The sequence below is a fragment of the Haemaphysalis longicornis genome, unplaced genomic scaffold, assembly GCF_048455015.1.
Source record: "Haemaphysalis longicornis isolate Haplotype H1 unplaced genomic scaffold, Haemaphysalis longicornis Haplotype H1 scaffold_3, whole genome shotgun sequence".
NCBI lineage: Eukaryota > Metazoa > Arthropoda > Arachnida > Ixodida > Ixodidae > Haemaphysalis > Haemaphysalis longicornis.
In genome coordinates, this window is record NW_027526335.1 from 155,979,004 (window position 1) to 156,123,182 (window position 144,179).

At 47.3% G+C, this 144,179-nt stretch overlaps 1 protein-coding gene across 1 annotated transcript; it reads left to right on the plus strand.

Moving 5' to 3' along the window:
* Window positions 1-37,948: 37,948 nt before the first annotated feature.
* Window positions 37,949-112,757, plus strand: LOC144173480 (uncharacterized). Its single transcript, XM_077701883.1, has 8 exons — window positions 37,949-38,142; window positions 42,844-42,950; window positions 72,874-73,076; window positions 80,361-80,529; window positions 84,146-84,430; window positions 102,759-102,903; window positions 106,622-106,891; window positions 112,636-112,757. Exons 1-8 carry the CDS (start codon window positions 37,950-37,952, stop codon window positions 112,755-112,757), a joined length of 1,494 nt encoding a protein of 497 aa, XP_077558009.1. The 5' UTR covers window position 37,949.
* The last annotated feature ends 31,422 nt before the right edge of the window (window positions 112,758-144,179 follow it).

The window sequence follows — 144,179 nt, forward strand, 5'->3', positions numbered from 1 at the left end:
GAGTGCCATTTCGTGCTCCGTATCCCATGGCAGAAAAAAAATTTTAGGGAAGAGGGGGGAAGGGGGTGTACGTGCCTGGTTCCCGGTTTGCCACCCACTGCAATCAAGGTAAACAACTGTTGCTTTTATACAGCAGTGCAAGTAATAAATACACCATAAAGTTTCAGAGAAAATGCAAGATGTTTTTATAAAAACCGAGGCGAATCACACGACAGTATGATTAAGTACGTTTCCAGTCCCGAGTCTGTACTAGTTACGCTACCGTTCACTTAAAGCACACACGCCAAGGGCTCGCCAACTTGCGTCCGATGGCAATGACATGAGCCCTCAGCGATCACAGGCTTGCTAAAGCTATTTTGAAGTCAAATTTTGCGCTAATGCCACAAAAATGACGTCACGTTTGGACCGGATCTTGCGTCACGTCCGCTTTATTTTTTGTTCATCCGGAAGTGTTCCCTCCTCACACAGATGGCGCTAAGCCCCGCTAGCAGCTTAGTAGCAGCCATTTTCTGAATGTATGGGCTTCTGTGGAAGCTTCGCTACCAGTTAAATTTACCTTGAGGCTGCCCCTGAGTTAGCCAGAATGAAATAAACAAAAAAAAAGAACGAGGAAATCGGGACCGAGTTTATGCCTTATCTGCACACGCGCCCCGCAAAACTTGCTGTTGCTGCTTCTTCCATGCATGCCATTATCAAGGTGATGTGATGTCTCTTTGGGCGGGTGACAGGCGAAGCAGTTGCTTTCAATCAGCTTATTTTGGGACGCTGCTTTACAATGCACGCGGAAGCGCCGTCACGTGGTATTTTTCATATTTCGGGGGTTTTCTTTATCCGTCAGAGTAAATGAGTACGCAATTATGTCGTCGCTTGAAATACCGCAGTTAGATGCCCCTCGTGGTTACCTACAAATGCCTCATTTGCTCTTCAGTGATTAGGACAGTAATTCTCGAGTTTGATAATTAATTACAAATTGTAAGTTAAGTCTCATTAACGAAAAAAATTACTGTCCGCTTCTCCACAGTACTGCAAACATTATGCACCAGGTTTTCTTCGAGTAACGCCATTGCTCTTTTTTTAAATCTTGGTGCGTGATAGCTGGTACACCCTGTATATAGATGCCGTTGATGGAGAGCACCAGACCACACAGCAAGGTTGGTTTTTATTCCGAGCGCACTGGGGTCTCCAACTGCTTATGCAACAGACACCCGACCCTGTGAGCGGGCTCGTTGGCCTACGTGACGCTGCTGCCGGTGACATTGCGGCTTGTCACTACGGGGCTTCATCCTCAAAGGAGGAGCTGGTGCGACGCTCTGATAAGCTACCCAGCGTACATGACGGTCGCGCTGATGTGCAGCGACGGAGGGAAGACTCGTAGGGTTGATGTAGGCGTCGGTGATGTAAGCCTGAGTGAGGCGTTCTAGCGCTATGATGTCCCGGCAGCCGTTGATGTCGACGACGTAAGTTATAGCGTGACGCTGGACCACAGGTAAAGGGCCAATTACTCCGTGGGGCCAACGTAGTGTGGTGGCGAAGGACGGCCAACGGGTCCCTAGCACACAAACACGTGTTGTCTTTTTCAAGGTCTTGAAACTCATAAGCTGCCTGGTTATTTCCCTTTGCGTGTAGGCTGTGGTCGAAGGTAGGCGAGGATCAATTGCAGGGACTTCACGTAGTCCGCGGCGGAATGCATCTGAGACGGTTCCTGGAAAGTATCGGCGGGTGAGCGCGCTTGTTGACCTACGTCCCTCTGCTTCCGCTGAAATTGTGGCTAGACGCAGCATATGATCGAGATTGGCAGGCGCCGCAGACGCACCTTCATGGGCAGGAGCTGGTGTCGTGTGAGAGGTGGGTGATGTAGGCGCTGTGGCCACAGTGGCAACATGTGTGGAGCTGCGATGGTAACTTCCATTATCTTGTCATCCATAGACGCGAGTGAAGGGAGGTCCATGGATGATGCGGTAGCGAGGACCATTTGCGCGTTTGCAGGCAGGCGCTGCAGAAAGACATCTCGAGGCAATCCACCGTCCATGCACGTGAGCCGAGGAGTTCGATCATTGCGGCGCACGAGTTGGCTGGGTCTGCGTCCGCCACGCTGTTCGGTGGAAAGAACCTGCTGTAAGCGCTGCTTTGAGGTGGTTGGGGGCAGTCGCAGGAGGTTTGCGTAAGAAATTAGGTGAGAATGCCCACAATCTCTTCCGCAGCTCTCACTCCTTAGTATAACTTGCGTTCTCGGAAGGGGATGCTAGACAGCACGAAATGTGACCCGGTCCGGTGGAATTACATAGCCTCGTTGTGCTCCCAATACGGCGGCAAGTGGATGGCCACGCGATCTCATTGCCGGGTCTTGATGTGCTCGCTGGTCCCGGTCGTTGCTGGCCATAGCTCTACAACTTCGCTTCAAGGGGATCACATCCGGGTCACCAGTTGTGGAGCGCATTCCACGGAGGCGTTGAAAAAAAGGACTAGTCCACGAAGCACAGCAGATTTTTTCCAGTTTACTCTCCGTCCCATATTTCGGGGTGTTTATGTTAAAATTACCCCAAAAGGAATACCCAGCAAAGTGGAGGGGAGCACAGATTCACCGATAGCGCAGTTGGTATCGTACCAGACCGGTATTCTGGAGGTGCTGGGTTCGGGCCCCACCTGCCGAGCACCTTATATAGCGGTAGGTTTCATTTCAGGGAAATATGGTGAGGCAGAAAGAATGGGCGGGTAAAAAGCGAATTGGAGAGAAGGATTGCCTTTAGACTGTGAAGAGCGAGATATTAAGAGGAAAGCAAATGTATAAAATTTTTATTGGGAAGGCAAGAAAGCTAGCGAAACAATAGAGGAAATCGTGCATCATTTTTCCCTGTTCAAACAAATACACTGCTCCAAATGTTTGAGCTAAAGAAAGTCGACAAGTCTCTCTCACCGGGTGGGCCCAAAATCGACAGAATTTAGAATACCAATCTGATGGCGTACAAACTGTAGCCCACAGCCGCCAACTGGTATTGGCCAACGCCCACGACCATTTCGTATTCTCCCAGGCAACGACAATGATCGAGCCCCAAACTCAAACACGCCGTTCAAACGGCGTGCATTGTTTTACTGCGGAGCAGTATATTTTTAACCACCCGAGTTTTCATTTCGGTGAAGCCAATTTGCTAGGCGCAATTGCGGCGTTCCTCCTCGCCACCCCAAACAACGCTTTCACAACTGTTACGCCCCTTGCCACCACCACCGATGCCTCTTTGACAAGCTGTGAAATCGGCTGATAATGGTGGTTGCACCCTTATCAGGCGTTATACCTGCGGACGTGTCGAAGACGATAGACACACCACGAAACGGTACGTCTTCAAGCTTGAGAGCGATAGGTGCTGCATGCAGACGGGTAAGCTCGATGTCATTCGCTTGCTCGCAGCCAGTTCGTGGACGTCAAGCGGCTCAGTAGGGGCTTCCTGCTTTCTCGGTGAATTGCATTTACATCGTCTACGAGACTCACTGTTTCTGCGGGGCAGTTGGCCACACCACTGACGTGCTGGATGTCGACGCGAACTCCGAGAGGTATGCTGGTCAACGCACCTCTCCTGGAGTGTAGAGGGTGCTACACAGGGTGTCGAACCGGAGTTTTTTCGGGTTCGGTTCGGCTTCGGGTTAAAGCCTTTCGGGTTCGGTTCGGGTTCGCTCCCAAAGCACCATTCCGTTCCGGTTCAAACCAGTTCGAACTGGTTCAAACGGGTTCAAACGGGTTCGAAGAAAATAAGCAGGCGTGTTTTTTTTTGTTATTTTTTCCTGCTTTTTGTTCGTTATCAAGGGGGCATAAAAACAAAGTCATAATGAATGTTTTATTGAGCAAATATTTTGTCTTGGTCAAACTAAAGCGATCCTGTAACAATTTTTTCAACTTTTTTCTAAATCTTCAGTGCTTGCAACCAACACATCCAACCAACACAGTCAACCAACACATCCTGTACTTAGATTAGAGGGTCGCAAAGTGCCTCAGCCAAAAATTACTGCCATCTCCTTATCAGATAACTTAGAAATGTGCTTTAAATATTTTTCTCTCTATCCGGTCTTGGCGTTTTCGACCGCTGAATGTCGTCATTACAGCGGTGTAGCGGCTATTTGCCGGCTTTCCTTAAGTTGCAGAATAGAACGCATTTGATAGCCACTTTAAAAAGAAAGCCACAAACGCGAAGCAGAAACGGAAGCTGCATCCGCAGCGACGAGCAAATCACGCACTATTGCTCCGTGCTGGAAATAGCTATAGTTTGATTGCTATAGTTTTATATAGTTGGATATAGCTATTGATTGATTGATTTTTTGTTAGTATTTAATATATCATTCATTAAATAATTAATTGATTAATTAATTAATTATTTATTTATTGTTGTGTTTAAGGCGCCGACGCAACTCAGGCAATGAGGTGGGCCATTGTGGAGGGCTCCAAATTAATTTTGACCACCTGGGGATCTTTAACGTGCACCGAAATCTCGTACACACGGACGTTTTCGCTTTCGCGTTCGTCAGGAAAGCGGCCGCTGCGGCCAGGAATAGAACATGCGTCCTTAGGCTCAGCAGCGCAAGGCTTAGCCACGAAGCCACCGTGGGGAGTTTATCTAAACTGTTTAATAGTTCTTTTAACTATAGAAGCTACTGCAAAACGTTTTCTATGGTAGTGTGACAAGTATGTGGCGCCCCTCTCCCTCCCCTCTTCGTCCTCCCCAATTTTCGTTGGCCGGTAAGTTCAATGGCACTCCCAGGCGCGGTGGGAAACATTGTGCACAGCTGGCGAACTAACACCGACGAGCACAGCCGCTCGCGGTCAGTCACCGTCACCTCCAGCACGCTGCGGGTCGTCACTCGGGGGGAGGATACTACGATCCTCCCACGTTCACGATTGCGGGCCAAATCGTGACAGGTTGGTCAACGATTACAACAATAACTGAAGCGAAACAAAAAGTTCGTGGGGACACTTAAGGCTGCCTTTTTGTATGAATGGGAAAGCATTACTCTTTATGGCCGCCAGTTTAGCTCTATTAATTTAGGTTCATTCATTTTTATGATTTAATATTATTTTATTCGTGGTTCTTATACCACTGCACTTATATACACCACAGTTGTGTTCTTGAGGAAACAAAAAAATATGGCAGTCGATGACGGTCGTCGCTAATACGAAATTTGATCCCAGCACGAACTGTAGCCTTGTCGGCGACGGCGCATAGAGGCTGTGTCTTGGGTGATCTTGTCCTCAACAAATGCACAACGGCATGCAATATACTCTGTCGTTATCTCGTAAGGCATTGCTGCCGTGGAACATGTCTCGCACGGTCTTGAAATTTCGCCCTCCCCTCCCACTTTCACCATACTTTCGTCGTCCGCTTTCCTGCTCGCTCTATCTTCAGTGGCGTCTTCGTTCTCTTGGTTACAACGAGGCCGACGCTGAGGAACTACGCGAAACCGCAGGAGCGGGCGCTTAAGGCCTGCGCTCTAACGCATGGCTCTTCAGAGCCACCGCTGCGCCGCCCTGTGATCCACTGCCTTCGCCGAACAGTGGCGGGCCACACATCGTCTCCAAATAATGGATCCTCGCCACAGTCTTCTCGAGGACGAACATGTACCCTCCTGGACAGCTGGCAGCGCGCCGCTGCCTCCAGCGCCTCCCCTATCAGTGCATCCTAACCAGAATATTCTGGCAATGGGCAGCCTCCCTGCAGGCTGTCTTTTGCCTCCACCTACTAAGCAGACGACCCTTCCGTCCACAATCGTTTTTTGGTACCATTGAGTGTCGCCGTGGTGGGGCATTTCGCGTCTCCGTCCCCCCCCCCCCCCCCGGCGGCTCGTGACGGGCCGCCCCTCGTCCACAAATCATGCACCCTCACCAGAATGTTCTGCCTGGCAGGCAGACAGGCAAGCAGGCGGGTAGGTAGTTTACTGGCAAGCGGGCGGTCTCTTTGGTGGGCAGGAGAGCCTACGCGCCCGCCATCTTTTTTGTATCCTTGAAATGTTACGCACGCACGCACGCAAGCACGCACGCACGCTTGCACGCACCCCTATTTTTGCACAATGAGGCAAAAAATTTTGCATTGTAAATAAATTGGTGTGTCGGCTACGCTTTCCATCTGCCCCAAGTTTCAACGGCGCTTTAGCTTTACACGAAATCATTAGCAGTGCTAGAAGTAGAAAACAGTCCGGCGTCGCCGTTAATGTCCGACTGCTAAGCGTGGCAGGTGGCATTTAGAGCAATTTCCTCCTGCTCATCTTTTTTCTGCTAACAGAGCTGTAAGCACGGGTATAAAGGCTCATTGAACGGCATGTATAGGATGACATTGGATAGGGATAGGGGCAGGCCCGTCACGAGCCGCCGGGGAGACCCCCGGATCTTCAGCGATGGCTGTGGTGGCCCCACCACCACTGTCTTCTGGACTTCCTCCGGAAAATGGGGGCAAACTCGTATCTGTAGGACCTTATGCCAAAGAGAATACTGTCGCAATTTAAAAAAAACTTGCTAATGGACCTTCAGCAACCGGTGACAGCGATTGGGCTCTAGGAAAGATGATAGTCAAGTGACGCCACAAGCAGCAGTAATTATCCCTTGTAGACAGAGGCAGAAAAAATGAAGTTTAAATAAATCGAAGAAAGGTGCAGAGAGGCGTCCGCATTCGAGGAGGCCTAATCGACAGCCGTTTCCATCAAGAGTAACTGATCTTCCAGGCCGGAGCTGGCCATGGCTGTCTCCCAAATCTATATGGAAACGTGGAGGTTGAGTGGATCTACGGTACACTTGTCGCAGCCGCCTACTATGTGTATGAGGTTCCCAGGCTCTCCACATAAGCGACGAAATGGAGAGAGGTGTGTCCCGTCAATGAGGTGGCGTCTGATGGTGTGTGGGAAGGTGTATGCGCGGAGGGCGCGGAGTAATCTTTCCTGGTTAATCGGTAGTGATTTGTGCCGGGAGGAATACGTGCTACGGAAGAGGCTATAGGGCTGAGTAGCTTCCTGTGGTCTGTGACTGCAGGATGCATGCACTTGGGCCCGGCTTCATCAGCGCTGGCTAAGCGGGTCAAATCTCGAGCCACGAGGTTGGTGATCTTGTTTGCCGGGGAAGGCAGTAAGATCTGGTGCCCATACAATGGTGACTGTCTCGTTCGTGGTGTCCGATTGATCATTGGAAGTGTTGTAACACACAATCGATCGTTGGCAATGTTGGGCCGCGCCTGCTAAGAGTCTGTTATGAGAGCTTTGGCGCCGCTTCCTCAGCTTGAAGGGGGCTGTGTTCGGGGGTTGAGATGCTACATCTGTGGGAGGCTGCAGAACGGTAGCACAAAGAAAGAGAAGGTATTGAAGAATGCTGTCGGGCGTCTCTTGCATCAAACCAGTTGATCGTTCCTTCTTTTTTTCTTTCAGTTTAGTTTCTTTCCAACCGTCTCCCTTCATATATATACACGTTTTGAAAACCCTTTGATGAATATAAAACATGCATTAGGCAATGTGTTATTAAATTTAGTGCGAGATGTCAATTTTAATATAGAAACACCATAATAGTGCAATACGGGCATAAAGAAAGACCTTTAATAGCATTCAGGCGTTCGTCACATAACTTTGCGCCTACTTTGTGCATGACAAAATTTCCTGATTGGTTCAGAAGGAGAACGCTGCAAAATTTCCAAATGCCAAGGACCCCAAACTTATCATGCGTGGTCCGACCATCTAATCCGCCTGAACTGACCTGCTAATTCCTGTAATCCAAATTAATCAACACACCAGTCCAACTAATTCAAATTAGCTAATTCATTCACCTAGCTAATCCACCCCAGTCTACCCGCTAACTACCATTAATCGACTTTAATCTATCCGCCTCTTATGTTTAAGGTTGAGCAGATTCAAGATAACATGAAAGTGTTATCAAATATTCTTTAAAAGCCCAAATTAGGAGCCCCAATTTTTTATATCTCATGTTCTCTTTGAGCTGTAACCAAAGGACACAACGGCACTGCATACAAGAAAAAGTGACGTTCACTTTGAGAACTACGAGTGTTTGTCTCAGTGGTGCTTGTATGTAACTGCCTATTCAAACTAAAATAAGTGGAAGATATGGATTCATTGTTGATGGTGTCCCTGAAGGCCTTCACAAGCGGACAGGGATGTATGCGAATTAACAGTACATTGAGAACTTTACACGTTTTTAAACACCACGCGGATAGAAACCATGAAGAATATTCGATGATATGTTGCCTCGGAATATGCGTTCTAATTTAGGTTATGCTAAATGTAAAAGATAATTGGGAGAGATGGGCAGTACCTAACGCAAACTGATAGTATATACGGACAACTTTACATTAAATTGAGGGCAATAGTTAGAAGAGAACATGATGGGCCTTGGGAACTGCAGAATATGCAAAGTATTTCATGGTGCTGTCTGGCGAGTGGCAAAATATCTTCAGACGCAAGGTAGGGTACCAAAATGAAAAACTAGAAATCATATTTTTGAGCACCCGGAACCGGTTCGGAACGGTTCCTTCGATTCGTTCAGGTTCGGGTTAGTACCAAAATGGCGCAAAAATACGGTTATGGTTCAGTACCCGTTCCGGGCAAAAATTCTGCTTCGGTTGCTGTTTTCGGTTCGGTTACGGTTCCGGTTCGACACCCTGGGGCTACAGCAACAAACGTAAACTGTCCTATATGGTACCTACTTAAACCGAAACAGAGCCGGTATTTTGTCAGAAGTGAATCCCAACCCGAACAGTTGTTTTTAAGGCCACTGATCTGAAACCATAAACGAACAGAAAAAATATATAACCGTTGCCGATGCACGACAAACGGTTCAACCAAACCTTGTTGATAATACGCATTCAATATCATTCGGGCTTTTCTCTTTCAGGTACCATCAACATCGTAAATTCTCGCGAAATTTTGCTCTTTAGATTAATCCTAACACAATCAACATTATGTTAATGGTTGCAACATCAAGAGATGTATGCTCACCAATGTTACAATGGTATGTTGCTGCATGTGGCGCCAGCAAAGTGAAAGGCTAAACGAAAGAACTGACCCATTCTCGGCGTTCTGCAGGCGATTTTAACAACAAATTTGCGCTTCCTGCGTTGCGACTGTATTTGCGAATGCACACACCTTACACACACCTCTTTATTGCATTTCACGACTTACATAAAAAGGTATCGCACCTAGTGATTGTAAATACCTGACAAGTGTTGTCCGCGGGATTGGTGCAGTGATATGGCCAAGGCAAGGACGCAAGTTGGATCACCGACCACAGCGGTGAGTTTTTTTATGCAAGCGAAAGCTATAACCCCGGTGTGTAGGTATTTCGACGTTCGTTAAATATTCTCCAGTGGATAATTTTTTCTGCCTCCCTGCTATGGACATCAAACGCAATATCATCAAAACACGACAATATTTTTCGACTACTGTGTTTCCGCTAAGAAATAACAACAATAGCACCACCACATTGCTTTACATTATACGGGGCATAGTTTATACTAGTTTGTGCTCGTTTTTGCTGAAAACTGCCCGACTTATCTTAGAGGAAAATTAGACCAAAGAGCCAGACATATCTGCAGTACAGCGCATTTTTTAAATTGAACGGTATTTACCGCACAGCAGTAATGAAAAGTGTTCTCCGTAGATAGTTTAAATGTAGAAAAACAGGACCGGACGTCTAGCAGTTTTTGAGAATGTTAGGTTCGTAATAATGTAATGGAAAGCATTCCTACTGGAAACCGAAAATAACTACATTAGGTCATTAAATATATGCTAATTCTCCATGGGAAAAATCTACGGCATGGCTGAATTATCTCGCATTTTACAGATTCCAATGTTTCGCATTTTGCGCGATTCGCCAAACGAAGCCTTCAGATGTCTTCTTCCCTTTACAAAAGGGGGTATATAGAACGTTTTGTCAAAATTAGAAATTTTGAATGGACACACATCATCTTTCTAGAAACACAGTCTCTAGGACAGCATGAGACCTGGGTGTGGAAATGGCTGATGAATCGTCTCTACTTCGCCTGTTCTCCTTATACACTGCCACAATAGTTTAAAGTTGCCTTTGAAATCGCACCACTGTTATTGGTAAAAAGTGGTGTATCATATTGTTTGTATTTTGTTTTCACAGTCGCTTTAATCTGCTAGACATTTTGTTTCACATCGCAGAAAATTAACCTCATCGAACAGGGTCAGTTCATTATTTGGTGGAACCGAAACTGAACCGGAACGATCTGAATTTCCCCGAGATTTCGATTCGACGAACTGATTTTTGTATGTTATTAAATTTACCCACGCCTCCACGTTTGTAGCAATCGCTTCTGGGAGCAACGCATGTGTCAGTCCAGGTGCTGCTAGATATGATATCCTCACAGCTGGCACTATGGATGAAGTGGCAGCTGTGTGAATGACCCCATAGAGATTTGCGAAGATCGGGATCGGGGCGATGCCTACAGCTACAGCCTAGTCTACCGTTCTCCAGCCTTTGTGATCGAACAACCTTTGCTGCCAATTCGAATTTACGGTTACAGACACGTCATCGGCAGGCACGCCACATAGGAAGAAGCATCCTGGTATGTATTTACTCACATGTGATGAGTTGCCATTGCGTAACAGTTTAAATGGGCTGCCCGGTCGTTAGGCGCACGTGCGACGACTGCACTCTTAGTCAATTCCTGGTTATCCGACCCGCATGCAGGCGGGATGCTGCGTCAATTAAAAGCCGCTTATAAAGCGGCTGGTTAGGCGGCCTCGAGGGTAAGGAGCCCGCCAAAAACGCGGCCCACCGAACACGTGGACCGGCGTTTAAGCGGCCCTATTTAGGGCCGCCTAACCAGAGGGCTATTTAAACCTTGGGGCGTGAGTTCGGCGGGCCACTGGCCATAATTTTTCTACGTGGCCCGTTATGCTGATCTATTCCCGCTTACGAAGCGGCCCCCAAATCATACGGCCCCTTAAGTAAGCGGCCTTGTTCCTTTTCACCAAAGAAAAGCAAATCCGCTTGGCGAGAATTGATTTTATCGGTTTTTTTTCGCTGGCGTAGCCAGGCCAACGCCAGCACCCAGTGACGAATGCTCTAACACATGTTACATCATACAAGACACACAAAGTACACATAAACACTTACCCGTAACCCTACGAAGAATCGAAACTGGCTCTACTACAACACATCAAGAGGTGGTTATCATAACCACTGCGGCACGACCCACGGGCTCCTAGGGGGTGCAAACATGGGCTTATAAGTATTCTGTATGCTGTTGCGCGTCAAGCAGGAGTCTTAAATAACACAGTCGGCGGCGAGTGGCTTTCTTTAGACCACCGTTTTTGAATCGCTTACCAAAGAGGCATAATACTACGGTTTGTGGGAATTTAACTACGTACATTGTTACGAGCGGAAACCTTTTGTCATGCTGTGTGCCCGTTCTAACACTATGGCGCGCCGTGCGGGGATTTATTCCATCGATGCAAACGGAATTGATAACAGTTCTTCTGCCTTGTTACCAAAACTCTTCTTGGACATTGGCCGAAAGTGTCCCCTATGACAATGCTTGGAAATAACTAGCACGTAAGGGGTACTGTCGTGCTGAAAATAAGAGCTGTCTCGTCACGAGTGGCACATATACCATGCATGAAATGGTGTACTGAATTTTTCCTGCTCGTCGTAGCTCTTCTGATGGTGCGGTTACGTGCCTTGATCCTTATTTGTGTAATATGGGGGCGGTAGTAAATTACGCATCTGGTAATGGAATAAAAAAATAATAAATCACTCCCTGTAACATTGTGTCGCTACGCCTCCGGAATTGCTGCGTTGACGACGCTTCAACGCCCAGGTATACAGCCGTCGGACGGCCCTCTAGATACTGCGTTTTTTTTTTCATGAATCGCGAGCACACAAAGAATATCTTAGAGTTTACTCCCGCAGACCGCATAAGCGCTAGGCCGTGTAACTTGTAACGCCCTGCATTTTCGGAAAAATGCAGGTTTCGCAGAAGTACCACCTTCAATCGTTATAATATCGTTAAATGAAGATCATTGGTCAAACGAAACTCTGAGAAACTAAAAATTGAGAAAAATATAAAAAAAAATGACGGAAAATGGCGAACCGTATAACGCCTTGCATTTCCACAACAATGACGATTTTGCGGAAATTACACTTGTAATTTTTATCCAAGCGTAGATGGAGATAATTGGGCGAAGAAAATTTTGAAAAACTAAAAAACAAGAAAAATGTAATAAATGAGAAAAATGTGGAGTGGTGTAATGTCCTTCATTTACAAAAAATGCAGATTTGGCGCAAGTAACACCTCTAGTCGTTATAATAGAGTAAATGGAGATAATTGGACGGACAGGACTTAGATAAACCAAGAAAAGTGGCTCGCAAAGACTCACACTCAAGAGAAGCGGCATAAGAATGCTGCGTATTAGTAGACAATTCCCTGAATTTATGCAATTTTTTAAGTGGCCTTGTTGTATTCGCGCTTGTGTTATTAACGAGTTATATTATGTACGCGGAAGCGCAAGGTCGCGGTTCAGCATTTTCAACATTTTCAAGGCCGTTTACCAAAATCCTTGCACTTGGGCGGGAACGCGCCCTTGTGCATCGGAAGTTTAGACCGTATAAAACAATGCAACCAGTAAATGTGTTTCAATGGCTGCAATTGCACTAAGACATTTGTATTTTGTGCACTTTTGTACATCTTCACGACCTCTGTTTTTATGCAATGAGCTTCCACCTTTATAATGTCACAGTGTTTTGCCACCTGAGTTATAAGGCCTCAATGCACATGCCATGAAAAAAAACTCCCTAAATTCATAATGTCACGTTACAAGCAAAGCTGTAAAGCAAGTATCCGTATACCTTAAACCTGTCCGGATCTTGAATTGATAGTCTACTCATAAAAGCTTGGGACACGAACAGGCAACTGAGTTGGGTATTTAAATGTTAAGTATTTTGTCATTCTCGAATTCATGAGCCTGCGAAAGTGTGAGATGAAAATTACATAAATGACACCATGTCGAACGAACGATGTTTTCTTTTTATTTGCTATAAAAATACAAATATGAACACAAAAGACTTATACTGAAATATGAAATACAAATACTAGCAAAGAGCCGCTCCTGGCCTCGGTGACGTAATTCGGGATGTCGAAGAAAGTCAAGACCAGGAAAGCGAGGAAAATCTTTCAAGCGAGTTATCATCTTATCCGATGGGCGTAGAGCCGTAATTTTTGGCTGAGGTACTTGGCGACCCCCTAATCTAAGTACTGGGTGTGTTGGGTGACTACGTTTTGCCAGCATTTAGGATTTTTAAAAAAGTTGAATAAAGTGATGCAGGGTCCCTTTAAACGCACGTAGGGAAGTTTACAAATCGCCACAGAATCCATACTACTCAACGTGCCAGAAAAGTGACTAACCCGCCGCCGCGGTGGCTCAGTGGCTCAAGCGTAGCGCTGCTGAGCACGAGGTCGTGGGTTCGATTCCCGGCCACGGCGGCCGCTTTTCAGATGGAGGCGAAAAGCAGAAACGCCCGTGTGTACGAGATTTCGGCGCACATTAAAGATCCCCAGGAGGTCAAAATTAATCCGGAGCCCTCCACAACGGCGCGCCTCATCACCTGCGTTGCGTCGGCGCGTTAAACCCTACAATCAATCAATCAATCAGAAAGTTGACTAGCCGAAACGACGACGCGAAAACGTAGTTACGAAAAAACGTCGCCTAACTTTTTGCTACGCATACCAAAAATGACAAGCAATGGCCATGAAATATTGAGAAATACAAAATTCAAACTGGGTTTCAGGTGCCTTGACCTGGACAAGGAAATTCGCGTAAAAATGGAATTTCTTCATGGCACCACGGTACTCCATACAGCAACGGAAGTCTCTCGCATGTGCAAACGTTTTCATTTTTCGCCTGGATCCCTAAACGGCCGCCGCACTGGGAAACCGAATACTCTCTATAAAGCACGTCAAATTTACCGTATACGACGCCAAATATCGGAGAACGGTTTTGGCGCGGGCTTCTTACGACGACGAAAAAGGCATAACTTCGTGGGCCTAGTTGTCTGCAAACACTAATTCTTACAGTCTGCGCCCCCCCCCCCCCCCTTATCCCTCTAAAAAATAAACAAGTCATCCAGGGACTTACCGATCCGTTCGTGTTCGACCGGGCTATGTCCGCAATAGACACACCAGCCGGTTCTACATGGCGCCGCTGCTTGGCTTGCGTTCCCGATGGGCCTAATAAACCCATCGCCTTCGCAGTTGTTTTGCACTGTTACACCGACGTCGAAGCCCACATTTGATGCCAGAGGAAGCGAACGTGGTCAAGATAGTGTAAACGCTCGGAACTGAGTATGAACTACACAGAGAAAGAGTCAAAGCGCGCGACCCCAACTTGCTCCGCTCTGAAATTCCTCCATACTGCGCACGTGCGCGATAGAGGGAAATCACCGGAGCACAACTCGCCGCCCGCGAACTTTTTTCCACTTATACACTCTTAGTCGCGTCCCGGATATCGTCCTATCTATATGCGGTTGGCAGCCTCAACAGCCTTTGCCCTGCAGTGGGCGTAGATAGGCTGGTGGTGATGATGATGATGATGATGATGATGATGGCTTGAACAATAGCATGCAGTTCCGCTTCGAGGATGGTAGCACATGAAATATTAAGGGATCGTTTGCCTTGGATGGAAGGGAGGAGGTTAGGTGAAGCCCATGCGGTGCCAACTAGCGGAGGAGAAATGCTCGCGTCGGTGTAAATTTCGATTTCGTGGGGGAGTTTACTGTTTCGGAGAGCGTTGATGCGGGCAGCGTGGACGGGGCGGGCGTTGCATGGGACGGGATGGGTGGCCGTAGAGTCCGTGATAGAAGGGCGGCCCCACGGAACGAGAGGCGCTGGGATGTCGGGGGGTTCAGGCGGCTTGAGATTATCCCAGGCGATGATAGAGACACCTAGATGAGTTAATGTGCGCTTATGAAGGGGTTGATTCACTTGCTCTTTAATTATATTTTCCAGTGGGGGAACAGCAACTGCAGCTTGCAAGTTCTCCAGACGAGTATGTTTTGGTAGTCCGCTGATGGTGCGAAGGGTGGCTCGCTGCAGGTGTTGAAGCGTTCTCATGGCCGTTTTGTTGAGGTCGTAGGTTTGGGCTGCGTAAGGTATGGTGTTCCACAAAATTTCTTCGAGAAGCGATGTATGGCATGTTGAATTGTTTATCATTTAGCTTTCAGTTGCTGTAACCATAATGACGGGCTGTTTTTGTGTCCGATTGGTATTCCGAGTAGTCGTATGGGTTGAAAACTAGCTGTTATAGGAGTACCAGCGAGAAGAAGAGTTGGAAGATTATAGTGTGGAGGGGGTTTGTTGCCAAATACAGGTAAGAATTCGGTTTTTTCGGGGGCTAATTCCAGACTAAGAGAGGCCAAGGAGCATTCTAGGCTTTTTGCTGCGGCATGGAGTTCAGTTTGGATGTCTTCGGAGCATGAAAAGTCGGCTGATTCAGTCCATATGGTTACATCGTCTGCATATATTTTCAATCGTGCAGCAGAGTCACGTTCTAGATTTTGAGCGACCCTCACCTTGGCGAGATTAAATAGTATCGGCGAAAGTATGGATCCCTGAGGTACCCCGCGGTCAATGTATTAAGTGCGAGCAGCCTAGCCTGGGTGAGATCCTTGAAGTAGTATTGGCCGAGCGTTCATACAATTGCGGATCCAGATTTGTGCCCGCGTGCTTGGGTAGGCGTGCGCCAGTTAGTTCCTCTAGTATGGCGGATTGGTTAACGCGATCGAAAGCCTTGCGTAGGTCAACTGCTAGGATCAAGTCGGGAAGAGAGTGGTTGTAATAGGAGCGATTGATAAGTCGACGTAATAGCCAAAGGCTATGGTGAGTGCTCAGGTTAGGGCGGAAGCCAGTTGTGTGCAGGGTGAAAGTATGGTTTGGCATATTCGAGGTAATGGGTGATACGGTTATTGATTAGCCTTTCAATGAGTTTGCAGAAAACAGGAGTAAGAGGGATGGGTCGGAGGTTGGTGAGGTCAGTTGGGGTGGTACCATGCTCCTTGGGTTTGGGAATAGGGAAGATGAGAGTGAGCTTAAGATGCTCAGTAACTTCATCATTTTCCCAGCAGCGGTTAACATGGGCAAGTAAGTTGCGGGGGTGTTTCCAGGTCACACCGTCATGTCCAGGGGCATATTTGGGTTTACGTTGGTGAATGGCCGTGTAAAGTTCATTGAAGGGGAAGGGAAGGTCGAGGTCGTCCTGTGGCGATGAAATGGGTATGTGTGGAAGAGGAGGAGGTGGATGGAGTTGGGTGTGGGGGAAGGAAGAAAGCCATAATGATATCATGTTCAACGCTCACTGGGTCTTTTGTGTGCGTGAGGGTAGCAAATAGTGGAAGTCGCTGTTTTTTTAGGTCCAAGACTTTAGTGAATTTTTCACAGAGCCCGAAGTCCTTTTCCATGACCGAGTGTGGCACAGAGATCATTCCAGAGGTTATTGGAAAGGCAACGTTACTATGACGTGATGAGTTTATACTGGCGGCGGATGCGGACAAGGATTGTATGACGTTTGCCGGTAGAGCGGTACAGTTGTGTGAGATAGTGCACTTTTTTCCAGAGGTTTGTGAGGTGGGCATCGAGAGCTGGTGTGTCGGAAGAGCTCTCGATTTTTTCGGTGGCTGCCTGGGTACAAGTTCGAATGACAGTCGCAAAATCATCGAACGAGGCAGGGGTGTCTTCTTGGTCGATATATTCGCGGAAGGTGTCCCAGTCTACTCGTAATAGTGTTTGCTTGGTGCGCGTCTTCTTGCCACGAAACGTTATAAGGAGGGGAAAGTGGTCACTACCCCAGGTTGTAGAGTAGAGGGAGCAACTTCTGATGAGATTGGGTGTTGCCCAAGTGTGGTCCGGTGTGGTGTCTTCCTGAGCTTTATGAAGGCCAATTCTTGTCTTTTGGAAAGGTTCATTGATCAGAAGGAAATTGTGGAGATCCATGGTGTCGGCGAGAGAGCTTCCTCGAGCAGATGTGCGGCCGTAACCCCATTGGGGGTGAGGGGCATTGAAGTCACCACAAATGAGTATTGGAATATTTGGGTGACGGGTGACGAGAGCCGGCATCCAGTCAAACTCGGAAGAACGCGAGGAACTGTCGATAGGTTTGTAGTAGGCTGAGACGAGAATAATTTTGCGGCCAGAAGGGAGGCGTGTTAAAACTGCAACGACTTCGTGATTACAGGACGAGAATTCAGGGAGGATGACGGGAGAGGTAGCGAAGTGGGACTTCACAAGAACGGCGGCATATCCTGGAGTGAGAGTTGATTTTACTTTGGACCTACCGCGCGTAACTTGCGTGATTGATGGGTTCGTATGTGCAACATGACCGGGTATAGTCGGAGTTCCGTGTGTTTCTTGGAGGAGAATAAAGGAAGGTTGGGACAGTTTAACCTTCATCAGTAAAGTAGTGCGCTGGTGCTGAAAGCTGCGGCAGTTCCACTGTAGTGCCGTTGCTTGGGCAGTCATTAACCAATCTGCAGACGTGGGGGTGGGATCTTTCTTGGGGCACTTTGGTTGGGTCAATGGGTGGAAGCCGTGTAATGACTTGCTGTAGAAGTGTTCGTAGTTGATCCACCTGCGTGTCGATATAGGAATGCGTGTTTTTGCAATCTTCCTGTCGAGCGAGTCGTCTTGATGTATGTCAGTACGTATAGTTTGCAGTACTTGAGTAAGTTGGGGGTCCTGTTTGGATCCGGAGGCAGGAGTGCGTTTCGTACTAGGGCTTCGAGTGCGCCTTGTGGATGAAGGGGTCGTGGATGTGGCCGGCTGGGAGGAGGGCGGTTGACAGGCGGGTGGTTGATAGGAGGGTGGGAGTCTGGGTTGTTGGGCTTGTTTAAGTTCCATGATTTCGGCCTTGATTTGCAGATTTTCCGCACGAAGAGCATTCAGTTGAGCAAGAATATTTGCCATATTGTTGTCAGAGTTTTTCGATTGAGAATTACTTTTGGGCTCGTTTGTAATGGTTTGCGTAGTAGGAAGACGAGGGAATGAAATATATTTCTGCTGCACAAGATCCGCCCAAGAGATGCCATTGGTGCGGTCCTTGGCAGGGGGCTTGTTGCGTGGCGTGGGAACTCTTCCAGGGCAGGTAGGGTTCAGTGCAATGTGGCCCAACTCATCGCAAAGAACGCAGTAGATGGTGGGTTAAACAGTCTATTGTGTCGGGATGCATTTCCCCACAGTTGCGACAAACGGTTGGAGAAGGACAATGTCGAGATATATGCCCGATGTTATGGCAGTTGTAACATACCATTCGACGCTGATGGTATGGCGATACTTTGATGATGGCCATATAGAATTTTACCACTTTTGAGAGATTGGGAGAGTCGAACGTTAAAGGGGTCCTGAAATACCTTCCGCCGATGCATGGATGTACATGTACCCAAATAAAGCAATGTATTTGCAATCTCCTCCCGCAAGAATTATGTTAAAGCGATGAGTATTAGCTGAGAAATCGTAAATCAAAAACCGCGCATTATCGTCGCTCCGCGTTTCCTCCTCCTTTCGACTTACTCTCCGCTGTTGACGGCGCGCGAGCCTTGCCTCCCATGATGCTGCGCTCCGCAGAGGTGACGTACTTCCGCTATTGTCGTCTGCTACGGGCAAGCTTTGTTGACACCTTGAATCATGCACTCCGCTCAAGGCTGGAAAAGCGAACGAAAAATCTGGCCGCATGTATGCGGCGGCCTGGCCTTGCCGTTTCGCAGTGTACGTTGCTGGCGGCACATGACTGTTTATCGGCGGCGAACTCGCAGCCGCACAAGGAGGGTCGTGCGCTCGAATTCCCTTGATGCACCGCGCACTGTTTATCCAAAAAGCGCCGTATCAGATGTGGCCCCGCTGGTGCCGGGTCTTATTTTGCGGCGGTGGTAATTCCTGCCGGCGGCATGTGAAGAAGGCATATTAAATCGATACAGAACCCGTGCACAAAACGCTTCAATCATGTGACTAGTTCAGCTTGGGGCGACGCGTGGTGGAGAGCGGCAACGTTGGCAAAACATGCTCCGTCGCGGCTCTGAGGTTTCTAGCGCTGGATCGAGCGCCATTTCTTTGACAATCTCAAACATCGGTTGCCTTGGCAACAAGGCACAAACCGCCCCAGAAGTCAGTTACGGTTGCGTGATCCCGGTTCAGCTTGGGGCCCCACCTCGCGGCATATGGGCACTGCAGGCATCCTACTCACTCCCATTTGGAAGTGCGAGATGCGTTTGGCATTACAGGAGGCGATGGTGTGTGTGTTGTGGACGCCTTTGTTTCGCGATGAAATGCGACGTTGTGCTTCTGCGGGTGGATAGTGCTTCCCATGGTCTGGATTATCTTTCTCGTGCGACGTACGGCTCAACCTCGCATGGGGTACGTGCAGTGTGCGTGGCTAAAAGCCATCGGCTTGTGCGCCAGAGTTAAGTGACTTGCTGTTCGTCCCCGCAAACCGCGCGCGAGGTGAGTACTGAATTTACGACGGGCAGGAGGCAACCCATCCTCTGTCAATTGTGGTTCAGACTTTCAACGCATGTTGTGACGTTGTGTTCGTTAGAAACGCATCTCTGGATTGTTTTGAAGTTGAATAAAATGTATGCGTCAAACCCGGGCATTCGGCTCAGGGCGTTCTCTGCGATTGCACGAAAGAAGTGCCACGGGGCTTCAACGCTTTCTTTATGGAACGTACTCAGGTAACAGAATAGCCATGTCGTGTTATGGCCGTGTTGCATTCAATACAAACGGTTAAGCGTTTGTTTTACACTTGTTTCGTTTGTCGTAAAATGCCCAAGCACTCCGCTGGCAGATCAGCCGGCGAGCCGACGCTGAGCAGCCGACTCATCTTTCTTTGCCGGAAGTGCGTGAAAAAGCCGCCCAATAGCAGGATGTCTAGCTCATGACGAACATCTGGGAATCGATGATGTAGACATGTGAAGATGGCGGCGCCCAAAAACACGAAGGGAAGGGTAGAAAAAAACGACAAACTTTGCAACAAAAGTGTGAGCTTTCCGCTGCGCGTACAAGAGTAATACTTGGCACAGAGGACGTTGACGACCCAATCTAACGGTTGCGCTAGTTCATTTAGTGTGCTCAAAATGCCTTTCAGGGCCCCTTTAAGACTGCTCTACTGAAGTGGCCAAGGTGGTGGCATGCTATGATTTTGGCTTGTTCGCAGCGGATCCATTTCACAATTTCTTCATTTGTTTCATTGGGCTCAACTTCAATAACACCTCTGGACGTATTGGGCCGATACAGGGACAGCTTGATTTCAATTCTAATGGTAACTGAGGATCCGCTCTGGAGGAAATGTAGCTGAGTGGCTGAAAGAGACGTTGCGTGTGGGAATCGTCATACACTGTGATGTAAAGGCAGTTGCCAGTGTATCGTACCGGCGGGAAGCTAGTTCGGCAAGGTAAGGGTTTGGTGCAGTTGCGCCAATTAGATGAGCCTGGGTATGTTTGGGAGTCTCATTGACGCTGATTTTAGCGAGTGGTCTGAGCACGTGCAGAGAGCGTGGCCTACTCACCCGATCAGTTTTGTTCACGGTTCTGCTGGTGGAAGAGGTTGGCGGATTCCACGAATAAAGAGTTGATTTTTCGGACAGTGGAGATAATATAGCATAGTAGTGAATATTTTACCACAAAAGCAAAGTAATTTACACCAACAAGTCAAAAACTAAACAGACAACTAGAACAGAAATCACAAATGACCATAATGTGACCACACAGTTATGAGGTTTTCATTCCATATAAATCAGACAAAACAATACGGTACTAAGTCAACTTTGCGCAAGGAGGAGAGCTGTGGAGAATATTATCTCCATTGTTCTTCGGTGCATGCGGAGCATACACGAAGGCGAAGACGACCCCTAGATGCGACGGAGATGCTGAGGGATAGCTCGCGCACTGAGCTCGCTTCTCGCGGCACGAGGCTCGCCCCTCGTGGAATCAAACGACGAAGACACCACTGGGTGCCACGAAAATAAACCATCTGCTTCTGTTTGGAGAGCTTCATTTTTTTACTCCCGCCACGCCTTGGCTCAACATTTTTGGTGCCAATGACCTGGGACCCACAGCGGGACCTGCCGAGAGCATTGAGGCAGAAGAGCCATCATGGAGAAGCGCAAATTCAAGACGACATCAAGGCGGGCGCAGAACACAAGGATCATCAACGAGGCAAGTGCCGCCATGACCGATCCTTGCACTACGGCTGACCAGGTAGCATCGCTTTACGTGAGGCTCAAGGCTAGTAACGACGACCTAAATAAGATCAACGAAGAGCTTGAAGCTCATATTCAGGATCAGGGGGCATTTGAGGCCGAATATACGAGCGTGATCGAGTATCAAGATAACGCGACACGCGCCCTCTGAGCTAAAAACCAAGAGCAACCGCCTTTCCCATGCAGCTGCACCTATGACAGGACCCGTAGCGAACGTCACGCTGCCAGTCGCTGCTACGGCTTCGGAGAGAACCGGACCAAGCTTACCGAAACTCACCATCACTCCTTTCTATGGGGACCAGTGCCGATGGAATTAATTTTGGGAGCAATTCGACCAAATGATAAACAAGAATAGCGGCATTTCAGTTTGCGAGAAATTCCACTACCCACGACTCTTTCTGAAAGGAGATGCTGCTTCGGCAATTGGAGGGCTACCTACGACGGAGGCTTGCTACCAGGATGCTCTTGCAATGATGAAGAAGCGTTTCGGCGATCGCACGCTGCTCGAGCAAGAGTATTTTGCCAGGCTCCGAATGATCATCCCGATCAGATCCTCAAGTGATACAAGTGGCCTTCGCAAGCTGAACGACCAGGTTTTGGTCAACATCCGTGCCCTCGAAACCCTCGGAGTGAAACGGTCCTCCTTTTCGTCCATGCTCTCATACATCCTGTTGCGAGCCCTTCCACACGACATCGTGCTCCAGTACCACCGCACGCGCACTGCTGAAACACCTACACCGCAAGCGGATGCACATGAGGATTTGCCGACAGACCTAGACTGTCTTCTGAAGTATCTCAGCACCGAGCTGGAGAACCTTGAAAAGAGTGATTTCAGGGGTCAGAGACGACAAGACACCAGGCCTGAATATGAGGCAGAGAAAAACATCCGCCCTAGATACTCTAAGCCCACGTCGTGTGTTCTCTCCAGAACTTCGGCGACGTCCGGTGAGGGGTGCACATTCTGCAAGTCAGAAGGTCACATTACGGAGTCTTGTCCTGCGGACATACTTCCGGAAAAGAAGAAGCAAATTTTGTCGAAGGAGATGCGATGCTTTCGCTGCACGCTGAAAGGACACCGAGCACATGACTGTCGCCGGAAGTTTACCTGCAATGCGTGCGCCGGTAGACATGCATCAAGCCTATGTGGCCCAAGAAAGAACAACGCACGGGATTCTCGTTCTGAAGGAAGTCGGAACCCACGCACGACGGTCTGCGCATCAGTAGGAAAGAAGTCAAGAGTTGATGCAAGTGGATGCGTTCTCCTCCAAACTTTGCGAGCCCGGGCAGTGAGTGACAACGCCTGCCGCTACGTCCGAGGCATATTCGACGGTGGCAGCCAGCGGACATTCGTGACCGAAGAACTTTGCAAACACCTCAAGTTGAAATGCGCCGGATTCATCAATATTGCTCTGAACACGTTCGCCAACGCCAAAAGTCAACCGGCCGCGAGTCGTCGTTTCGTGTAGCTTCGACTGAAAAGCCAATTTTCCAACACCGAAGTTGTCCTCAGCGCCATAGAAATACCCCACATTTGCCAGGACATTGAGGGCTCGACGATGGATTTGTCCTTCGTTCGGGCTTGCAAAACATCGGGAAAGGACATTGCTGATGAGCTGCTTCACCCTGACGTCATCACTCGCGGTGGCATAAGCATCCTCAATGAATCGGACCAGATGTGGAACATAATGTCTGGCGAATTGGTGAGGTCCCAAGAAAACCAGGCTATGATTGCTATAAACACTAAACTTGGATGGACGTTTCAAGGCAGCAGCACCGAGTTGACAGCGACAGCAACTACTTCGCGCACGAGGGTTTGCGTTCTGAAGGCCGGCGTAATCCAATGCGACGATATCCTTCGACGTTTTGGGAAGTCGAAAGCAATGGGACCTTCGATCCGCCGAGCAGTGGTACCTCAAAGAGCTCAGCGTTAGAGCACTTCGAGAACAACGGCTCCTTCCGACATGGACGATACCAAGTGCAGCTACCATGGAAAACTACCGTCGAGGATTCGAACAAGGACATGCAATCCGGAAATTTCGTGACAGAAATCAACTATGTCTCGGGGGCGGGGTCTACCGGTGCTTCAAGCATAAGCGAGCTGAACCCTTACTTAGATGCGGGCGGTATCCTTCGGATCGGGGGACGCTTAGCCCATTTCAAAGCTGTGAAAATGCAGAACCCAATCATATTGCCGGCAAACCACCCATTTTCGTCTCTGCTGGCAGCTAGAGCCCACACTCAAGTCCTACAGCGCGGCGTGAGAGACACGATGACACAACTACGAGAGAAATACTGGGTTTACCGAGCAAGATCCTTGGTGAAGCGAGTGGTAAACGGCTGCCATCTGTGCAAGCGGTTCCGATTCAGGCCCGGAGATGCTCCGACTGCCCCCCTTTCGAATGACCGCCTATCGTATACAAACGCGTTTGAGGTTGTAGGAGTGGACTTCGCTGGGCCTCTCTACGTACGATCACCAAGCGGCGATTCCAAGTGCTACTTCGCTCTCTTCACGTGCACCGCATCAAGAGCGCTCCACTTGGAGTTAGTCTCTTCGATCACAGCAGAGGACGTCTTGCTCGGCTTTCGGAGATTCGTGGCCCGCAGGGGTTTACACAGGGTCGTGTACTCAGACAATGCCCGAACTTTCAAGAAAGCCTCGGTGGACGTAAAACGAGCCTGCCGACTCCTCTCCGATCAAGAAGTAGCTGATCATTTAAGCAATGCTGGGATCAGGTGGAAGTTCATTGTACCTAATGCCCCGTGGCCCGTGGTGGGGCGGTTGGTGGGAGTGGCTGGTTAGGACGGTTAAGCAAGCACTCAGAAAGGTACTGGGTAGAGCCAAGCTTGGGTTTGAAGAACTGGCTACCGTCCTCACCCAAGTAGAAGCCTTTGTGAACTCCAGGCCTCTTACTTTCGTCAAGTCGGACATAGGGAGGCCATGTGCTCTCACTCCTGCCGATCTCCTCCCTTGTCGCAGACTTACGCATGTGCCTACCAAGAGTGACTCGGGAAACGATAACACCACCTGTTCGCGCACGGATGCCGTGCGACGGTATCGGTATCGAGAACGTTTGACAGAACACTTCTGGGCTAGGTGGGTGAAAGAATACCTGTTGCAGCTTCGGTCCGCACCCTTCACAACGAAGAAAGCGGCCACTGAAGTCAAAGTAGCAGGCGTGGTGTTAGTGTACCAAAAAAAAACACCACGCCAAATGTGGAAACTGGCCAGAGTTCAGGAGGTCTACAAAAGCACCTATGGTATCATCCGTTCCTGCAAGATCCAGCTGCAAGATGGGCTTGTGACAACCAGACCCATACAAAGACTTTACCCTCTTGAAATTCGCGCCTAGCCATTTTCTCGCGGCCCGGAATGTGTGGAGAATATAATCTCCATTGTTCTTCATTGCATGCGGAGCATGCACGAAGACGAAGAAGACCCCTAGATGCGACGGAGAGGCTGAGGGATAGCTCGCGCACAGAGCTCGCTTCTCGCGGCACGAGGCTCGCCCCTCGTGGAATCGAACGACGAAGACACCACTGGGTGCCACGAAAATGAACCCTCTGCTTCTGTTTGGAGAGCTTCATTTTTGGACTCCCGCCACGCCTTGGCTCAACTGAGCTTTCTTAGTTTTTTAAAGTTATGTTTTGATACATAGGTATGTAAGAGATCTAAGATCGCACGTACTGATTCTGTAATCCGGGTATTTGAGAACCCATTCCCTGCTCCCCTTAACCTGTCCTTGAATATGGTTTCGCGATTAATTTTGTTCCTAATTCATACGAGCTTTAGGTTCTGTGAAAATCGATGTTTAATGTGTGTTTATTACATTGGTACTGACGATATATTTCTAAAGACAGGCGATACTTATATAGTTGCCTGACACTTAGTATCCCATTTACCTCGAAGTAGGGCATAAAACTCTCCGGGAGCAATATGCTGTAGACCACACACATCTACAGTAACTTAGTCGAGAATGAACAGTTTGTAATTAATCTGCCGTTTAATTTTATTCGGAAGATAATGTCGCAGTCTATTCAGTGTCCCTACTGTTCGATAAAGGTCTTTCCGCAAGGCGTCTACATGTGGCGTCGAGAACAGGGTTTCGTTAAACAGAACAGCTAAAAATCCAATTGTTTCTGATTGACCGACATAGTATTTTTGAATTTTGGGATTAAGTTGGCGGGTGCAGCCTGCCATCTGGATCTTAAAAGTAGGTATTTTGTTTTCTCGGTGTTTAGCTGTAATTTGTTAGCCGTAAGCCACGTATTCAAGCCAGACGACCACTTGTTAGTACTCGTGTAAAGTTCATCAGTGTCCACGCCTGAAAAAAATACGTTGGTTTTGTCTATATATAGGACTAATTTAGCATCCCATTCTATATTCATACGGTCAGTATTATATAATAAAAAACAATGTAGGCCCAAGTATTGACCCTTGAGGGGCTACAAATTTATTTGCTGCTGTGACCGTTTACTACCGATTATTGTGTTCTTCAAGACAAATAGATTTTTAGAAGAGACCACGCAGTGCACCGTCAGGCATAACAAGGAAGCCTTTTCAGTAGTATGTTGTGTTGAACGTTGTCAAACGCTTTTTTCAAGTCTAGAAATGTGCCTGGGGTTAGAGCCTTCTTCGCCATATTTTCAATTATGTCTTCTTTAATAGGAAGTAAAGCCGACTCTAGTTATTATATTTTGTGAAGCCATATTGCTCCCTTACAATTACGGTTTTTTTGAAATCGAGAACCCGATGATACTTTTATTTATTTTTTGTTCACCTTTTTGTTCCAAATATAGAGAGCACAGAGATCGTTCCATGGTTATTTCCATCGCCAGGTGGGCCCCCTTTATGGATAACAATTAATCGCGCCAGTTTCATTTTATCCGGGAAATTGCCAGTTAACAGAATGAGATTAGTCAAGTGCGCCATTAGTATGCTCACTATAGAACTGACACCTTTTAACGGTGGCGGTTTTATCTCATCTGCGCCTTCAGTCAGCCATAGTCACGTTATTGCACTGTCTGCCACCGACGGCACAAACTACTTCTTAGGACAAAAAATTTCAAACGAAAACCTCATATGAACTCCTGGAATAAAAAATAAAATGTAGTTTGTAGTGAAATACAGATTAATAAAGTAAAAGTACAATAAAATAAAGTAGTTGAATTTGCGTGCCCCCAGTAGCCGCCAGTGTAGCGGTGGAGCGAGAGAACGCACTAAAACATGCGCCACGCCCTAGTCGCCCATCCTTGGAGCGCGCTGCCCTAGACCGATTACTTCACCTCGATCATCAGCAAATATCATGAATCGCATTTTTAAAGCGTTGTAACCCTGCCCGGAAAGATTATCATGGCTGTATTATTGTCCCCACAGCTCCGCCTTGCCCGCGTTTCGCTCAAACTCGGGCCTTCTGGAATAGTATTCGTAGTGAAGTTTGCGCTAAATGGGCACTGCATCGTGCATATGTACTGATCCAATGTCGTCCCAAATATTGTGGCCGGTAGTTCAAATGATGAGGTACGTGAGAGTATTGTCCTATAGAGGGTCCTACATGAGACCGACTGTGTATTTGTGTCAGTCGGTGTGGGTGAATTATCAGGCGTTTTGATAAGACCTGTGGGTGGCAGGTGCAGTCACCGATCGCGCAATCTCGCAAAAAAGAACATTAACTCACTTGAGAAAATTCAGAGACGTGCAGTGCGCTTGATATATTCAGTATATGGTAGAAATGTCTCAGTTACAAAAACAATGCAAAACCACGGGATTGTAACCTTGGAATCATTAAGAAAGTTTATTCGCCTTAAGTTTCTTTATTCTCTGATTAACCGCAGGCCCGGTCTTGATCCGCCCCACTTCGTAACCCCTCTATCAACGCGGCGAAGTCGTCATTCACACGCGTTATCTCTCACGCCGTTTTTTGCTCGGACCGATTTGTTCAAATTTTCCTCCTTCCCGCGAACAGTCAATGATTGGAATAACACTTCTGTAGATGACCTGCTATCAGTAGAGCGCCTTGAACCCAATGTTTAAAATGGATACCTGTCACGCTTTAATCGTCATAGCCACTTTTCTGCGTATTGTTTTGCTGACCGCTCTGTTGCATTTCTTCACTGTTCTGACCCATTGTTGTTCCTCTTGTTTGGTCATGGAGTTACTGATACTATCGATGTCTTGTCTCATCTTGTGTATTTTCCAGTTTGTACACAAGATGCTTTTGATGTTTTTGTTTGTGTGCGATGTATGTACCCCTCCTGCTCGGGCTTATGGCCTGCAGTATTTCTTAAATAAATAAATAAATAAATAAATAAATAAATAAATAAATAAATAAAAATCTAACCACTTTCCAAGGTCGTATGGCAGATTGTACGTCTGTTTTGAGAGTTACGAGCTCGTAGTTAAGATGTCCGGGAGCGCCGTTGTGCTTCTATTGTTATCTCCAAGGTATGCATCAACGTAGTCAGCGTGACCTGAGAAAAATCTGAAAGATTTAATGACGGGTCATTGCACAAGTTATTTTGGAAAGGGCAGGGGGGGGGGGAAATGTTGTAGATTTAGATATTGCGCCGTAATTTGGCATTTGTCGACCGTTCTCATAGTGCCTTTAGATGAGAAAAGTGTTTACACACAACATCGATGCTAGCTTGCTAGCAACAATTTACGGCCGTGATATAGGGCTCAAAACTCCGTTATTAGTGTTACAAATGCCCTCCTGTAGCTGGAATAAAGGCAACATACATTCCGAACTGTTGCGCTTCGCAGCCGGCGCAGCCGTTTCGCCGGAGTTTCATTCTGCAGATAAAACGAGAAGGAGAGTTTATCAGGCTCTGCATCCGGAGTAGTTGTTAGTAAGGTATGCGGTTTTACAAGTGTTCTTTCGATTGATTCGTCGTCCCTGTTTTTTTCTCTTTGGTGACCTACAATAGAAAGAAAAGTCCCTGCGTTTGACGGCTGCTTTTCAGTGTGTTCTGTCGTCAAACCGGTGAGTAGGCTAAGCAACGAGAGCTGAGCTTATGATGCATCCTTGCTCGCGCCACTGGTGAGGGCGTATAGAGTTAAGGGACCCAGGTTGTCAGCTTTTCTCGGCTCATTCCTATTCCTCGTGGAAAGTTTTAGGTATAGCAAATTTCCGCGTCTTTTTAAGAGGTTCCTTTATATTAGGCTTGATGGTACTTAGTCGGTGCCATTGGTTCTTGATGCTTTGGGATAAAGTGAACCTAGCCAGAGGACTGCTTCTTTTAACAGTCATATATAGTACCACAATGATGTCCTGGAACCGCACTTACATGCACTGCCTAGTCCTGAAACACAAGTCGCATTGCAATTTGAGCACTTATCCTCTGTGCAGATGATCGCACTGGCGAGAAAACTGAGCGTCAATTTTTGCCAATTCTTTGACGTGTTTAGTCTCATGGGTGGTTTGGAAGGCACGGTTGTTAGAAAGCCGACTGATACTCTACTGCTTCGGTGTTTGAGGTTGCTTTCGAGGAAAATGCAGCTGACTAAATTTCAGATACAGAAAAAAGCTATCGCTTATCGAATAATCGTTGTATGTTTGGTAGATTTACACATTTAAATCTACTGCACTGAAATTGGAAGGTAACGCCTTTGTATCGGTATTGGGGTGTACGTGGAAGATTCTCGGTTTGTCTTGCCTAAGCTCTGAGCTGTGTCGCCGTGATAGCCGGAGGTAGCATCGGTGTCTAGATAACTACCATAAGCACAAAGTTTAAAAAGATATCGGTGGGCCTCCAGATTTTTTTTTTTTTTTTGCACGAGGTCGCGGGTTCGATTCCCGGCCGCGGCAGCCGCTTTTCTGATGGAGGCGAAAAGCAAAAACGCCCGTGTGTACGAGATTTCGGCGCACGTTAAAGATCCCCAGGTGGTCAAAATTAATCCGGAGCCCTCCACTACGGCGCGCCTCATCGCCTGCGTTGCGTCGGCGCGTTAAACCCCACAATCAATCAATCAAAATCAAAGCCTCCAGATTTTTACGGCCTTAATTATAATAGAAAAAATATCCGCAGCTTATACCGCTGAATTTGTTGTCTCATTTTCGGTGATCATGCAACCCTAGAACCGCGCATTATTACTGATTTTGGAAAACACTGTATGGTAGGTTAGGACAGCGGAAATTCGGCCTGCACGAAATCTCAGAAGAAAAAAAAAACCACAGGTTCCACAGTCCCAAAAGGCTATATGAAAATGCGTAAAGACATTACGAAACCTAATGCACGACTGAAACATTAATTAGCGATACCACGGAGGACAGGAACATCGCGAATCACAGACGCGTGCATCAGGTCGGATGCTTTGCAATCAAACAGGGCTTCCCAGCCATGGCTGTGCGCGCCTGATTTTCTTTCCAAATTATTCGAAATTTAATGAAATTCTTTAGTGGGCGGCTGAAGCTGCTGTTAAGGACGATACGTGTGTCGCTGTGTTCATAGTACAATTGCATTAAAAATAGATGAAAACGTGTACACTGGGCGTTCCCATTACGGCAGTTCGGTGTCATGCCGGCGAGCGTTGAGGAAACATGTAGGCTGTCACAGTATGTCCTACAGTGCAGGAAATAGAAGCAGAACGTCCCAGAGCTTTATCAAGATACTCGAATAAAAATTTGGGCGAGAATAATAAAAAACGGCAGATGTGTGGCACATTTCCTCGCTTGCTCGCTATCTTGTTTTGCTTTCTTATAGTTCCCAGGGTTTGTTTCACAATTGAACGGCACAATTTAGTTTCCCGCCAAAACACGAGAAACTATTTTCAAGCTTTGACCTGCAGGTGTGGAGGTCGACAATGGCCCGAATCCAAGATAAGGTTGTGCATTCATCCCACCCGGAAATAGAGGTCCCGGTGTGCTCGCTCTATACCTTGGTGAGGGAGAAGCTGCAGATAAAACCTGACAAGCTGGCACTGGTGAGCACAATCTGGCAACTCGGTAGTAGTGGCATCGTACGGGTCAAGTGTAGATAATGGGATTTTAATATTGTGAGAGACATCTGCAAGATATTTTAAGGTGCCTCGTGGGCAAATAAGAGATGAAGAACCAGCTGTCTTAGAGCCATGGGTGCCTTACTCTGCGGGTGGCTCGAGCCGGCCTCAATGATGTTGGTGGAGCGCACGCAATGATAGTGATAGGCTCTAGAAGGGTAGTGATGGTGATGCTGCGACACGCTCCACTACTGGCGGTCCGCTCACAAGTATGACGATTAATAACGCTTACGCTCAGCAAGTTTTCAGAGGCGTACATTGTGTTGATTATTGTGAATGAAAGAATCCGTTTCAGAATATTTTCATGTATCCAGAAAGGACCTTTTCTGGTGGAAATGCTTAGAAACACAACACTACTTATAGTTCTCCCGTGTCCGGTCATTAAAGCAATAATTTATTACACCAGCAGTGATGGGAAATTGTGCTCATTCACGATGGATTCATCCTGATGGAAAAAGCGCCCGAAACGCGGACAAGGAAACATGCAACAATACGTGGGTAACCATTATGGCGCTATCACCTTGTCGTCGGTCCCTTTCTTCGTCTGTGTTTATGACCGCGTTTCCCAACAAGACGAATCATATAAACTAGCCCGGATATGAACTAGCCTGTCCGGTTGCAATGTTAACTTGTTTTTGTTGTGTCTGAAAGGCGTTCACCTTCATAAATTCGTTCAGTTGCGCAGCTGCGCAGCTCCGGGGTGGTTCTGAAGTTTAGATTGCACAGATGCGCTAAACGGTTAGGTTTGAGCACTGGTTTCGTGATGCATTTTAGGAAAAAGTGTTTGGAAACAAATATTGAAAGCAGAAAATGTTTTGAGCGAGCTTTTTCTCTTTCGGAGCAGTTTCGGAGCTCACACCTGCCGCTGCTGTCGCAGTCCTTGTCCGCTGCGTTGTTTGTTTGCTATTGATTTACGGCTTGAAGGGAAAGCATTCCTAAAATCGAGGCGTTTTTTTGCGAAATGAGCCAGATCCAGGATACGCGAGTTTGAGAAACAAGCGGAAGTTTGTTAGCGGACTTAAATGCAGCGCCGTGAATCTATTATATGATATATTTTACATGTCAACTGGGGGACGTGTATGGCCACATGTAAGTAAAAATTATGCAATAAATTTGAGCAATATTAAGGTGACAAGTTTGGACTTGGCTCATATTTATTTGAAGCCCTTTAGTTGATGGTGCGTTATGGAAACTTTGTTCAAATTGACTTTTAAGCATTGTGCGATTGAATTTTCGTGGAAAGGAAATATAAATATCGAACATAGTGTCGAAAAGAGTAAAACTCTACATGGAGGGCCGGTGAGTCCTCTTGGAACAATTAGCTGCTCTCTTCGACAACTTGCGTAAGATAATTATCATGGCACGATTCAAGGCATTAACAAAGCAATCAAGCTCTCCCTTGCTTTGCCATGAATTTCCAAAGCGCTTCACAAGTGCGCTGTTCATATTTGATCGTTCACCTCAATGAATTAATTCGTACTCTCAGAGCGGGGGGGAAGGGGACAGTATTTTGGCCAGGGCTATAAGCGGCCGCTATTTAGTTAATCTGAAATGGTAAATATCGACGAAAAAACCAATAAATATAACCAGGGTTATTTTGTTGTAATGGGGGAGACGAAATGAAATGATTGTGAATGAAAATGAATGAAATGAAAAAATGTTGTGGCGGTATTTGTTGCACTATGATATGGTTGTATTCCAGAAGGTTTTTACACAAGCTCAGTAGAATTGCAGACACGACGAATCTCCAGGAGAAATATATTTTCAGCTTGAATAGCGCAGAATCTGTTTAATAAATGAACGGAACTGAAAAATGGCGTTTTCATTTACTGCAAACAAATTCTAGTCACACAACAATAAGAACTACGTTTGTGTAAAAACAAAACGGCTGAGCATTTTAGCTACGAAGTCTGTAGCTTGCGAAGGGAAAAAACTAAGCCAGGCATTCTTTTTTCAATTTATATATTGCTTTTATGGCATGATTTTACTTTTTTAGAAACAATTCCTATCTTGCGCACATAACCCTAAATGGGGCATGAAGACAAAAGGCAACTTCGCATCATTCAAAAGATTGCCCCGCTAGAGTAACGCTAAGGCCAGTTTTAAAGCAAACTTTACTAAAATAAGCCGCATACTGAAGAAAACAGCGACTTGAATGGCGACACTTATCTACGTTTCCGCGCGGACGTATTGTGGGCAGCTAGTTGCGATTGGCTGAGGCGGACAAAATTTAAAGCAAATTAACAGTAAGTATGAGCTTCCAGAACGAGATATTGGCGCTAAAATTTAGTGCCTGTTTTTTTCTAACAGTCGTAATGGTGGGATAAACAATGGAAGTTACAAACGAACACGTTAACAAGGAAGCACCAGTATTTACGGCGCGCACTATGACGGTTGAAGCTGTACAGCTGTCTGATGCGTTGGGTTCATCTGACATGCCACTGGGCAACGCCAAGAAGTGGCATGACCACTTACGTGCCCGGTTTTCCGAGCCTACCCAATGTTTTTGGAACGATTACTATGAACTGTAAAAAAATGAGCCAGGTAAAAATACGATGAAAAGCAGAAAAAATGCGGACCGCGTCCCTTGAGCGATATCGTTATGCCGTCTATGGAAGCGAACCGTAAACAAGGCAACAAAGAAGTCTAGCGAAATTTGTAGCAGACCTAGTACTCTTTGCCTGAATACATTGCCTGAATGCATTACCTGAATGAATCCCCCTAAATTACCTCAGTACGCTATCTGTGACAAAAACCCTATAAAACGGGAGAAGTACACTTGTGGCTTCTTTAATTGCTCAGTGAATAACGCATCGTTTGCTAGCGTACAAGCATTGGTGACACTATAAACACCAAATATTTTCCATAAAACAAAGTAGTATTTTGCATCATGGCGTATTTAAATATTTGTGTAGTTATTTAAGGTGGCAGCTTCTATCTTTAACGAATCGAATGTATTGTTGTATACAAGTCGTGCAGAAAGTTCCCTTCCTAGGATTTTTGTTAGGCGTACTTGCTCAATTCTAGATCCCGCTGTGGAATAGAGATTAACAGAGCTCTCAAGGAGGACGATTTCGCGCCACTACAGCCAGCTGATGCAAGCAGCCGCTTCCCTAACTCTTGTGGTCAAAAGTTTGTCACGGCATCATGTTGAAAACACAGCTATTCAAATCTGTTTTATAATTAAGCTTATTCAAATGCAACATTCAATAATGGGCTATATTGTGCCTATCGCGCTTTAAACCAATCCATGGGCCTGTTATGAAAAGGGGACAGGCGCACCTGTACTTAATATACACTAACGAAGGAATGGAGGCAGGGTACTAATAACCAAGTCCCAGAACCCCACGGGTTACCTAAGATGTACGAATGCTCAGAGCATGGGGACATCTTAAAACTACATAAAAAATCCGTAGTCTACCTTCTGCTTTTTGACGTGCCATTCATGCCACCCAATGGGCTGAAAACAACTGCAGTGAGGTCATTATCAACATGTCATATCTACTTGACATCTGAAAGTGCTACGCCAAAACAGCTTCCAATCCTGGTGAAATTGCTAAATAGCAGTGCAGTGGTCGGCAGCAGAGAAATGACTTTTTTCACGCTCAGAACCACGTGGATCCTTCAATTACGCTATATATTTAAAAGCATCGCTGCAGGAACCACAGCCCGCCATCAGTGAGGCGTATGTGAAAAAAAGCAAGCCCATGTCGGCATGCTATCTGTGAAGGATCAACTGGATGTTACGTTCGGCGGAACATTCCAGATGGTTTGATCTGGCAATCATGAAGTGACGTATGCCAGCAGCATGCACTCATTCTTTAATTCATTGTCAAATACCATATGTGGGTATGTGGTAGTGCTCGGGTCCCACTACTTCGAGAAAGCATTGCGCCTTCTTTATATGAAATGAACCTAAAACGTTTCTAATACTACAGGTGAAAGCAATCCCGCATGAGAGATATAAAAATGATAACGTGCGTATCACTAATGATGCGTCACTTTGTGATACCTTAAATAACAAATTTCGTATCGTGTTTTCCTTTCGAAATGTCCGTACTCCCAATAAGGCTGGTTTTGCCCCCTCAGATGTCTCATTTATTACTTGTTCTAAGATAGTTTTTATGCTTGTAATCCCACAAATCAAAACGCCTTATGAACCTGATGGTACCGCTAATATATTTCTTAGATGATCTGCTGAATCCTTGGAAAACGTTGTGGAGTTTTCCACCATTTTCTGATGTCTCGTACCTACCTTGCCCGACGCTTGTGGAGTCGTTCCCGTTGAAGACTTGCCAATAATTAAGAACGTTGACCGCTCACTCTTCGAAAACCACCACTCTTTTTCTTTACCATCGTTATGTTGTAAAATATTAGAACGCGCATTACCTAACCGCATACACCAGCATTCAGGGGAACATTCAGTGTAACACCTTGGAGGCATGGCTTCAGGAAATGTTATACAACAGTAACAGCATACGCAAGAAATCGCTAAAACAAGTGGACGACTATAACTACTTTGGTGTGGTCGTCGGTGCTTATCCGAACGCCGATAAGGAAATCCGGCGGAGAATTGGTATGGACTGGGGCGCACTCGGCGACATCAAATAATGACAAGCAAGCTCCCTCTACGAATAAAAAGGAGGATATACAACCAATGCTTCCTCCCGATGGTGACATATAAAGCGGAAACTTGGCGCCTTACCATACTTAGGTCGGCTCAACGGGTAATGCAACGAAAAATGATCACACTAACCTTAGAGACAGGAAACAAGCTTCCTGGATCAGAACAAAAAGTAGACAAGAAGATAGTTCAGTTGGAATAAAGAAAAAGAAGTGGACTGGGACTGGACACGTAGTTAGGCGAAAGTGCCACCTGTGGACTACAAGAATGTCAGAGCAGACACCAAGAAACGGGTATAGAAGACGGAGGGAGGCCGATTACTCGTTGTAGAAAGGAATTAAGGGATTTCGCAGGCAAAAAATGTACTCGGGCGGCGCGAGGCAGGAGCTTTTCGACGTCGATGGAAGAGGCCTTGGTCCTGCAATAGAGCTAGTGGGCGGTTGATGAAAATGAAGATGATGATGATGATGATGTACAAATTTATAAACAAGAATTCACCTAGTTGCGTAAATACTGATAACAAGAGAAAAATTGATTTATATATTTAGATGTAAGCAAAGCGTTTGATGTGGTCCCTTGTGAGGAACTAAATTTTAGGACACAAACATGCAGGCGTTCAGGAAATAATAATTAGCTGGATGGTTGGCCCACCATACACTTACGCATAGCATCAAAAGCATCAAACAGTTGGTGTATACCATAACGGGTGTCCGGTGAGTGCGGCGGTGCCCGGAGGTAATACCAGATTATGGGCAGATGATTGTGCTTTTATCGAACGTCTTTCTTATGCGAAGCGTCAAAATGGCCTTGATAAAAGTTTTATTACTTTCATCAATGATATAAAGTTTGAAGTTTGAATTCTGAGTTTATTTCGCTTATGATACTATATATTTTCTTACCTTCCCGCAGATGCACTCGAAGGAGCTTGTATACGGACGGGGCAGGCCAGTGATCACACAAACATTAATCACCCAATCAGCTTATAACAATAGACAGCAAGCAACCGTTCTTAATTTATAAATAACACCATAAACTGCTCTCAGTTTTCGCGCAACGTGCCCGATATGATGGATAAATGGAAATTTGTCATCAAGAAAAAAACCTAAATATTTTACTTTGTTGAGGTAATTGAGCGATGGGCGTGTAAAATTGTTGCAAGGATATGCATGAAGAAACAGTTCAGGCGAAGAATAAATTTTTCTGTGTGGGCTGTGAAAACACGTAAATTGTGTTTTGTCATTATTAATAAAAATAAAGTTACTGTGAAACCATGTAATTAAGTTAGAGATGTCTTATTGCATTAATTTGATTCCATCCACGTAACCCCCAGTACCAAATAAAGGTGTCGTATCATGTTCACACTGGAATATTTTAGAATGTAATGACAAGTGAGCCAAATCGTTTATGTAAAAATTAAACACTAAAGGTCCTCAAACTGACCCGTGTGGAACACCATACTTCAATGGTAACAAGTCACTATTAGGGTCATTAATCTTTACCATCTGATATCGTTCCTGGAAGTAGCTTAAAAGTATTTCTGCATATACCCCCCGAAATCCAAAATAAGATAACTTATTTATTAACACAGTATAGTCTCTTGTATCGAATGCCTTTTGCAAATCTAAAAAAAAGACCGGCTACAACTTTATTATTATCGATTCCCTCATTTACATAGTCTGAAAGGACTTCAAGTAGTGTGGTTGTACTTTTACCCTCGCAAGATCTACATTGGGTATTTGATATAGAAGCTCGTAATTTTCCGTAATTGAACTCATCCTTTTATAAATAATTTTTTTTCCAGCAAACACGACACGGCAGGTAATATTTCAATGGGCCTATATTTTTCATACTGTTGCTTCAGCCCACCTTTGCAGATAGGTCTTATTAAGGATACTTTCATTTGTGATAGAATCACCCCAGTACTTAAAATGCTTGACAAAATGTAACGAAAGTAACTTCTTCAATTTTTCAAAACTGATAAAAATATCCCTAACGCGGGTCCGATCCTGTCCTGCAGACCTTGACACGGACAAAGTTCGCAGTGCGGAAAATATTTCCAGCTGAGTTAAATCATACATGTATGCTGAGTGCATGTTAGATTGAACAGTTGAATACGAAGTCGGTACTGGTGAATTTCTACTTCGCAAGTTAATAGCGGCATTAGCGAAACACTTATTGAAATTATTTGCTAACGTATGCCTTTCAATGCCTTGAAAGTTGGTTGTTATATATAGTCTTGTCGATACTACTTTTTTTTATCTCCCGCTTAATCGTTTACTATGTTCCAGGTTTTCCTCGGGTATTTCATACATTTATTTAATTCATTGTTGTAGTACCGCTTTTTTGCCATTCGTAACTTAGCGGTGAGCTTATTTCTCAACTGCCTTAATTCTTCTTTTAAAGACAGGTTAGATTAGTCTTTCTTACATCGATGCCACAGTCGCTCCTTTAGGAAACTTAGTTCCATTATTTCATTGTTTATCCAGGGCTTCTCGACCTTCCGTCTTTTCAAGGTAATTTGTTTAGTGCATTGTCGGTATATTTAGTGAAGCTTACCTATAAATTAATCATAAGTCAAAGAAGGGTCATTCTGAATGAGAGAATCCCAATCAAAGTCATTAACTAGCTCATGTATTTTTCTATTATCAAGCACGTATTTAGTTCCCCCTTGCATTCTGTCTAAACTGCGATGTCCGTGACGGAGAATTGAAATAGTTACGAAGTAATGATCCGCAACTTTCCGCGTTATAATTCCCGAAATCACATTCATGTCCGGAACACGCACATTTATATGATCAAATAGGAGCGCGTAAGACCGGTTCCATATGGTTCTGCTCGAGTAAACCTATAATTTGGTGTTCGCAGCCATATCCAGATGTGACTGTTAAGAAGTCAGGAACGCAAAATTTCTTTGGTGAAAGTATATCAATGTTACTGTCCCCCACAAGTATTACATTATCATGTTTATCAAGTTGCTGTAACGTATACTCAAGGTCATCAAATAAAGTAATACTTGCATTTTCACCACATATTAGGTAGAATCGCCGGAAAACACAAAAATTAACGCATTTCTTTCTTATTCTTTAGGTAGACGAAATGACGAGCCTGACGCGTGGCGAGCTTTTAGTGCACTTCAAGCGTTATGCCGTTGGATTCAGACGCCATGGAGTGCAGCCCGGAGACCACGTCTGCCTCCACCTCAGCAACACTGTTCAAAACCTTGTGGCTATGTACGGCTGCGTCATCGCTGGAGCGATGGTTGTAATGGCCAAGACGTCACTCACAGAACGTAAGCTTGACAAAACATGAATTTCAATGCGTTCTTTACATAATTAAAAGCAACTAACAAGGTTTCCCACTGTTCAGGCAGTAGATCGGCCTTTCCTAAACAAGCAAAATATAAATGGTGTAGCGATGTAGTGTGAAAAGGATTTCATTTCGTCAAACGTAGGCCGTCGAGGACACCCTTTTGTAGACGTTTAATAAGGAAACGGTTATGAGCACACACGACACATTTTAAATGCGGAGCATTTCTTAGGATCGCCTGGTCCTGCGTCGTTGATGGCGGCGCCGTCCACACGCTCACTGCCAATGCGCAACTCTCCTCCTTACACCCACAGCTCCGCAATACAACACTATTAAAAAAAGAAATATTTAGCGGCGCCCGGTTTCGATTCCACGACTCTCTGGCCGCAACGGGAGGTACGCGGTGCTCTTCCTACATCGCTACAAATCCGGGACAGGAGCAAGTGCTACGAACGCGCCTTATGTCCTTGACTCATTCAAACTACGTCAAGAAGCTACTGATACAACGAAGGCACGCGAAGCTGAACGTCAACAGAAACGACGAACTGAAAACTTTAGAGGGGGATGCTGAATTTCCCGCGGGAAGCGCCACGCGCCTTGCAGCTCAACCAGCCCCGTCCGCAGCGCCTCTGATGCTGATTGAGGCATGATGCCCCTAGGAATTGGCCAACCAAAGAATCCACCACAAGATAGGTTCGCGTTCAACCACCGTCGTCATCTTCCCGTAGGGCAACCGCCGAAGAAGAAGAAGAACGAGAAGACAAAGCTGCGAAGAGGAGGGCGTGTACATTGCTCTCAGCCGGTGCACCAATGTCAACAACCTTTACCTCACCAAAGCTGACGGAGACTACCGATTCTACCACAGAGACAACATCGACAAGAACATGATGGACGAGTTTCGGCGCCTCGAGAACCACCGCCTACTCACCGTAACACAACAGCACTTGCCTGCCTTTGCCACCGGTGTGGACCCGGACGCGGAATTCCCTCTCGCGCTAGTAAAAACCAGATCACTCAACATAACAGCAACACAATGGAACCACACGAAACCGCCACGATGCTTCGCATCCTCATCAGGGTTCCCCACGGGAAGATGGTGTAATTTTTTTGAAACACACTGTCGCAAACTTTAAAATAAAAAGTTGTAAGCTTTCATAAGAAGGACGCACAGTTACATAGCGGATATTTTACGGTTTGGTGCAAAGAAAAAAAAATACCACGTGGTACCAAATATTTCGTGCACTTCACGCGTAAAAGTACAAACGCGTGAACTACGTTGAGCTTCCGATGCGCGTTTTTGGTGCAAGGAGAACACAGGCGCAGCTGTAGCCTTTCATCAGCTACCCAGAGATGCAGGACGGGTTAGTTGTAAGGGATTACTGGCGTGGAACGGGATTTCGCGAGGGGAGAGGCGGCTGAAGGGATAGTTTACTGGAAATATTTTGATCGGGTGACTGCTCTCTTACGTAAGCTTATAGAATATTAGTTGAATGTTTAATGCCCTTGCCGACAAACCTTTGAGCTCCCTAAGTTAGGCACAATTACTAATCATTTTATTGCTTTGAGGGAGCAATAAAATTTCGGGCTTTTTAACAAATTTTTGTATCAAGTGGTTTCACTGACGCACACGTTGCACTATTGAATTTTCGTTCCATAATTTATTACCAAACAATCTTCGTATTACAACACCTTGCTGTATCGATGTTGGAGATATTGCTCCCCGTGGTGTTCTTTTGCACTGCTTTTAGAAAGTTGTTGACGGTAAACACGAACACCGAAGTTCATTGATTCATTGACTGAATTATTGATAGCATGTTTTAACGCGCCGACGCAACGCCGGCGATGGGGCATGCCTTAGTCGTGGCCTCCTGAGTTTATATGAAAACCTGGGTATCTTTAACGTGCGGGGCAGTCTCATACACACGGACGTTTTTTGCTTTTTGCCTCTATTGAAAAAGCGGCCGCGACGGCCGGGAATCGAACCCGCGTTCTCGTGCTCAGCAGCACAACGCATTAGACACTGAGACTCCAGTGTTCCAGATGCGGCGTAAACAATGAGAATTTTATTTACGCAGCAGCTAACGCTTGGGGGCCCACACTGTCGGGAAGGTAGAAAAGTAGCAGGTTTCTAATAAATATTGTCGTCACTACTTTCGGTTCAACCTCACCTTACTTTCGGTTCGACCTTACTTTCGACCTCAAACACAGCATTTACAAAACTCTTGCAGCGGGGCGGCATATGACTACCATGCTATGATACTAGGCCTGCCTCTATGAGTAGCCCAAGCGGACCATAGCGACGCGTCTCCTAGGCAAAGAAATAGCGTCCTGCCTGGTTTCGTCACTTTCAGGATGTCTGATCGAACCTGCTACCACGCCGGGAGCAGGCTTAAGCTTAATACGAGAGTACACCTTAATTGCCGCTTTATGCAGCTGCCCGGGTTTCCTGCTGGGGAAATTATAGCCGTTATTATCACATTTCTGAATAATATGGACTTTGATTCCGCCATCTTTTTTGCTCTGGCGAGGAACGATGAGTGTGGATGAGCAGTATTTGCAGCTGCGTTCCGTAGCAGGCCACCGAATCGCCGTTCGTGGGTACTGTGCGTAGCGGCTTCGGCTGTGCGCCGGTTATTCGAACCGCAGATTCTAGCGAGGTAAAAATATGCGTTACCGATCGGCCGGCGGACTTTACCGTCTTGTGGATGCACCTTAGGTGGCAGACGTGTTAGGAAGGCAGGCTCCGCGAAACTGAGAATACGGCGAACTGTTACACGCGGGAAGAGTGCACGAGCCCATGGGGATGCAAAATTTCAGCAACATTCCGGACAGTCGCTTTGGGGTAAATTCTGCGGCGTGCGACAGAATTCACTATTATAGCGACGTGATAGTGAATGGTAACGTTTATCATCTCGCAAGGGGTTAACATGCAATATGTCTCTTGCTGCGTGCCGTTTCTGAAAAGAAAGGTACGCGGGAGTTTTTACTCCGCGGTGTTGTCGTGCGGCAAACGAACACATGAACACACGCTCACCGTTTCCTTAAACCTCCATTGGTTATCGATCATAGCGACGTGGAGCAGCGTCGACGTTTTTCAATCTTTGAAGTTCCAACCTCCTAATTCTTGGATTTCAGTTGTTTTACCCACAGTTTTTAAGAACAAAGATCGAGCGGAACTGTCTTTGACTACATTTTCGTGCTATTGAGTGGTCCCAGTCCAGATGAAGACAGCTTGATCATTCTGGCATGGAGGGGAGCCTGGTCAGTGCCGCGCCCGCTAATCTGAAGTGCTCGATTCTTCACTACACCGGTCGACATGGTGTCAATGATCACATATACTTGGGGACCGTGGCAACACGACACGTTGTTCATTATAGTCACCACTCAGTGACGAAAAATGGAGAACCAGATACTTTGGCGGAAACAAGGCATGTGGCTCCGAAAGGGACAATAGAATAAGGCACAAAGTGTCGCTGCTGCTAAAAAAAGAGCCGGACCGAGAGATGGGGAAGGCAGCTTTTTAATGCAGCTAGTCAGGGCAGCTACAGAAAAAGCAGCCCTGCAGAACAACCACGAAACTTGGAAGCACGTGATATCCACTGCCATATAAAATATAGAGTTCACTTGGGCAAGATGCGGGCCCGAGTTAAGTAAGCGCCGAATATTCAGTGTAACCGATACCAAAGGGCCACGTTGGACAATGATGGAAGCCAAGCATAAGGCGAAAAATGCGCCAAAAGGCTTCGACAACAGCCTCCCGAAACATTTGGAAAGAAGGTCAGTGCCACCACTCTCGCTACAGGTTCTTTAGAGGAACGTTTTCGAAGAGTAAGTCGGCACCTCGCGTAATATCTGCCACATGCTTCGGGCTCGGCCCGGCATCACAAAGCCCCGTCGGTCTCCTTTACACAGTAATAATGAGAAACCTGTGACAAAAGTGCCACGAGCATTGTTCTTCACTCCTCGTGTATATTAACCCTTCGCATAATTTCTCGCCCCTTTTGCAGCAGCAGGTTCACCTACCCGTCAAAGCTGTCGCATCGTCCGCCATCTAATGAAATCAAAGAAACCAGATTTCTCCTCGAATCTCTTTCACGTCAACGATGAGGAAGTGAATTGTGCGCAAGGAAGTAATATCTTTGCCTGTCGTTTGTTCTGAGGAAGCTACTACTGTAGAGCGAATAGTTTGTGGTCGTCCGCGAAATAGTGAACGTTCCAGTCTCCAGACACAAGACGGTCACTTCACTTCCGCGCTTGGTGCAGAGCGCCCCGAGGAAATTGTTACGTATACTTTATATATCTTTCCAAGCCTTTTTATGGGGGTTATTTCAACAACAACAAACAGGGGTATTGGAAACAACGGAAACAATGTGTATACAGGCAGAGACAGCTTATAGATACAGGTTCATAAAATGCATTCAGGTGCTATTTCTTGTTCCAGCACAGTTATTTAAATAACACAAAATTGCTTGTTCTGGACGAGCCCGCACCGTTTTGGAAATGGGCGCTCTCCAGTCATCTATATTTGTACCCGCCTTGTGCATTCTCGACGAAAATTGCCGAAGCTTACTTCAAAAATTCTAGCATGGACATTTTTATGTACCCGAGCTGTTTTTTGGTGTAAATGAAGTATCTATCATCCGAACTGTTGATTTCGGTAACCCTCGTGCGGCCATTTTTGCAGATGAACTCCGGTACTGTTTAAAAGACAGCGACAGCGTGCACATCGTCACAGATGCAAAATTTACGGAAAAGGTGGCAAGAGCAACCGCTTCATTGACGACTCTAAAGGTGAGGTTGAAATGATCTTTGTACTTCAAAGTACCAGCACCTCTTTGAGTCCAGCTTTAAATATTTGAACTGCGGATCTAGCAGCTAGCACGATAAAATAGTCCACGCAAATACCAACCGGAACGATTCGGTCATTGGCACTTATTTATTTATTTGGCTCGTGGTTGAGGAAGTTGCTCCCTAGGCCCACAATTCCCTAGCGGTTGTGCTTCCCAACATAAATGCATCGCTTGTGTTACCACCACAGTGTCATGCTACCGCAGTAACATGGAACGAAGTCCTGTGTTTGCGCGGTATTTAAAATATAGGTTACTGCCCCATCACTTCGCAGATTTCGCAGTTCTTGCCTTTCCCCGCTAACATACAGTTTGCATGACGTCCACTAGTCGGGAGAGAAAACACTTAAGGTTGTTTTATTACTACTTCCACTAAAACAGATGGAACCAACCGAAAACGTGTAAGGTACACAAGCGTGAGCCGAATTTTGGTTAGTTCAAGCAAGTGTTTTTAGTCAACGAAATGCTCTGGTAGAGGAAATTTTTTTTTGGTCTTCAATACGTAGGTGCGCCCAAATAGGGCGCAATCAATTGCACCCAGCACTTCGATTTTGTTACGGCTTCGATCCGCATTCGTATGCAAGTTTTAGCATGTGCACCCTAATTGCTGGTATAAAGAAGCTTGTGTCAGCGTTTAAGCAAAGTAAGAGGGAAACACGCTCCTTGGTGTCGTGAACTTCGTTTTGAGCACCACGGACTCAAAATGCGCGTTGTTTTCTTCCATCCAAGCGTGTAGCGGTTCCATAAAAACCCCATTCGCTTCATTTAGGCGTGATGCAAGATTGTATGCGGGTAAACAGAAAAACTCACGGAAAATCTCACGCCACGTACCGCGCCTCTGTACATCATGGATATATATACTCTGATGCATATCCCCGAGGGTGCCGTGCGACGTCTTGCTTCATGGTGCTGCGACTTGCGGTCTGTTAGTTTTCTTATTTTTTTCTCACGTGGCGGCATATAAAGGTGGCGCTCACTTCAGCGATTTTACCGGGAAAACAGAGTTCGAGGCGCTTTGTGCGCCCTGTCTGCCTGCCATCCAAGTGTGTACTGTGCGGAGTGCTCGCTTTGTTGTGGAAAAAGTGCCGAAGAAGGAACCACCTGATGAGTAATTTTACGGACTGGCCCGCCCGGAATGTCCCGCGGCAAAAGAACGAGTGTCGACTGCGGGGAATTCTCGCGCGGAAATTACGCCGTTCCTACGCACTCCACTTTTCCATCCGGACGGCGTTCTTTCAGTGGGCAGTCAGCTGTCATGCATGATAGCTTCGAATATCCAGGTAAGCAAAATATTTCCTAGTGTATGGGGTTACCCACCGCAGTTCTGAGTCGGACCTTCTTGTTAGAAAGATGGCCTTCTAAAACTCTTCCACCGTGTTGTGGAGCCCCGTGCTAAGCAGCCGCTGTGTGCACGCACTCATGAGAAGACCAATGGCCTGCTCGACCCCCTTTCTAATCATTATATAAAGCATCACTATGTCTTCCTTGTCGAGAAGAAGACAGCGGGTTGACGTAAGTGACTCTCGAGAGGACAAAAGCTTCAATTAATCGAAAGGTACCGGATCCCTTTAGGCCTCGCTTCTTGGTGACAATTCGCCTGATCATGTGTATGATTTGATTAATGCTGTTTTTGAGGCGCTGCAAGGAGACGTCACTCTTGGTGTTAGCCTCGAGATGTAGGCCCAGGATCTTGATGCTGGGGCTTGGAGTGATGGCCTGGCTATCAAGGAGTATTTGAATGTATTCCTTGATTTGGCGTGCGGGCGGACGACAAGGAGCTGTGATTTTTTACGTAAACACTGGAGGCCACAGTCTTTAGCACACTGGCGTACTAGAAGGGAGATGCCATGCATTGGTGTGAGCTTCCTTTAATTTTTGTAACTCTTAGCACATGAACAAGGTGCGCAGAGGGCCGCTAGACAGGCGTGAGTGGTCACGTGACAATTTCACGTGGCATTCAGCAAGAACAGAAGGGGTAAACCTGTAGGTGTGCTTGGCGAGTACACCACCTGTCTTCCCTGTCTTCGCGTGGTCTCGTAGCTAAATCGGTAAGACAACGGGATCTCGCTTTGTTAGTTCCAGGTTCGATTCCCGGCGGTGCCAGTATATTCTTTTATTTGTTCGCTGGAGTTTTCGGGTGACACCAACGGGCGCGAAAGAACCCTTGGGGGGGGGGTAGAGGTAACAAGCTTTGCTTTAAAAAGATTTTCGTATTCCCGATCCGGCGTTCTTCAACTGGGAATAAGACGCCTCTCTGACCGCCAGAAATCACGTAGAAAGAAAGGTGGAAGATAATGGTTTGTTGTGGGCTTGGTGGGTGCTCCAAGCTAATCAGACCATAACTATGGCACCGAAACTATTTCCTTCTTTAAGCTTACTTTTTTAAATGATTTCTGATGCTCAGAGAGGCTCCTTATTCACAGTTGGAGAATGCCAGCACAGGTAAATACAAATCCACTTTTTCAGCTTCATTAGGCGTTAGAAAGGTTGCCAGTCATGGATGGCAAACGTGAGCGCTTAGCGTGACAGTTCATCACGGCTAGAACAAGCGTGCAAAAAACATCTTCTACTCACGCTTCTCGAGCGTTACGCAACCGGCGAGTCATGCTTAGGAAGCGTGATTTTTCAAATTGAAAACACACCACGCTAGGAGCAAGCGTGCAAAAAATCGTCCACATTCCCTCTTGCTAAGCGTGAAAGAATTTAGCTGGAATAGTTGCCCAAGACAGTCAGACAATAACATGCTGAAAAACATAAAAGAAGGCCAAATATCACGTCCCATGATTGTCGTAAAATGCCAAACATTATTTACATCCGTCTAAATACGCGAAGAATTATTCCCACAGATGCAAGGCTACTGCGTCTAATATGTAGATAAATTGACATTCGTTAAAGTACTAAGAATTCTTTGAGTTTACTAAAATTACACCAGGCACGTATCCAGGATTTTTTTCGGGGGGGGGGGGGCAGCCCAAGGTAACTTTTATATGCAAATTAGGGGAGAGGGCGAGGGTACCGGCCGTTACTAGTACAAACACGATTTACACCCAACTTTTACCATAAAGGCGCGTAAACCTGCACAGAGAAATCAAATTAAGTGTATCAGGCTTTGTGATGGAGGCGAAAAGCGAAAATACTCGTATGTTCGAGATTTCGGCGCACGTTAAAGATCCCTACGCGAAGTTTGCAAAATAAAAAAGAACGGCAGTAATAAAATATTTACAGGAATAAATACTCGTACTGCACAGTAAATACACATTCCCTCTGCTAATGTTAAGACATATTTCTGAAGCATCCCACACGTTATACGCAATCGAAGTCGGCAGAAATAGAAGTGCATGTAGGCACTGGAGAGTTCAGATCTCCGTGGCAAACCTCTTGTCCTTCCATATTTTTCTCCAAACAAAACTGTGGCTTCTAGTTATGAAGTAAGGAAACAAAATGCTAGGTAAATCGGAGATGTCATACGCCTAATTCCGTGTGTTATTATCCTAAACACCCGTAGAGTTCGACGTTTAACAGTCTGCCATTCAAAGCGCCAACAATTCAGGCCTAGAAAATTGGGGTATCGAGACGCACTGGACTGCAGTAGATGTAGATAAAAAAACGGTGGCAAGCGCTAGCGCGTCAGCGCTTACTTTGGAAGTTTCGTAAAGAACCTTGTTATTTCCAGGGATGCGCCTTGTCGCTTCCTCGGCGTCGCAGCGTGCCTTGTCCTGCTGTCCTTGCCCATAGCAACGGCTCGATGCATGATGCAAGGCGGGAATGAGCTTCTCCTTTGTCCTCTCGTTCGGCCCGTTGGTGAAGTAAACTAGTTGCTATCGGCCGACACCTTGAAGATACTCCGACATCGCGAGACTAAGCTATGTTTAATGTGCCTCGTATTTTCATCATATGTACCGGGGGTTTTATAACCTCTTCGATACAAAGAAACAGTTCGCAGTCCAATTTTGAAGCCGAAATTTCTCTCGGCCAAAAGTCTGGTTGGTGTCCGTCGAGATGTCCGGTCCGCGTTCATTTTCACCGATCACCCGCTGCACACCCGTCTCTCTCATGTTGACCATTTGTCACCTTGACTCCGTGCCCTTCCCCGCTCAAGCCCGGTGTTCTCGAGATCTGTTCATAGGAATGCAGCCCGGTGTCCGTAAACCCGCCAATAAAGTTTGGTTCATTTTTGCGGTGGGTGGTGTCGTCGTGGAGGAGGGTGAAGGACCCGATGAGGAGACGAGGCAAATAGATGATGAAGAAAACTCCATTTACACTTATTTACAGGAGACGATGAAGCATGAGCATAAGGTAACACAAGACAATGAAAACTGGATTACAATTAAAAGGCACCGCAGCACACAAAAAGGGTATCGCGGCACGAATCTTGATGGGGGTCCAGGGGCCAAAAAGGGTGTCGAACCGCCCCGCGGTGGGCGAGAAATTCGTGGGGTTCTGGCGCCCAGAAACTGGCACGGGAGCAAGTCTTGATGCGACCGCTCTGGGCTGCAGCTCCGGACAAACTGAGCAAATATGCGCATGCAGTCGGAAGTGAAGCCGCCCCCGCACAGCAACACACGTACCAATTAGGGTTTTGACCCCCACTACCCTTTGTCCGCCGCCCCCGAAAGTCGGGAGGAAACGAAAGCCTTCCCAAAAGCTGCCTAGAAGGTCACCGGCAAGGCCGTCCCAAAGGGCTGCCACTCCGCCGACGGCTGGGGGGACACGGCAAAGCGACGAGAATTGAGGAGGGCCATCGCCCCGACGGGGTCCACCGGCTCTGGTATCACTACACCACCGTTGCGCATAGCAGCCATTAACCACAATGGCTGTCAATCAACAGCGCCGCTGTCACTGGCTTGAGTTGTCCAAAGGAATGCCAACGGTGTCTCTTGCCGCCGTACAACTTCGATGGGCGCTTTCACTTAGTCACCCTGCCGTCGCAGGGCTTGGTAACGTTTTAGCGACTCGAGTGGGGCCAGTTGGTACATTCTGAACATACAAAGCAGCGCAAAAAACGAGGACTAAGAAAAAAGGGCACAGACGAGCGCTGAACGTTCTTGCGCTTCCTTTTTGAGCGATCTTTCTTGTCCAGACGGACGCGAAGACTCTGGAACAGGGCTTTTGTACTCCCACGGTAGCATTCCCTAAGCGGGCCTAACAGTCGTTAGAGGCGCCGGGCGATGGGGTCAAGCATCCCCTCGCGCCACTCCGCTCGTCGCCATCCGGTTTTAAGCCGTTGTGTCACATTGGCTTGTTCGGCGGACGCTGCACACGTGCGCGAGCCGGACGTTGGAAGGCATTCCGTAGAGGAACCCTACAGCGGGTTTCTCTGCGGCAAGCAGACTTCTTACCCTTCTTACCGTCAAAAACAAAAGCAGCATTTCCATGAAAACTAGTGAAAAACGCGCTGTGGGTTCGGCTCAGGGAAGGAAACGGTTGAGCCACAAACACCAGGCATGGGCGACAGTATCCGCCGACACCACGGCATGCTGGAACGGAGGGATTTGTTGAATGTTTAAAGACAAACGTTTTCTTCCCCACCAATGCATATGCGACCCGAGCCGCTGAAACCACCATCTTGGCGAAACAAGCGACAACTTACTGCTGTCCTAGAGAACCGAAGCACCGATTGTAGACGAACAGGGTAAATGGGGTGCAGCAAATGGGAAGTGGCATGCCGGCAGCAGAGCACGAAGCCAGTGTACAGCGGTACTGGCTTCCGTGAAAACGGAGCAAACAAACGTCGCCTGTTTTTTTTTTTTTATAAACCAACGTTGTCCACCAAATGAGGTGTCTTTTTTTTCAAAATGAACCTAATCCACAAACCAAAACTAGGTCAGATAAAACTGCACTGCCAAGAAAATCCTGGCACCTTTCCCCTTTAAAAATGTGGCAAATAAATAGTTGAGACAATTCACTGCATACGTGTACGCAGATCTTACTTCGTATGGAAAATGATCCAGACCCTGCTGTGGCACGGATCAAAATGAGCCAAAATCATTTTCCCAATGGTATTCCGCGTTTTGTGTGACTGTTCGGGCTGTTTTTGCATCATTTTGTTTTTGCTTTTGAGAGCTGGCTTATGAGTTCAGAGAGCAATGAGGAGATCGGAAAATTATCTGTCGCCACACGTCTACGATAACGTGAACGGAAGTGAACGAACTGAAACTGGGTGATGTGATACCATCATTTTATCTCGTCTCCCTCGTTCTTACGGAGTAAATCTGGTTATTATTATTGTTATTGCTCCCATATTTCCCATTTACGTGCCTAACAAATTATCTGCCGCCTACAAGCCACGGCAGGCCATGGAAGATGATATGAGCAGGCTTATTCTGAAGCGTTTTGGAAATTTATAGCAAGGCAATGAAGACCTTCATGAGTGTCTTCAGGCGTGCCCAAAAAAGTGCCCTACGGAACCATTGAAAAAGCTGCTAATGCCAAGAGGACTCACCGGCTCTTCATGTACAGTTTTACTGTTCTTGGAGCTCTGTTGCATGTTTATTGCCTTATTTGCTTAAAACTCTATCGCACCATTCTTGAAAGTTAATTGCAATAAAGTTTTCACAAGAATGTCGCACCAACTTGTCTGTTTCAACTGAGTACGAGCCAAATCCGAACTTATCCTAATATTGCTCAAATTCTTCGTATAATTCTTAATTACTTGTCCCTATAGATTTCCCTTGCTGACATGTGAAACATGTCATTTAATAGTTTTGAGAGTACTACTTCTAGGTCCGGTTCCAAACTTTCGTTTTTCCCCCCTCAAATTGTCCTTAGGTGGATTTGGCTCATTTCGAAAAAAAAACCGCCTCAAATAGCTATCAAGCACAGTATTCATATGGCGGCGTTTTAGAATGTGTGCCAGGGGAGAAGAGAGGTGGCGCGGGGAAGGAGGGGTATGGCCCCAAAACTTTCGCCCCCCCCCCCCCCACACTCCTGTGGGTACGTCCCTGAATTACATCCATTCTTTGACATTATTAAGACGGTAAAAGGAAAGCTGAGCCACTTTCCAAGAAAAAATTGAGTTAGAGGCAGGTTTATATAGTTTTTGCGCGCTGACTCCCAATATCACATTGAATTTTATAGTATGTGATTCCAACCGGCATTTATCGTGCAAAACGCGCGGTCCCGTTTGAAAGGCGCGCGCTTTTCGTCTTTGACGCCTCTGATTGGTTGCGCCCGTCATGACTCCAAAGGAGGACACCTTTCGGCCGCGCGGGTTGTCGGAAGCACTGGGAAGAATCGCACGGCAGCGGCGCTTACCTTTTTTTTCCTGAACAAATGGTATTTCCTGAACAAATGTGGCTTTGTTTCTGGAACGGAACGAAACATCCCAGGGCAAAGTATAGCAGTATTTTCCATCCTTCCTACTCTAGATTCTAATGTGAACATACATGTCCGTCGCAACAAAAGAAAGAAAGAAAAATATAGAAAAAACGCATTGGAGCGTTTTACAAAGTATCTTACGTAGTGTCGTATATTTTCTGTCATCAAGCACAGCCACCTCGGTTGTCGCTCCCGTATGTTATACAACATTCCGGCGCGGTATTATCCTGCTTAGGAATACGGCATGGCAACGTATGCCTCGTTTGGCGTTCGTGCATACTTTTTGAACGCGAAAATTGTACAAATAAGTGCTATCAACAACAACAACCACAAGAAGTATCATTCTTCTTGTGGGGAGCCTCTACAGGAAACACCGCGAAAAGAGCATGGCAGAGGCGGCCGATCCGGCCGGAAGTCCAGGTATGACGTTTTCAGGCCGGTTTTCGCCTGCGCTCTTCGGTCTTGCGGCATCGCGCGCCGAGATGGGGGTGGGGCATCGGGCCACTTTTGTTTGCGAATTGCGCCGCTTCTATTGCATGTATTGCGAAAACATTTCGTACACGAGAACTACTCAATGTGTACTTGCTGCTAGTCAACTTTTCTTTTAATTCTGAAACTTCTTCACGTTCCCTTTCAGTAATTCAATAGTATGTGCGCGTGCGTCTGCCAGTTGGTATACGTGTGTAAGTATGTGTATGCATGGGCTTAAAATGTACCAGAACAAAATTCTGGGTTGAAAGTTTATCAAACACGGCGTCTGTCGTTTACCCTGCATTGATGATGCCTTCTACTATCTTCTCAGAGCACAATGCAGTTCTATTATTCACTTTCCTTCCGGTTATTGGCACAATTTTGTGCATAATCGGTAGTAAAAAACAGGTTTTGTAAGCCCGGGTAGTCTACAAATACCAAGTATTTTCTTCTGGCTGATAAAATTAGTTTGGCTGATAATGCTCGGGCTACATTTGAACGCATGAGAAATAATCTGCTTCCAAGCTTCGAATGCTACAACTGCCTATGCGTTTTGGGAAACGTGATTTTTTCTCCTTCCCCTAAGACACACACCTGGGGCGCTATTCCAGAAGGCCCGAGTTCCGCCTTCTCCCGAGTTTCCAGCTGCTTGGTTAAGAACGTAGCATCCGATACACATAAAGCGAAACGGCACAATCACTCGCAGCACGCCTGACATATTGAGAGCGCTGTATTGGCACCCCTCACGTTGATAGTGTACGGCATGTGATATCATCCGCATGCAGCGCTATCTAGAATCCATCTGCAATACTTATTCCCTAGCAGAAACTAAATAACCCCACTACTACTTTGAAATCACCAGCCTAGCTGTTGGCCACGCCCGGTGCGGGGCGGTCCGTTTTTCTCGGCGGTCGGTTCTTCCACGAAATCATGTTTGCTACTTTGCTCGACGATATACCCAGTGCAGCCCCGCGCAAGCAGAAACCAATAAGCGGAAGATTTTACTGTCGCGAACGGAACGCGACCTGCTCCCGACCATCAAATCTGGCTTTTGTTTGTGGCTTGGTTGAGTGCGCACGGCGGGCGCTTATCAGAAATCGTCCCAATTCAGCGTGTTTGACCATTGGCGAGCGCAGCTTAAACGTTGAAGACATGTTATTTGTCAGCGACTGTGTTTTTATTGTGTATGAAGAAGCTCCCACGCAAAAATTGTGGTGTCTTGGTCGCTCCTATTGGCTCGGACAAGAATGACCCACTTCTACCGAACACTCCCGCGACTGTGGCACCATTGGCTTATGGTGGTCGGAGACTTCGTTTTTGTTTGGTGCTAAGTTCTTGTCGCTGCTAGCGGATATCGTATGACGAATTCGTGGCTACGACGCTACGCCCACACAAAATGGACGCAATGGGTTTGGTGTGGCTTCGGTTGCTACGCCGTGCCCACGAATGGTCTTGGTGTGTTTGGTTAATATTGGAACTCGCCGGAAACTCAAGCATGATTTTGCACAGCCAAATTAAACTGGGGGCGCCCGTGGCGGCCGCTGCTGCGGCATGGTATACTGTTACGGTCGCAGTAACAGGCATATTTCTACCCCGATACGTCTTTTAAACGAAGGAGAAATTTCGAGCTCGTTTTAATATGTACATTGGATTGATTGAATTAAACAATCATTATTTGAGCCAACGAAACGACATTTTTACGCGCCGCGACGCGGTCCTCGGCGTCGTCCTTGTGGCTACTCAGCCGAGAAGGCAGCTCGCCGTTGCCGACTCGCGATTCTCATGCCTTTCGAGCGCCAGCAGGACCTACTGGGCGATCCAGTGTTAATGTTTGTAAATGTAGCTCCTTGCGGCTTCTGCAAGCCGCGGCGGAATGGTTCTTGACGTCTCTTCCGCAGGGTTCATGACACATTCCCACAATACGTGCTTCTGGTCTGCAGACACCCTGCAGCAGAGCTGGCACTATTCGGTCGGGTACGCCTCCGGATACCGTCAGTGCATCAGAGCTGGGGTAGGTAGTGACCCGGTTTGAAGCTGCTTTGTAGCACTGCCTCCGCCCTGCTCTACCCCGGGTACGGAGGTGGGAGGTCTTACGAGCCAGGTGGTCGGCTTTGGTGATTTCGCCATAGTCTGTAATTCGGTCCTTAGCACCGAAACACGTTGGTCGGTCAGTTGCGGGGGCGCGGATGGTTAGCGCTCGCGGCTCCGCGTGTGCCGTATCGTTGTGGTTTGCATTCTTAACCGACGCGTCCTTGCGGGCATGCGCCGGGATCCACTTGACTCGAACAGTTCTTGGGCATTCTAGACGAGCATTGCGTAGCACCTGGAAAGCTTCTTTGCAGTTGCGTCCTTTGGCGTAGTTCGGAACTGCCCTTCATGAGTCGCTCATCACCGACTGGTAGACTGCGTCTGTAATGGCCAGGGCGATGGGTACCACCTCGGCGTGTTCTGCCAGATCAACCCCCATGATTGTTGTAAAATACAAAATATTATTTGCGTCACTCTAAATACGCGAAGAATAATTCCGACAGATGCAAGACTACTCCGAATAATATGTAAATAAATCGACATTCGTGAAAGTACTAAGAATTAGAGTTTCCTGAAATTACACCCATCTCTTCGACAGTATGAAGACGGTGAAGTAATTTCAATAACATGTGCGCGTGCGTCTGCCGGTGGGTATATGTGTGTACGTATGTGTATTCATGGGTTTAAAGTGTACCACAAGAACATTCCCGGCAGTACTTTTATCAAGAAGGGCTACCTGTCATTTATCCTGCATTGATGATGACCTCAACTATCTTTTCAGAGCACACTATCATTCCTTCATTCACGTTCCTTCCGGTTATATAAACAATTCAGTGTATATACGGTGTCACGCGTCACCTCGGTAAAAGAATGGAATCCGGACACGAAGAGATCAAGTTGAGATAACAATTTCAGGTCGGTAAAAGATATTGCGAAGGTAAGAGAAAAAAATGACAATACAAAAGTTGAAAATACACTAAATACAGAAAAAACCTAAATGAATTTCCATTCTTAAACTACAACATTGTTCTCGCGCTATATCTATATGTCCCTATAGTTTCTCAAAGGCCTACCGCACTGTTTGTTGCTGCGTTGTACCAGATCGTTGCGGCAGTCGGGTGTCAGTTGTCGCTGAGGTAGCTCTCTGAGCGCAGCGCCGTGAAGATGGTGACGTGGACGGTGTGGCGAAGCCGCTGGTGCGTGTGTGCCCGTGCAATCCGGTGCTGAGGCCAGCGGAGCCGAGCCGCTGTTGCCCAGCAGCACCCAAGTCGACTGCTTGAGCAGGCCAACGGGGCAGTGCCGCTGGTGCTTTGCGGGTTCCCAGACCTCGGGTCCCGCCTCCTTCGGTCGCCTCGAACCATGATCTCTCCTTCTACCTGCTCTGCCTCTTCCTCCTTCTTGTTCCTCCTGTTTTCTCCACCAGCTTCCAGAAGTTTCTCGCTTGTTAGTTTCTCCTTTGTCGTCGTCTCCGCGTCTTCGCACCTTGACTCCTGACATTTGCCCCCGTCTTCAAGAGTTTTTACTGAAAAACTGCTTCCACGTTTGTGGTCGATGACACGCACTCACAACACGAATCAGTCAGTCACTTTTTCACAGCGCAGTTCAGTTCAGTCCTAAGCACAACATCTATCACACTAAAGTATATTCACTGAAAATTTCGCGAAAGTTTCACTTTCCGTGCACGGTAGTATATATTCACAAAAACATTCTTTATCTCACGTATTATGCCAGCAATTCCTAACACATAGACTACTGATTGGTTAATCACGGCACTCCACTCATAAAATGGGCTGTATATTTATATTGTCGTTTATGTGGTGCACTGCTCACCTGCTAATTTAACACATATTTCTCATTTTGAACATTCGCCAAAATACACAAATACTCTACTAATCTACCAATTTATCGTATCCTGCTCAGATAGCAATTTTTCCTATTCTGACATTCTTGGAAAACTCCATCTCTATGATCTAGACCACATTGTTTCGGATTGCCATCGACTTTGTGTCCATAAGCTGGTCCAAATAATGTCTTTCGCCAATGTAATGTTTCGGGTTGCACCACCCTGTTACTAGAACCTCTTTCTGTCCTCGCAGTTCTTTAATCCGTTGACCTGAGTCTCCGCTTTCCCAGCAAGCTTAGTAACACCTTTGAGTTGCGGCATGACCGTTGAGTCGACCGTCTTCTTGATTCTGTTCAACGACACATCGCCATCTTCGTTGTTTTTCCTGGCTATATGATTTTGGTAGTCCACTGTAGGTTTCGTCTGCGCACCGGTAACGATGACCTTCTGGTACGACTTCATATTGACAAAATGTTCTGCCTCATTGAGAGGTGTTGCCGTATACACTGCCTTTGCTGTTGTCTGCGCGCCAACCTCGTCGTCTGGTACTTTCGAATGTCGCCGGGGTTCTTCGCATAAGCTTGTCGACACCAATTTCTCCAATGTGAATTTTTTTTGTTGTCTGGTGATTTTCTAGGGTGACCTGCCTAATGCTGGCGTTCTTGGATTAGCGAGTTTATGTAGCGATTCTGGTTTCTCAATTGCGGCCATTGCACGCGCTGTCATAGACATTATCAGTGTTGAAATGATTGCTTTTGTTGTTTCTTTATCATTACCCTGTTCTTCATTTGGGCGTCTTCTATTTTCTCCATTCATCTCATTTACTTGGCGTTTTCATTTCCTGTCAGGGTCATTCACTTCTTTAATGCCTGTCACTTTACCCAGAATGAACTCATACGGTGGTTCATCGACACATTTGGCTATTAACTCTCCCGTGTAGTAAGTGGTCGAAACTTGACTGATAGCTTCCTGCCAGCACCTTACCGTTCCATCTCCAAGAACCACTTGTGCCTCTTGCCCAGTAAATTCCTTCTCCCTGAGCAGGCTCCTCTTAGCAAATACCGTGCTCGTTCCGGTATCCCGGAGAACTGAGATTCACTGTCCCCGCCGCTCGCCATCTACAACAGGCATTTGACATTCCTGTGTCGCCCGATCCTCTCGTTCTCTCAGTGTTGTTTCTTTTTTTGGTGCTTGTGATTGGCTTTGGTGGGGCTGGGCCGAAGTCATTCACTTTTATTGCACAAGTGGACTTCTCCTGGTTTTGAAAACGGCATTCTTCTGTTGTATGTCCTCGTCTCTTACACTCCTGGCAAGTTGAAGGTGCTTGCCTCGAGTTAGCAACAGTTCGGCAATCAACGGCACGATGCCCTATGCGATTGCAAAGAAAACAACGCGATGGAGCCCTCGGAGTGAACCTTTGTGTCATACTTTCTTGTGATTCTCTACTCCTCACCATTCCCTCTTCCTTCACTTTGCCCAAGTTGTTAAGCCTCTGGGCTTCGCAGTTTTGATCTGCGGCAGAACTCATCTCCTCAATAGTCTTCAGACTGCGCTCCTTCAAAAATACTGCCAACTTGGAATTGCGACATGCGAGAAACTCTTCCGTCTCCATTCCTCCATTCACTGTCGAAGTTTTTCATAAGTCTTTTCTGTGTTGGTCATCTCCAACCACCTGTCAATGTAACTCATGAGACACGAAACAAACTGTTTTCCTGTCTCCGCATCATCTGGCTTTGCGCTGCGAAATTTCTCGCGGAAACCATCGGCTTTTAGCTTAAATCATTGCAGTAATGCTGTCTTCACCGTGTCGTAGTCCATAGACTATGATACCCGCATTCTTCCAAAGACACTAAGTGCTTCGCCGAACAGACAGAGACGCAGTGCGGTCGCCCACTGACTCTTTTCCCAGCCTTGCCCTAGCCCTTTCCTGCCCAACGAAATTTTTTTGGAAAAAATGGCAACAAGTAATTAAGTTTTGTGCATTTACCCCTTCCTAATGATGCTTCGACAAGTCAAAATGGAAAGCTCAGAGTAATTCACACAGAAAACAAGCCCACACATATGTGTGGGCTGGGCTTCTATTCGTATGATCTGCACATAGTAAGAATACCTTAAAAACGGCATCAGGCGCAGAAAAACTCCATTTTTATGTATTACTTAGAAGTTTTATATTGTTTTCAGGAGTACCTATATTATAAATAGGATTTTGTGAAAATAAATAATAATGAAGTTTTAATTAATATAATTATAAATATAAATAATATTATTATCACAAGTAATTACTGAACTAGTTCAAGGTTAAAGCGCAAGAAAAGATTACCAATGAACCAGCACAAAACCGCGAATAAATGAGGCACCAAGAAAGCAAGAAAAAATTATTTATCTCTAGCGCTGCAGTGCACGCGCCCGCCAGCCTATACCGCCCAGCAAAATTTTCGTAACGACGAAAGCCCAGCCCACACATATGTGTGGGTGCATTTTTCAAACGTAATGACGGAACGCACACGAAGGGAACGGGTGTATTTTTTACCCGATCGTGTTTTTCCAAGTTCTGCAAGTCGTGTCTTAAGCTTGTTATTCAGAAAATACGAGAATAGCAAGAAGATATATCAGTTTTAATCTTGAAGGCGGCTATCGTGATCGCGCCTGCTGGGGCGCCGTTTTCAATGTGCGATTTCTCGCCCCCTGGTGGAAAAATGAGTGCACTACCGAAACCAATGAAGTCTCGGAAGCGTTCGCAGCGGCTACCCAGGGCTGTGAAACCGAAACCAAAACAGGCGCCACTGAGTAAACGAATTTGTTGACCCACACGTTTGTGTGGGCTGGGCCGTAAAGGGCTAGTGCTACTCGTCCTAAGCGATGGAGATAAGCATCGAGGTCATCTCTCTTGTCATCAAAAAGAGCCGTGAGGTTTCTCGGGCAAACTTTCGTACTCTTGGACGTCTGTGGTACTGGAGATACGGGGGATTGTTCACTACTTTGGTTTCGTGCGCTGGCATTTGCTAAACTCTTTCTCTTGGGCAAGCCTTTCTTTTTCTACATCCGCAATGCGCTTGGCTCTCTCTTCCTCTTCTCGATTCGCCTCTCTCACTGCTGCTCTTTCCTCTCTCCGTCTCCGATTTTCCCTCTCATACAGGTCCAACATCTCTTCATTAGTCAACCCCAAGCTACTCGCCAATGTCATTACCTTTTCAATATCCATTTATTCTACCGCAGTAAACAGGTGACAATGGGAAAAGGGATCCTGGCAGTTAGTGCGCCTGAATACTGGCAGGCTTGCCAATGTTTTTGTCACGCGTCACCTCGGTAAAAGAATGGAGTCCGGACACAAAGGGATCAAATTGAGGTAAGACTTTTAGGTAGGTAAAGGTATTGCGAAGGTGAGGGAAAAAAAGACAACACAAGTGTTTAAAATAAACGGAATACAGAAAAAACCCCAAATGGTTTTCAGTTCCTAAACTACAACATTGTTGTCGCGCTATATCTATCGGTCCCTGTAGTTCCTCAAAGGCCTACCGCACTTTTTGTTAATTCGTTGGACCAGATCGTTGCGGCAGTCGGGCGTCAGTTGTCGCTGAGGTAGCTCCCTAAGCGCTGCGCCGTGAAGATGGTGACGGGACCACTGGGTCGGAGCCGCTGGTGCGTGTGTGCCCGTGCAATCCGGTGCTACGGCCAGCGGAGCGGAGCCGCTACTGCCCAGGAGCGCCCACGTCGAGTGCTTGAGGAGGCCAACGGGGCAGTGCCGCTGGTGCTTTGCGGGTTCCCAGACCTCGGGTCCCGCCTCGTTCGGTCGCCTCGAACGACGATCTCTCCCTCCACCTGCTCTACCTTTTCCTCCTCCTTGTTCCTCCTGTTTTCTCCCCCAGCTTCCAGAAATTTCTCGCTTCTTAATCTCTCCTTAACGTCTCCGCCGTCTTCGCACCTCGACTCCTGACAATCAGATAGTAAAAAAACAGGATTTGTAAGTCCGCAGAGTATGTAGAAATATCAAGTATTTTGTTTTGGCTGATGTAATGTTCGGGCTACGTTTGATCGCATGAGGAATTCTCAGATTCCAAGCTTCGAATGGTACAACTGCCTATGCGTCTTGGAAAACAGGATTTTTTCTCCTTCCCCTAAAACACACACCTAGGGCGCTATTCCAGAAGGCCCGAGTTCCGTCTTCTCCCGAGTTTCCAGCTGCTTGGTTATGAAAGTAGGGATAGTGGATCATCCGTTACACATCAAGCGAAACGACACAATCGCTCGCAGCCCGCCTGACATATTCAGGGCGCTGTATTGGTGCCCCTTACGTTGATACAATACGGCCTGTGATATCATCCGCATGCAGCGCTATCTAGAATCCAGCTGCAATACTTATTCCATAGCAGAAACTAGATAACTCCAACACTACTTTGAAATCACCAGCCTAGCTGTTGGTCATGCCCGGTGCGGGGCGGTCTGTTTTTCTCGGCGGTCGGTTGTTCCCCGAAATCATGTTTGCTACTTTGCTTGAGGATACACACAGTGCAGCTCCACGCAAGCACAAACCGCGTAAGCAAATGAGTTTACTGTAGCGAACGGAATGCGACCTGCTCCCGGCCATCAAATTTGGCTTTTTTTTTACGGCTTGGTTGTGTGCGGACGGCGGGCGCTTATCGGAACTCGTCCCAACTCAGCGTGTTTGAGCATTGGCTAGGGCGTTTTCGACATTGAAGTCGTATTATTTGTCAGCGACTGTTCTTTCACGCTGTATGAAGAAGGCTCCCATGGGAAAATTATACTGTCTTGGCCGCTCCTTTTGGCTCGGACAAGAGTGAACTCCACTTCAACCCGAGCACACTGGCGACTGTGGCACCATCGGCTGGGTGTGGCCTAGGGACGTCATATTTGTTTGGTGCTACGTTCTTGTCGCTGCTAACGGACATCAAATTACTTCGTGGTAACGACGCTACGCCCACACAAAGTGGTCGCCATGAGTGGATGTGGCTTCGGTTTCTACGCCGCGCCCACGATTGGGCTGGGTGTGTTTCAGTGATATTAGAACTCGGAGGAAACTCTAGCATGATTTTAAACGGCCGACTTGAACTCGGGACGCCAGTGGCGACCGCGGCTACGGCGTGGTATATTGTTATGGTCACCGTAGCAGGCATGTTTCTACCCCGACACGACTTTTAAACGAAGGAGGAATTTCGAGCTCGTTTTTATCTCTACGAAAGTACTGTGCACTGGCTCCGCTGTTATCTGGCGACAGACCCGCGTTTGCGACGAGTTAGAGGCGGCTTTCCCTCGATGACCGTCGAGGAGGAAGGGTTGTGTGCGCTGCTGTTTTACGTGACGAGTAGCTTCTACAGAATCGTTGGTGGCGACCGCACCATCCGCCGCCACAGTCGTATAGCCAGCCGGTGTGCGCATAATCATCAGTGGAGACGTGTTTCCCACACCTTGCCTTTCTTTTAGTTTATACGGCGGACATGGCTTCCACACGGTCTACAATGCGTCTATCGGTTTGCAGCCGGCGTGTGCGCTTCAGTAATCGTCTGCTCGCAAAACATTTTCTAAGGCGGCGGTGCGTGTCCATGCGTTTCATTTTTCGTCAGGGCGGTAGAGGCGTTGCATTTGGCACATTTTCTGTGAAAACCTAAACTTGTAGAATAGCTTATACGTGTACACGTATACAATCAGCGGCGCCTATGTATTATTAAACGCGATCTACACACATTTCAATCGATTTTTTTTCAGCTGTCGTATGGCAGCAAGCAGAGAATGGAAAGCGAGTAAACGGGAGAATTGAGAAATAAAGCAACCACGTTACGCCAGACGGATGGTAAACGGGAGTGGGAAGGGCATGAACGAAGAGAGGGTAGTTAGGGGATTGAACTCTATTAAAAAAAACGACAGTGGTGAGCTTCGTCGAACAAGAGCGGTGAAGAGCAAAAGGAAATAAAGCAAACAAATCTGAACAGTTGTCGTTGTTGCTATTCCTTCATTAGGGAACAGTTTAAATGTGAAGTGCTCCGTTTGTTGGTTCAGCAGCTTCGTTCTCATACAGGGATGCTGTTGGGGATATTTAGAAGAGGGCCGACAGGGAAAAGCATGACAAGTTAAAAATAGTGGAAACAGAATTATCGGCATTGATGAGGGTTCACGGTATTTCCTTGTGCTCCACCGAGTCAACAATTTCAGACTTATTGGGCCATAGCAGGCCATGTGAACATGCGAGACTGCTTAATGCGAACTGTGCTATAGCGAGTAATGATGATGACGTTTGAATGTTAATGGCGCAAGGCCAGCTAGGACAAAAAGCGCCAAGAAAGTATTTTGATGAACAGCTGACAACTAAAATTGGTTATTGGGGACACGAACAAAATCAATTACAGACTATGAGCACGGCTGGTGTACAGGGCCAGAATGAAGACCAAGAGTGGTTAAAAGATAAATAAGGTGGCTGGTGTATAAGACCAGGGGTAAAACTATGGAGGAGGGTTGCAAGCTGGGCTATTTGGAAAGACATTCTTCGATAAAACCTGCGCGAACTCTGACAAAGGCGACTACCTGGTTATTTTTTAGGATTCTTTCTTCCTTAGAGTGACCGTGGATATTTTAAAAGTATTTAGGCAAAGGGATCAGGGACTCAATTTCACGATTGAAACAACGAAACAGAATGGCATCCAGTATCTGGATTTGTATCTTCGGTTTGATAAGGTGCATGTCATCTGGATGTATGCGCCACGATCGGTCAAGCCTTTGATGAACTAATCATCGGGTCATAACAAGCTTGTAGAAAACGCTATGACCTTCTGGTGTTTTCGCTCAGCCGTTGCGAAATCGCGCCAACGCTTGGTGACCAACAGCTTCATTGAGCAAGTTAAAAAGTTAAGGGAAGCAGGATTTCAACAGGACCTCTTTTCATGGTGATGCGAAAAATTTGTAAAAATCCTAAAAACAAAGGCCGGTGGCCGGGATGTTTCAGAGGACACACAAAAACCCAAAATGTTGCCGTCATCCTATACATTCATACAATCAGGCACCGCCTAAAAACAGAGGGCCATCACTATGGAGCGCGAGTGTCTATCACGGCCCGCAACAAGTTGCGTTCTGTATGTCGCAGGCTTGACAGAAAGACAGAGCGGGTAAGTGATAAGAAAGGGGTTGGTTGGGGTGTCAACCACAAAAACCGGTATGTTGCCTGCGCAGGGTGATTGGTGTGCTGCATTTCTTTACCCTGTGGCCGAACTTATGTTGGACAAACGGGCGGCTCTATCAACGTGCGCTTGAGAGAACATGAATTGTCATTGAAACGCCCTATATCTTAATATCATACCATTTCATCCGCCTCTTCATTTCCGCCGATGTCAAAGTGACCTGGCACCGCACACACAGTCACCTCAAGGCTTGAAGAATACGCTACCATAATTAATTTGAATACCAGAATAATGACATGGTTTTTCGATGACTTTCCGCATGACAATGTATGGACAACACTCATCGAATCTGTACAGATGATGGATTTAGGAATATGATGTTCAACTATGTGACTTACAACCATGAAGATGCCATATGCTTGTGCCGTAAAAATAATTGTCTTTACATTCATGGTTCTACCTGCTCCAAAATTGGGTACATGCGCAGCACGAGACACCGCAGTGAACGCTTTAGAAGCATCACTACTAAAAAACTCTGCAGCCCTGTACTTGTACTGCAGATACACGAAATGCTGCAAAATCCCAGTTCTCGGTATCCTGTTGTTATTCTATTGTAAGAAAGACAGGTTACTTGATACAGGACGAGCACGTCATGCTGCTACAAGATCAGTGTGAGATGATTTGAATGTATCTAAGAAGCAGACCTCATGAATTATCACCTCGTTCCTCACTCTCTGCGAAAAGGGAACAGAAATTGATGGGCGGTTTGAGAACAGTTGAGTTGTGGATTTATCATTAAAAACCGGCTTAACGGGATGGTTTTCCATTGATGAGATTTTTGAGGCATATAGAAGGTCATCATAAGTTCGCTGGTACGCTGAGCACTATTTCCCGCCCTCTGTATAAAGACTGTTGACAGGACTAGTACAGAATGCACCACAACAGTTGCGAAGCCCTAAGTGGAGCACTGGGACAAGCATTTTAAGTGCTGTTTTCATAGCTGACCCATACACAACACTTCCGTAGTTCTACCGTGACCCTATTAACGCGTCATAAAGACGAAGCAGAAGATGTTTTTCTGCACCGTATGATTGGTCAGACAGGACTTCCAGAATATTCATTGTTTTTAGGCACTTTTGTTTGAGTCATTTTATGTGAGGGATGAATGTGAGCTTTTTTGTCAAACACCACACCCAAAAACTTGTGTCCTTATTTTACTGTAATAGAATAACCATTGAGTTTTACGTCAGGATCGGGCCGAATGCCGCATCTTTTTGATAATATAACGCAGGTGCTTTTCGCAGGATTAATTCTGAAACCGTTTTCGTCTTCCCAGCGAAAACGTTTGACCTGACGTTCACATATGGATATATTACATGATTTGAAAGATATTTGAACGTCATCTACATAAACCAGGCAAATAACAGAGGGCAGCAGTGCGCTTCGGAGCGCGTTAATCTAATGATAAACAATGTGCAGCTCAAAACGCCACCTTGAGGCATGCTATTCTCCTGCACGTGAACATGCGATAGTGTCGGCCCAACTCTGACCCAGAATTGTCGTGTAGACAGAGTGTTCAGCCTGTTACCTGGCTTACCAAAGGATTTTAAACATCTAAGAATGCCGTAGCACCATGCCGTATCATATGCCTTTTCAATATCAAAAAATACCGTCATGCAGTATTGCTTATGTAAGTATGCATCCTTAATGTAGGCCTCTAAAGAAACTAGTTGATCATTAGTGGATCGCCACGCCCGCAAGCCTGCGTGGCAGCTCTTGAGAAGAGTATTGCACTATAAAGTACACGAGTCTTCTACTGATCATCTTCTCCAGCAGCTTGCACAGGCAGCTTGTTAGGGCAATAGGACGATCGTACTTACCCGATTCTAACGCGCACCTTTGTTCCGAAAAAATAGGCCGAAAAATCGCATGCGCGTTAGAATCAGATACGAAACCGCAACTGCTAAAACAGCTGAAATTTCGTTCCACCCATCGCCATCGCCATCTCAAGATGGCGCCAAAGCTTTTAGCAACAATTTTTCAGATCTAGGCGCCTAGGCTTTTCTTTCGGCGTTCACAAAATCGTCAAATTATTCCACTTGCGTGCTTGATAACAGCAATGGCAGCAGCGGCAACGAAGGTGCCGCTTCCGCGGCTTACGAGCGGCTCCCACGCGTTCACAACGAGCGGTTGGCTGAAGCGTATGCCTCTGGAGAAGCTCGCGGGATGGGCATGCGAGGCGTGGGCCACGATCCCATCGAACATGGTTGAACGTTCGTTCAGAAGTGTGGCATCGCGAACGCGCTTGACGGCACCAATGACGAGATGTTGCGGTCAGCGGAAGGCGACAAGGAGCTCTCGGAGAGCGACGAGGACTGAGATGAGTGAGATTACTTCGGGGAATAAATCGCCCGTTTCTCTCGCATTCGTTTTTCTTGCTCACAAAGTTCCTCGCGCGTTACAAATGGAGGTGAGAGTTTTTTTGGTTTTTTTGCCTGGAAAATCGGGTGCGGGTTACAATCGGGGGCGCGTTAGAATCGGGTAATTACGGTAGTAGGGGAAGACGGATGTTTTCCCTCCTTCAGAAAAGCACTACGATGGCTTCCCTCAAAGACCCTTGAAGGTGGCTTGAAAGCCATATTTTGTTGTGGAGGTGCAAACGTCTGTCGAGTGTGTCTGCGTGTAAGCGTTGTATGATAGTGTACGTAATGTTGTCTCCACCTAGAGCTGAAAGCGTACAAGTATACTTGTACGCTTCAGCTCATGAAGTGTAAATGGAGAGGAATACGAGGTGTTTGAATTATTACTATTATCCCAGAAGGACTCCTTTTCATTTCATGTTCTGTGTTTCATGAAAGAGTTTGTGTAGTGTGCAGAGCTGGACACGTGTTGGAAGTGTTGTACAAGTGTGTTGGCCTGATCTTTGAGTGTGTCCCCTTTTGTGCTCACCAGGGGCAGGCTGTGTGACTGTTGTCCCTTGAGTTTACGTTTACGTGTCCAAACTTTGCATGTGTCTGTTGAAGAGTTTGTGGATGTGAGGAAGGCATGCCAACTCTCCCTTTTTGCCTCACGGCTCACGCGCTTCCCGAGTGCTTTCGCCCGTTTGAACGACACAAGATTGGATGGGGGGTACGGGCGAAGGCCACCCAACACCTTGTTCTGGGCCTCTAGTGCACGCCTGAATTCCTCATTCTACCAGGACCTCCTTGGGTTGCACGGGGTGCCGGAGGCCTGTGGAATGGACTTGTCGGTGGCGTCGAGGATATGCGCCGTAAGCAGTTGGGTCACCTCTTCTACATGTAGGTGTTTTATGGATGTGTAGTGTAGTATGAATGCTTCTGTGAATCTACTCCAGTTCACTCTTCCCTCACTGAAACTTTTATGAGTAGGGGGAGTGTTTGTGCCTTGGCATATGAATGTGAATTTGGTGGGAAAGTGGTCACTACTATGTAAGTTTGTGTCCACACGCCACTCAAGAAATGGGAAAAGACCTGCATAGCCAAGAGCCAAGTCAAGATGTGAATAACTGTTTTGCCCTGTGTTATAATATGTAACTTGGTTGGTTTTTGTTAACAAGGCATGCTCCCAATGATGCTAGGAATTTTTCAATTAGGCGACCTCGGGCATCTGTGCGGGTAGAGCCCAGAGTGAATTATGAGCATTGAGGTTGCCTAAGACTATGTACGTTTCAGGTGGTGGATCTATCAGGGTCTCAAAATCAGTGTTCGATAGTTGGTAATCAGGAGAGATAAGGAGGGAGCATACAGTTACAAACCTATTATAAATTATTGTTCGAATCGCGAGAGCTTCCAGGATGCTGTTCAGGTGATGGTGTGACACGCTAAGGAATTTCGGGCCACTATGGCCACACGACCTGAAGAATAAGTGCAACTATGCCTGTCATTTCTAAATACTTTGTAGCTAGTCAAGACGTTAGTATGTTTACTATTTAGGTGTTTTTCCTGAAGACAAATGAGACTTGGCTAATGAGAATAAAGTATCTCGTACACATCATATATATTGTTAATGAGGCCTCTACAGTACCATTGGATGATGTTTGCTGTTCCCATTATTTACATTTAAGAATGACTGGAGTGTGTGTTTGTGTTCATGTGTCGTCTTTCGGGGCTTGTACTCTCGGAAGGGGCTTTTTGGGCCTCTTTGTTGGCTTGGACGCCGGGGTCCGCTCCTTGTGCTGTGTTGCAGGCAGGAACGGCCGACATACATCTCCTCGTCAGATGTCAGAGAGGTGCCCGACGGACCGGGCCCCCTAGACTTGGCCCCCCTTTGGGAGCCCTTCGTTTGCCCCGCCACCGCCGAGGGCGTTGGTGGTGCCAGAGGTAGCACGGGAGGTGCGGTGGCGGTGGGAGCCGATACGGGGCCTCCGGTATCCATTCCCTCGGCACCCTCCAACGCACTGGAGTACGGGGTGGCAGGTCACGATAGTCCCGACGGAAGCGGTTGGCACCACAACCGCTCGCGGTACTGGGTCGGAAACCAGACGCCGCTCGCCCCCCGGCGAGCTGCGACGGCGTACCTCCCCAGAGAGAAAGAGTAGAGTCGAACCTTTTTCGCGTGTAAGGGCAGGAGATGTTCTCTGTCACTTATGTGTTGATTACTTTCTTTTCGAGTTGAAATTTCTCCCATTTTCTGGAGTAAGCTGCGTGCGGGCCTCTGCAGTTAGCAGAAGTGAGGGTAGCCGAGTTGCAATTGTCAGTGGGGTGGTCTTGTGCGGCACATTTTGCACAGGTTGCTTTGCCGCGGTAGGAGTTCGTACCATGCCCGAACCGCTTGCACTTAAAGCAACGCCGCAGGTTCGTGATGTAGAGATGGATGGAGCACCGGATAAATGCTGCATTGATATGTTGTGGAGGTGAAGAGCGGTCAAAGATCAGGATGATGTGCTGCGTGGGGATTTCCTTATCGTCTCTGTGGATATTGAGGCGCTGCATGGCGGTGACGCCCTGATCCCTCAATCCGTCAAGGAGGTCTGGACCTGTTTCATTCAGCCGTTCGGGCTCAGAGATCACACCCTGGGAGCTGTTGAGGCTCCGGTGGGGTGTGACCCCGATGTCAAGATCGCCCATTCGTGTCTGAGCTAGAAGCTTTGTGGCCTGCTGCTTGTTTACCTCGACAAGGACCTCACCAGTCCTTTTTTTTTACCCTTGTCAGATTTTGTAATTATGCCTTCAAGATATGTAGGAATGAAGAAAACCGATGTCGTTGCAAGAAAAGGGGCTGTACCACGAGATTCCGTAACAAGAAATCTAGAGTAGTTTTCAGGTTCAGGAAAGGTTAAGGATAGTAATGGGGTAAAATATATTTTGGTGTGGCCCGTTTTCAAGGACCGATCAGGTTTGGAGGGGTGCTTTCAATTTTTCATACAGCATAGAAAATAGCAGGGGACGGGGGTACTTTCTCCTCAAACATTTCCCTGGTAGCTTTGGAGGTGCCGGGGCTCCCAGCCTGGTAGGGAGACAGGGAGCCCATCCACCATAGCTTGACCTGAGCACCGACGGCCACCTTTTGTGGTTTCTTATCCGTCACCTTTAAACACATCACCACGGTTGGTTACAGCTTATGTTGGGGGGCTCGGGGTCCGCGGTGTCGCCAATACTATCATTAAGATTACTCAAGGTTCCCTGTGCCGGGGCTTTAACGAGTATGGTGTGGTCGACGAGGGATTAGGTTCTCTCAATGCCCATCGTCCTGGTTCGCTGCATGAGTTCCACAATTACCCGCCTCTCAAATATCTCTGAGAGCATTTCTGGAATATACCCTTGAATAAAATACTTATATCATAATGTCTTCTGCGAAATCATTACTATTTTCCCACGAATGACTAGATAGCAATATCGTCCCCCGACATGGATAAGAAACTTTGTGCGGTCTCTTTCATGCATGGTTAAGGTTATAATGAGTGCAGATAAAGTTTAAGAAGTCCCATGCTTTTAATTCGCAAGAACAGCTGTGTTTTACACACAGCGAAGAAAACCATGCGCGGCTGAGTGTGTCGTGCCCGTTGAATAATTGCATTTCTATATAAAACTAGGGACGCCTGTCCAAGATATCCGCCTATATCGATACTGCTGTCATTTATTTTCCGATGTGACCACACCACCACTAGGACATTTTAATGTGTCGCTTAAGCGATCTGAGCACAACTACAACTGTCGGGAGTACCAGGGTGCTTCCAAATACATATCTTAGACCTCCTTCCCGCCGAATTAGTGGACAGTATATTAAAAAATTAGTGGCCAGTGTATCTTAAATTCTTGCTTTTATTTATCGAAGATTGAATGAGTAAGTGCAAAAAAGCGTATTTGACTTTAAAATACCTTTTACTTTTTGCCTTTTTTATTGGCAGAGCTCTTACGATCGATGTTATTTCATTTTACGTTCTACAGTTTTTTGTCGATTTTTGTTTTTATTTCGGTTGGAGCATTTCAAGAACAACAAATTTTCTTCTTAGTTGTTTCTTTTATCCCGATGTACTGCTTTCTGCCTGGTAAATGTCTTCCCACGTTAGGGCATGTTAGTCCACTTTCACAGTTTGTTTTATTTATTTTATATCAAATACATTCTCTCTCCGTACTTCCCTCTGTAACCACTAGCGGGCTCAGTTTTGCACCATCTTGGCCACGCTGGAAAAATCTTTCCCGTGCACGTAGGCGGGAAGATTTCAATAGTTTTCAAACTAAGCTTCAAATAGCTGACCTGAACGCTCGATGCGTGTATGCTAGCGCTATCGAGCAAACACCACCTTAAGCAGTTCTCATGGTGATGATGACCCGGCTTTACGTTACCTTGTCTATGTTATGCCACGGGTAATTCGTTCGGCCGATGAGCTTTAGGCTGAACGCCACTCAGTAAAGCGCACCCGCAGAAGCTCTGGTGATGATGAGAATGACGTGAATTCACCTTCTCAGATTCATAGGTTGCCCACACCTGTTTGTTCGGCCGATAAGCTGTATGCTAAATCCTTAAAGCGAAGACCACCTTGAGGAGCTCTGATGATTATGATGCCTTAATTCACTTTCGCTTATCCATGGGTAGGCCACGCGTGATTCGTTCGGCCGAAAGACAGGCAATCATGCCGCCACGAGCTCGTGAGCATAATCGTGAGCGTCGTGCGCGTTCTTAAAGGACCCATGACGATAAAATACAACTTCGCGTAATTTGAAAGAACTAGGATTCAGTACCTCACTAAACTCCATTACAGCCCCAAAAGATGTTTTTTAACGAAAGAAGCAAGAAGTATTTAAACTCTTTCAAATTTTGCGCCACAGTGACGTGTTATGAGCAAGAATAACGTCATACGGGCCAACAATAGAACAGAATTTTCAGTGCGTTAACTGCACGTTAGCATTCAATTGATGCAGTCAAATGGAACTAGAGGCCCCATTTCAGACGTCCAGTGATGTGTCGTCGCGACAGGTCAGTTAGGCGGCCGCCAATCGCACAAACAAGGCTCCGGACGTCATATAAAAGTTGCGGGAAATTGGCTAGGGGGTCGCGACTGCTTCTCACGCTTTCTTTAATATCTCCGTTATTTGTTCGAAGATTGCGATGATATTGGTATCATTGTTATCGGGACTAATCAGTCTTTCTAATAAACCTAACTTGTATTTTGTCTTCATCATCATCATCATCATCATCATCATCATCACCAGCCTATCTACGCCCACTGCAGGGCAAAGGCCTCTCCCATTATTCTCCAATTACCTCGGTCCTGTGCAAACTGTGACCAATTTATCCCCGCAAACTTCTTGATCTCATCTGCCCATCGAACTTTCTGCCGCCCCCTGCAACGCTTGCCTTCTCTAGGGATCCACTCTGTTACCCTTAATGACCAGCGGTTATCTTGCCTTCGCATTACATGCCCTGCCCACGTCCATTTCTTCTTCTTAATTTCTACTAATATGTCTTTAACACCAGTTTGCTCCCTGACCCACTCCGCTCTCTTCTTGTCCCTTAATGTTACACCTATCATTTTCCGCTCCATTGCCCGCTGAGTCGTTCTCAATTTAAGTTGAACCCTCTTAGTGAGCCTCCAAGTTTCTGCCCCGTAGGTGAGTACCGGTAAGATGCAGCTGTCATTCACTTTCTTCTTCAGCGGCAATGGTAGGCTGCTATTCATTATCTGAGAATGTCTGCCATATGCACCCTACCCCATTCTGATCCTTCTCATTATCTCTGCCTCATGGTTGGTACCTGGGGTCACAACTTGCCCTAAGTAGATATATTCGCTTACCACTTCCACTGCCTCCCCACCTATCTCAAACTCCTGTGCTGTCCCGAGGTTATTGATCATTACTTTAGTTTTCTGCATATTAATTTTCAGGCCCACGGTTCTACTCTGTGCGCCCAGTGTGGAAAGCATGCTTTGCAATTCGTCCCCCGAGTTACTTAGCAAGGCAACGTCATCAGCAAATATGAGGTTACTGAGGTACTCTCCATTAACCCTTACTCCCGCCTGTTCCCAATCCAACGTTCTGAATACTTCTTGTAAGCATGCTGTGAATAACATTGGAGAGATTGTGTCTCCTTGTCTGACACCCTTCCTTACAGGTATTTTACTGCTCTCACTATGGAGGATGATGGTAGCTGTAGACCCATTGTAGATATCCTCTAGTATTCTTACATAATGCTCATCTACCCCCTGGTTCCGTAATGCCTGAATGACTGCTAGGGTTTCGACCGAGTCAAACGCTTTCTCATAATCTATGAAGGCTATATATAGGGGTTCAGTATACTCAGCGCACTTCTCTATCACCTGATTGATCGTGTGAATATGATTCATTGTTGAATAACCTTTACGGAACCCTGCTTGGTCTTTAGGTTGACTGAAATCTAAGGTTGCAGAGATTCGGTTAGCGATTACCTTGGTAAATACCTTATAGACGACTGACAGTAAGCAGATCAGCCTGTAATTTTTCAAGTCCTTCATGTCGCCTTTCTTATGGATTAGGATGATGTTCGTGTTCTTCCAAGATTCCGGTACCATTGCGGTCATTAGGCATTGCGTATGCAGGTCTGCCAGTTTTTCAAGCACAATTTCTCCGCCATCCTTTAAGAGGTCTGCTGTTATCTGATCCTCACCAGGTGCTTTGCCCCCTTTCATTTCTTTCAAAGCCTTCTTTACTTCTTCGGCCGTTACTGGTGGGATGTCTATCTCCTCTGAACTACTGTCTCGTTCGGGATTATCCTGTATGTCCCGGCTACTGTACAGATCCCTATAGAACTCCTCGGCCACTGTGACTATTTTATCCCTATTTGTGATGACATTGCCTTGCTTATCCTTAAGTGCATACATATGATTTTTCCCGACGCCAAGACGTCTCTTCACTGCTTTCAGGCTTCCTCCGTTCTTTACAGCGTATTCAATCCTCTCCATATTATACTTCCGTATGTCAGCTGTCTTACGCTTATTGATTAACTTCGAGAGCTCGGCTAGTTCTATTCTGTCAGCTGCGGTAGAGATTCTCATGGTTTGCCGTTTCCTGATTAGATCTTTCGTCTCCTGTGAAAGTTTACCAGAATCCTGTCTAGTCATAGTGCCCCCGACTTCTACTCCACACTCCGTGATAATGCGTGTAAGGTTGTCGCTGGCTTCCTGTGTCGTAAGCTCGGCTTCCTCGTTAAGGGCGGAACATCGGTTCTGCAGCGCGATCCTGAATTCTTCTACTTTACGTCTTACTGTTAGCTCATGTATCGGCTTCTTTCGTACTAGCTTGTTGCGGTCCCTCCTCAAGTCTGGCCTAATTCGAGATCTTACCATACGGTGGTCACTACATCTTACCCTTCCGAGCACTTCCACATCCTGCACGACGCCAGGGTTTTCGCATAATATGAAGTCTATTTCATCTTTGTGCTCCCCATTCGGGCTCCTCCAGGTCCACTTCCGACTCTCCCGTTTACAGAAGAAGGTATTCATTATGCGTAGGTTATTCCGTTATGCAAACTCAACTAGTAGGTCCCCCCTGCTATTTCTACAGCCCAGACCATAGGCACCGGGATTCGAACCATGGTCCTTCTGCACGCGAGGCGGGTGTTCTACCTCTACGCCATCGCTGCTTCCATCGTCTTCATGTCTTTTGTCTTCATGGCTCCTTTAAGTTCGTCAGGAGGAAATGGAGGCCAGTGAGTGACGAAGGCCGGAGGTGTCATTGTGCATTGCGTGTTTACGATTAGGCTTCCGGTGTTTTACCCTCACGTTTAGGAAAAGAACGAGTAACTTCTTAAACTAGATGAATACGCCGCTCTGGCTCAAGGGTGACGATTTTCTGCCGAGAATGAGGTCCCAGGTCCAGTCCTGTTTAGTACCACCTTATTTCTCATACATGCAAAAACTAAAATGGTGATGTGTCGAGATCGCAACAAACCTGGAGATTTCAAGGTAGTCTAACTAAATTCGCCGTCTACTACTACGGTGTGTTCATTGCGCAGATGCAACGTCATCCAGCAACAGCGAGAAGAAAGATATTACGTTTATAAAATATTAAGGAAATGGAAATATGTACTCATATAACGGTTAACACTACTGACTTGGACAGTTTAGGATTGCTGTTACCGAGAGAACTCGCTTGACTTTGTGGTTCTTGACCACATTTTGTTTCTGTGCGTTCATTCGTGTTTTTCTTTATTCCGCGACGGCAATATACTTCTTATATCTGTGAAATTCGTTAGGTCAGTGGTAGTTCTTTTTTGTTTTGTATGCCGCTGTTCTTGTTCGAAAAATATCTTCGATTTATCCTCTATCTTTTAAATTACTTTATTAGCGGATACATGACATTCTACTTGTCGTGACAGGCACGCCAAACAACGTTTCTGGTATGGTAGGCGCTGTGCATTCGGGCTTATAGCTAAATTGCTTCCTCAGTATACAGCATTACCTAATGTAGTTTTGCGCCAGGGAGCTGCACCGAAAGTGATGACCATGCGGCGGGTGAGTTTGGAGTCATGGCGTTCCAGTTTTTTTATCGAACTGTTGTTTTCAAAAAAAGGTACTGTAATAGGTTAGTGGGATGTACGAGTTATCAGGCGTAGGCAAAATGCGTTATAGAAATTATGACATTTTGCAGGGCCTCTTCTCAATGGGATCAGCGGACGGCTTTGTCTCGACGACAGAGTTTACTGCACTCGATGAGGGCGAGTTTATAGAATATCCTGTCGTGAACCCAAAGGACGCAGTGATGGCTGTCTACTACACATCAGGGACTACTGGTCTACCGAAGGGAGCAGAGGTCACGCACTACAACTTCGTCGCTTGCTTCTATATTTTGCGGTAAAGTCTCTGAATATTCTCTATCCCGATCACGTTATTGTCCTCGGTGTTTTAATGGCAAACGCATATTAAATATGTCAGCACAGCCGGTACATTACAGACCTCGGGATGTGCCCTGCAGCAGCCCTCATGTCTACTCATTTTGTCAGTTTTTGTGGAATCTGTAGAAAAAGAACTTGCTGCCATGTCGGCAACATGATTTCCCAGTACTGATGGCCATATCATTTGCTCCCGAAAACACGGAAAGAGAATGCCTTTAGGGACGTAATCTAATGTATACAACGCTATTCAACACTTTGAACCGTGGGAAGACCGCAGAAGAGACGACCGTTAAGCGTCATCCCGTTCCCGTTAAGGCGATGAGTGGAGGTGGGTGGGGGTGGGGAGGGGGTGGAGCAAGCGAGCGACTTTCTGTAAGACCTAACGCATTTTACTAGCTTTATTTGAACACAGGCGCTATTCTTTGAAGCAACATCTAAATCATTCTCGCCGTTCCGCATTGCTGCTTCAATGTAGAGTAGCGGTTTGTGCCGTCAACGACCTCGGTTGGAGCCCCAGCAGTGTCTTTTTTTATTGTAGAAATATCTACTTCTACGAATTCAACGCCCTCTGTCGTTATTAAAGGTGGTTTGTCGCGCCTTCGTGAGTACAGTTGTGGTGCGCAGTCCATTACCGAGTATAATTTGCGTTTTCATAGGGCAGGATGAGCTGGGCTTGTACCCACACGGATGGGACGTATCTCGTCCGATAACCTCTAAGTGTAAAGGCGGAATGACTGTTTCTTTATGAGTCGAGGACTGCAAATAATATCTTGATGTGTGAATGGAAACAGTAGAACCGGAAGGAAATTCCGCTGTCGGACTGGACTTTTCACTGCTTGTTTTTAACTTCTTACAACTAAGCTTGGAGACTCAAGGACAACCTGACTAGAGCTGTGCACGGGCCAGTAATATGGTCCCCGGCCCGGCCCTGATCCAATGCTTATCGCAGTAGGCTAAGCACATCGTGAGAAGACAACAGCATATACCGTTCCCGAGCCTGCTTGGGGCACGTTTGACAGCAGAAGCCTACTTAAAGCAGATAAAAAGCGTGTTAAGTGATAAAACAACAGCAAAAAACAAAAAAAATGGGCAACACAACTACTGAAAAGTACAACCCAAAAGCTTAAACTTACCTAAAGCGATCAAAACCGCCCAGAGATTTCTGATTGCACGAATGTGCCATAAATAGTGTTACAAGACGGCAGGTCAAAGCTGAGATGAATTATGAAATAAGGTGAAGCGAGCTATTTATATTACGTATATAGCGGCCGCGAACGAGCTCACGCAAGGTGCGTGCTAGGCACTTCGTCGTCGTCGTGGTTATCGTTCTTAGGTTAAGCGGCAGTGAGACATTGCCCACCTGAGTCCCATAACATCACCCCATGGTCAAGGACGACAGTCCCCGTCGAGGCCAATACAACGTGAGGATTGCGGTACGGCTGAGCAATGCGATGAAAACATAGAGTGAATATGTGCCAGCCGCTACAGATGACGATGATGTTCTTGATGATGCCTCGTCCGCAACAGCGATGTCTTGAAGTCATAAGAGGACCATCTGAGGAAATCGAACCTCGTCGGACGAGAGGACAAGGGACGGGGCAACTTCTGTCGGTCTGGTCTCGCCTTGTAACGGCTCGGTTTGATCAGCTGCTCAAGCGCGGGGGACGTGGTCGAATGCTGGTCGCAGGGGTCTGGGGCTAGCCTACACGGCCCACGTTCCCTTCATGATTTCGCCCAGTCCGAGATAGTGCGATGCGGAGGCGTCGATTGGGATGAACCTGCACATTCTACCAAAATGTTACGATGCGGCAGGCAAAAGAGGAGACGAAAGATGCTATGGGTGTGAAGCGATCTATTTAATTTATGTACAAAGCGGGCGTGACAGAGCTCGCGCAAGGTGCGCGCAAGGCACTACGTCCTCGTCATCATAGTTCTTCGATTAAAGGGCGGTGAGGCATTGCCTACCAGAGTCTCGTAACAATAATCACGCGTGATCGAATCAGTATCAAGTAGAATCACCAAGAACGCAAAAAGGCCGGTGCTTGGAGGATTTGAACTTCGTTTCTGCCATCCCTACCCGGAAACGGAACCGCATGTAAATTTGCAACAATTAGCAGCGAGCCCCGCGGGAATGTAAAAAAATTACGGCCACCTCCCTTCGCGGGAACCCTGGTGTGATGCGACGCTGAGGCTGGTTCAAGCGCAAGCGGAGAGCAACCGTCGACCGAAAGGCCCCTGGAGACCGGCACACCGGTTATATGCGGACCGCGGCCGAAGGAGAGGAGACCGCGGAGAGAGAGAGTACTGCACATGCGCAGCACCGCGCGCAGCACCGCCCACCGGCGGAGTGAGAGCGTGCTCGGCCGCACACCCGCAGATGTTTAGAGTGTGTTCGCTCTCACCTGGGCACGCGCCGGCGCCAGTGCGTCTGCCGCGGCTATGACGCAACACAATCAACACAATCCACTTTAATGCAATCCAATCCAAATCCAATCCAATCCATTCCAATCCAAATCAAGGCAAGCCAAGGCAAGCCAAGGCAAGCCAAGCCAAGCCAATCCAATCGAATCCAATCCAATGCCCCTCGCGACAGTGTTCGCTATCGGAGATGAGAGGGGGACAGTGGAAAGGCTGCGGACAATGGACGCACGCAGGAAGGACAGGGCCGCCGACAAGAGATGCTCTCAGCGTCGCATCTAAAAGGAACACGTGGCCGTGTTTAGACTGCTTCGCCAACGGGAAGGTTCTCCGCCATTATAGGAGCTTTATTTATCGCTTCAGTGTACTTGGCCGAACCGCGCGCCGTCAGGATGGCCCGACCCGAACGAAGCACTACTATTTCGTCCTCAGCCCGGTCTGAAAAGGAGACGAACGTTAGTCGGACGGCGGACAGGGCTGGGGTCGGGTTTTTGTGTAGGCCTTAGCACGTGCACAACGCTAAATTTCACATTGTTGCATTTAGCAGTCTGTCTTTCAACCTAGCTACAGTTAGGATGTCTATCGTCGATGACTGAAGATTTACCCGCAAATATACGGCTAAAAGTTTTGATGGCGTGCCCCACGGCTGACCTGTTGACGGCCACGTGGGCGTATGTGTGTTCTGTAGATGCCAGTCACGTCCTTTGCTCCAATGACGCAAGCTCACTACTGAATTGTACCGGCCAGCTCCAATACAGGCGTACAATGGAAAGAGGTGGCGAAAAGAGCGGTAGAGAGCATGGAAATATGGCTCATTATCACTAATATCAATATGTGATTTATATTCTGTTTGAGCAGCTAAGAAAACGATGAAAATACATGCGGCACGTTCAAGATGTGCGCTGATCTTTTGCATGACCTCTGAACGTTCTTGTGTGTATCTTTATTTTATGCTGTACTAATTAACCGCTAAAGTCATAAATGAGTCGGCTACTATTTCACAGTTGCCAGCGAAAAGTCGCACTTATGGTGAAATTAGGTCAGGAAGCCATTTGAGTAAGAGTAAATATGGGAACATATGTGGAGAACCCCAGATATTACATTTGGGAAAGCTTGGTTACCCCAGATGTCGCATTGCATTTGCGGAAATCGTAGTTATTCGCGTTTACCTACCGTGTTCGATTAGTCAGAAAAGCTTCGATCCATATGGTTAGGCTCTCGTCTAGGCTACGCTTACTCACTTTGTCAATATTCAAGGGATGTTACACTGAATGAAATTCTCTTCGAAAATCTAGAACGGTACAGTCAGTGACTGAAGCCTAATCAAAGGCGGAGTAAAAAAATCATTGGTAAAAACTAGTAGTTGTGTTTCAAGGAGTAGCGCAACCCGGGGCTGATGCTGTTGTGCAGCAACAATTATTTCATTGATTGATTCATGTACTTATTGATTGTGTAAATGATTGATTGATTGATTGATTGATTCATTGATTGACTTATTTATTTATTTATGTATTTATTTATTTATTTGTTTATTGATTGATTGATTGATTGATCTGTTGATTGATTGATTGATTGATTGATTGATTGATTGATTGATTGATTGATTGATTGATTGATTGATTGATTGATTGATTGATTGATTGATTGATTGTGACGTTCAACGCACCGACGCTACACAGGTGGCGAAGAGGCGCGCCGTAGTGGACGGCTCAGGATTAATTCTGACCACCTAGGGATTTATTTATTTATTTTATTTCAAAATACTGCAGGCCAGAATGGCCCTAGCAGGAGGGGCAAGTGAAGAATACAAAGGTCACTACTCGGTATCAGCAGCAACAACAACAACAACAAAAAACGCAACACTACCTAGAAACAACATAACAAAACAGCACATGAACAATATACATCATAAAGCCGATCAGAATGCAATATCCATCACACCCAACACACTGATACACCATCACTGCATTGCGTCAATACCATCGGTTCAACAATACAAGTGCTGCTCCAATGCTCTAGCAAAATTGTCAGCTGCTAGAATTGACTCAGGAAGTAAATTCCAGTCTTCTATGGTACGCGGGAAAAAGCTATTTTTAAATGAACTAGTCCTTGCGAAAATAGGCTCTAGAGCATGCTCTCGTGTGTGACGCGTTCTTCTCGTGGTTCAGGGCTTAAGGAATGTAGGTATAGGCAACGAAACTTTCTTGGTTAGTATATTGTGAAGAAACAGTAGTCGGTTTAGTTTTCTTCTTGTTTCTAGTGTCGGGATATTATTGTTGGTCATGAGCTGCGAAGGGGAGTCTTGTCGTCTGCATTTGCCATAAATGAAACGAACGCATTTTCTTTGGAGCATCTCAAGCTGGTTGACATCTTTTTTAGTTTGCGGGTCCCACACAACAGACGCATATTCAAGTTTTGACCTGATGAAAGTCTGATACGCTAAGAGCTTAACATTACACGGAGAATGCTTAAGCTTTCACCTTAACAAACATAGCTTTTTAAAGGCTGATGCGCATATGTCGGAAATATGTTGGGACCATGTCAAATTTTGAGTAAAAGTGACGCCTAAATACTTATAATTGACTTCTTGCCGAAATTGACGAAATTTACTTCTTGACTTCTTGATCCTTGACTTCTGGCGAAATCTCAAACACATGGGCTTTTTCGCTTTTCGCCGCCATCAGAAAAGCAATCCCCGCACGCGGTAATCGTACCCGCTTCCAAATTGTTCGAATCGAAGAATGCACTGAAATGAGAATCAAATATATGTTCTAGAATTTTTCAGTAGGTAAATCTAATGTAATGGGTCTGTAGCTCCAAAGATAGGAAAACTTACGTTAGTTTGGAAATGGCACTACCTTTCCCGCCTTGCAATACCTGGGCAGGGTTGAGCATTGCAAGAACTGAGCGAACATATAAGACAAGATTACAGGTGAAATAGTTTGAGTGCACTTCGAAAATTCTTCCGAATTTCCGTCAATGCCAGCTGATGAACTCTTCATGCTTTAAATAAGTGATGCTACTCCCTTCCGATCAAAAACAATCAAATACGTTGCCAGCGAAGCCACGTGATTGTTCTAGGAAAGGTGGTAGGAGTTAATACCGACTTAAGAGTAAATGCAGCTTGTAATACTTCACAACGCTGACGAGAAGGAAAATCACCGTCTTGTTCCCCGCAATGGTTGAGTTGTTTTGATTTAGGGCCATATTTATGCTCCAGAATTTACGCGGACCAGTTTGGAGCAAAGAAGGTCAGTGTTAATAAAATCGTTGATTTTCCTCCTGCAACCAGCCGAGTATATTAAACAAAACAGCGATTTTATAAGCACACCATCTGTCGCAGGTATACGACGACACAAGCGTATGTACGCACGTTTTGTTTTTATTGCAGAGCCCCGTTTATATTTGGCGAAAACCTGTACGTAACACGTTACAAGGAACGAGTTACTTCTACGTAGTTACAACTTTCGGTAACGAGTAACGTATTTATTTTCTTTTTAAAAAAAACGGGTAACGTATTTAGTCCATTTTGAGGCAAAGTATACTTCTGAGGAGTAACGCGTGCGACACCGCTTAAACGGGCTTTTTTTATTCCAACGTGTGCATGCGTCTAGAGGCGCATGGTGCTGATGTTTGCTTAGAAAGCGGTAGCGCCGGTTTCTACATTCTGGTGTTTCGGGGCGTCATTTTTTTAGTGAATGGTACCAAGTTCGTCACGGCATCTTGTCGTAGCATTCGATTCACGCAAGAGTCGGCGGACTGGCCGAGATACCAAGAGCCGGGATTATGGCGAGTCGAGCCCGGGCGCCCGCACAAAGAAGGCATGCGGGAAGGTTATGATAACATAGGCTGACACGAACGAATAGATTAGGCGGGGCAGATGAAAAGACTTTAATCAATTATGTTGGATCCGACCAACCAAATTGCAGATAATACAAAAGGAAAGAAGGAACCGATGCATTCATCAGGGTGCCTAAATAAACCGATGCATTCATCACGGCCGTGATTGACAGCCCTCTCTCGCAATTGCCATCCTGCACCAAGCAGGGGCCGCTTTGAGGCTCACAGCGCCCCCTGTCGGTGGAGGATGCCTATTGCGGGGAATGGTAGGTGTGCAACCCGAGAAGCAACTCAACAGTACGGCAGTACAGCAACGAATATCGCGGAACGCGTCAGTCGAACAGTTGAATGACGTGTTTAGGAAGAACAAAAGATAACTGACTAGAGAAAATTAAACAAAACAGTTATGTTTGGTCATCAAAGAAACGCGAGAAATAACTGGTTACTTTTCGGGTAACTCACGTGTTCCTTTTGAGAATCGGTAAGTAGTAACGTATATGGTCACTTTTTGAGCGGGTAACGAGTACTGGTATTTAGTTTTTTTTTAATGGGGGGTGGGGGGTGATGTGTACATGTAAGGTTGGGCGTGAACCGGGGAGACCTGAAAGTAAACCTATAACCTGTGGTACAAGGACGTATGAATGTGTCTATCACTGATGAAATTTTTGGGTTCAAACCGTGCTAGTTTTTTACGATTGTGCGATTTTCAAAACTGCGGAGGTCTTTCTTCAAATAGCGACAAAACCAATGGCAATCACTTTTTTTCGGCGAAGAGAAAAGTAACAATGTTGTGAATTCCAAATTGACTAATTTGCCAGTTTGATTGCGTATTTGTAGAGCAGCAGCTATGGAATGCCATAATTCTCCTTAACTTTCGCCTTTCATAGTCAAGCAAAAATATACGCTGTTTTCTCGCGCCACTGGGCGAAGGGCGAGTATATTGTACGTCGGGTACCGACATATCCTATTCGCTATTTTCACGCAGAGAACATATGCCATGGCGGGAAGGAGAAGTATCTCTCGGTTCAAATCCCATTCCACACCTCTCGGGGTTGGTCTTTCTGTTAATGCCCGTCCTCAATGGAAGTCGCTTAGCTGTTGTGTCCGCTACCTGGACTCCTCAAGAAGCCATGGACGCCATCGATCAGTACCAGGTGCGCACTTTTAACCCCGACCTGCAGATTCTGTTTTTCCGTTGCTTTAATAAAACGGCAAACACCACTACCACTCTTTCTGTCAATTACAGTGAGAGCGGTGGTGAATGATAGAATTTGGGGGACCGCTGCAAACTACGTCCTTGGGGTCCTAGTGACGACGACAGTGATAGTGATGATGTGTGCTGACGCTTGGCTTTTTAGTTTTAGAAACTCACAGTTTACGCCCGCTAATCAGTAGTAAAATATAGATATTATTTCGTGTGTTCAGGAAAGCAGTTTCTTAGCTTCATTTCTAATCATATTTATTGGTTATTACCTGGCGTACGCGTATGTGCGTATAATCGTCCGTGCCTCACAAATTACGATTAATCAAGTGTGCAGCGTGCCACGTCAGAACGAGGCCCACGCCGACGAAAAGAAGACAATTTTCTTCACCAGAAGAAACATTTTGTTAAGCAATCAACTTCAAGTTATAAACGCATAGAGCTCAACTGAACATGGAGAAAAGCACCCTGAGAACATTGAAGTGAATACAGTCAGACGTGGGTGTAACGATGTTGACAGAACTAGGCAATTATTCGTTACATGCTGGTTTTTGTTACACGCACGTTTCTAGATAAGGGTCGGGGGAATGAGGTAAAATGGGAACCAGAATTCTAGCCATCAGTGAAGGGGAAGTTATCCTCGAAGAATTTATTTCACCGGGAAAAACTGCGTGATTTGTGCCTGATACTTTAGCCCAATACGGCGCTGCAACGAAGCAATGTCCCTTACCGCCGTATGAACAAACGAAACTTAGGTATCACGTTTTCCTTTCGACACTCCTTGGTTGCAAACGTGTTTTAATAACTTGATGCTCCTTTCTTGATGCTCCTTGATGCTCCTTTCCGCACTCAAAATCGTTAAGAGGCTGCTATCTGGGATAGTGTATCGGGCGGCAACGGCATTTGAACTTTCACCTCTCCTTGTAAAGTAAAATTATTTTTATCTCTAGCAGCAGAAGTGACCACCGAAGAACAAACACCACGGATAGCAGTGTAGACACGCGTTTGCACGCCGGCGGGCATTGCAATCACCCTAATGCTTAAGTCACGAATGGGTCCCGCACTCACACGTTGAAACCCACGGAGGTTTGCGGTGGGGCCGAACAAAACGTAAATTGTAAATACTCTTGAGACCTAAGGTCGCGCTACCCAAGCAAAAGCTTAAGTGGGTGCTACGTGAGCCATGCGATGGGTGTAGCCGCTCCGTCTGTTATCGTCTATCATTTAGTCTATCTCCGTCTATCTTTTTTGAGTACATAGACCGAAAAAAGCAAATTAAACTGACATCAAGCTAATAAATGAACATAAAAACACTTAAAAGGGCATCTTGCAGGTTTTCAAACTCGCAAATTCACATATTGATTCATCAAATGAAATATCCCTTAGCACGTCTCTTTTGATCGTCATGATGGCCTAAAAATTGAACTTCCTCTCCCCGACAGAGGAGAGCAAGCAGGTTTTATTCAGGAGAGCTTTTAAAAGAAGCGCCAAATATCGCAGTTTTTTACAGCAATACTTAGGTACAACCTGCGAGACATGAATACCCTTGGAAAAACCGATATAATATTTTTTGGCCCTAACATTTTAAGTTGGCGAATCGCGCTTCTGTCTTCCTAACTGGAACTCTAGCGAGAACACTAAACCAGTGCATCGGAAAAAAGTTAACTCGAGGGCACCCTACTAGGCTGCGAATAACCGACTATATAGATTCCTTCAAAACGTTGTCATTGCAACGAACTACCATTACAAGTGCTGTAGACTAAAATTTCTTGTGGGGATTGATCTACCGAGATTTGAGAGCCCGTATGACTCCGTTCTCAAAATAGTCATAAAGACAAAACGCATCTTAGTTCAATTTCCAAAAAAGAGAAGCATTTGGTAACTCAGTCAGCTCCATTGAAGTCATGCAAACAATTTAAAAAAAAACGCCACAAATACTAAAAAGGTCAAATTATGCGCTACAGTTTCGTGATATGGGGAGGAACGTAATATAGGCCAACACTAAACCATAGATATCAGTCTGCTAACTGCACGCTGTCCTTCGAGTGATGCGATCAAATGGAAGTCGGATCAAATAGCTTAGTCAGGAGTTTTAACGATGACTTTGTTCGTCGGCAGCAAATCGCAAAAACTAGACTGTTTGACGTCATAGAGAAATTGCGGAACGTAGCTCCGGAGCCGCCGCTGATTGGCGTGTTTTATCTTCATTATTTGTTCAATCTGTGTGAGAAAATTGGTATCATTGTTATAGGAACCAATCAGTGTTGTTGTTGTACGGACAAAACAGTCTTTTTTAGTGAACCAGGGTTGTATTTTGTCTTAGTGACCATTTTAGCTTTAACATTGAACGCCAATCATGTTGAAACACTTCAGAATCTTCGTCAGAAATTCTTAAAATAACCGTATGCCACAATTTGTCCTTGTCCGAAACACCAGTGTACCCTAAGGTTCGTGCACCGGAAAGACCGGAGCCGAGCTAGGTCTTTGGCTGGGCTAAACGCGAAGTCTGCCTCTTAAAAAGTGCCAGGCTGTGGTTTTGTACCCACCCGCCCCTGTTAGGATCCGTATAAATTAGGCTGAGGTTGAGGCCCCAGCCGTCAGTTTTTAATGCCAACTTGGGCAGCAAGCACGCTCAGCAAAATGTTTTGATGGTTGAATGGTGCCCCTGAATGTTGGGGGCCCGGGGTGGCACCCCCTTAGCCCCCATCCTAAATCATGCACTGAATCTTAGGTGGAGTTGCTTCCCTCTTTTAACCCGACTTCTCGCGCTTTTTTTCCGCAAATGATACCAGCTCCTTGACATTAGATGTATTCACTGATTTTACCGATGGCTTTTTACAAGCTGCTTCTATGATGTCAAGATGGAATAATTCATGCGTCGCCAGTAACGCTGCAGGAAGTTCATTCCCAGAGCACCTTTATTAACTCCTCAATTGTATACTCACGTAATGAGAAGGCAGTAAAATACTTAAAATAGAACAGAAAATATTTCTTCAAAATTGTTGGTGTTACTATTGGTTTTATGTTTTTAGATCTCCCAACGTCTTTGTGCGGAGCGCAAGACGATTGAGCAACAGTTATACGGGCGTAGATCTACGCCCTCCAAAAATATTATGTGATCGGCCTTACAAAATCTCTCTGATTAATGGCTTCAGAAATTTGACCCGATGAAGTATAGGTAGTTCTATTGCTGGTGTTATTCTTTCTGATCGACGTATCGATGATTGTCTTTAGATTGTTCTACGGTTGGCGGAAGACGTGTGTATGGTATGTCAATAAGGCTTATTTAAATTGCAGGCTATAGCCATGATCTTAGAATGGTATGGTTTCTTTAGATTGGCATGTCTTTTCTAATAATTCCAACGACGTTTCTATAACTTAAGTTACGCTTCTCTTGAACTGAAAAGCTACAGCTGCCTGCAGATTTTGATTTGTCTATATCAACCGAAATAGGGGGGCGTATACATTCTCCCGTTCGTCGTTATCTGTTCCCGTTCCCGTTATCTGTAAGACAATGACAAAAGTTCGCAAATTTCCCGTTGCTGGTATTTTCTTGTTTTACGTCACAGGCCACAGTTATGGTGATGTTCCCGACACAGCTGCAAGCCCTGGTGGCCCAAATGCGCCTATCAGGCCGCCGCCTGCCAACAATGAGGCACATTACTGTTGGTGGCATTGTGCTACAGAGAAGGCTGTCTGACGCGGCATGCTCCACATTTGGAGGCCTCCGAACGCTGCAGGATATGTACGGAATGACAGAAGCATGTCTTCTGGTTACTGCTCAGGAGCGGGACGCCGACATTTTGAAGCGGGGTAACGACGTTGGCCTGCCGTTAGCAACAGCCTCCTTCAAGGTACGCCCTAATGCTTAAATGTTTGAATATTTGTGGGTTTTATTAGACACCATTCAAAAGCGAAGGCACCGGCAGTTTTATCGTGTGCTGTTGCTTCATTGTTAGGCCGTATGGCCGGCTTATGCAAAGTATGACTACGCGCTCTATGCTGCCGCTCTATTCCAGCGGTCTCATTTAGCTGATCATTTCACAGTCACTTCCGCTTTATGTATCTATTTTGGTGCGCAGCGTCGGAAACTGAAGTTCTTTACATAAGATAGGAGGAACTTAGTGATACCACTCTTTCGTTTAATTCCACTCGGTACAGCAGCCGGCACAGGACAGATATTCATAAATTAATAAATTCACTTCAAGAAGAAATGACAGAATATTTTTTTACCTTTGTGTTTTCCTCCTTTGTGTGCAATGTAAATAGCAATGTACGTTGCCTTTCAGCTGGCGTACATGTGTTACCAACTCTACTGCTGGAAGACGTGATTTTGTCGCTGATTTTTAGCTTTCATAAGGCTAGTTTCTACTAGCTAGGTATTCTTAGGATTATGAGCGGTGGCGTAGCTCAACCGACCGCGAAATGCAACGCTTTCATCAGTAGTTATGCTCATAAAGTACAACCAGGAATTTAAGCAAATATGCTCACATGATGATGTTTATCACTCTGATGGTATGAGTATAGTTGTCCCAGATAAGCAGTCAGGAATTTGCTTTCTTTTCCAGGGAGTCTAACAGTGTCTCTATTTTTTTACACTGCGCCCAATGATTTGATTTTCTTAAGACTCCTACAATTGTTAGCAAAATGTTGTGTAAACTGCATAAACTTGCCTAAAGCAGGAAAACAGTCCTATGTTGGCATTATAATTTTAGTGCAGTCAAGAGAAGAAGTTTACTGGGCAAGTTATAAGCATGGTACTGACAACAGAATATGTTAAAACTCTTCGGCAGAGGCCGCAGTCCTGCAGTGTGCACACACCAGCTGAGGATGAAGATAGCGAATGATGTATTGTTTTGCTTGATGTTTTACTCTAGCCACCGTTTGCTTTATTTTTATTGTTTTCCTTTCCCTTGTATTGGAGATTCCTTAGCACTTGTAGCCCTCCTAAAAAGCGCTTTATTTTGTAGCTTTAAGGTGAAAAAACTCACCCTGCCCATTATTTTGAAAAGTATATCCGGTGCCTTTCTTGCTACCACACGAAATGTGTGACATATGAACAGATCATTTTGGTACACGTTACCTTTACGTGATGAGGGACTGTCTCCGCTTCTAGTGAAATACGAAGTCACCGGTTTAAAACTCTTTTCTCCATACATTGTGCGTTTGCAGACAGTTGAATATGCAATAAAATTAACATAGTAGAAATAATTTCCAGCGGCTGATGTACGGCTGGAGCCGCCGCAAATTAGGGAGCCGCTCCACCTCCTGTGTTAGCGATTTATGTCGACTACTTCTGCAATGTGTGCTTTTTATTTAAAAATACAAATCCTCACTGTAGCCTAAAAATATACAGAACCCCTTTGTTTTTACAATACTCCATTTCCGAAGGCTGAGCGGAATATATTTATATAATTCGCATTATTTGATTGAGGGTTCGTCCCCGTCGCTTTGGAACGGCGTAGTCTTACATTGGCGAAGGCGTCTCAATACTGAGCTCTGTCGCCTCCGCGGTGTAGGGGTAGCGTGGTGGAAAAGCGGAGATCAAAAGTGCTGCTTTGGTGTTGAGGACAAAAACCGAGGGTGAAACTTAACTGATTTTACTGCATGGCAATAGACAAACGGCGAAAATTCCTTATTAACATGGAGGCGACGGGCAGGGCGGCAGTCTTAGTTCGGCTCTCCATGTCGACTGATACGATGATACGAGCCACCAAGTTGGAGTCCTTTATAGACAGAAGAGGTAACGGTCCGCTGCCATCAGCGCTTTGCACACGTCTTTAACAACGTACAGGCACAGAAGAACACCATTTCCCGGGATCGGGAAAGTCGTCGGATTTTGAGGTTGAGAGAAGGGGAAAGGAGAAATTTGTGCAGGTGGCGTCCAATCACATATTCACGTGTCCACATGTGCCCGCTAGAACCAGTTTGTTACCCATTTGATAGCGTGAGCTACACTGGCCGAGGTTGAGCAGTTTCGCGTGGCTCCTGGAGAGCCCTGCTGCTCATGCTTGAGGAGCAGTGACGTCTCACGCCACAAAGCTGGCGCACCGGAGCCGCCGCCGCCGCCGCCGCCGTAATTACATTGGACTGGATTGGTTCGGATTGGATGAGATTGGATTGGATTTGTGTAGAATGGATTGAAAATCGTTTTAGCAGCAGAAAGTATGATAATCAGCAAATTCTAGACAACCAGGATCCCTAAAATACCCAGCTGAACATTATTAGCACACGCTACGTATATCCTGGCATAGAGGAGCTAGGCCACTGGGAATTTTTTTTTTCAACTGCTGAAGGCATGAATCGCTTTCAGGAAGCGTCAGCGCGGCGGACACGATGCTGCGTATCGTAGCTTGTTTGAAGAAGGTGGGCTTTGCCGCCAAGCACACAAAGCGTCCCCGCACTACACGAAACACCAATTACACGCGCACAGGGTACTAGCGCGCTGACTCATAGCAGCTTCTCAGCCGGGAATTCGAGATATCGATGGATAAGGATTAGCGACTTGTCCAGGGGTATCGTCTTGAAGAGAAGTGCTCGGCAGCCGCTCGATTCCAGACTTGTGCGGAACGACACTGTACCAGTCTCAGGTTACTCTGCTGAAAGCACTTGGCTAGTGTTTCACCGGATCCGTCTTCGCACGCAGAGTTGTTCACCAGCAGCGTCTCTGGCTTGGCGAGAGAAGCGACAAAGCAACAACGAAAACAGAACGGTATCGCCGGCAAGCGTGAAGACAAATCCACGCTGTTGCTTTACCAGGTTTTTAATAGCGGCAAAAGTACGCATAGAACTAGTTACACTAAGTTATTTTGAGCCCAGGAGTACTTTGGCCAAGCGAAGGAACTTGAAAGCATGACATTTCGCGTAAAGAAAATGTCCAACACAAAAAGAAATGCGATCGTAACGGGTGAAACCTGCATCAGGAAGAACAAAACATTCGAGATAATTAAGCGTCTGCAGTTCACTTCTCGCATTGATGGCTCCCATTTGAGCTCTCGCCATAGCCCTCAGCTCTCCCTTTTTTGAATGGCACTGTAACTGCGTCCGTTATCTGAAGGCTGCTTCGACCGCTTCAGAGGAGATTGGTGATTCTTCGGGACACATTCCAAGCAAGCAGAGAAAACTCCCCAAATTTAACCGTGCGAGCGAGACGCGCGCATTCATTGTCAGTGACCCCGAGTTTCAGGGAGGCCCGGCGCAACGCTAGAGTACGGCGCTGCCAATCGACATGTGCGTAGTGGAACTCCTGCCGCACGTACGCCCGAAAGTTTTACCTCCCTGGTCGTCCCTTGCCCTTTTAGCAAAACTCTCAGTAAGCACAGACCGAACGGTGTTGTCGTTCCTTTTTTCGACTATCAGATCTTCACCAGATCCGTGCTGCTTGGTCGCACAAGACGACGGAGCCACACGCGCCACTGGAATCTCTACGGCCTCCGTTGGCTGTTGCTTGACATCGAGTATTGAGCTGGTGGCAGGACGCAATCGACTCGCTCTGGCGGAAAATCGTAATCACTCGCAGCTGCACCGTGAAAACCGTTTCAGATCTCGACTGCAGGCTTTGTTACAACGTCGCTCGAGTCGCAGCTGCGACCTGAAGAAACACCTTTTGTTTCAGCAGACTTGTGCTGCCTAGTCTCGGTATCCTGGTAGTTTACGCTCCCCTGAAAAACGTCGCTATCTCGTGAACTGTGCGCGTTCCGGCTCGGTAGCCGTTCCCAAGGCCTCCCGTTAACCTCAACAATGAATATTTAAACCCAATGCCGACACAATATCGCCCTGAGTAGACTCGTGCTGCCCTCTCTCTCGAGCCTAAGCTAATGCATCTTTGCCATCTCACGGCCGGACTCAACTCTCCTCCTCCCGCGCGGGAGGAGAGCTGAGGCCGGCCGTGGCCATCTCTCTTAGTTTCCCCGTTGCTCTCCGAGGTGTCGAATCTCCGTGCTAGGTTCTTTCGCAACGAGCTTGGCTTGTTTTCTCGGAAGTGGTTCAAAATTTAAACTTCTCTCGAACAGCAGGTGATCGCACCTGTTCGAGAAAAGGTACGAAAATTGTGACAGCAGTCGGGTAAAAACTGCCACCAGTTTGACCAGTTCACCAAATGGACCTCGAATGGTACGTATAGCCTTCTCAGGCGCATGCTTGGCCCTGGTACACCCTGTTTCACCCAAACACTTTGTCCCGTCACCTGATCCAGCTAGACCTACGAAGCGAGGATGATGCCTACCGTCGCGGCAGAGTCCCGAAGCATTCGGCACGGTTTGCCGTTGACCAAGAGCTCGAGTACGTAGCACTACACAAGCTCCCTGCTTTCCTTATTCTGGTCTAGAACCTGAAAGACCAGCTTGCCGTTTTTGTAACTCGCAACAAATTCACCGTCTCACCACAGTTACTGCACAAAGACTGTTTGGGTGTTTCAAATTTTTTTTTCGACGCTGTTCCTTGAGTGTGCGGCCTTGTCATTTTTTCGGCCACTTTCTCCACCCGAGTCAACGGCATGCTCGCTCTACCGTTTTTATGGCAAGCACCGCCTTTCGGCCCTGAATTCTCAGGTCTCTGCCTGAAATCTCTTTTGCCGCCATTCTGCCCCTGAGCACGTCGACGTACGGCGAGCTCGTCTGGGAAATGAGCTGCCCTGTTCAAAGTGTTCACATACGTACTGTGCTGCACCTAGCGCATCATGTTTTTCTCAGTCATGTTTTCTCGATTGATTGATTGTAGGGTTTAACGCGCCGAAGCAACGCGGGCGATGAGGCGCGCCGTAGTGGAGGGCTCCGGAATTAATTTTGATCAACTGGGGATCTTTATCGTGCGCCGAAATCTCGTACACACGGGCGTTTTTGCTTTTCGCCTCCATCAGAAAAGCGGCCACCGCGGCCGGGAATCGAAAACGCGACCTTGTGCTCAGCAGCGCAACGCCTTAGCCACTGAGACACCGCGGTGGGTCAGTCATGTTTTCTCCCAGTGCTTTTACGTTTTCTCCCAGTGCAGTATCCTAGCCAACACCCCATCACCGATTTAAGAGCAGAAAAGAGCATTAGTTTCACGAAAAGGCGCCCTTTCAAGATATAGTTGGTCATCGAACGGTATTATGGCTCAGAAAAGTGCAAAAAAGCAAAAGTGATACTTAAGTTACGTTTGTAAGTGCGGGGTAAGTTACCTGACTCATTTGGAGTGTCATGTAGTATCTAAGCTAGGGGGGAAAACGGCAGGCGCAAATCGGGCAGTTTTTTGTTGCGAAAGAAATTCTTGAAGGGTAAGAGCAGAGGTTACTGATGCCTAGCATTTTGGTTTCGTTTCTGCTGCATTCACAGGAGCCTTAAATTAAAACCTGCATGTAACGAAAACTTGGGAACTTTTGCCAACTTCGTTATATCAAGGTCTAACTGCACTTTTCCCCTGTACCAAAACAGTCTTGTGTGAATAATCCACGCTACAATGACGCACACCCTACGAGCTATCCTCTAAAGCCTGGAAACACTCAGTAAGGAAAGGTCTCACACTCATCAGTCACCTCCAATATTTCCCAGAAGTTAGAAGCCACTTTGACATCCGGGAAGTTAGATCTCGCACCCCTGGCACCAGTTGTGACATTGCTGAACGCGTCTCCGTACCAAGCTCCGCCGCCTCTGTCATGTAGCTGTAGCGTAGTGGACGAACGACGAGCAGATGATCTGCCTTGGTGTTGACGACAAAAAGTCAAGAGCAAAACTTAGCTGGTTTTACTGCATGGCGAGAGATGAACAGCGAAAATGCATTATCCGCGTAGAGCCGAAGCGCAGAGCAACGCTCTTAGTTCAGCACCGATGGACACTGATTCAAGCCACCGAGAGTGGGGAATTTATATACAAGCGGCAACTGTTCCGCTGCCTTCACCGCTTTGGGCAGGTCTCAAACAAAGTACAGACACACAGGAGCCCTCATTGCCGGGCTCGAAAAATCCGTCGCACGTTGAGTCTCAGGGAAGGGCAAAAGATTTCTGCATGTGGTGGTCGCTCACAGATTTACGTCTCAACACGTTCCCGCTAGAACCAGTTTGTTCCCGATTTTGCCATAGCCGCGGGCATGAACAGTTACTAGCAAGTCTCCGCACGGCGGACGCGCTCCTGCGTGTCGTAGCTTGTTGGAAGGGCGGCTTTTGCCACCAAGCACAGGAAGCTTCCCCGCACGAAGTCAAACACCAAGAACATGCGCTCATGTAGTGCTGCGCTGAATCGTAACAGTACGCGAACGGATGAACTGTTCTGATTCCCTAATACTGTAAGGTTCAACAAGGAATGAAATCCATAGAGTGTTTGAAGAATTCCGACGCTACGGTGCGTAGCCGGCACCGCACCACACTGGCATGCGAATGAGCATCCTGTAGAGGAGTTTTGTGTCATGCAGCTCTCTCTCTCCATGGTTAGCGCAATACAAGACGAAAAACAGGCACTGACAACGACTAGCCTCCGAAAAGCATGTGCTCACCGTGTTTTTGTAGGCTACTTTATGATAGCCCTAGTACCACCGCTGTCTGTCCGTCCAAATGAAATCGTTTATATTCACTAAACCCTGAAGAGACTAGCGAGTTCGCGCGCTGTCCTAGGTATGCCAATCAAGTGGCCTATGACGCTTTTATTCGCTCGGGTCTTACGGATCACTTATCTTTATTGTTGCTCACTGCAAAGCGGTGCACAAACATAGAACCTTGCTCTTTGGTATAATGATAACTTCACGCCGAAATCACAAATCAGAAAAGGTTTATTTGTGGGAACTATGCATAACATATGTGTAGTTTCGTGTCAATGACGTCCCCGAAAGGCAAAGGGAACAGTCCGGAAATCCGGTTGCACAGTCAGCCAAAAGAGTGATCGTCGAGTCAAGAGGATTCTTTGGAGCCAAAGTTGCGTTGTCGGCCCAAATATTGAACACGGCGAAAACTCGATCGCTGATTCGGTCGCTTCTTGCTGTAAACTTCGAAATTGAATACGGGTAATTGGTTGCGATATCGCAACGTCGACGTGAGCGGCGAGGCCTTGAACGAGGGAGCCCCATTCGCTGGGGGCATCTTTGCCCGTCGGTCTGGTTGACTTGATCATGGGAGCGATTCGATTTGCTTAAGCTCTTAAAAATGACTCCAGAAGTGACGATTGCTGTTGCGGTGAGAACGCTGTGCATCCTGGTGCGATAAGATACTTTTGAACGAGCGGTGCCACTCGCTGCATGGAATGGCCGGCCCCCTGGGGTCCTCCAAAAAATGGGAAATGGCTTCGCCGCTATGTCAGCCATATTACGTCTAGTCTTGGAAGGAGCGCTTCCAAACTACTGAATGGCATGGCGCGACCTTTGCTTGCTCAATGGAAATACCTGTTGCAAATTGTTGATGTTTTGCAGTATGCCTTCACCTTGACATTTTTCTTGACATATTTGCTACTTGAAGCTCTGTTCGCGCTGATTTTAGATGCAGAGCATCTGATTCACTCGCCTTGTCCCTCCGGCGTCGTCGTCGTTGTTGTCGGCGTTGTCCACCCCTCTGCCATTCTCCTCGCTGCGCGAGCTGCGCTCTCCGCCGCTCTCCGCCGCTCACCCCCTCTCCTCTCCGATAACGAACACTCTCTCGCGAGGGGCATTGGATTGGATTTGATTTGATTGGATTGGATTGAATTGGATTGGATTGGCTTGGCTTGGCTTGGCTTGGATTCGGTTGGATTGGATTTGGATTGGATTGGATTAAAGTGGATTGTGTTGGATTGTGTTGCGTCATAGCCGCGGCACGTTGCGTCATAGCCGCGGCAGACGCGCTGGGGCCGACGCATGTGCAGTACTCTCTCTTCCGCGGTTTCCTCTCCTTCGGGCGCGCTGCGCATATAACCGGTGTGCTGTTCTCCGGCGAAGCAACATCCACGCTTGGCTCAAACACCTAGAGTCCACGCCGCTTTACAAGTACGCCAACGCCGTCATCGACGGGGACCAGCTTACGCAGTCCCCTCAACGTTATGCGCGCTATAAAACGCGTTCCCTTCGCCGCTCCGCCTATGCGTCGCATCTACACAGGGGTTCCCGCGAGGGGAGGTGGGAGTTATTTTCTTGACTGTGATGCTGGCCGCCGTCTCCTCGCCGGTGCAGCCTTCTGTTAGGTCTAACCCTCTATCGCACTTAGCTGAACGTTTCGGCCCTGACTACGTGGAAAGAAAACTTGCGGCCTGTTCAGGCGGCTTACACATTATTAAAGGGATGGGGAGCGCTTACCATAAGTATGCTTCTAGCGTCGGCTGCGCCATAGTAGTGTTGCGTCGGCGATGACCCCGAAAGGCGAAGAGAACAGTCGTGCTCTCGGGTACCAGAGTCAAGCCAAGAGTTATCCCCCCTGGTGGTAGAACCACCGACATCGAAACCGAAACCGAAACCCCGGATAGTACAGTATGCAAGATAAACAGAAAGAGGTGCCATAGCCAGTGGCTGTAAGGGCAGCAGATGTAGGCAGCAGATGATGTCGTAAGCGCAAGCGCATATGCAATGGGCGCAAGTGCGTAGCAAAGCTGGCACATCAGCCGTAGTCGCAGTCGGGGCTTTACAAGCGGGTGCAACTTCAGCTATATTTCAGCGAAGTAACATTCATAAATAATACCCCGGCAACTCAACCATAAAGCTACCTGTAGTTTTATGCGCGTATTTTTTACGAGCAATACGTTATCTGGATTACGTAACAATACAGCCACAGCGTAATGAGTTGAATTTTATCAAAAAAGTGAATGATAATAAGTCCTGACTAGGCCTCCTTCAAGCAGCGCCTGAGTAAAGCATTCCCGTGAGTCATTACCGCCGAGGAGAATGTGTGTGAATTGTAAGAGCCATTGGCCAATAAATCAGCTCAATGTCGTTTTGAGAGTACCTATACGCAACTAGTCTAAAACTCACGTTCTCGCTGGCCGTGATATACATACATGCGCTGATGATAAGACGGACCAAAGCCTCACGTTCACCCGTCAGCATCTTCTTTTATAGACTGCTCACATAGGTAATATTAAAACAAAATTTAAACCAAAGGATTGTCCACAGCCTGTGGTGAAGTATCCTTTGTTATGCTTGCTACCTGAACTGAGTGTAAAAGACGCGTTCTGAGCATAGGTCGGCAAAACAGAAAGAACTCACTCAAAATCAATCACAATTTTTTTCATTCACGCTGTACTCAATCAAACTCAGACTCAAAAAGCTCGTCTGTTCACAAAATCACTCGTACTCACTCATCAAATACTCATTTGTAATCATACTCACTTGTACTCAAACTCATTTGTCCTCACGAGTATTCGTACTCAATCTGTACTCATGAGTACTGAATCTGTACTCATGAGTACTCACTCTGTACTCATGAGTACTCAATCTGTACTCATGAGTACTCAATCTTCTGTACTCATGAGTACTACTCATTCTGCAATCATGAGTACTTCTCATTCTGCATTCATGAGTACTCAATCTGTCCTCATGAGTACTGAATTTGTATTACTCACGAATAATCAACTTATCTGCACTGTTAGCTAGGTCGTATCTCGAATGAAAGACTAAATAGAAAAAAAAATAAAATGTTTAATTGATTAGAAAACACAGGGTCAGGCTCAGTGGAGCTCGGGGCTTGTCGGTGCGGCCGTGGCCGTAAACTACGGTTTTCTGTGTCTTCGGGTGGCAGCTTTTGTCGTCCGTTTTCGTTTCCGGGCGCGCTGATACTCTCCTAATCGTGCTCCAAATTCGAATTGTGCCTGCCAACAGGCACAATGAAGCGTTTCCGTAGATTAACGTGCATTCGTATCCAGATCACTGTCCGCTTATTCACAGATGCTCGATGCTGGCGTTTGTTTGTTGTTCCGGATACTAGAAACTTCGTTAAGAGGGTGTTTGTCTCGTTGAGCTTCGGTGAATTTCAAATCTTCTTTATTTTATTGTGTGTGGGCCGTGGGATTCACTTCGTCAGACCTGAACTTGACAGTGTTTACGGCGTTGCGTTAGTCGCGCCGCTTCTGTCGGCGATTGTGTTCGTGTAGCTCGTCGCGTGCTTGATGCATGTGGGGGCGTAGACGTCCTGTTTGTCCGGTTGCGAGCTGCGCTGTGTAGGGATGGCATAGTTCGGCGTGTTGAGGACGTCGCTTGAATTGACGTGTGCGTTGCATATGGTGCGGGAGCCGATTGGCTTTTCGTTTATTGTGCGGTAGCATGGCGTTTTCGTAGGGTGGCATGGCTGATCGGTCAAAGTCTTTGCGGCTCCGTGCTCGCAGTTGCCGTGGTTGATTCGGAAGGGAAACCGTTGTGGTGGGGAAGCGGGCGTAGTTCGTGCCGTCCGTTCGGTCCCACATTCCTTGGCATCGCAAGCGTGACTTCATCGTTAGGGCATTTGATGCCTTCGTCTCGATCGAGTTCATTTGTTGCCGTTCTTGCTGTGTCCGTCTCGTCGCTCAAGCCCTCGTCTTTTGCCCGTTGTTTCGAGAATGCTATAATCGCTATCTCTCCCATACAAGCAGGCTCCGTTCGTCCCGAGTCCGCTTGCTCGCGGTTGCGTCCTCTTGTAAGAAATAGTGTTTATCGTGTGAGTCTCGGTCGGAGCACGGGTGCCGGGGATCTTGTTCGTTCTGGCTCGGACATGCCGCACCCGCTGGCCGTGTCGTTGCTTGTTGACGGACCTACCTGCACGAGTGTTATGTCATTCGTCCGCTGGACTCGGGCTGGAGCAGCGGGTGTCGCAGAGCTCATACGTTCCGGTAGGGTTGAACCGCGTGCGCTGGGTCTTTTGTTGCTTGTGGCCACTTTATTTCTGAGGTCGTAACATTCGCTGGCCAACTCCGGATAGCAGCAGCGCGAGCGGAGGATGTCGCGAATAGCAGTTTTTTCCATGTGTGCTGGCTTGGCGGCGTTCCGTGCGCTGTGCATTTCGTTCGCCGTGGTCAGCTCCACTGGTTCAAGTTGGATGTCGTTCGTCACCTCTGGTGCGTTTCGTGCGCTGTGCGTCTCGTTTCATCTAGGAAACTCCCCTATAATTGGTGTGCGGTCGTTCGGCACGTATGGTGCATTTCGGCCCCCTTGCGTCTTGCTCGCTTGTCGGGGCCATATCTACCAATCCGGATGCGATGTCGTTGGTTGCGTGGACCGGCGCCGGGACAGCACGAAAGAGGAAAGGGTGAAATAGGAATGGGCGACACGGCAATACTTCGCGCTACGCAGCACGAAGTTGGAAGTTTCACGGCGCAACTGCAACAAGTACTCCCTGTTTATCTCTTGGCTAAGGCTTGCGTGTTCGCCGATCCACACGGCGGACCAAAACGATTATTTGGACCGCGGTCTGCGCAACACGTGATAGGACGTCACCAGTTCGCGCGGACCGCCGTTGGACCGCGCAGGACCGCGGCCTTCGCGGTCCAAATATTCGCCGAGGCTTTTCGGTCCGCAGTCTCGACAGCGGACCGCGACATCAATCAGCGTGACCTGACAGCGGCCGCGTCGCGTGGGCGGAGCCGCGTCCAGTTACGCGAATAGAGAACAGCGCGGGCAGAGCGGCTGTTTCGAAGCGCTCGAAGGGGCCTGTCAATCACCCGCGGTTGAATAAGCGACGGGCTAGGCTTACAATCGCGACGCATACTTCATTCGCGCTTTTTCTTGCGAGTCCTGACTCTTACTAGTGCGATGTTAGCTATGATTATCATTTTGTTTCGCGCATGTGGACCTCAATGTAGGGAAGAGTTCGGTTCCAGCGAGCGGTGACGAGCCGCATGCAGCCCGGATCGCCCCGCCGTCGGCGCTCGTCGTGTCGCCTTCGTGCGAACGACGGCGGCGGCTGCGTGAGAATGCCCGCCCGGCTTGCATGCGGGTGGCCGTTATTGTGGGAATGAAACGTTTCGTGTAGGCTTGTGCGTTACAACATGTTGTCGCGACAAAACGGCGCCTGTGTTCAAACTTCTGGCTTGTGAGTTCAGATGGTCGGCCATTCGCGGTCCGCTCAGCCGGCCCGCCGTGTGGATGCGCTCTGTCTTGGATCGGACCGCGGCGGACCGTGACGTCTCTTCACGTGACCGATTGGACCGCGGACTCGGTCTATCGTGCGTATCGGGACGCAGGGAAAGGCGTCAAGGTGGCGCGTCACTTCTTTCTTTCTCTCCAGGGATGCTATCACGGTGCCAGGAAAGGAGCTGAGGGCAACAGGCAATGGGATGCCTCTCATTGGTCGATGGCGTGGGTTAACCGAGGTCAGCAAAACAAACAAACAAAAAAGCGGATTTTTCGCCGCCTTGCACCGCCGGTTGCACACCCTTTCTTTTTACTTTCACGCTCGCGCTCCCGGTGCCGGCGCGCCAGAGGCGGCTCAGCGAAGAGGGGAAAAAAAATCGTCCTTCAGATGAATTTCTGACGCCGTGCTCTGGTGTTTATTTTTTTTCTTGCTTTCATGACGGACAGTTCCCGTAATAGCTCGAAAGCGCGGCATCGTTTTAATCGTTGTGTGCTCCACTGTACATATAAATAATGCACTGTCGACGCCGGTAGCGCCAGAAAGCGCACTGCTGTTAGCCAAGCTTGCATGGCTACGGTTCCGTGTATAATTCATGTCTGTAAATATGAACTCCCGAGACTCCATGTGTCTTCGAAGCGCGCGGGGTTGTAGCCTGAGACCTTCACTTTCATATCACGTTCGTATTTATGTCTGGGTTCAAATATCCCTAATGTTTTATTTTTGTTGAACAAAGCTGATAAATAGGAAGCATGGTACCAGCTTTAGTAGCGAGGGAATATTTTGCCAATATGAAGCCCTCGATTAAGGATTCTTTTAACTTTTGGCCGAGCGGCTGAATCGCGGGGCAGTTGGTCAGTTGTAGAGAGGGCACATTATGTAAGTACATAAAGCTACTTAACTGTGACCCCAGTAGCTCCCATGTATACAGCGGGGCGAGATATTAAGTTGCAATAATCAATTATCTTAATGACAGACACAGACAGACAGACTGCAGGCCAACATTTTCGCGCTCAAGTGGCCAAAGAAAGGCTATCGTCTTTAAAACCAGCTGGAAAGAGACGCTGCCGCCACTGTTCCGCATTCTGCGAATATTGCGCAACCGTACCCCTCGCAAGCGCCGCCAGCCCGCAAAGTAATAGATAAACAGAAAGACGAAAACCGGCTACCGCGCGAAAAGCCAAAGAGGGAGGCCCCGCCGCGAGAAAGGGACAGGACAGAGGCGCTACGCGTCATTGTGTCTATTTCCGTTAAGAGCACGGTCAAAACCCCCACGGGTCTGACCTTAATTACTAATTTTTGTGTGCGTGTGTGTGCGGTTAACCAGAGCGCCCGACACAAATTTGCTGCACCTGGCGACGCGCAGACGGTGGGCCCGATTAGCGCCTCGGTCAAACAGCCCGCGGCAGACGTGCCGCGACTTGGCGGCACACAGTGCCGCCGAGTCTACTTTTCTTTTCCCATCGACACGGCCGCACCAAATCATGCCTGGGACGACCGGCTCGAAAACGACAAGCAGCGAGTAGACCCTGGAGACGGCGCCGCTGAGTCGCCTTCCCTTTCTTGTCGTAGCTCGGCTGACGCAATCACTTCGCTTTCAAACTGCGGCCAGTGATAGTCCTGGATTGAAAAAATTCCAACTGCACGCGGCTGCGGTGGAACCCCGGGGGTATAAAACCAGCCCTGAAACAGCGGCTGCGCGGCGGCATTTCATTGGAGGCACTGAGTTGAGAAGTGCTATCGCCTTTGTGCGAGCCATGTAACACTCTTGCTACCTTTGTATATAGTGCATATAAATGCAGCTTAAAATCACCGTCGGCTGGACAACTTCATCGCTCTGCTATGCGCCACGTCGATGGGGGACTGAGCAGGGCAACGTCGCAACAGGAGTGACTGAGCAGGAATAGCCCAGTCCCAACAGTGTGTGTGTGTGTGTGTGTTCGGGGGGGGGGGGGGGGGGGGGGCATGGAGAGGGTATCGCTCGCAGTCGAGGGTCGCAGGGCACCCAGTTGCTGCCGGTGCTTGGCAGCCGTTCCAGCAGTGTCGAACTGCGCTGCCGTGCTTCGTGTACTCGAGAACAAAGTTTGCAGACGCGTTTTAAGTGCAAATGCACTTCTTAAGCGACCCTGAATCACTCGTCCACCGTCCGTCCACCGCAGCTCAGCAACAGGTGTTATCGCGTCCTCCTCGCCCCTAGCAACGGCGCGGAGCGGAGGGAGAGCGTGTGTAGCAACGGCGCGATGACGTAGTGCGCTCGCCTGATGTCGCGCGCTCTCGCATTTCACCGCGCGAGGTGCAGCGCAGTTCAGTGTTCAGTCTAGCGCGCGCCACCGTCGAGGTCGGTCGCCGGTTCCGCAGTCTAGATGGATTCTTGTGAATGCCAGAGTTGATCACAAGGGGGTGATAATGTAACTAAGAGGCGAATGCCAACACAGTTCAACATAGCCCCCCTCATAGCACCAACCGTGCATTCGCACTTCCCCATGCTCCCCCTCGGGGAAATGCTGGTGAATTTTTTCGGAGGCGTGATAGCTTGCACCGACGTCACTGTATTGCCGTGTTGGCGGGTTGGTTGCACAGTGGAAATCTGCAGCTCTTATCTCGAGCAGTGTGGATGAAGCTCACAGCGATCGATCAAAAAGTGCGGTGGCTTCGTATGTGCAATCCACATGTTTTACGAGATGTTTCAAGACGTGAGCTTAAGCGTCAATCCCGGCATCTGGCGTTGGCGTTCATCATTTCAAAACGATTCCTTCACGAGGCCTCCCACAGTGCGAGCTTAAACTCGACAGTAGCTGCTAGCGAGGGGTGGTCGCCCGCCTGTAAACAGTAGTGAAGGTAGGGGAATAACAACCACCGAAATTCACCATCATCGTCAGCGTCGTCATTACACGGTGGCATAAACGAGAAGAGGCGAATGGGGTTGCCACTCGAAAGTAAAGCCATTCGAAAGCAAAACGCTCCTCCAGCGGCAAGATGCCAGAGCTCTTAGACAAAATATGTCAGGCTAAACAAGGCGTCGCACGCGTTCAACTGGATATTATGATGTCCGATTCACAACTCACAAACGTGCTTAGGTGTACTCGGATGTTTTATTTCCATTGCTGGGGCAAATTCCACCGCCATGCCTGTACAGTGGGGCTATATGCTCACTTGTAAATGGCACTACACGAGACCATATTACTAGCGAACCTGAGCAAAATGTTTCAAAACGGGAACCTAATAAAACCATATGGGCGCACGTACATCAGCCAAATTTTCGCTTGAATACTCACAGCGAAATGGTCCGCCACGTAGTCGGTTTGACGCGAGTTACGTAAATTAACTGCGACTGTTGAAATGAGCGGTTCGGCTCACGCAACGACTACACAGTGTGACACGCGTCTACAGAAACGTCTGAAAACCGAAAAAGATGGATTTCAGTACGCCTAGTGCGTGCATTGTTAGCAGCCTCCACCGCCTCTCCCCTAAAACAACTGGAAGGGAGCAAGCGCAATGAAGCCACCACGCGTTCACAGGCCGCGTCAACAATAATAACTGCGGCAGTCAACAAGTGCCGTAGGAGAAGAGCAACTGCGGCCGCGATTCCCGCCGGGCCCTCACCCCCTCGTTTTTCCCTCTTCACCATGACTCCTTTGCAAGCGACCGCCGCGAAACGCGTACAGCGCCAAACAGGGACCGGGAAAGAGGGGAGCTGCAGTTTTCGTTGTCTAATTTTGCCATCCTTGACAGTGAAGCTGCACAGCGGCACCGCTAAATGTTTGCTACTCGTACACGCGCGTCCAAACTCGAGCTCGTGATAAAACTTGTTTGCAGTACTTTACTCACGAGGGCACATAGTCAAGAGTGCAAGCGCTCGCAAAAGTAAAATTTATGAGAGTTGTACTCATGAGTACTGTGTACTCACGAGTACTGTGTACTCACGAGTACTGTGTACTCATGAGTACTGTGTACTCATGAGTACTCATACTCATTAGTACTCAAACTCATGAGTACTCATACTCATGAATGCTGTACTCTTGAGTACTCATACTCATGAGTAGTGTACTCATGAGTACTGTACTCACGAGTAGTGGACTTACCCCTGTACTCACTCGTCATCATACTCACTTTTTTTTCTGGGTGTGTACTCACTCATCATCGTACTCACTCGTGAGTTTGAGTACAAATGAGTACAAATGAGTGTACTCACGAGTGAGTACGCCGACCTATGGTTCTGAGCAATACATTCTCGCATATTTGTGTGCTTACGCGACCCTGCCTACGTTCACATATTTCTGAACAACGGTTACGCAAGCTCCACTAATCTTGCTTTACCACTCACGGTTAGTGATGTCCCTAATCGCACTCGCGGAGATTGTATCAGGCCGCATTACCTGTTTTCGTACTTGTGCTATTGTACACGTTAATAAGAAATTCGTGCTGCTGCGAGTGGAATATTCGGAGTCAAATGGCACTCTAATCGTGCTCGTCTTAATATTTCTTTATTACAGCTGGATACAGCACTGAAACGAAATAGGCGAGGTAACAGAAGCGCCTAGATGCGTTGCCGCGCTTTTGTTGCGGATTTTGTCCGTGTCGTTGTCGGGTTTTCCATGCATGATTTGAACAATGTTCCCGCGTCTTTTGAGCATCTTACCGCTTTATCTCTCCACTTCAAGGGGAATGCAAGCCCTATTACATGTGAGTCAATTCTTTCATCTTCACAAAACGTTTGTCGGTAAGATTGTTAGGGTTTCTGACAGCGTTGTACTTCAATGTAGAAAATATAATAACAATGAATGTTTTTGGAAGATGTGTAAAAAGGCGGCAGTGAAGAGGAGCTTTGGACGGGACCATCGTTTGTCAAGGGAAAACCAAATGGGCTCACCGGACAGAGAGAGGGAGAAACAGAGGGAGTGAGAGAGAGACAGAGAGAGAGAGAGAGAGAGAGAGAGAGAGAGAGAGAGAGAGAGGGGGGGAGGAGATATAGAAATGTATTCAACACTGCGAATTCTACACCCGCACCTCGCGTATGTCAGTGGGGCTCGTCGGGTTATGTAGCTGGGGCTACCGCACAAGGGACAGTGCTCAATACACGTTGCTACTTGTACCACTGGTACAACACCCCTACTACGCCTAAAGAAGTACCGAAAGTGATCAGCGAAAGAGTCAGGGTGGTTGCGAGTGGACACGGTAAGTGTTTTGGAGGCCTCACAGCAGCCCCTATGAAGGTGACATCTGACGGCTCGAGTTTAGGCGCCTTCATTCATTCAACCCCAACGTTGCCCTGGGAACCATTAGAGAGTTTGAGCACTCCATACGTTCCGTGTTGTGCGTGGTTACAGTGTTGAACGGGACCCGTCTGGGCACTTACGCATTCGTCGCGGTAGGGGGACTTTGTTCCGCGGGCCGGCCTTTGCCATGCCCGTGAATTCGTCATGGTGGGGTGCGCCTCTTTGCCCTTCCTCCTCGCCCTTCCGCGCGCGCAGGCGAAGTCGGGTCCCGGTCTACACGGAAACTACGTAAACGACGGAACAGACGGATTGCTAAAACTCTCTATTATGTCCAGTCGAAAAGTAGATAAGTGGTGGGAGACGTCAGAGTTCGGCCCGACCTAACGAAGTCGATTTGTTCTTTTAACAGGTTCATAGTAGAGTTAACTGGCGTGCTTGTTTGAAGGTGCGGATTAACCAAAGCATTCAGGATTTCGGCAAGCCACTTAAGCTGGGTCCGAAGAGGTGTGTACGTAGTCTTCGTAGCTCTCGGAAAGGAGTAGGTGGCGTGGCTGATGAAATAATTTAGCTGGTTAACGCACAGATGCACAGAAGGCAAGCTGCTCGGCGGGAGTGTAAGAAAACGCTTTTTACGCACATCGTATTTACAGGACCGTGAGGGGTCCAACACCTATCGACAGGGATGCAACATCCAAGAAAAGCTGGGAAGTCTCGATACAACGCCATCAGCAGGCGTTTCGACTGCAGCCGTTATGGAGCGGTTTACCGATGTGTTTTGGCGACTCGCTCCGAGTTTCACCTTCTTTGTAAAGTCCCAGAGGCAACAAATGTTCCAAAAATTGTCTTAACGGAGCTCAAGCTTCCACTGGAGGAGAAAATTAAGGTCATTACTGCAGGCCGATACTCGACTAATCAGCGCAAGAAACATGTGTAAAGACCAACCGATGTGTAAAGACAAAATAATTACCGAGAAAAAAAATGTGGTTTTACTGATCTATATTACAGGTTGTTGACGTTGAGACTGGAGAAGAGTTAGGACCGAACCAGATCGGGGAGATCCACTTCTGGAATGCGTCTATGGTCAAAGGCTACTACAAGAAACCCAAGGAATCTATCGGGCTTTTTGATCATGAGGGCTGGATGAAATCTGGTACGGAGAACGTGTATACCTTTACGAGCATAGAAAACCTTTATACCATTCTGGCAGCATGTTTCGAATTGTTTCAAAATGACGCTGGTTGTGCGCTAACTAGTCTCGACATGCAAAGGCCGTTTCTCGTGGTTGCTGGCAGTGATTAGAATTACTGCGGAAGCTGAACATCAGGAATGAATAGCACGACTTCAGAAAGATATTTTACAAGAAAACAACGCACATTTACCAGCAGAAGGTGGTTTTCTGCTCGATCCCCAGCAAATAACTCTACCTGAACCGTTTTGTAGTCAAGGTATTACGCAGCAAGGGTGTATATCACAAAAAGAATATGGTCAGAAAATCTACCATAAAATCTACAAGCCTTTATGAAGAACGTTTCAGTGCTATTTGAAAACATACAAAAACACGACGCCGCGGGACATGTTGGAAACGGGAGAAATGTAGCCAAATATGCGTGGACTTCTTCACGAAAGAGATTTAGCTAAGCAGACGTCCCACCCTTGCATGGTTGAGAATATTGAATGGAGGAAGAAAAATATTGAAATAGCTTGAATCTAGTATCATATCTGGAATTATTAGGCCGCTCAGGCATATGACCTAGTGCCGTGTGGTACGAAATGCAATTAAAGTATTGCATTTGAGGCACCGCCAACACATTAGTTCCGCCACGCAAAATGTCCTGCATATAAACCATGGAAAGCCCTCCATTGCTTTGTGCCTGAAGTTTGGCTTTCCAATCTCCAGGGATGTACAAGGTAAGTTTGGGCTGGTCGGCGTGTTTTTTGTCTAGGCATTTAAAGGTGGCCCTCATCATAATTTCCAAAAGCTCCAAATACTTCCACCGTCGTGTAAGATACGATCCCCGACAGAAACCAAAGAAAATATGTGTTTATGGCCTGCATCTTCAACAGAGAAAGGTTTTACGTCCCTGTTACCTAATATTTACGTAGCAAAGTTACTACATGGAATTTATTTTTCTCACGGGTGGTTACTTTTCCGATGAAAGTGAAAAATACACCATGTACTATGGTGGTCACAGCGGGAACACGGGAGCCTGTGGCGCGAGCTACTACTACTAGGGTATTATAACGGCGCCTCGCGGAAACAGCGCGCATGCGCATTGTGGGGGCAAGGAGAGTACAGATCTAGTCGCGCGCATCGCGTCATCAGGCGGCAGCGCATCGTCTGCTACTTGCGAGCTGCCGCCGCTCACGAGGCAGTGGGCGTTGCCAGTGGCCGCCGTGAACGGCAATGCGGCGCTGAAAAAAAGATCAGACTTATTATACGCTCAGACAAAACGGTTCGTGCAGGGAAGCAAAAACGAATTGCGGGCTTTTCCCACGACGCGCATGTGTCATTCTGCGGCGTGAAGGTCGCAAGCACGAGCCGCTACTGCGAGCTGTGGAATGTTTAAAATGCTCGACCGGCCTGACGCCTCGCGACCACCACGCGCTTTGTCCACAGCGGTCGTCGCAATATACAGAACTTTCATCTCTGGGCGTAAATGAGGACGAACATGTGGTGATTATGAACCTCGTTTCAAATCATAATGCTCTTGAGCCAGCGACGACTGCTTTAGTCATTCTTTTTTTGCTTCCAAATGAACCTTCGTGAAACTGCGCAGTAGTTTCTTCAACCCCGTTGGTTGAAGTTATTGCTAAGCCTATGCGGCTGCGACTTGTGTCGCAACTGGCAGTTTCGGCTCGTGCTAGCGACCTTCACGGCCGCAGTATGACGATGCGCGTCGTGCGAAAAGGCCGCGATTCGTTCTTGCTTTCCTACAACAAACATTTTGTCTGCGCGTAAAAAAAATCTCTGATCTTTTTTTGAGCGCCGCAGTAATTATTGGTGCCGTTCACGCAGGCCACCGGCAATGCCGACTGCTTCTTGAGCACCGGCAGGTCGCAAGTAGCACACGACGCGCTGCCGCCTGATGACGCGATTCGCGCGACGAGATCTGTACTCTCCTTGCCCCCCAACGCGCATGCGCACTGTTTCCGCGAGTCGTCGTCAGGATGCTCTAGTGGTAGCTCGCGCCACGCGCTCCGATGTTCCCGCTAAGTGTGACCGCCATATATTGTTGGCCCAGAAAAAAATTGGCTGCAATACACGCTGTGAGGGTGGTTGGAAAGCAAAGCTGTAAACGACACCTACAACGATTGCCCACGCGACGTCACTTGAATTTATACACGTGGCTCTATAAAGAGTGAAGCTAGGGACCGTGGCAGCCGTTACGTGGAATTCGCGTTAGCGCCGTCCTGAACGCTGCAGCGTGTCACGGCCCGGCTGGAGCGGTGGGCGCCGTCGCTCTAGCCCGCCATTGCCTCAGCAGAGAGAAAACGAAAAGAAGCGTCTTCCGAAGGGTGACCAGGAGGGCGGCTTCTGCGTCATCTCTCTCACTGCCTTACCGTGAATCTTGTTTCACGTGTGGCCTCCATCGCGCCCTACCCCTCCCTAGCCGGTGAGCTCCTCTAAACAGCCATAGTCCTTGAACGACTTGAAGAAGGCATGATTTTGCTTTTTTTCACAACCTAATGGCCAAAATCCTGTATCCCAACTTTTAAGTGCGAGTTAGTAGGACTTGATTGCTGGCTAGTTGGTTCATGATGTAAGAAGGAATAAGTTTCCGCAAAAGACGAGAATGAAGAGAAGCGAGGACAAGACGAGCTCGTATTGTCCTCTCGTCTCTTCGTCCTGATTTTTTCCGCAAACCTATTCGTTCGTACTTTAAGTGGAATTCACCAACGGACTCTATCAGCATCGCTCTGATGGCAGGTGGGTTATTTCAATATTTATTAGGCGAACGTTCTTTTAAATACCCACAACGGAAGAGCACAAAATGAACGGTATCTGGCCATCTGCGCTCCACACTGCAACTGTGTACGAGTATTTACTCAGAAATCAAACGAAACTATACGAAGACGCTGCCCTACACCTAGAAAACCAAGTGTGCCAGTGTTGTTTGCATTAGGCAGGAAGGTCGCTTTGTAAAATCATTTATGGGTTTCGCCGTTTTGTTGAAATCATACTTTTTTAGATGCGACGCATCTCTTGCTCTGGGGTATGTCCCTCCTGCGTCGTCGGCGTCCGCACACCACCTGCGCATTCGCAACTCTCCTCGTTACACCCACAGCTGCGCGATAATACACTATAAAAAAAAAAGAAATAGTAAGCGGCACCCGGTTTCGATCCCACGACTCTCTGGCCGCAACGGGAGGTACGCGGTGCTCTTCCCACTACGCTACAAATCCGGAACAGGAGCAAGTGCTGCGAACGCGCGTTGTGTCATTGACTCATTCAAACTACGTCAAGAATCAACGAAGGCACGCGAAGCTGAGCGTCAACGGAAACGACGAACTGAAAACTTTACAGGAGGATGTTGAATTTCCGGTGGGAAAGCCGTGGCTGGAAGCGCCACGCGCCTTGCAGCTCAACCAGCCCCGTCCCCAACGCCTCTGACGCTGATTGTGGCGGTTGAGTCAGCGCTCGCTCTCGTTGCCGCGTATGAGAACACCCGCAAGTGATGGAATGCATCATACGCGTTCACAACACGTTTCACCCGATTTAGAGAATCAACCCAATGGAAACGCCAATTGAACCCCCCGCATCACATCAAGGTTCATTCGCGGGAAGATGGGCGTAATTTTGTTTTTATTTCCGCAGATGTACTGGGTATGTGCCTTGAAACGTTAAAACATACGGCAATGTGTTGTAGGTGATGCCGGCTACTACGACGAAGACGGCCGGCTGTACATCGTTGAGCGGTTGAAGCAGCTGATCAAGTGCATGAACAACCAGGTGGTTCCTGGTGAGCTGGAAGATCTGCTGCTCCGAGAACATTCTGAATATATTGCTCAGGTGTCGGTCGTCGGGCTGCCGCACAGCGAGTACGGCGAGGCACCCGCAGCGGCCATTGTTCTTACCGAAAAGGGGAAGCAGCGAGAGCCATCAGATCTCACCAACCGAATCAAGGCTACAATCACAGGTAAAGTGGCAAATGCGTTCACTTTCGCGTCAATTTTCGTAATTTTCATGCACAGCCTGCATAAATTTGTTACTGTGAAGAGGTGTACAGTGAGCTTCAAGGAATAAAAGTGTCCGCAGATATATTCACACGTGCGTCACGGCATCGTACTTACCGGTTTTTAACGTGTGACAGAAGCCTCACTATGAAAGATTAGCTATTGATGTAAAACTACCATGCTCGTAGTCACGCAAGTATTGTACACAATATTATGAAGTGTTAAAACAACCTGCAGCATGGTACCATAGGAAAGAGGCAGCAATAATGCATACGATCAATCTTGCTGAATGAAGGGAACTGGGTGTTCACTATTTATTTTTTTTTATTTTTATTTTTTTCATTATACCCCAAAGGCCCCGCTGAGGCGTTACATGAGGGGGTAAACAAGTCACTGAAGGATGATTTGTGCGATGGCTTCTTTGAAACGGGTGATGCAGGAGTGGTGCACGCGTCAGAACATAGAGTTTCATACTAATATATACTAGAGGGACATCTGTCGATGCAGTCGCTGGCCACCATGGGCGGCGCCATTGCCGCTAGCGACGTTCCTCTCCTACTTGGCTTAGGTGGCCATACGGATTCTTTTTTGTGTCGAAGCCAAAATCAACAAAAAAGGGTAACACACTTTTCTTGTTCATCGTGCTTGAAGCTTCTCAATAATTACTGACAGATGAATCCTTTTGGAGGTTCAATTTTATAATAAATAAACAAATTTCACGAACATTCAACAGTAATATTGTTGCTCTTTTCAGCCAGAGCCAACCTTTCAGCCTGTTCATGAGCCATGCCAAGGACAAGTGGAACGTGTTTGCCCGATACATGGCGGAACGCTCGCTGAAGCGCTGCTGCCCGAGACAGTGGCGCCAGATTACCCTCTAGTACATATTAGTATATACTCTATGCTTCAGGAGGAAGATAATTCCAGTCCCTAGATTTTTGAAGAAAAAATGAAGAATGTTGGGCGGCCGTATGCGCACGAGCGGGATAAACAGCTTTGTATTGGCTTAGTTGTCACGAAAGGCGATGAGCAGGAATGAAAACCTGGTTTAGGTCCATGGAATGATAAAAACGATGAAAAAGGCAAAGTCTGTGAATTTTGCGCCGCGGCGCTTGGTCAACAAGATTAGCTCGAGATTTGAGTTCGGTTACGCTGGTGAGATGGGATTAATCTGAGTAAATAAATCTGGCTGGTAAATTACACATCTGTCTTCGAAAAGTCGGATGTTAAAACATGTTATTACGAAGGTCATTAATGTAGATTAGGAAACGCGGAGGGCCAAGAACAGTACTTTGAGGTACGCCTGAAAATGCAGCGCACACAGAGGAACAATGGTTGTTAGCATAAACGAACTGTTAGCGGTTAGTTGAAAATTCACATATCCAATTAAATACCAGGGTATTAAGGTTAAGGCGAGAGAGCTTGAGAAAAATCCTTTGAATGTAAATTTTATCATAGGCCTTCACAAAATCAAGGAAAATGGCATCTACGGGTATCTTAACGTCGATGCTGGAACTAAGGTCGTTAATGAAGAGAGCAAGTTGAGTGTTACGTCATAAACCTTTTTGGAATACATGTTGGTTAGGGTGAAATAAATTAACCGAATTTAGAAATTGTACGACATGAGAGTATACGATTCATTTAGAGGATACACTAGTGATGGAAATTGGAAGATAATTACTCGGAGAAGAAGCAGGACCATTCTTTGGAACAGGAATGATCCTGCCGAGCTTTCAGTCTTTCCGCACCACACCGCATGAAAGTGACTGCTGAAATATGTGTGAAAGAATAACGCTGGTTAACAACAGTGTTTTTTACAATTTTAGAATTGATACAATAGGTACCAGCGGATGACACAAGCTTCAACGCATTTGTTAGTTTTACGATCTGGTTAGGTTCAAACGTCATGTCCAGCGTAACTGGATAATCAAAAGGAGGGCAGTCTGGAAGCGTATTATTTGAATCAGAAGTAAAGACAGGGCAGAAGACGGAATTTAGTACATGGGGGCAGCATGTTCGGGAATAGGGGTACCGTTTTCGTCAAGCAATGATAAGGAGTATGGTGGGTTAAGATTTGCTTTAAAATGTTTCGGATTACTGCGGAACATGTTGGGCAAAGTAGAAGAAAAGAAAAAAAGGAAATCTTAGCTTTCATTGCAACTGAACTGAATAATTTTTGCGGGACGTTACAAACGCTTTTTTTGTGGTTAAGTATCTTGAAGGATGCATTGAACCAAGGTGATGATGACCGTTCTCTAATTGTGGTAATGGGAATGTACTTATTGATCAGCTCATGAATATTAGTATTGAGTAAGGACCAGTTAGTTTCAAGGGGGCTTTGAAAAATCTAGTTAGATACCAATCACTGAATATGGATAGTCTGTTGTTAATAGCAGCGTAGTTTCCCTTATCGTAAAGTGTAATTGTCTTCTTGGAAAGTTAGTTTTGGCCGTGGTAGTTTATTTGAAAATGTGGCAAGCAGTACAGCGCGATCGCTGATATCGGAGAGGGAAATTAAAGTTGCATGGTTTGCGGGATGTGACATGAGGAAAAGGTCAAGGATGTTTGCGGAGCGCCCTGTAACTCGCGTTGGAAAGGAAACAAGTTGGGACAAACCAAATGTTAAGCGCGGGTTAGCAAGGTCACTATCAACCTTGTGTTTTAAAGTGTTAGTGGGATGTCGGACGGGGTATTCCGGGAAAGTTGAAGTCGCGTATTGAAATCACCGGAGTGTTAGGATAAGAGGTATGAAAGGGATAAAATACCTCGTGAAAGTCAGCAACAAATGAAGAGTCAGCGTCGGGAGGACGATGACATACTCCAATGATAAGCGGGGGTATGAATTTGTGCAGTTTGCGAACATTAATTTAAGGGAAGAGTGAACGGGTACCTCGGTGCAATTTAAACTGGTGTGACCTGCAGTGAGAATTCCACCACCCCGTTTATTATGGCGATCACGGCGAAAAATGGTGGATGCGGGAAAAGAGTGAGCTAATTCATAATAAGAAATAGAAGGTTTAAGCCCAGTTTCAGGTAACAAAACGATATTTCATTTGGTCATGTAAATAAGGTTCCAAAGTGAATCGCGTTTCGGTAAGAGGCTTCGTATGTTAGAAGTATACAATTGACATAGTTCTGTGTTTATTTTAGGTTGCACGCGGGAGGAAAGAGATAGTTATGGGGGGCGTGGAATTACTTTTTCGGAGGCATGATCAAAAACGTAAGTGGTGTTACCAATGGGTAGTTTTTAGAGCGGAGCATGTTGTTTTGCGCGACGCTTTACCAAATTTATGGTGTTTGCGGACCTTGTGAGTACTTGGGGGAAAATCTTTACTTATGCTGTAGTAAGTTCCCTTTATTTTTTTTTAAATGGGGCATTGGTGGGAATACTGTAATAAATTTTCACAACAGTTTGGAAAACAATATTAGTATTTGTGCAAACAGGTATACACCCCCATTATCACCTCGCATAGCACCAGAAAGTGATAACAATATTCTTCTTTTGAGAAACTTGCTATGCGCACAACTTTTGGAGACACATAGTGGCAGTGGCACTAAAAGGTAGTAGATAAACCAAAGCGTGGTACTCACGCCTACGGAAAAGAGAACCCGAAAGGATTGCAATGTTGGTTAATTTAGCACCAAGTATTCACCAAGAATAGTTGGCTGCATCCACTGATGAAACACTATCGGCACACAATCGAAGTACGCTTCCGGTCTCTAACTTTTTGTGTATGTTATAGCTTATGTGGCAAGAGAAAAGTGAATGTTGAACTCACCGTGGTGGTTCAGTGGCTAAGTCCTTCTGCTGCTGAGCTCAATAAAAGTTGGGTTCGATCTGTACCGTGGCGTCTGCTTCTCAGATGTAGCCAAAAAGTGTAAACTCCCATGTGTCGATATTTTGGTGCAACCTAAATGTCCCCAGACGAGCTAAATTAATCCGGAGCACGTCCCTCGGGCGGGCCTGAAAGCACAGGTGCATCTTCGGCGCGTTAAACCCCATAACCTGAAAAGTGAGTGCTCACCATGGACCTCACATATCAACATGCAGGGTACCATGTCACCTGAAGTATATAGGGGATACTGTTGGGATGACTTTATCTACTGAAAGTATGACATCAAAACCTTGGCAGAGGTTTTGATGTCATACTTAAAACCTTAACGGAAGCTAAAATAAATTACACCATCTTCCCGGAAGGGAACCCTGAGTAGTATGCGAAGCAGCCATGAGGTCGACTGAAATTCCCATTAGTTTTCAGTTCGTCATTTCCGATGACGTTCAGCTTCCCGTGCCTTCGTTGTATCAGTAGCTTCTTGATGTAGTTTGAATGAATGAATGACTTCAAGACGCGTTCGTAGCACATGCTCCCGTGTCGGTTTGTAGCGCAGTGGGAAGAGCGCCACGTACCTCCCGTTGCGGCTAGAGAGTCGTGGGATCGAAACCGGGCGCCGCCTAACTATTTCTTTGTATAGTAGACTGCGCTGACGTCAGCCCAAACGCTGACGGGGTGGAGAGACGCGCGTCCGCAGTAGAGTGCGGACGGCGGACAACGACAACAGGGGAGGGAGGGGGGAGGGACACAGCCCTGAGCATTAGATGCTTCGCAAATAAAATGTTACTGCTCCAGGTGTCCCGTCCTTAATATGTCCCGCCCTTAAAAACCGTGCCTCTGCTATTTTCGGCGTTCTCCAAGCAGAGAGATGGCTGGTGTCCCAAAAAAATTGGGCCCATCTCCCCGCGAGGGGGACTCGAGTAAATGCGTCGCATAGGGGGTGGGTGTATTGCGTTAACGTTTAGTGTTTGGGGAGTTGGTGGTAGTGAATGCGTTGTATCAGCAGCTTCTTGACATAGTTTGAATGAGTCAAAGATATAAGGCGCGTTCGTAGCCTTTCATTCTGTGTCGGCTTTTTGGCGCAGTGGGTAGAGCACCATGTACCTTGCGTTCCGCCCGCAGGGACGTGGGATCGAAACCAGGCGCCGATAAGAATTATTTTTTATATAGTGTAGGGGAGGGGTGCGGACCTGTTGTTGAGAGCGAGGAGGGTAGCGTGATGCGGGAGAGGAGGAGTGGGGGAGAGGGCGCGCCTGCGCGCTGAGCTGTTGCGGACGGACGGCGGACGCTACATGTGAGTTAAAGAAATGCTCTGCATTTAAAACGTCATGCGACGAAGATGTCATTTGAGATGCAGGATGCAATATCGCCTTTTGCAACCTGTACGTTATCTAGCAAAGAAAAGGTGTCTTTTCCCCGTGTCACTGTGGCATTGAACCACTAGCCATATCAGCCACTTTCCAGCATGAAAACGTGTTTTTTATTCAGGCAGTCTTTGATAGTTTTTTTGTGAAATTGTCTAAGCTTCAAATACACTCCGGTGGGCTTCAACCTTATAATAAGAATCATCCTTGACAACTTGCTTCTCTACGTAGTGGCCCGCACAGACATTTTGGCCTTAAATTAGGCCACTTCATGCAGGAGGCTCCTGCGGGAAGGCAACGACTTTTCATCATGTTTTGTTTGTATGTATGCAAACACCTTTTGTTTATACCAACAACGCCTGCATACACCACAAGAAGTGTTCTCGTGTGGTATATTTGTTGTTTTTCCCTAACAAAATACCTGGCAAGGCATGGCGTTGGTTTACCATAAGACAGCTGACATCCTCAAAAAAGGCAATTCCTAATCGTGTTCTCGTACCTCACTTTCAGGGCGTCTTGCAAAGCACAAGCATCTCTACGGTGGTGTCTTCTTCGTGGATTCCCTCCCCACTACTGAGACTTCTAAAGTCAATCGGGCGGCGTTGGCTCGTTCACTAGCACGAACGGAATAAAAAAAAGCGATTGAAGAAAATAGAAAATATGTACTGCAAATACCTTCAGCAACAGTACTCTGGCCTGAAAATGAAGAGATGCGATTTTCGTGTTTGGTATACGCTGTACGTGCATTGCCACGCAGTCCTACGAACATAACGCTAAAGCAACAGCTCCATCACATCCACGCGTTAATTTCAGTTGAAGTCAGAGAGCGTTGTTCATCACTTTATGCGTGAGTAAGAATATGACAGAGTTGTCTGTCAACTCCGCGATCAAAATTTCCTTCAAGCGCACTTCAGCTGTTACCAGAGTTCTTCTACTTTATGCTTCAAATTTACACCTCTAAATGGGTCAGGTAACCGAGCTAGATATCCCTATAAAGAACCACAAAGCTTGCCTACAATGCAAGTGTTGTGGTAAGCTGCAATAAGAATTTGAAATGAGTATCAATTTGTAAACATCTATATTTACTGTGTACTGCGTCAATTGCACCTCAAGGCATTCACGCACTCGTAAGGCACGTTCCCACTTGTGACTCGGGCACGTCGCAAGATGATGTGGGATGCGCGGCGGAGATGAAGCGGTGTTCACAGTTGCCACGAGCGTCGGCGATGATAACCTGTTCACAGTTGCCACGTGCTTCGGCGTTGAGGCGGTGTTCACAGTTGCCACATGCGTCGGCGATGAGGCGGTGTTCGCAGTTGCCACGTGCGTCGGCGATGATGCGGTGTTCACACTTGCCACGAGGGATGGCGCCACTGCGTTGAGAGGAGCTGATACCCGAACTGTACGACTTCCTGGGTGCTTCTACCACTTGCACTTAAAAAAAGTTCTGTTTTTTTGCAGCCGCACCTTTCCATAGGTGCAATTTCCCGTGCAAGCCAGGTGAACTTCCCAAGCGTTGTAGTCCCACACAAGGCCCGAGCGCCAAGCCGGGGAGTCGCTTGTACCTATTTTACCGGTAGGTGCCCGGCGCCACCAAGGAACACGAATTCACATGGTGCCTTCCACAGCCACGATTGACGCTCAGCTCGCAACCGCCTGTGGCAGGACATGCCGCCAGACTCTTTCACTCTCGGCAATGGCGCAACGCGGCATGATAGCCGGGGGCCCCGCCAGATGGACAAAGGTCAGGGGCCCCTCGATAGCGAAAAAGGCAGCTTTCCAGATGTGAAATCCCCTTTCAAGGGCCAACACTCGACCAGGGACGCCTGTACCCGTTAAAGGAACCGGTAGGTGCCCGGCGGTGCCAGGATTCGAACCCAGTACCTACCGCTTACGAGGCGAGTGCTGTACCTCTCAGCCATCGCTGCGGTTGAAAGTTCCTGCGTTTTTGCAGCCGCCCCTTTCTATACGGGCGATTTCCCGTGCAGGCCGAGTGAACTTCCCAAGCGTTGTAGTCCCACACTAGGGCCGAGCACTAGGCCGGGGAGTCGCTTGTACATATTTTACCGGTAGGTGGCCGGCGCCACCAAGGAACACGAATTCACATGGTGCCTTCCACAGCCACGATTGACGCTGAGCTCGCAACCGCCTGTGGCAGGACATTCCGCCAGACTCTTTCACCCCCGGCAGTGGCGGAACGCGGCATGATGGCCGGGGGCCCCGCCAGATGGACAAAGGTCAGGGGCCCATCGCAAGGGTAAAGGCAGCTTTCCAGACGTGGATTCCCCTTTCAAGGGCCCGCACTCGACCAGGGACGCCTGTACCCGTTAAAGAAACCGGTGGGTGCGCGGCGGTGCCAGGATTCGAACCCAGTACCTACCGCATACGAGGCGAGTGCTGTGCCTCTGAGCCATCGCTGCGGTTGAAAGTTCCTGCGTTTTTGCAGCCGCCCCTTTCCATAGGTGCGATTTCCCGTGCAAGCCGGGTGAACTTCCCAAGCGTTGTAGTCCCACAAAAGGGCCGAGCGCCAGGCCGGGGAGTCGCTTCTACCTATTTTACCGGTAGGTGCCCGGCGCCACGAAGGCACACGAATTGACATGGTGCCTTTTACAGCCACGGTGGACGCTCACCTCGCCACCGCCTGTGGCAGGACATGGCGCCAGACTCTTTCACCCTCGGCAATGGCGGAACGCGGCATGATGGCCGGGGGTCCCGCCAGATGGACAAGGGTCAGGGACCCATCGCAAGGGTAAAGGCAGCTTTCCAGACGTGGATTCCCCTTTCAAGGGCCCGCACTCGACCAGGGACGCCTGTACCCGTTAAAGAAACCGGTGGGTGCTCGGCGGTGCCAGGATGCGAACCCAGTACCTACCGCATAGGAGGCGAGGGCTGTGCCTCTGAGCCATCGCTGCGGTTGAAAGTTCGTGCGTTTTTGCAGCCGCCCCTTTCCATAGGGGCGATTTCACGTGCAAACTGGGTGAACTTCCCAAGCGTAAAGTCCCACATAAGGGCCAAGCGCCAGGCCGGGCGCCAGCAAATCAGAGTGGGAAATGAGGGGCTCGTTGAAAACAAGACAGAAATAAGGGTTGACAGTCAAGAAAACCCGGAAAGGAAAGGCGAAAATGGGGCACGTCCTTGAAACCGACAAAGAATTAGAAAGGCAAAAGAAAGTGGAGAAAAAATGGCCCCCGGTTGGTATCCGCACCCACGGCCTCCACAATACGCGTCTGGTGCAATGACAACTACGCTACCGGCCGGGCTATTTTCCTCTCCACTATCTGGGGTATTTATGTTAAGGTATTTTTATATCCTGCGCTTGGGGGTGGTAGCCAGCGCCACTCAGACTACCCGGGGTGAAGATTACCTTCTTTTTAACACTCGGGCTGTGACTCGAGTGTGTAGGACATGTTGAGAGTGGTCGATCGGCGTTGAACACTCTTAACCTCCCTATTGCACCAACAGTGCCAGAACGCAGGTGCTCGCTTTCCAAGTAGCGAATCGGAATAGGAAATTAGGGGCTCGTTAAAAACAAGTCAGAAATAAAGGTTGGCAGTCACGAAAACCTCGGAAAGGTAAGGGGAGAAAGTGGAAGGTCATTGAAACAGTTCATGACTTTGGAAAGGCAGAAAGAAAGTGGAGAAAAAATTCCGCCAGGTGGGATCCGAACCCACGACCTAAAGAATACGCGTCTGAGGCGATGACCACTACGCTACTGGCGGGGCTATTTTCCCTTTCACTTTCTGGGGCATTAATGTTAGGGTATATATATATATATATATATATATATATATATATATATATATATATATATGTCGAGAACGATAAAACTCACAAAGCGCGGAGAAATAGTATATGTAAAGAGTCGGATACACAGCAAGAACCGTATCAATGAACGTTTACTTACGTAGCTGCAACGGGACTTACCTTCATCAGAGTACAGTTACATGCTTTTGCTGTCCAAATCATGTAATCATGTAACAGAAAGCATGGAACTGTACTCTGATGAAGGCAAGTCCCGTTGCCGTTACGTAAGTAAACGTTCTTTGATATTGTCCTTGCTGTGTATCCGACCCCTCATACTATCAATATATATTATATATATATATATATATATATATATATATATATATATATATATATATATATATATATATATATATATATATATATATATATATATATATATATATAGGTAAGAAGAGACAGAGACACACGAGAAAAACATTAAAAACAAATATAAAAGTTCACTGACGTTTCAGGAAGAGGACTTCCTTTCTTCAGAGTACAGAACAAGTTGGTTTCATGGTTCATGGCTATATATATAGAGCAAATGTAGCAAGGGTTCAGGGCAGGGAAAGGCAAGGAAGAGTTTGTACAATGGGATTATAGTTGGGGTTGTATATATAGAGAAAATGTAGCTGGGGTTGAGGGCAGGGCAAGGCAAGGGAGTGTTTGTACAATGGGATCATAGTTAGTGGGCAGCAAAAGAATGAGAGAAGTGGAAGAGGGCAAAATGAAAAAAGGAGAAGAAAACGATAACAAGAACCCACACTCACGCGGTACGGACATGAGAAGAGCCATACAAGAAAATAAACAACCAAAAAAAGAAAAATTTAACAAGGTAATACACCTTTTCCCCCGTGGCAACAGGGGTGAAAGAGGGGTCAAAACAAGATATGCCCATGCACGTATTTGACATTCGCAAAAAAAATCAGAGTCATGCTGAACGAACATGACAAAACAACAAAAAAGAAGATACAGAACAGGAAAAAATATAGAAAAGTAATTACCCTTTTACCCTTTGGCAATATCGGGGAAAGAGAGGGGTGAAAACAAGATATGCCCTTGCACGCATTTTGCATGTGCGTAAAAAAAAGATAACAAAGAAATCACAGTCGCCTGGTGCGAACATGAGAAAGAAGTACGAAGAAAAAGAAATTACCAAGGTAATTGGTATTTTCAGTGTCCCGTGGCAACTGGGGGCAAGAGAGCGGTCCAAAGAAGATACATCCATGCAAGCAAAAGGCGAACATCTGCCCATAAACACCCGTTCTAAGAATCAGGGTCAGGTGATTGAAACATTAGAGTACTATACTTGACTTCTGTTGGTGGGAGGCAATTGTCGCGCCCGAAAGCAGTAAGACAGGCAGTTTCCACAGGAAATGAGTATAAATTTGCATACAAAGAGGGGGAAAAAAGGAAAAAAGAAAAGGAGAAAAGAAGACAGGGCCAAACAAGTCATGAAAAGAAAGATAACAGAAGGCGGGTGCACGCGTATGGCGCGGCTCCGGGTGGTACACATCTGGTCGGCATGTGGTACCAGTTCAGGGAAGGCCGAGGCGGTCAGCAATGAATATTAAAAAACAGCAATAGAAAAAGAAAGTGGAGAGGAAAGCAATCACACATGCTCGCGTGCACAAATTGATTACAAGGTGAGAGTATCAAAGCTAACAATGGTACCGCAGCGTTCTACCCAGAACATAATGTCCAGACTTGCTGGTCAAATTTGGTTTAGTGAAGCAACTGTGCTGAAAAACGCGGGGCTAGCAGGAAACTATAACCGTCTACGGGGGGTCACCAACTGATGGGAGAATATTATCGGGGGAAGGAAATGAACAGGCATAACACTATCCTGAGAAATGCAGCCGAAATTTTCATCAGAGGAAAGACACGTTAATTTCCCATAACTTTCATTTATGCCAAATGGCGCTGACTTCAACTTGTAGATGAAGTAGGACTCACGCACCTCGCGATCGTGATGCGTTTCAAAACTAGGTTCGAGAATTGTGGCCATCAGTTGTTCAAAAGAATGACCAGGATTGTTAATATGCTTTGATAGAGGCAAAGAAGGGCAGGTTTTTGCATTGGAGCAGTGATTGTTAAACCTGAAACGAAAGGGTGTTTCAGCTTGGCCGATGTATTGTTTGTTGCAGAGGGTGCATTCTAGCAGGTATACGACGTTGGCGGAATCGCAGTTAAAGTTCCCTTTTACATTGACATAATAATTTGAAGCTATGCTGGCGGCGCGCTGTGTGGTGGTCATTTGTGGGCATACCTTACACCGTGGTTTATTACAGGGCACGCAACCAGTAGTCTGTGATCGGCTGATGCTCGATTTGGTAAGAACGTCGCCCAAATTTTTGCTGCGTCTAAAACAACGCGTGGCACTTCGTGAAATATTCTTTTTAGGCGTTCACTTTGAGCAAAGATATTGTGATGTCTCCGTAGTACGGATGCAACATTCGAAGAAGAGGCGGAATGGGTAAAAACTAGGTTTATTTGTGGATTACCCAGGCAGCACAGGACTGTTCGGCCTAAAACAGGCCGGTGTATTTTGGCCGGTGATTTTCTGTCCGGCCGTTTTCCGGCAGCCATGTTCGGCCCATGTCCAAATGTGGGCCTTTTGGCCGTATACGGCCGTACTCCGATGGCTGTCCAACGGCCAGTGTCCGTCGGCCAGTCGACCGGCTTACGGTCATACGGCCAGATTCCAGCCGTAGGGCTCCGGCCATTCCAAAGCAACCTGTGTACGGCCGAAGTACGTCCGCCGGAGGACAGCCGAGATGCGGTCGTCGGACTCCGGCCGGACTACAGCTACCGGAAATACGGCCCTGCTACGGGCATTGGAGTTGAGCCACAGTACGTTAGCTGTACTGAGGCCGGTCGCTGCATGTCGCGCAAGCAGATGACTCATTCGCGCAGTGCAGAAGCAGCACAAACCCAGCATTTTGGGTCCAATGCAGCCACATCAAAGTGAGTTCGCGCGCAAGCACCAGCCGTCAAGCTTTCAGCGCAGCTTTGCTTAATTACCAGCCTCAGTTGACAGCAAAATTCATTTATTAAACAGTGCTCACAAATTATCGGTCCTTTAATTGCTGTGCCTCTTTTACTGCCGAACACAGAAAATATTCAGTTCTTTGTAGAGCTTGAATAGATGTATTGTCCAGATCCTGATATCCTCTGTGGGGCGGCTTACCTGTAATAAACGGGGAAAGAGGAGGGGGGGGGGGGGCGGCGGAGGGCATATACTTTAGTGGGTTGAATTTCAGAGAGATAAATTGCCCCGCTTTTAGCCAATTTCTTTTAGGGCAATATTCCGGAACACTTTCATGCTATGACTACATAAACTATTTTTATAACAGCTGCTTGACCAATTTTGATGTATATAAAACCGGCGTGAATGCCTTTACGAAGCGTTTTGGTTCTCAACAAAACACTCAGGAGCATTTAATATAACTCCTTCACAGAAAAGTATGTCCAGTTTTTTGCCCATTTTTCTTGCAAAGACATTTTCTACTCGATCAACTTTTCTGATGATCTTGCGCAGGGCTGATCCTAAGAAGGAGCGAACAGGTACTTTCATTTTCAATCTATTTTAATGTTGTTTTCATGAGTGTACGTCCGCACCACTCAATAGTCCAAAAGAACTTAATTTTCTTCTAATGTCATACTACGTTCAAAAAATTCTAGACGCGTCGCGAATGACGCCCTGCTTCAGGTGGCTGCAGTTGTATCCCTTTGTGTTCACGCAAGGAAAGGCGTAAAATTAGAGTTACATAATTTGTTTCAAACCAATAACATAGCAATGGTAGCATGTATACAGGAAACCTTGCATACTGCAACGAATAGGGAATAAATATTTTATTGGTCAAGGTTGAATGCGTAGGGTTCTCAACCCGTCGGAGGCAAACTTGCGCCTCTGGAAGTTTATTTCTTTATTTCTTTATTGTTTTTTATTTGTTTATTTATTTATTGTTTTATTTATTTATTTATTTATTTATTTATTTATTTATTTATTTATTTATTTATTTATTTATTTATTTGTTTGTTTGTTTGTTTATTTGATACATGCTTTATTTTGCATGCATTACAGAAGGGAGATACATAACACTAAGCATTAAATATGAGACAAAATAACAAAATAATTCTACAAAGCGCGCTGAAAATCGTCAATAAAAACAGTTAATGCAATCATACGTCGAAGATAATTACACTGCAGCATTGATGTAAAATAAAAGGAATCGCGCAAGGCGTCACCTTTAAAGAAAAGTTAATAATTTGCTTTAAGCTAGCGGTCCCACTTTGAGATATGTAGAATGGCGCTTGGACATACTTCTCCCCTTCTACAACAGTTTTCGAATAATAGATATTACGAAAAAAGTTAAACCTGTGGTTTCGTCTGTGATCTTTCACGTCCTACCATTTCAGTGTACTTTTACTTTCTCTCATGCTAAGTTGAGCGTGCCAATTACCTAATACGAATTGCACTGACATATTCTGTATGTTTTCGAGCGTATGAACGAGCTCTTTGGTGTAGGGATCCACGAAAACGCATGCGTACTCCAAGATTGAGCGCACATGAGTGAAATACGGTTGTTCTTTTCAGTTAGATGGAGGTTCACTGAAATTTCGTCTCAGAAAGTCAAAAACATATGCAGCTGTAACTTTTATGGTGTGAACCTGCCTATTTAACCTCTAACCACTCCCTAAATAAACTCCTAGGTATGTATATTCCTCGGCCGTTGTCACAGCAGCATAATTTACGGTATACGTATCCAATTGGAATGAAGGTTTTCTTGTAAAGGTGCCGTTAACACACTGTTTAACATCCAAAAACTTTTCTGAATCAGCACACCAGGATGTTATTAAATGCGAATAAAGCTGCAGGTATACGGAATCACGTTCATTCGCTATAGTCCGGTTAACTACACAGTACTTTTGAACAAAGCTATAGGGCCAATAGTAATAACAATGCAAAAACCGATTCATTCAGTTCATAGGATGAAATGTACTACGCAGAAGGTGATATGCAACACCATCATTTGCTTTTCTGCAGTCCAAGAATATACAGTCAATTACTTTAAACTTATCTATTGCAAGAGCCAAATTGTGCGTGAACTCAACAATCTGCGTTGAGCAAGAAAATCCTGACAAAATCCGTGTTTGCTAGGATGCTGGCGTTTATGTTTACCCAGATGAGTCATGTCCCAAGAGTAGCTAAGCTCACCTTCAAACATCGGAACTAAATTAACAGCTAGGCTTCGTCAGTGACAAGGCTCTGTTGTTATTGCAAACTTAAAATAATTTTTTTTCTAAATAGGCAGTCGTAAAATCCCCTGAAGTAACATAGTGCAGGGCATGAAGTTGATCCTACCAATGCACGAGCGAGTCTCTTCTACGTTTATCACCAACAACATAGTGCAACATTGCTTGTCGCAGTTTAATTGTAAGCAGAATAACTTGCGCTTTTGCTCGCACTTGCCTTTCTTTGGTGGGGAGTCCTTGACATGGTGGCGGTTTAGCTCCTGCGTGGTTGCCGCTTGCTCGACGCCCTTGAAGGCCAGTTATTTTGGTGAACCATCTCCATCTCGGATCGGACATCTCTGGTGGATCGATGTCTCCAATGCTCTCCATTTCTTGAGCGGGCGAATAGCCTCGAGATGATGCGTCGACGAAGCCGGAGGCAGAAGCGTGGTAGCGGCGATGACTGGCGAGGCTTAGCTCACCCGTCGGTGTGGCACAGTCTTCTTGTGGCAATAAATGACATTTCGATGGCCTAAAAGGTTCCCTGCTAATGTCCAGTGAGTCCTTGTACCTTGCCCGTTCACCGAGAACACTCATTACTGTTTGACAAACGATGTTCGTTCATTTAAAACGTAGAAACACGGAGCGGATGAAAAACGCGTCCCCGTCGTTCGGCTCCCTAACGGCTCTTTGTCCCCCCAGAAAAAAACCGGTCGGTCTCCTTCCAAACACGTCTGTGCATGAATTCTCGGCGCCCAGGCGCGAGCCGTTGTTCGGCTGGATACCGTTTGCCGAAAAAAGGACGTATAACCAGATACCTTACGTAGGCCGGTCTCCTCTTGAACACCGGTTGCCAAATATTCTGTGGCCATTCGCTGGCCGTAATTCGGCCGAAGACAGCTAACCGAATGCAAAACGTATATTCTGGGGCCGTACGTCCGCCGGACGCGCGGTTCACCGTTGAAACAACGAATGCACGGCAGCCGCGCTCCGGCCGGTCTCCTTTCGAACACCAACTGCCGCAAGAATACGCATATTCTGTGGCCGGTCGCTTGCCGTGCTTCGGCCGATTACCGCTTCCCGAAGAAAAAACGGATGCCCTAAGGCCGTACTTCGGCCGTTCTCTTTCTCAACATCGGCAGCCGTAAGAGAACTGAATATCTGGCAGCCGGTTAGCTGCCGTTGTGCGTCCGGACACGGGCGGACGGAAAAATGCCGAAGCGCTGGTTGCCGAATGTTGGCCGTTCAACGCATGATCAGTGGCTGCCAGAACCTGGATGCTGGCCGGACATGCCAGAAAGCGGCCATAGACGGGCCGGTCTTGGGGCACACTTTCTGTGCCGCCTGGGTAGGCTTTGGACCTTTTGTGCGGAGAATGATGTCAGGCACTGCAAGATTGCAATACCTTGTAGCCAATCTCACCGTTTTCGGCGAATTTGCAGAAGCTAAGCGGATTTAGATTCTAACTGCAGAGAACTTAAAACCACGCTGTAGAATAAAAAATACCCAGAGCAGTTGATCGATGAGTGATTACACGAGCTAACCAGTTGAACCGCTCCGAAATTCTCCGCAAAAAAGCTCCGAAACGCAATCCCCAAACAAACCTCGTTTTTACCCATCCATTCTCTTCTACGAAAGTTGCATCCGTACCAAGGAAACGTCACAATATTATTGCTCAAAGTTAACGCCTAAAAATAATATTTCCCAAGCCGCCATGGATTGATTATAGACGCAGAAAAAATTTGGGCGACGTTTTCATCAAATCCAGAATCATCCGACCACAGACTACTGGTTACATGCCCTGCAACAAACTACGGTGTAAAGTATGCCCACAAATGACCACCACACATCGCGCCGCCAGCATAGCTTCAATGTATTATGTTAATGTAACAGGGAACTTTGATTCCACCGACGTCGTATACCTGCTGGAACACACCCTCTGCGGCAAACAATACATCGGCCAGACTGAAACACCCTTTCGTTTGAGCTTTACCAATCACCGCTCTCATGCAAAAACCTGCCATTCTTTGCCTCTATCAAAGCATGTTAACACTCCTGGTCATTCTTATGAACAACTGAAGGCCACAATTCTTTAATCTAGTTTTAAAACGCATCACGAGCACGAGTTTTGTGAGTTCTACCTCATCTATAAGTTTAAGTAAGCGTCGTTTGGCATCAATGAAAGTTATGGCAAATGGACGTGTCTTTCCTCCGATTACAATTTCGGCTGCATTTCTCAGGATAGTCTTATGCCTGTTCATTTTCATCCCTCGATAATATTCTCCCATCAGTTGGCGACCCACCGTAGACGGTTATAGTTTCGTGCTAGCCCCACGTTTTTGAGCACAGTGGTTTCACTAAACCAAATTTACCCAGGAAGTCTGGACATTATGTTCTGCGTAGACGGCTGCGGTACCATTGATAGCTTTGATACTCTCACCTTGGAATCAATTTGTGCACGCGAGTGTGTGTGATTGCTTTCCTCTCCCGTTTCCTTTTTGTATTGTTGTCTTCCAATATTCGTTGCTGACCGCCTCGGCGTTCCCTGAACTGGTACCATGTGCCGACCAGATGTGTACCGCCCGGTGCCGCGCCATACGCGTGCACCTGCCTTCTGTTATCTTTCTTGTCATGTATTGTTTGACCCTGTCTTTTTTTTCTCATTTTCTTTTTCCTTCTTTTTTCTGCTCTTTGTATACGAATGTACACTCATTTTCTGTCGAAACAGTATGTCTTACTGCCTTTGGGCGCAACCCTGGCCTCCCACCAACAGAAGCCATCTATAGGCACCGTGGGCTGGTGTTTCGAGAGTGACCGCAGCGCCGCCGAACTGCGGTGCCGTCAAAAATTGGATGTTTGTCAGCCCGAAGGAGCGGCTGTACGCGGCAGAGATTCCGCAGTCGTTGCGAAGAAGTAACATTAGTACTGCGTATTTTAGTGTACTGCAGGGCCTACAGCACCCGCAACATTTTTAAAAATGTTGCAAGCAGGCTGCCAAAAAAATAGTTTATCTCGGTTTTCTTGAAATGAAGCGAAAAGGCGACAGCGATGAATCCGCGCAGTGCGACGTGCAATGTAAAGAACGCCGACCGACTTCTGGTGATAAATGTGCTTTTTTGCTGTTTTGTGTGAATGTGGTTTATACTCAGGGATCTTCTGTGCACCCCCGCTATCAGCTTCGCAGGGGGGACGTGCGACAGGTGGTGCCTGGAGAAACTTGCATAGGCAACGCGAACTTTGTCGGGAATAAAAACAGCGCGCAAGCATATACACCCCAGCAATCTTCCCTAAATGCTGCGGAATATGACGCAAATCACCGGTTGACACGAAACTGCAGTGATTCTACAGGCAACCACCGCAGCTAAACGAATGGGCCATTAATATGTGCGTCAGTCATCTTGAAGCTGTGACGGTGTCTTCGTTTTTCTTTTTTTTTTTTTTGCTTAGCTTATGCCTACCCCGGCATTTTAGTATTGCGTGTTGCTGATGCTTTAAAAATCTGTATGGTTTATTCCTCTTCTGTATTAGGGTGCTGATCGCTGCTTACCCCTTACTACGTGTACGCGTGGGGCTTCTGCCCGTGCGGCCTCGGCGGCTGCTTTGACGCTGATAGCGCGGCCCACTCCATGCGTCTAACATTTCGTTCACTCAAACAGACGGTGCTAAATTGGCCAGTAGCTGCCCGGTGTTCACAGTTATGTGTTGATGAACATAGCAACTGCATCAGCATGTTACACGAGCCACGGCACCCGGCCTTGCGCGAGAAGCTTGCCTTGCCTACCTCGCTTAGATTCACTGAACTCTTCGTAAAGTGCAGCGATGCGTGAGCCGCATGTTCTCAACACAACTCACAACCGTTCACTGTACCCACATTTAACTGAAAGTTGTAGCACGGCGCCGCGCCCATCGAAGTGCTCCGTTGCGCTCGCTAGCTCCTCCCGGACGCAGCAGCATGGCTTGCGGCGTGTTGCTGGTGACCTGGTTTTGCGGTGGGTTTGTTATAAAAAAACGTGCCAATATTTCCTATGTCTCTAAAACCGTTAAAGCGATCGCGCTAGTTTGAGCAATCACTCATCGCAGCGTAGCACGGCCAGTGCGGCGCAGCGCGCAAGCGGTGTCAACAACATCCGATAAATGCCTCCACTGGCCGTAGGTGGCGCTGGTTGTTCAGGCGCCAGTGTCGCCACCATACCAGAGCACGGAGCCTATAGTACTCTCGTGTTTCAATCACCTGACCCGGACCCTCAGAACGGGTGTGTATGGGCAGATGTTCGCCTTTTGCGTGCATGGGCATATCTTCTATGGACCACTCTCTTGCCTCTTTGGATGAGCACGACAGAAAAGAAACAACATGAGAGGTGAGCAGAAAAGCAAAGGGGGGCATTTCCTTTGCAAATGTCTACAAAGACTGTCGTCTTTTGACGACATTTGCAACGAAAGGAGCAGATGCGCGGCCAATTTTTTTTTGTTTTTTTTCTTGTTTGGCTCTTTTTTCTCATGTTCATAGCGCGTGACTGTGGGTTTTTGTAATCCTTTTCGTTTCTTTTTTTCTTTTTTTCCCATTCCACTTCTCTCATTCTTTTGCTGCCCACAACCATGATCCTATTGTACAAACTCTTCCTTCCCTTGCCCTGCCCTCGCCCTTGCTACCTTTTCTGTATATAAATAACCCTGAAACAAACTTATTCTGTACCCTGAAGAAAGGAAGTCCTCTTCCTGAAACGTCACTAAATTTTATATTGGTTTTTAATATTTTTCTCGTGTGTCTCCGTCTCTACTTACCTTATTTTTTCGCGCTCTGTGTGAGTTTTTATGTTTCCAGACTATCTTCTACCATGAGCACTGCCAGGACCACGAAGAAAGACGCCATCCGGAAGACGACGCTGTTCTGCTAGAAGCTTGCGCACCTCGGGTCGGCCTAAAGCTTTCATAAACCTCCCCTTGAACTCGGCCCAGGTAGTCATCTCTCGTTGTTGGGTATGGAACCAAAGTTCGGCGAGATGCGTAAAAGAGAAGCCCACGTTGTTTTTTTTCATGGCGTCGTCCCACTTGTTGTGCGTGCTGATGCGCTCAAAGGTAGAAAGCCACTCATCCACGTCACGATCGTCTATCCTGCTGAACATAGCGGGGTCCAGCGGGCGTGCGGTTCCAGGGCAGACAATCGGTGGAACCTGGACCGCGGGAATAGGCTCATGGACTGGTTCGTGGGATATTGTGGTGGGCAGCCGCCGGTTTCGAAGCTCCAGGTTTTACGATGGACCCGCACACTCCACCAATTGAAAGGGGGTTTATTGGCAGCGAAGCGCCGTCAACGAAACGGGCAGTCCAAGCTATGTCGGACAGACTAGGCTTCTGCTTCTTCTGTCTCGCAGCCGCTGCTAGCGATGATTCGTGAACCAGCCATACGGGCGGGTTGACCAGTGGTTGCACAAAATTCTCATTACAATATATATATATATATATATATATATCAAGGTTGCAGTCGTCATTGCCAGTGCTATTCGGCTTTTTTCGAAATATTTAATAGGGCCGAATGACGTGTGCTTGTCACGTTTCTTTGATTCATTGATAAATAAGCGAAAATATAAGTCGAGAAAAAATCCGCCGTTTTTCCGGGAGCGGGACTCGAACCCACATCTCCGCATAACCGGTGCGGTGCGTTAACCAATTACGCTATCCCGCAGCGGCTTCTCTCTCGACTTTTAAAGCGGGGGTTTATATTTACAAGAGCTCTGAGGCCGGTCAACTAGCGCCGCCCCTCGACTACCGCGGGAGACGTAGAACGTCTTCTTTCCCAGCGGCCGCCACGTAGAACGTGGTCGGAGGTCGGGGTTAGCAATTGGCATATCCGAACTGCTGGAGCCAGTGCCTCGTAATGCATGTAGCAGAACAGAGAGATACGGGACGAGGGACTCGGTAAAGATACATATCAAGGTTGCAGTCGTCATTGCCAGTGCTATTCGGCTTTTTTCGAAATATTTAATAGGGCCGAATGACGTGTGCTTGTCACGTTTCTTTGATTCATTGATAAATAAGCGAAAATATAAGTCGAGAAAAAATCCGCCGTTTTTCCGGGAGCGGGACTCGAACCCACATCTCCGCATAACCGGTGCGGTGCGTTAACCAATTACGCTATCCCGCAGCGGCTTCTCTCTCGACTTTTAAAGCGGGGGTTTATATTTACAAGAGCTCTGAGGCCGGTCAACTAGCGCCGCCCCTCGACTACCGCGGGAGACGTAGAACGTCTTCTTTCCCAGCGGCCGCCACGTAGAACGTGGTCGGAGGTCGGGGTTAGCAATTGGCATATCCGAACTGCTGGAGCCAGTGCCTCGTAATGCATGTAGCAGAACAGAGAGATACGGGACGAGGGACTCGGTAAAGATACATATCAAGGTTGCAGTCGTCATTGCCAGTGCTATTCGGCTTTTTTCGAAATATTTAATAGGGCCGAATGACGTGTGCTTGTCACGTTTCTTTGATTCATTGATAAATAAGCGAAAATATAAGTCGAGAAAAAATCCGCCGTTTTTCCGGGAGCGGGACTCGAACCCACATCTCCGCATAACCGGTGCGGTGCGTTAACCAATTACGCTATCCCGCAGCGGCTTCTCTCTCGACTTTTAAAGCGGGGGTTTATATTTACAAGAGCTCTGAGGCCGGTCAACTAGCGCCGCCCCTCGACTACCGCGGGAGACGTAGAACGTCTTCTTTCCCAGCGGCCGCCACGTAGAACGTGGTCGGAGGTCGGGGTTAGCAATTGGCATATCCGAACTGCTGGAGCCAGTGCCTCGTAATGCATGTAGCAGAACAGAGAGATACGGGACGAGGGACTCGGTAAAGATACATATCAAGGTTGCAGTCGTCATTGCCAGTGCTATTCGGCTTTTTTCGAAATATTTAATAGGGCCGAATGACGTGTGCTTGTCACGTTTCTTTGATTCATTGATAAATAAGCGAAAATATAAGTCGAGAAAAAATCCGCCGTTTTTCCGGGAGCGGGACTCGAACCCACATCTCCGCATAACCGGTGCGGTGCGTTAACCAATTACGCTATCCCGCAGCGGCTTCTCTCTCGACTTTTAAAGCGGGGGTTTATATTTACAAGAGCTCTGAGGCCGGTCAACTAGCGCCGCCCCTCGACTACCGCGGGAGACGTAGAACGTCTTCTTTCCCAGCGGCCGCCACGTAGAACGTGGTCGGAGGTCGGGGTTAGCAATTGGCATATCCGAACTGCTGGAGCCAGTGCCTCGTAATGCATGTAGCAGAACAGAGAGATACGGGACGAGGGACTCGGTAAAGATACATATCAAGGTTGCAGTCGTCATTGCCAGTGCTATTCGGCTTTTTTCGAAATATTTAATAGGGCCGAATGACGTGTGCTTGTCACGTTTCTTTGATTCATTGATAAATAAGCGAAAATATAAGTCGAGAAAAAATCCGCCGTTTTTCCGGGAGCGGGACTCGAACCCACATCTCCGCATAACCGGTGCGGTGCGTTAACCAATTACGCTATCCCGCAGCGGCTTCTCTCTCGACTTTTAAAGCGGGGGTTTATATTTACAAGAGCTCTGAGGCCGGTCAACTAGCGCCGCCCCTCGACTACCGCGGGAGACGTAGAACGTCTTCTTTCCCAGCGGCCGCCACGTAGAACGTGGTCGGAGGTCGGGGTTAGCAATTGGCATATCCGAACTGCTGGAGCCAGTGCCTCGTAATGCATGTAGCAGAACAGAGAGATACGGGACGAGGGACTCGGTAAAGATACATATCAAGGTTGCAGTCGTCATTGCCAGTGCTATTCGGCTTTTTTCGAAATATTTAATAGGGCCGAATGACGTGTGCTTGTCACGTTTCTTTGATTCATTGATAAATAAGCGAAAATATAAGTCGAGAAAAAATCCGCCGTTTTTCCGGGAGCGGGACTCGAACCCACATCTCCGCATAACCGGTGCGGTGCGTTAACCAATTACGCTATCCCGCAGCGGCTTCTCTCTCGACTTTTAAAGCGGGGGTTTATATTTACAAGAGCTCTGAGGCCGGTCAACTAGCGCCGCCCCTCGACTACCGCGGGAGACGTAGAACGTCTTCTTTCCCAGCGGCCGCCACGTAGAACGTGGTCGGAGGTCGGGGTTAGCAATTGGCATATCCGAACTGCTGGAGCCAGTGCCTCGTAATGCATGTAGCAGAACAGAGAGATACGGGACGAGGGACTCGGTAAAGATACATATCAAGGTTGCAGTCGTCATTGCCAGTGCTATTCGGCTTTTTTCGAAATATTTAATAGGGCCGAATGACGTGTGCTTGTCACGTTTCTTTGATTCATTGATAAATAAGCGAAAATATAAGTCGAGAAAAAATCCGCCGTTTTTCCGGGAGCGGGACTCGAACCCACATCTCCGCATAACCGGTGCGGTGCGTTAACCAATTACGCTATCCCGCAGCGGCTTCTCTCTCGACTTTTAAAGCGGGGGTTTATATTTACAAGAGCTCTGAGGCCGGTCAACTAGCGCCGCCCCTCGACTACCGCGGGAGACGTAGAACGTCTTCTTTCCCAGCGGCCGCCACGTAGAACGTGGTCGGAGGTCGGGGTTAGCAATTGGCATATCCGAACTGCTGGAGCCAGTGCCTCGTAATGCATGTAGCAGAACAGAGAGATACGGGACGAGGGACTCGGTAAAGATACATATCAAGGTTGCAGTCGTCATTGCCAGTGCTATTCGGCTTTTTTCGAAATATTTAATAGGGCCGAATGACGTGTGCTTGTCACGTTTCTTTGATTCATTGATAAATAAGCGAAAATATAAGTCGAGAAAAAATCCGCCGTTTTTCCGGGAGCGGGACTCGAACCCACATCTCCGCATAACCGGTGCGGTGCGTTAACCAATTACGCTATCCCGCAGCGGCTTCTCTCTCGACTTTTAAAGCGGGGGTTTATATTTACAAGAGCTCTGAGGCCGGTCAACTAGCGCCGCCCCTCGACTACCGCGGGAGACGTAGAACGTCTTCTTTCCCAGCGGCCGCCACGTAGAACGTGGTCGGAGGTCGGGGTTAGCAATTGGCATATCCGAACTGCTGGAGCCAGTGCCTCGTAATGCATGTAGCAGAACAGAGAGATACGGGACGAGGGACTCGGTAAAGATACATATCAAGGTTGCAGTCGTCATTGCCAGTGCTATTCGGCTTTTTTCGAAATATTTAATAGGGCCGAATGACGTGTGCTTGTCACGTTTCTTTGATTCATTGATAAATAAGCGAAAATATAAGTCGAGAAAAAATCCGCCGTTTTTCCGGGAGCGGGACTCGAACCCACATCTCCGCATAACCGGTGCGGTGCGTTAACCAATTACGCTATCCCGCAGCGGCTTCTCTCTCGACTTTTAAAGCGGGGGTTTATATTTACAAGAGCTCTGAGGCCGGTCAACTAGCGCCGCCCCTCGACTACCGCGGGAGACGTAGAACGTCTTCTTTCCCAGCGGCCGCCACGTAGAACGTGGTCGGAGGTCGGGGTTAGCAATTGGCATATCCGAACTGCTGGAGCCAGTGCCTCGTAATGCATGTAGCAGAACAGAGAGATACGGGACGAGGGACTCGGTAAAGATACATATCAAGGTTGCAGTCGTCATTGCCAGTGCTATTCGGCTTTTTTCGAAATATTTAATAGGGCCGAATGACGTGTGCTTGTCACGTTTCTTTGATTCATTGATAAATAAGCGAAAATATAAGTCGAGAAAAAATCCGCCGTTTTTCCGGGAGCGGGACTCGAACCCACATCTCCGCATAACCGGTGCGGTGCGTTAACCAATTACGCTATCCCGCAGCGGCTTCTCTCTCGACTTTTAAAGCGGGGGTTTATATTTACAAGAGCTTAGAGGCCGGTCAACTAGCGCCGCCCCTCGACTACCGCGGGAGACGTAGAACGTCTTCTTTCCCAGCGGCCGCCACGTAGAACGTGGTCGGAGGTCGGGGTTAGCAATTGGCATATCCGAACTGCTGGAGCCAGTGCCTCGTAATGCATGTAGCAGAACAGAGAGATACGGGACGAGGGACTCGGTAAAGATACATATCAAGGTTGCAGTCGTCATTGCCAGTGCTATTCGGCTTTTTTCGAAATATTTAATAGGGCCGAATGACGTGTGCTTGTCACGTTTCTTTGATTCATTGATAAATAAGCGAAAATATAAGTCGAGAAAAAATCCGCCGTTTTTCCGGGAGCGGGACTCGAACCCACATCTCCGCATAACCGGTGCGGTGCGTTAACCAATTACGCTATCCCGCAGCGGCTTCTCTCTCGACTTTTAAAGCGGGGGTTTATATTTACAAGAGCTCTGAGGCCGGTCAACTAGCGCCGCCCCTCGACTACCGCGGGAGACGTAGAACGTCTTCTTTCCCAGCGGCCGCCACGTAGAACGTGGTCGGAGGTCGGGGTTAGCAATTGGCATATCCGAACTGCTGGAGCCAGTGCCTCGTAATGCATGTAGCAGAACAGAGAGATACGGGACGAGGGACTCGGTAAAGATACATATCAAGGTTGCAGTCGTCATTGCCAGTGCTATTCGGCTTTTTTCGAAATATTTAATAGGGCCGAATGACGTGTGCTTGTCACGTTTCTTTGATTCATTGATAAATAAGCGAAAATATAAGTCGAGAAAAAATCCGCCGTTTTTCCGGGAGCGGGACTCGAACCCACATCTCCGCATAACCGGTGCGGTGCGTTAACCAATTACGCTATCCCGCAGCGGCTTCTCTCTCGACTTTTAAAGCGGGGGTTTATATTTACAAGAGCTCTGAGGCCGGTCAACTAGCGCCGCCCCTCGACTACCGCGGGAGACGTAGAACGTCTTCTTTCCCAGCGGCCGCCACGTAGAACGTGGTCGGAGGTCGGGGTTAGCAATTGGCATATCCGAACTGCTGGAGCCAGTGCCTCGTAATGCATGTAGCAGAACAGAGAGATACGGGACGAGGGACTCGGTAAAGATACATATCAAGGTTGCAGTCGTCATTGCCAGTGCTATTCGGCTTTTTTCGAAATATTTAATAGGGCCGAATGACGTGTGCTTGTCACGTTTCTTTGATTCATTGATAAATAAGCGAAAATATCAGTCGAGAAAAAATCCGCCGTTTTTCCGGGAGCGGGACTCGAACCCACATCTCCGCATAACCGGTGCGGTGCGTTAACCAATTACGCTATCCCGCAGCGGCTTCTCTCTCGACTTTTAAAGCGGGGGTTTATATTTACAAGAGCTCTGAGGCCGGTCAACTAGCGCCGCCCCTCGACTACCGCGGGAGACGTAGAACGTCTTCTTTCCCAGCGGCCGCCACGTAGAACGTGGTCGGAGGTCGGGGTTAGCAATTGGCATATCCGAACTGCTGGAGCCAGTGCCTCGTAATGCATGTAGCAGAACAGAGAGATACGGGACGAGGGACTCGGTAAAGATACATATCAAGGTTGCAGTCGTCATTGCCAGTGCTATTCGGCTTTTTTCGAAATATTTAATAGGGCCGAATGACGTGTGCTTGTCACGTTTCTTTGATTCATTGATAAATAAGCGAAAATATAAGTCGAGAAAAAATCCGCCGTTTTTCCGGGAGCGGGACTCGAACCCACATCTCCGCATAACCGGTGCGGTGCGTTAACCAATTACGCTATCCCGCAGCGGCTTCTCTCTCGACTTTTAAAGCGGGGGTTTATATTTACAAGAGCTCTGAGGCCGGTCAACTAGCGCCGCCCCTCGACTACCGCGGGAGACGTAGAACGTCTTCTTTCCCAGCGGCCGCCACGTAGAACGTGGTCGGAGGTCGGGGTTAGCAATTGGCATATCCGAACTGCTGGAGCCAGTGCCTCGTAATGCATGTAGCAGAACAGAGAGATACGGGACGAGGGACTCGGTAAAGATACATATCAAGGTTGCAGTCGTCATTGCCAGTGCTATTCGGCTTTTTTCGAAATATTTAATAGGGCCGAATGACGTGTGCTTGTCACGTTTCTTTGATTCATTGATAAATAAGCGAAAATATAAGTCGAGAAAAAATCCGCCGTTTTTCCGGGAGCGGGACTCGAACCCACATCTCCGCATAACCGGTGCGGTGCGTTAACCAATTACGCTATCCCGCAGCGGCTTCTCTCTCGACTTTTAAAGCGGGGGTTTATATTTACAAGAGCTCTGAGGCCGGTCAACTAGCGCCGCCCCTCGACTACCGCGGGAGACGTAGAACGTCTTCTTTCCCAGCGGCCGCCACGTAGAACGTGGTCGGAGGTCGGGGTTAGCAATTGGCATATCCGAACTGCTGGAGTCAGTGCCTCGTAATGCATGTAGCAGAACAGAGAGATACGGGACGAGGGACTCGGTAAAGATACATATCAAGGTTGCAGTCGTCATTGCCAGTGCTATTCGGCTTTTTTCGAAATATTTAATAGGGCCGAATGACGTGTGCTTGTCACGTTTCTTTGATTCATTGATAAATAAGCGAAAATATAAGTCGAGAAAAAATCCGCCGTTTTTCCGGGAGCGGGACTCGAACCCACATCTCCGCATAACCGGTGCGGTGCGGGATAGCGTAATTGGTTAACGCACCGCACCGGTTATGCGGAGATGTGGGTTCGAGTCCCGCTCCCGGAAAAACGGCGGATTTTTTCTCGACTTATATTTTCGCTTATTTATCAATGAATCAAATAAACGTGACAAGCACACGTCATTCGGCCCTATTAAATATTTCGAAAAAAGCCGAATAGCACTGGCAATGACGACTGCAACCTTGATATGTATCTTTACCGAGTCCCTCGTCCCGTATCTCTCTGTTCTGCTACATGCATTACGAGGCACTGGCTCCAGCAGTTCGGATATGCCAATTGCTAACCCCGACCTCCGACCACGTTCTACGTGGCGGCCGCTGGGAAAGAAGACGTTCTACGTCTCCCGCGGTAGTCGAGGGGCGGCGCTAGTTGACCGGCCTCAGAGCTCTTGTAAATATAAACCCCCGCTTTAAAAGTCGAGAGAGAAGCCGCTGCGGGATAGCGTAATTGGTTAACGCACCGCACCGGTTATGCGGAGATGTGGGTTCGAGTCCCGCTCCCGGAAAAACGGCGGATTTTTTCTCGACTTATATTTTCGCTTATTTATCAATGAATCAAAGAAACGTGACAAGCACACGTCATTCGGCCCTATTAAATATTTCGAAAAAAGCCGAATAGCACTGGCAATGACGACTGCAACCTTGATATGTATCTTTACCGAGTCCCTCGTCCCGTATCTCTCTGTTCTGCTACATGCATTACGAGGCACTGGCTCCAGCAGTTCGGATATGCCAATTGCTAACCCCGACCTCCGACCACGTTCTACGTGGCGGCCGCTGGGAAAGAAGACGTTCTACGTCTCCCGCGGTAGTCGAGGGGCGGCGCTAGTTGACCGGCCTCAGAGCTCTTGTAAATATAAACCCCCGCTTTAAAAGTCGAGAGAGAAGCCGCTGCGGGATAGCGTAATTGGTTAACGCACCGCACCGGTTATGCGGAGATGTGGGTTCGAGTCCCGCTCCCGGAAAAACGGCGGATTTTTTCTCGACTTATATTTTCGCTTATTTATCAATGAATCAAAGAAACGTGACAAGCACACGTCATTCGGCCCTATTAAATATTTCGAAAAAAGCCGAATAGCACTGGCAATGACGACTGCAACCTTGATATGTATCTTTACCGAGTCCCTCGTCCCGTATCTCTCTGTTCTGCTACATGCATTACGAGGCACTGGCTCCAGCAGTTCGGATATGCCAATTGCTAACCCCGACCTCCGACCACGTTCTACGTGGCGGCCGCTGGGAAAGAAGACGTTCTACGTCTCCCGCGGTAGTCGAGGGGCGGCGCTAGTTGACCGGCCTCAGAGCTCTTGTAAATATAAACCCCCGCTTTAAAAGTCGAGAGAGAAGCCGCTGCGGGATAGCGTAATTGGTTAACGCACCGCACCGGTTATGCGGAGATGTGGGTTCGAGTCCCGCTCCCGGAAAAACGGCGGATTTTTTCTCGACTTATATTTTCGCTTATTTATCAATGAATCAAAGAAACGTGACAAGCACACGTCATTCGGCCCTATTAAATATTTCGAAAAAAGCCGAATAGCACTGGCAATGACGACTGCAACCTTGATATGTATCTTTACCGAGTCCCTCGTCTCGTATCTCTCTGTTCTGCTACATGCATTACGAGGCACTGGCTCCAGCAGTTCGGATATGCCAATTGCTAACCCCGACCTCCGACCACGTTCTACGTGGCGGCCGCTGGGAAAGAAGACGTTCTACGTCTCCCGCGGTAGTCGAGGGGCGGCGCTAGTTGACCGGCCTCAGAGCTCTTGTAAATATAAACCCCCGCTTTAAAAGTCGAGAGAGAAGCCGCTGCGGGATAGCGTAATTGGTTAACGCACCGCACCGGTTATGCGGAGATGTGGGTTCGAGTCCCGCTCCCGGAAAAACGGCGGATTTTTTCTCGACTTATATTTTCGCTTATTTATCAATGAATCAAAGAAACGTGACAAGCACACGTCATTCGGCCCTATTAAATATTTCGAAAAAAGCCGAATAGCACTGGCAATGACGACTGCAACCTTGATATGTATCTTTACCGAGTCCCTCGTCCCGTATCTCTCTGTTCTGCTACATGCATTACGAGGCACTGGCTCCAGCAGTTCGGATATGCCAATTGCTAACCCCGACCTCCGACCACGTTCTACGTGGCGGCCGCTGGGAAAGAAGACGTTCTACGTCTCCCGCGGTAGTCGAGGGGCGGCGCTAGTTGACCGGCCTCAGAGCTCTTGTAAATATAAACCCCCGCTTTAAAAGTCGAGAGAGAAGCCGCTGCGGGATAGCGTAATTGGTTAACGCACCGCACCGGTTATGCGGAGATGTGGGTTCGAGTCCCGCTCCCGGAAAAACGGCGGATTTTTTCTCGACTTATATTTTCGCTTATTTATCAATGAATCAAAGAAACGTGACAAGCACACGTCATTCGGCCCTATTAAATATTTCGAAAAAAGCCGAATAGCACTGGCAATGACGACTGCAACCTTGATATGTATCTTTACCGAGTCCCTCGTCCCGTATCTCTCTGTTCTGCTACATGCATTACGAGGCACTGGCTCCAGCAGTTCGGATATGCCAATTGCTAACCCCGACCTCCGACCACGTTCTACGTGGCGGCCGCTGGGAAAGAAGACGTTCTACGTCTCCCGCGGTAGTCGAGGGGCGGCGCTAGTTGACCGGCCTCAGAGCTCTTGTAAATATAAACCCCCGCTTTAAAAGTCGAGAGAGAAGCCGCTGCGGGATAGCGTAATTGGTTAACGCACCGCACCGGTTATGCGGAGATGTGGGTTCGAGTCCCGCTCCCGGAAAAACGGCGGATTTTTTCTCGACTTATATTTTCGCTTATTTATCAATGAATCAAAGAAACGTGACAAGCACACGTCATTCGGCCCTATTAAATATTTCGAAAAAAGCCGAATAGCACTGGCAATGACGACTGCAACCTTGATATGTATCTTTACCGAGTCCCTCGTCCCGTATCTCTCTGTTCTGCTACATGCATTACGAGGCACTGGCTCCAGCAGTTCGGATATGCCAATTGCTAACCCCGACCTCCGACCACGTTCTACGTGGCGGCCGCTGGGAAAGAAGACGTTCTACGTCTCCCGCGGTAGTCGAGGGGCGGCGCTAGTTGACCGGCCTCAGAGCTCTTGTAAATATAAACCCCCGCTTTAAAAGTCGAGAGAGAAGCCGCTGCGGGATAGCGTAATTGGTTAACGCACCGCACCGGTTATGCGGAGATGTGGGTTCGAGTCCCGCTCCCGGAAAAACGGCGGATTTTTTCTCGACTTATATTTTCGCTTATTTATCAATGAATCAAAGAAACGTGACAAGCACACGTCATTCGGCCCTATTAAATATTTCGAAAAAAGCCGAATAGCACTGGCAATGACGACTGCAACCTTGATATGTATCTTTACCGAGTCCCTCGTCCCGTATCTCTCTGTTCTGCTACATGCATTACGAGGCACTGGCTCCAGCAGTTCGGATATGCCAATTGCTAACCCCGACCTCCGACCACGTTCTACGTGGCGGCCGCTGGGAAAGAAGACGTTCTACGTCTCCCGCGGTAGTCGAGGGGCGGCGCTAGTTGACCGGCCTCAGAGCTCTTGTAAATATAAACCCCCGCTTTAAAAGTCGAGAGAGAAGCCGCTGCGGGATAGCGTAATTGGTTAACGCACCGCACCGGTTATGCGGAGATGTGGGTTCGAGTCCCGCTCCCGGAAAAACGGCGGATTTTTTCTCGACTTATATTTTCGCTTATTTATCAATGAATCAAAGAAACGTGACAAGCACACGTCATTCGGCCCTATTAAATATTTCGAAAAAAGCCGAATAGCACTGGCAATGACGACTGCAACCTTGATATGTATCTTTACCGAGTCCCTCGTCCCGTATCTCTCTGTTCTGCTACATGCATTACGAGGCACTGGCTCCAGCAGTTCGGATATGCCAATTGCTAACCCCGACCTCCGACCACGTTCTACGTGGCGGCCGCTGGGAAAGAAGACGTTCTACGTCTCCCGCGGTAGTCGAGGGGCGGCGCTAGTTGACCGGCCTCAGAGCTCTTGTAAATATAAACCCCCGCTTTAAAAGTCGAGAGAGAAGCCGCTGCGGGATAGCGTAATTGGTTAACGCACCGCACCGGTTATGCGGAGATGTGGGTTCGAGTCCCGCTCCCGGAAAAACGGCGGATTTTTTCTCGACTTATATTTTCGCTTATTTATCAATGAATCAAAGAAACGTGACAAGCACACGTCATTCGGCCCTATTAAATATTTCGAAAAAAGCCGAATAGCACTGGCAATGACGACTGCAACCTTGATATGTATCTTTACCGAGTCCCTCGTCCCGTATCTCTCTGTTCTGCTACATGCATTACGAGGCACTGGCTCCAGCAGTTCGGATATGCCAATTGCTAACCCCGACCTCCGACCACGTTCTACGTGGCGGCCGCTGGGAAAGAAGACGTTCTACGTCTCCCGCGGTAGTCGAGGGGCGGCGCTAGTTGACCGGCCTCAGAGCTCTTGTAAATATAAACCCCCGCTTTAAAAGTCGAGAGAGAAGCCGCTGCGGGATAGCGTAATTGGTTAACGCACCGCACCGGTTATGCGGAGATGTGGGTTCGAGTCCCGCTCCCGGAAAAACGGCGGATTTTTTCTCGACTTATATTTTCGCTTATTTATCAATGAATCAAAGAAACGTGACAAGCACACGTCATTCGGCCCTATTAAATATTTCGAAAAAAGCCGAATAGCACTGGCAATGACGACTGCAACCTTGATATGTATCTTTACCGAGTCCCTCGTCCCGTATCTCTCTGTTCTGCTACATGCATTACGAGGCACTGGCTCCAGCAGTTCGGATATGCCAATTGCTAACCCCGACCTCCGACCACGTTCTACGTGGCGGCCGCTGGGAAAGAAGACGTTCTACGTCTCCCGCGGTAGTCGAGGGGCGGCGCTAGTTGACCGGCCTCAGAGCTCTTGTAAATATAAACCCCCGCTTTAAAAGTCGAGAGAGAAGCCGCTGCGGGATAGCGTAATTGGTTAACGCACCGCACCGGTTATGCGGAGATGTGGGTTCGAGTCCCGCTCCCGGAAAAACGGCGGATTTTTTCTCGACTTATATTTTCGCTTATTTATCAATGAATCAAAGAAACGTGACAAGCACACGTCATTCGGCCCTATTAAATATTTCGAAAAAAGCCGAATAGCACTGGCAATGACGACTGCAACCTTGATATGTATCTTTACCGAGTCCCTCGTCCCGTATCTCTCTGTTCTGCTACATGCATTACGAGGCACTGGCTCCAGCAGTTCGGATATGCCAATTGCTAACCCCGACCTCCGACCACGTTCTACGTGGCGGCCGCTGGGAAAGAAGACGTTCTACGTCTCCCGCGGTAGTCGAGGGGCGGCGCTAGTTGACCGGCCTCAGAGCTCTTGTAAATATAAACCCCCGCTTTAAAAGTCGAGAGAGAAGCCGCTGCGGGATAGCGTAATTGGTTAACGCACCGCACCGGTTATGCGGAGATGTGGGTTCGAGTCCCGCTCCCGGAAAAACGGCGGATTTTTTCTCGACTTATATTTTCGCTTATTTATCAATGAATCAAAGAAACGTGACAAGCACACGTCATTCGGCCCTATTAAATATTTCGAAAAAAGCCGAATAGCACTGGCAATGACGACTGCAACCTTGATATGTATCTTTACCGAGTCCCTCGTCCCGTATCTCTCTGTTCTGCTATATATATATATATATATATATATATATATATATATATATATATAACGCAGAAATAAGGGTTGGCAGTCGAGAAAACCTCGGAAAGCAAAGGGGAGGATGTGGTGGATCATTGAAACAGGTTAAGAATTTGGAAAGAAAGAAAGAAAGTGAAGAAAAAATGCCCGCCAGGTGGGATCCGAACCCACGACCTCCAGAATACCGGTCTGGTGCGGTATTCTGGAGGTCGTGGGTTCGGATCCCACCTGGCGGGCATTTTTTCTTCACTTTCTTTCTTTCTTTCCAAATTCTTAACCTGTTTCAATGATCCACCACATCCTCCCCTTTGCTTTCCGAGGTTTTCTCGACTGCCAACCCTTATTTCTGCGTTATTTTCACCGAGCCCCTCATTCCCTATTCTGATTCGCTATATATATATATATATATATATATATATATATATATATATATATATATATATGACAGAAAATAATGGTTGGCAGACAAGACAACCTGGGAAAGCAAAGGGGAGGATATGGTAGGTCAGTGAAACAGATAAAGAATTTTAAAAGAAAGAAAGTGGAGAAAAAATGTCCGTCAGGTGGGATCCGAACCCACGACCTACAGAATACCGGTCTGGTGCGACGGGAGAGAGGCGGGAGAGATGAGAGAGGCAGAGATACCAGTGATGGGAGACAAGCAGCGATACCAGTGGGCGCTATGTGGTAGGGGTGGTACAAAGCTATGGTCTTCAAAGCCCATTTCCAGCGAAGCTAGCCGAAACGCTGCAATTTTAACTGGGAGCGTTAAAGTCCCCGTGTCACAGCGAAGTTGGCGTCTTCGGTAACATTTATTTTGAGCGAAAAAACACATCGTGGCGCCTGTCGGCTCCGGTTGAGACTCGGGATATTAAGGCGCTGTCCTAAAACGTCACCTGCGAGCTTGACCAGGAAGGTATCGCCAGTTCCGTGGGCCGTGGTGGGTTTCATGACATCAGCGTAAGGCGTTATGTGGGGTTGTGCTCGCTGTTGATACACGTGTGGTGAATGCGCTACTAGTCTTTCCTTTGAGAGTAGTATCACTCTGAGCCGAAACGGACTTTTGGGAGCAAAATGTGTTGTCAATAGCATTATGTTCCTCCGGGACTAACGGCAAAGGTACCCACTGTTCATCCGCTTACACTTAGTGCCTCCAAGGTTCAACTCTTGGCACACCCTTAAGGCCCACAATTACGTCTAGTGGATACCAAGCGTTGTTCCACTGAGGATCACCCGCTAAAGGAACGACTAATACCCGTGTCACACGGGAAATTAATTTTATTTGCAAATGACGGCAGTTGCGATGGGTGAAACCTTGTGTACAGAAAACTGTTTAGTAAGCGCTTCCATATTTGCGAAAACGTAGCCAAAGAGCTAAAATAGCTTTACTGCACTTTCGAATGCACTTTAAGCACAGCTGCAGCAACTTATTGAACACGATTAACCATGGTAGGGAGACTAGCAGTTTTCTATTTTACGACTCTATTCGCCTTGTTTCATATGAATAAGTACATGACTAAAACTATACACTTGTAAAAATATGATAATGCCACTGACGCTTTAGTAATCTGTTTTGGGTGGGCATTCGCACCGAGTATCTGGTGTCGAGATAATACATCTGCTGGCAGAACGCAGTTGAATGGGTTTCGGAAACTCATTAACTCCCCAATGTCATCTTGATCGAATGTCGTAACATTTTCCAGTGTGGCAGCAAACAAATGTCATTTTGAACGAATGACATGCGATGGCAATGACATTAAATTTGCCTTGTGGCAGGCTCAGCGAGTTGCTACTGGTTCATATTGAAAAACTGCGCAGAAGTACAAAGAAAAGGAGAAGTAAAAGTACGACCCGAGCCAAGACTATCAACGAAGGGTTTGTGGAAAACAAACAGAATATATATACGGAACGTGAAAAAACACAGATTAACCAGCAACCAATACGCAATAAAACAACAAACTATCATGGACATTCAGCACCCTCTTTCCCAATCATCATTGCGAGGCAGTCCATGAAGCGGCAAGATATCTTTTTTCGCTCTCAGTGAGCGCCACAGACAGTTCGCACATGTAGGCGTCATCGCCCCTAATACACACATGGAACGCTTCCACTATCTCCACTATCTTACACTGTATTCAAAGCTTCCACTATCCTCGTATTGTCCTGCTCCCGTGTGGTACGTTTTTTTAGTCTTCTTTGGTGAGTGTTTCTGCGCAGTTTTTCACTATGGATCACCGCTAATTTTTTCATCACTACCTATAGACCAATAGATGCTCTTAAGATAAACGTCGGTCCTGCAAACGCTCCGCACGGGAATAGCCGTTCAAACTAAAATAATAAGTTCGGCTCCCTGCAAATGTCACATCGGGGAGTAGTGCTGTCATCATTCCACTGACTGTTACTTGTCTGCATGGGTTTTCTAAAGCCACCGGCAATTCAATTCTTGTGCTCCTTGATGCTTCTTGAATACAAGCATGACTTTTTACACAACGATATTGTTTGATCTTGTGAAAGCACCAGTAACACTACGACACCAAGAGCAATATTTCCTGACAACCTAAAGTGATCACTATAAAGAAAATGTCACCATCAGGCTTATTGGAGTAGTGAACGAGCTCCATGCACAACCGACACAACCCGAACTCTAATCTAAATGCCGGAACGTCTCCATTCCAAGGTCTGGTAGGCCCACGTTCTAAAGGCAATAATGTGAAATGCTCAGTGTAGGGCTCTTTAGCTTGATTGATGGCAGGGTTCAACGCGCCGACGCAACACAGGCAACGAGGAACGCCGGAGTGGAGGGCGCCGCTGCAATTTTGATCACGTGCTCCGAAGTTTTGTACACACTGGCATTTCTGCTTTTCGCCTCCATCAGAAAAGCGGCCGCCGTGGCCGGGAATCAAACCCGTGTCCTCATGGGCAGCAGCACAACGCCTTAGCCACTAAACCATCACGACTGGTCGTTATTTAGCTTCCTAGGGGAGCCATGTGGCTGGTGTCCTCTGTGGCTGGTGTCCTCAACGCAAGCCTGCTCCATTTGCACGAAGAACTTGTCCACTGAGGTGTCACAAGTTCCATCTATGCCGCTGTCAGCAAGGGGTATATATCGCTACGCTCCTGTAAAGAAGAATTATGGCAACAAAGCATGTGTTAGGGCGGTACCCTGATTACTACAGGCCGAATATTTAGGTAAAAAAAGGCGCGTTTATGTAGCACAAACAGGTATGCAAAAGAACGTTTTAGGCCTCCAACGACCTAAATATTGGCACCGATTACTTCTAACATGAATTCACGAACTTTCAAACCAACACTTGCGCGACCTTTGTCGACGACGGCGAACCAAAAATGTTATTTTTTCTGCTGGCACAAACAGCAAAGAGTTGAACAAAGTCGTTCAATTGGGCAGTTAGCTGCTGGACTAAGGGGGATTCATTGACTTAATTTACCTTACAAAAATTCAGGCAAAAATATTACACGCAAGAGCGACCGCGATCTATGGAGATATTAGTATGCTCCCACATAAGAAGTGTTAGGCACAACTCTAGCGATTTTCTTCCATACACGCGTATTGGAATTGTTCAGGCAATCCACTCCAACATTTCGAATTGCAAGGAACAGACATTTGATGAGCATATTTGAAAAGACACTTAGAAACCGCATAGATTTAGGTGTACAGCCCACCGGTACAGTATATTTTAAGGCGCAAGAAAATGCAACTTCGCGTGGATGCTTCGCCATTGGCTCTTCAATATAGGAATGATAGGATACCAAAGTCGTCATCGATGCTCAACTGTTGCGTTGACGATATACAGGGTGTTTCACCTAACTTTCTAAGACCACGCAACCAAACGCAAGTTGCTACCTTTTCTGTGTAGTTTCTCACGCAATTTTTTGTATGTGGCCTAATTAGGTAATTAGCCAATTTTAATTAGCTAACTTTGGAACTAACGAAGCTAGGCAAAAAATCCCAATTAGAAAGTTGTAGAGTGGTATTGAAAACCTCAGAATAAACACTTTCTGTCATTATATTCATTAGGTATTATTGTTTTTCAGCGTATTGAATATGCCCGCGAAATACAAAAAAATACCACGTGACATGCCGGCTCGCGCGTCTTGATAACAGTGCTTCCAAACGTTGCGCTCACGAACTACCACGGGCAAGCCTCCACTTAAAAGGCGGCAGGGCAGCAACGTAGGCGTTGGCTGTGCCATTTGCGCCAGTGATGTGCTTCTCTCGTGACAGACCGCCAATAGCGATTAGCAGACGCCGCGGTTATCGCTTGTTCTGCCAGAATCAACAGGCTCGTCATCTTTGCTGTCACTTTTTAAACGGCGGAGCGCCGATGGTAGTTTGTGGGCGCAACGTTCGGAAGCGCTGTTACCAAGACGCGCGCGCCCGCACATCACGTGGTATTTTTTTGTATTAAGTGCGATGCACTTTATAAGCGACCCCGAACCTTCCGCCGTCCGCATTGCTCCTCCTCCTCTCCCCTAGCAACGGCGCGAGGAGCGGAGAGGAGCGTCTGTAGCAACGGCGCAGCGACGTCACACCCCACGTGACCCGCGCGCGCTCCGCTTCCCGCGCCGTGGCTGCGCGCGCCCGCGCCGGCTCCCGCACCGCTCCTCGCGCCGTGACGTCACACTCCCACGTGACCGCGCGCTGGCGCCTTTGCGTCTGCTCCCCCTCTCCTCGCGCCGTGACGTCAC

Bases quoted from the DNA above. Each gene is read 5' to 3' on its own strand.
- LOC144173480 (XM_077701883.1), top strand. From the start codon at position 37,950: ATGACGAGCCTGACGCGTGGCGAGCTTTTAGTGCACTTCAAGCGTTAT. The intron at 38,143-42,843 runs GTAAGCTTGACA...CCATTTTTGCAG, and splicing joins CAAGACGTCACTCACAGAAC to ATGAACTCCGGTACTGTTTA. The intron at 84,431-102,758 runs GTACGCCCTAAT...TCTATATTACAG, and splicing joins TAGCAACAGCCTCCTTCAAG to GTTGTTGACGTTGAGACTGG.